The sequence below is a fragment of the Pleurodeles waltl genome, chromosome 3_1 (genome assembly GCF_031143425.1).
Source record: "Pleurodeles waltl isolate 20211129_DDA chromosome 3_1, aPleWal1.hap1.20221129, whole genome shotgun sequence".
NCBI lineage: Eukaryota > Metazoa > Chordata > Amphibia > Caudata > Salamandridae > Pleurodeles > Pleurodeles waltl.
Window position 1 is genome coordinate 317,182,826 of NC_090440.1, and position 144,179 is coordinate 317,327,004.

The following is a 144,179-nucleotide window of genomic DNA, read 5'->3' on the forward strand; positions in this document are numbered from 1 at the left end:
GAGGGGCACTTTCAATTTAGGATAATGCCCTTTAGATTAAAGAAATTCCCTGCCACCTTCCAGGGGTTGGTGAGCTAGGCCTTAGCTGGAACAGAGGCCTTCAGTTTTGCTTATTTAAAACATAGCTGTCTAGAGCAGAAACTGGGAGTACCAGTTGTTTCACCTCCTGAAAAGCGCTTCAGGCCATTAAAAGAGGCAGAGCTGACTATCAAGGCCAGTATGCGCCAGATAGGGCAGTGTTCAGTGTTGTACTTGGGAGATCTCATGGGTCGGGGTAAGGAATAGCACCTCCAGGCCAAAATAGAGACTATCCAGGAGCCTCCCAAATCCCAGACAGAAGTCAGGGCCTCCCTTGGCCTCACTGGCTACTACTGGTGGCGTTTAAGGGGTATGGTACAACTGTTGCCCACTTAACTGATCTGCCTTCAAAAAAGCAGCCCAAGAAGGTGAACTGATCAGTAAGCCTTTGACACCATCACACAGGCCAGGTAAGAAGCCCCTGAACTTACGATCCATGACCAAAGAAGCTGAGGCCATACCAGTATGGGACTCACCTCCGGGTTCAGACAGATCACAGACCCCTCAGATGGCTTCTGCAAATGAGGGGAGAAAATCCCAAACTGATGATGTGGTCCGTCTCGATACAGGGAATGAACTTTACAGTGGAACACTGCCCAGGGTCACACCACTTCAATGCTTATGGTCTGGCAAACTTCTTCTGGCTTAAAGATTAAACTTCTTGGAGGATGGGTAGGTGTCCCTACTGGCAGCTGGGGGAGAACACGTGTTAGATCTGTTTGCCTTAGGGAGGTTTTCCCCTAAACATTTTGCCTCCACCCTCCTAAACCTTTTGCCTGCACCCTCCTATTTTAGGGAAGTCATTTAACTGGCCTTAGGCCTCAATGTACTCCGTCACTGCTAACCAGTCTTGAAGTGCTTGTGCTCTCTCCTTTAAAAATTGTAAAATTGGGTTACAACCAATTGGAAATTTCATTTACTTTTAAGTCCCTATTAAAGTTGTACTACAGATACCCATGGCATGTAAATTAAAATGCTACTAATGGGCCTGCAGCCTTATTGTGTCGCCCACTTAAGTAACCATGTAAAACATGTCTCAGCCTGTCATTGCATGCTGTGTGTGCAGTTTTAAACTGTCATTTGGACCTGTCAAAATAAACCTTTTGCCATGCCTAATCCAACTTTTTGAATAGATAGAAGTCACTCCTAGGGTAGGCCCTAAGCAGCCAATAGTGCTGGGTGCAGTGCATTAAAAAAGTTGGACATTTACTTTTATGTTTTACATTTCATGCTAGTAAAAAAACTCCTAAATTCGTTTTTCACTACTGTGAGACCTACCTTGCCCAAACGATAATATTGGGTTACCTTATTACTGTTAATAATTGATGACTTTTATTTGGGAGCAGGTAGAAATGTCTATCGGAATTGCACAGATTCTGAATTCGAGCGTGCATTCCCTTTAAACTTTGCAGCATGCAGCCTTTAAGACGGTGGGCTGCACTACAGGAAGTTGCTTGTCGTAGCTCTTCCTGTTTGTGGCTTACCTGTTTTCTCGATTTCGGCGTCCTCGGATCCTGGATTCCTGCCGTCTCACTAATCCGATTGCGGTCGGGTTGCATCGGGTTGTTTTTCATCCGTTGAGCTCTCCGTGAAGCTTCTTCTGTACTAATCCTGCAAGACAAAGACAATGACAAGCTAAATGACCACTATTGAGCATTGTTAGGTAACGCACTAGTGCGCTCTATAATTGCTACTTTAACTTATCTGATTTTCCAGCCTACTCTTCCTCAAAGCTTAGTGGTAGAGAAATCTAAAAGGAAAATACATATTGATTAGTGACGTACATTTGTGGCAATGCTCCATTGCGCTAAAAGAATTCCTTATGTCGCTTACCTGCTTTTCTTGATTCCCATCCAGAAGGCTTGTTATTAGAAATCTGCACAACAGAAAAGACAGTGAATGAGTAACATGTATATTTGAGATGAGGCACTATTGTACTGTTTGCATTACTCCCCTGATTTCTTTGCTGTTCTGAAGACTTGTTTCTGTGAACCTAAAAAGGAGGAAAGAACATTCCATGAGTAACATACGTGGTCCTGATTGAAAACACTATGCAAATATTTATGTTGCAATTCTGAACTATTTGATTAACATTTTGCAAATTCTGTTTGAATAGTTGGGAAACGAGGTATATTTTAAATAGCTTATTAAGTAGCAAATACAAATTGTGATACATATAAGTATTGAAGCCATTAAGATATCTACAGGTTTCCTTCTAGAGTGTTTGTCTCCCAAATTGGCATCATAAGTATTATAGGTAGCTTGTTATGCAGTATCTAAAATAGTGCATCAAGTTCTTTGAACACAAGAATCACAATTTTCTCTCCTTTCCTGGAGCCTTGGTGTGGCATCAGTGTACTTACTCCTGAAAGAAAAGGAGAAAGTATGAAAGTTTTAGGCTCTTCGCAACCACAAACTCACCCTTTCTTGCCAAGATCTTGCTGCCTGCACTGACCCACCAACATGAAGCTCCAACTGCCGGCGACAACCAACAATGTAGATCTGCACTTCACTCTGCAGCATCGGAGGCCTGCAGTGATGCCAGACAGGATCTTCATGCTACAGCGACGAATGCCTGTGACGCCCAGCATGCTCTTCATGCTACAGAGCCTATCATCCATGACATTCTTCATGCAGCCTCCTCCACTTTGAACAAAGCTCTTGATGCTGGACTTTAGAAAGCAACCTTTTCAGCTGGACTAACCAGGTCCTTATATCTGGCCCATGCTACATTGTAGTCGGCCTGAACTTGTGACTTTCACCCCGTCTCGTCTGACAAGAGAACCATAAGTGGCACTTGGTGCTGGTAGGCACCATACTTACCCTTCAATGTTTGAAACTGCATATTTCCGGTTTGGTTCTACTGATTAGATTTTATCGTTTTAGTGTCATATAATTTATTACTCTAGCTTTTCTAAATTGGCATGGGATTTTTCCTTTGTTATGTTTTCACTTTATTACTGTTTCAGGAATGCATAAATACTTTAAACAATGTCTCTACGTTAAGCTCGTCTGCTTTTCTGCCAACCTACCAGAGGGTTAAGCACAGGTTAATTTGATGAATTTGGTGGTTTACTCTGACAAGGATTGTGGTTGATGCTTGAGAACAGCTCCCACCCTAGAACCGATAACCCAGTTTCTAACAGCTGCCTTCTCTTTATCCTGTGGACCAGTTCCAAAAATGGTCTAATGAGTATCATTTTAATTGAGCGTTGCAGTGTTGAACTAATGTTGTTGTGAGGAAAGACAGACTAACACTGCTGATGTGCTCACCCACACATTTCCATTTTTATTGTTTAATGCATAAATACATAGAACAAATTTTTTTATATCCCTGCAGTTTCTCTCTATAGGATTTTCATCTCTATCTTGAGCTTTATGGCTTTCAAGATTTAAACATCCCACGTGGGTGGTATCCTACAACTTGGGATGGTTCTCCTGGTAGAGGTTTGCAATCATTAACTATCCCATTTTGAATGCTGGTATTTAACTGGGGGTAGTACAGCTTCCTTCCTACATTCAGTTTTACAGGTTTTATAATCTCCTTTTTAGTCTGAAGGGTGGTGGGTCTATATTACGTCACTAAAATAATACTACCTTAGATGGGCACCAAAATTCAGGATAGATGAAGTCCTAGACTAGAGGATCCTAATTTCTTGAATCCATTTAACGTACACTTTAACCTAGCAGACAATTTGAAGGAGAGGTCAGCATTCTTCAGAAAGTAGTGGATGAACACTTGGAATTGATTATGCCCTATGAAATATCTGCCTATTTTAGAGGTCTTCTTTCAGGTCACAACAGAATTGGAGACCTTCAATTTCGCATTTTTATAGGACACTGCTGTTTTCAGTTGAACCTGCGAGGACTACCAGATTCCCTTCCAGAACATGCTTTATGTGAAGCATAAAAAAACAGTGAAGGTGATGTAGCAGAAACTTTACTATGGTCTCTCATGTCGCAGAGATCATCTATAAGTGGCAATCTATGAATTATGTTATTCAAATTACTGATAGTTTGACTGTAGAGTGATGCACTGAGAAGCCATTTTTAGTGTGCATTTGTTTAGATTAATGACTTAGCCACAGGTGGTATTGAAGATTTACTAAATGTTTGAATGATTAAACTGACATTATTTTATAGTTTAGGCTCAAAAATAAGTCTGCATTGAAACAATATTGAATTTCATATAATTAATGCTTTAAATACATGTGCAAAAATTGAGAAATGCAGTTCTATGTTAGAATGACTAAAATGTATTGAGTTATTTTGTTTAAAGTTACTGTAACATGAATACTAATGAAGATTGATTTATTAATGCCAAATTTATAGTTTGCATGTTAAAATGTTGTATTTAAATATACTAATCTCCTGTTCTAATTTACTTGCATTAGCCTAAGTGAGCCATGCTACGCCCTGTATTTTGTGACTGTGCAGAAAATGTCATCTTGCTAACATGCACCTTTCCTTCAGACTTTGTGAGAAGACTAGTTTGGTAATAGATGTCTATTGTTAAACACATAGAGAGTTTTAAGCATTTGACCTTAGATGTAGAACAATCTGGACTATGGACTAGCAATTTACATATTTGTGTCAATCTTGTGTGGAACTACACAGATGGATGTTGTTCTCATGACAGACTTGGGAAAACCTGAAGATGTCTCAAGTTGGAGTTGTATGATCGGTTGCTTTTGGATGATGCTAGTTGTTGTATTAACTTCAATATGTAAATGCCCAGCAGGACTTTGGTCAGAATCCATACAGATGCCTTGCAGAACCCATGCAGAATTCTTGGAGCTCAAAGAATCCTATGTCCGCATGCGGAGCCCATTGCCCCTTTGAAATGCATTGCTGAGACTTAAGATTTTCTTCCTAACCCTTGACCGAGCTTCTGACATGCTGATGCGTTTCCTTCTTTCCTACCTTTTGCCCACCTTAGTTAGCAACTTGTTGCCTGAGATTATTACCTTTTCAAAATTCTTTTTGCCTTTTTTGTTCTTTTGTCTTTGGCCCTCATGTGTTCCGTCCCACACTTGTTTTCCCCTTGACTGGCCAACTATATGGTTTCCCTGTACCCAGCAACATTGACCTTTAACAATTTGAACTTCCTTAATGCTTATTAAAACTGAGCAATGTTTATTCTCTGTGAATCAAATTATCTTATTGATGTTTTGTACTGTCTTTGTCAAGTGACTAGTTCTCCTAACATTAATTCACCTGAACTTATTTCATCACCTTGGTCAACTCTTGGTGATTCTATATCTTTATAACGTTGTCTTGCGAATTGCTTACATGACTTTGAACTTTAGTTTGTAATAAATCCCCCTGACTTTTTATCTTTACTGGTGTTTTCTTTGTATGGCCACAAGGGCTATACTATGTAATCCAATTGATTTGTACTAAAATGTTGTTGTATGGTATTACCACATCCTTTGCAGAGTCCAAAGATCTGTTGACCTCGTTGAGCATTGATTCCTGCGAAGGGTGAAAAACACTCCAACAAACGTAATCGAGTTTCAGATAGGGTAGGGTTCTGTGGTTTGATTGTGCTATGAGGTAGACAGTGGTCAAATACAGACTCTCCTAAAGGGGTCTATATGGGACTGGGAATCTTCCATTACCTCACCCAGGTAGGGGCCTTCATAGCCACTACAAATGTTTGTGAAATTATATAGAAGCATTGCGATATAGTAAATCAAAATGAATTCACTTATACAAAACAACCAAAAGCGTTAATTTGCACCATAGAATGTTAAAAAGCTCTGGTAACACTGTGGATCTAATCAACACAGGCTTCTAAGTTTGCTGATGCAGATGAGCGGTGTTCCATATTTATTTTACAGTCATGTAATGGAGCATAATCAAAATATTTTGAGCACGCTTTACAATCAATCAAATAGTTGAGTTAAAGCACCTAGTATGGTGTAAGAGATCGAAGGACTCAACCAGAAATTCATAATACATTCTTCATCAAGAATGTGAGAGGTACACATTTGGAGAAGCAAAGAACACAGGGACAGGAGTGTATACAACAAGTTGAGAAAAGATAAGAGCCAGGCAGGAGAAAGAAATGGAATCTGGAGAATCCCAAAGGTCTAAGAATCAGAAAGAAGTGTCAGAGAGGAATGACAGAAGCAGGAAAGAGGAATGAGAGAAGCAGGAAAGAGGAATGAGTGAAGCAGAGAAAAAGAAGGAACAGCAAATAAGATGCTGTGAGAACAGAGACATTAGGTGAACAGTGGGAGAATACATGGCAGAAAGATGGATGACATGAGGGAGAGGAGGTGAATCTAAGAAACAGAAGGTGACATTTAGGCCCTCATTATGACATTGGCAGTAAATCTCACTTACCGGCATGCTGACTGTCGCCAACTTACCGCAGCGGTTGCGGGTATCTGTTCACCATATTATGACGCACACACATCAATCCGTCAGTATTCAGCCACATACACAAATCCACCAGTCCAAAGGTCAGTGATAAACTGGCAGGTTCAAAACCTACACTTTTATGCCAACAGAACTATGCCCATCACATTATGACCCACAAATAATGGTGGTACATACCGCCACACTCAAAATGGACACACACAAACAAAACACCACCATATTGGACAATTCAAACAACACACACCTGACACCCATACACACACCACACCCACACATCCACACCACTATAAAACACACACCCACAATACCCACAACCCTTTTCCATTTCAAACCATTGCCAGAAGAGAGACATCAGGACCACTGACACAACTAGAGGCACACACTATTCACACCAAAACACCACTCACGTACCCCACATCACACACCCCAACACATTACCCAACACACCCTGACCTACACACCTCACACCACACCCCTGGCACCACAAAGACATCCCAGTTTCACAGAGGAGGAGCTAAGGGTCATGGTGGAGGAAATTATCAGGGTAGAGCCACAGTTATTTGGAGCGCAGGTGCAACAGATATCGATAGCTAGGAAGATGGAGCTATGGCAGAGAATCGTGGACAGGGTCAATGCCGTGGGACAGCACCCAAGAACTAGGGATGACATCAGGAAGAGGTGGAACGACCTACGGGGAAAGTATGTTCCATTGCAGCAAGACACCAGCTCGCTGTACAGAGGACTTGCGGTGGACCCTTACCTCATCCCCCACAACTAACAGCATGGGTGGTGCAAGTCTTTTCAATTCTGCATCCTGAGGGCCTGGCCGGAGTAGGAGGAGGACTGGACTCTGGTAAGTCAACTGACTACTAATACTACCTGCATGCCATCACAAACCCCCACTGTTAGAAATGGGGTTTCTGGTTGGCTAGGGTATGTACCTAAGCCACGCAGAACCCACCCACTCTAGTCAGGGCAAGGGAGTTACACGTCCAAGATAACCCCTGCTCACCCCCTTGGTAGCTTGCCATGAGCAGTCAGGCCTAACCTGGAGGAAATGTGTAAAGCGTTTGCATATAACACACAACACATGTGACCCAATATGTACACCACAAAGTAAACACAACACGGAGCTATGTAAAAATAAACTGTATTGCACAAAACATAATTAGACCAAACATTACAGGTCAGTAATGCCCTGCTACCTTAGCAGTTGTCAGAACATTACACAAGTTACTAATACTCTGCAAGAATAAGCAGTTGTCACATTAGAGCACGTGAGTACTCAGGATTCTGCAACATAAGCAGTAGTCAGGAATCACTGTAAATACATAAATGCACTTGTCATAGAGAATATCATAGAGGCATATATCAGCAGCATTATAAAATGATATGACAAGTCATGGAAAAAGAAAACATACATCAGAATGTCATACCCATAACAGGAACATATAGCAAATATATATCCTTAGGAAAATGAGCCTAGAGCATACCACCCTCCCAGTAAAGTATCTGGTGCTGTAGAAAAAGGCACTCCTAGTGCCTAGAAGAGGAAGTTAGGGCCCCTGGTGCTCCTAGGGGGGCACTTTTAGCTCTTGGGGGAGAGGGGCAGATGGCACCCTCTCTGTTACAACTGATGAACCCCTCCTGGGGCCCATGATCTCTGCCCCTTCCCCCAGGCCTCCACTGGCCTTACCACCAAGAGAGGGGGCACCAAACAATGCCAGGTGAGTTACTGGGGCGATCGTGCCCCTAATGCAGTGGCCAGGGGGAAAAGAACTCCCTTTCCTCCCCCGTGCCCTGTGTCGTGCAGGTAGATGAACTAGAAGGTAGAAGGACCTCCCGAGGCTGGAATTTCCTCCCCTCAAGAGGCAAAAGGAGAGGGTGCTGCCTCGAGCTCTTCAGAGCCCGGTGTTTCATTGGCTTCTGGTCCCGCCCGCACCAGAGTCTGGTGCACGAACTCCTGGTGGTGACTTTGGCTTAAGTGTAGACACTCAGTGGTGCTCCGGGGGCGCTCCTTAGAGCGAACCTTACCCTGGGGGCACCGACAGGAGCACGCTTGCTCCGGTTTCCTTTTTACTCGTGCCCTGGGGGTAATGGTTGAAGCACGAGGCAATGCGCTCGATGCGAGTGATGCCGAGGCTGAAGTCAAGGAAGCGTTACACTCAGCGCTAAAGCGGCAAGGCCAAAGTTGGCACACCCCTGGTGATGGGGATAGTTAACAGGGGCCAGGGGCCACAGCACAGCTGGGGACAAGCAAAAAGGGAAGGAGCACAGGGCTGGCAGGCCCAACAACAGGCCAGCACAAGGGGTGCAGGTGGTGGCAGTTCCTCCTAGTGACCAGGCAGGTCACAGGTCAGCACAGCAGCAGCAGTCCAAGGTGGTCCTGGTGAGTCCTTTCAACAGCGTCCTGTGTCCAGTTCCAAGTACGTTTTCTGGAGTCCCAGGAATGTCCAAACTGTGGGGAAATTTTCCCTGTACTGTACTTATACTCAGTTTGCAGTGTCTCTTACAATGAGGAGGAGAGGGGTTCCAACCAGTTACAACTGGTTCTGGGAGTGCCCCTTCTCTCCTCCAGCACAGGCTTCAAACATCAGTGGGGGGTAAACTACCCTATTGTGCGAGGCCAGGCCACAGCCTTTACAAATACAAGTGTGCCCCGCCTCTCCCTTCTATCAGCCCAGGAAGACCATACAATATGTAGATGCACATCTGTGACACCTCCACCCTCCCTGTGTACAGGCTGCCTGAAAAGTATGCACAAAGCGCCAACTGTCAGTCTGCCCAGACGTGGATTGGAGTCAAGCTGCAAAACACCAGAGTCATAAGCACAGAGTAATGCTCACTTTCTAGAAGTGGCATTTCTGTCGTAGTAATAAAAAAATACACCTACCAGTAAGCAGCATTTCTAACTACCATTACAACCATACCAAACATACCTACGCTATCCCTCATAGATCGAACAATACCCCTTACACATAAGGCAGGGCATTTCTAATGCAATCCTATGAGAAGGCAGCCCTCACAGCAGTAAGACACCAAGTTAGGCTGTTTGTCACTACAAGGACAGGCCACGCAACCTGGCACATGTCCTGCCTTCTACATACATGGCACCCTGCCCATAGGGCTAGCTAGGGTGTACCTTAGGGGTGACTTACATGTAGTATAAGGGGAGTTCTGGGCCTGGCAAGTAAATTTAGATGCCAGATCCGTGTGGCCGAAAACTGTGCACCCTGGCCCTGTGCTAGCAGGCCTGAGATAGGTTTGAAAGGCTACTTTAGTGGGTGGCGCAAGTAGCGCTGCAGGACCACTAGTAGCATTTCATTTACAGGCCCTGTATATAGGGATACCACTTTACAAGGGACGTACAGGTAAATTAAATATGCCAATTAGGTATAAGTCAATCATACCAATTTTACAAGGAAAAGCACATGCACTTTAGCACTGATTAGCAGTGAAAAAGTGCTCATAACGTCAGCCAACAAAGGTCAGAAAAATAAGGAGGCAAAAGGCAAAAAGTCTGGGGAATGACCCTGTAAAAGGGCCAGGTCCAACTCTGGCCTTCAGGATCTGGATGACCTACCTGGCCCATCAGGGACCGCTGGACAGCCGGTTACCCAGGCCCAGACACACACCACCACAGAGCATCCCCCATTAGGAAACACCACCACAGCACCCACCGAGTACCCACACCTCTGTCTCCACAACATGTCAATCAGCAGTGTGTCCACCTCTACAGGGACCCCAGGCCACACCTCATACCCAAGAAAACAAGGGATCTGGGGTCAGTGACAGTGGGCACACGGTTCAGGGGACAGAGGCACAGGCCAACAGGGAAACTGGGAGGACTGCTGTGCACCAGGTGGAGGACAGGCCCAGGGAACAGACTCTTCAGGAGGCACTTGCAGAGATCCTGGGAGCCTATCACCATTCCCAGGACATGATGGGCCAGATCCTGGACAATGTGCAGGAGAACAGGCGGCTGCAAGAGAGACAGTACCAGGTGATCAGTGTGGACTTGCAGGCCATAAATAACACCCTGATTTCCATAGCAGGGGTGCTGGCAGACGTGGCTAATATTATGAGGGAGGCAGTCTCATAACAGAGGGCCCCTGCCACTAGTCAGACATCTGAACAGCCTTCCACCTCCGCTAACACTAGTGGACAGGAAGGCCCGCCACAGGCCTTGTGGTGTGCTTTAATGGTATTTATCTGTACCAAAATAAAGCTAACGAACGAACGGACTCACAGGCCACCAGCACCCCTCCCCCTGCAGAAGGTGAACCACCCCGCAAACGTGCCCTGTGATCCAGACAGAAACAAGACTCCTGCCAGGAAATGAGACTCTCTTGATTGTCCCCCTTGTGTCCCACTCAGTCACCCTGTCCACCTTGAACTGCCATTGCTCCCCTTCCTATGTCCACTTGGACAATGCACCTGTGCTACAAACAGACTGGAACAACACCCTGGACTTTCCTCCATTATCACCCCCATCCCCTTGCACTTGCCCCTCTATATTTTAACATTTCAATAAAAACCCTTGTTCTGGCATTCTTCACAGAGGTCAGCAGCCATGGTAGGTTGGGGTAACCAGAGTCACCTGAAATATTGAGGGACAATATTTAGCCACACACTATCCCATATGACCCACACCATACCCATACACCAACATCTACTGGGTGGGAACCAGGGCTCACCTATTAACCACACGCTGTGCCTCTGTAGTTAGCCCATCACATTTAGGATGCTGCTATTCCTCAGGATAAAGGCATCATGCACCGACCCAGGATACTTAGCAATGACATGGGAGATGTACTGGTCAGCTAGGCACACCATCTGTACATTCATAGAGTGGAAACTTTTCCGATTTCTGAACATCTATTCGTTCTGGCGGGGGGGGACAAATACAATATGTGTTTCATCAATCGCCCCAATTATGTTGGGGATATGCACAGAACTGTAAATCTTCAACCTGGGGGAAAACAATGTAGCTGCACATGTGTTTAATCAGGGCTGACAACACTCTTGTCAGCACGTTTGATAACATTGGCTGTGGCATTCCTGCTGCCAAGCCCACTATCACTTGGAAATAACCAGTTGCCTGGAAATGGAGCACTGATAGCACTTGCACAAGAGGGGGAATCCCAGTAGGGTGACGGATAGCAGACATCAGGTCAGGCTCCAATGGGGCACACAGCTCTGTGATTGAGGCACTGTCAAGTCTATAGGTGAGGATAATGTGCCTGTCCTCCAGTGTTGCCAAGTTCACCAGGGGTCTGTACACAGGGGTATGTCTCCATCTCCTATTCATCAGCAGCAGTAGGAATCTAAGGGACAAAAGAGTGAGGAGCTGGTCACAAACTGAACAATAGAGCTACGACAGAACTTTGCATCCTTTTAACTTGTAATGGGTCAGTGTGATTTGTCCAGTATGTCCTAATATCACAAGTGACGCTGAAATTTTCCAGGGCCTGCACCTCCCCCCTCTGACATGGCGTCCACCTGTCGTGTGTGGAGGGACAGGTGAAAGTGAGATAATTCCGCTGATGTTGTGCGCTGTTGCGGGAGGCGGTTGGGAACCGCCGTGCAACGCCTCATTTTTTATAATTGGGCCCTATGGGTTACAGTGGCCAATGGTGATCTACGCTGGCAGTGACGGTATGCACCGCGGCGGACGTGACCGCCATTTTCTATCTGATTCTTCACTTGCTAACTGACCTTCCACAGGAGAGGACCTGCACTGCATGTGCTGCTGTGACCTGTGTATGGAACCTACCATGGCCCGTGTGATTGGGAAAAGGGCCCTAGCCTTCACATTGGAGGAGTTGAAGAGACTGGTGGATGGGGTCCTACCCCAGTACGGCCTGCACTATGTGCCTTCAGACCAACAGGTGAGTACACTGTGGGCACAATGCATGTGGCATGAATGCATGGCATGGTGTGTGTGAAGGCCTTGTGTAAGGGGGTGGGTGGATGTCCTCTGGGTGGCGTACAGGTTGTGTGCTGGGCCATGTGTGTGTAAATGGTGATGGAAACGGGTATGGTGGGCCATATGTTTAGCAGGCAGGACTGTTTGTCTAAATCTAATTTCCTGTGTGTATTGCCTCTGCAGGTCAGCGCCCATCAAAAGAAGGGTATATGGCGTGTCATCACCAAGGAGGTGCGGACCCTAGGGGTCTATGGCAGGTGGAGCACCCACTGTCGCAAACGGTGGGACGACCTGAGACGCTGGACACGGCTGATGGCAGAGGCCCAGCTGGGGATGGCCTCCCAACGGGGAAGGGGTGCCCGTCGAACCCCTACCCCCCTGATGGCCCGCATACTGGTGGTGGCCAATCCAGAGCTGGATGGGTGCTTGAGGGCATCACAGCAGCCACAAGGGGGTGAGTACAGTGCCCATCATTACAACGCATGGGAGGGTGGTATCCAGGTGGGGGATGTGTGTCAGTAGGTTCCCTGGTGGCTAGGGATCAGAAGGAAAAATCTTGCTACCTAGCTCGTAGGCATCCACTACTGGTCAGGGCTGCGTGGTGCCCAGGTGTGCTGCATTTGGTGGTGTGTATCCCTAACATTGCCTTGGCCGCTATTTCTCTGGTAGTTCAATGGCATATTGCGTAGGCTTGTTCCCTGTGTGTAAGGGTGCTGTGTATGCCAACGGTGGTGTTGGTGCAGCCATTGACAAAGTGTATCTATCCTTTGTCTCTCCCCGTCTCTTTTTTGTTTTGTCATCCTGTCCTTAGGTGCATTAGCATCATCTGGCGGAGGAGCAGAGGCATCGGCGACGGAGGGAGCTGCATCCCACAGGACCCAGGAGGCAGAGGCCACCGATGCTGAGGGCACCAATGGGACGGAGGGCGAGGGGAGCACCATGACGAAGACTGGAGGGGACAGTTCGGACACAGATACCTCCTCCGATGTGAGCTCCCTGGTGGTGGCAGACACTTCTGTGACCACCCCAGCTACAGATACATCCGCCACCCCCTGTACCAGCACCGCCCTCCCAGCAGCCTCACAGCGAGTTGCTCGAGCCCGCTCAACCAAGAGGGTGGGCATCTCCTTCGCCCCAGGCACCTCAGGCCCTGCTGCCCTGAGTGAGGAGGCTATTGACCTCCTGAGATCCATCTCTCTTGGGCAGTCAATCATTGTGAATGCCATCCAGGGGCTGGCAGCCCAGATGCAACAATCTAATGCATTCTTGGATGGCATTCACACTGGATTGGCGGCCCAACAGAGATGGATTCAGGCTCTGACCTCCTCTCTGATGGCAGTCATTGTCCCTGTTTCTACCCTCCCCCCTCCAACTTCCACTGCCCAGTCCCATTCTCCTCAACCCCAACCCATCCCAAGCACACAGACAGACGAGCATGCACACAAGACAACCCCAAGAGTGTCACAGGCAAACACAAGCACCACACTTCATCCCACAGGCACTCACACAAACACCATCCAGTTGCAGACACAGCAACATCCACCATTTCCACTGTCTCCCCCTCCTCTACCACCTCCCACAGTTCCATCCGCACTCACACCTGCATGCACTACATCATCATCATCCACTACCAGCATCACCACACCAAGCAGAACACACACCTCACTAGCAGACACCTCCACAACAGCCATGCACAAGTCCCCTGTGTCCTCTCCCACTTTGTTTGTTCCCCCCTCCTAAGGTACACTAAAGCAAGTACTCAGACACCCAACAGCTATCCACCTCACAACAGGATACAGCCCATGCACCTGCACCCAAAAGCAGCAGACAGACACCTCCAACAACGACTCCCTCATCTTCCACTCCTATTCCTTCTCCCTCCATCCACCCCAATGTTCCTAAAAAACTGTTCCTATCCACCACTGAACTCGGGCCCAGTCGTTACCACACCCACTCATGGTAGAAATGGGTCCAGGCCACATGTCCTGAAGGTGAAGGAGCCTGCACCAGGCAGCCTCAAGGGAAAGGAGCCTGCACCAGCAGCCAAGAAGAGAAAGGAGCTTGCCTCAGCAGCCAGAAAGACCAAGGAGCCTGCTCCAGCAGGCAAGAAGGGAAAAGAGCCTGCCCCAGCAGCCAGGACGACCAAGGAGCCTGCACCAGTAGGCAAGAAGGGAAAGGAGCCTGCCACAGCAGCCAGGAAGACCAAGGAGCCTGCACCAACAGGCCGGAAGACCAAGGGGCCTGGGCCAGAAACTGTGACTGAGAACCCACCACCAACCATGGTTGTGCAGCCGTCCGAGGTTGCAGGGGATGGGCAGGAGCCTCCCCCCCACCAGCAGCACCACCACCACTGTGCAGCCACCTGAGGTTGCAGGGGATGGGCAGGAGCATCCCCCACACCAGCTCCACCACTGTGCAGCCGTCCGAGGTTGTAGGGGATGGGCAGGAGCCTCCCTCCACCAGCAGCAGCACCACTGTGCAGCCATCACCGCCAGCTGATGGTAAATAATCCTGCCTTTATGGGCTGGTGTGTGACTTGCCCCCTCCAAAGCCAGTGGGTATGACACCCACCTGAGAGATTGTGGCCCATAACTCCCCAGGATCAAGCACAGGGCATGTTGCCCCCTCCAGAACCAGTGGGGAAGACACCCACCTGAGAGACTGTGGCCCATCACTCCCCAAGATCAAGCACAGGGCATGCTGCCCCCTCCAGAACCAGTGGATATAACACCTACCTGAGAGACTGTGGCTTTGCACTCTCCAGAATCAGTGGTCTTGTAACATCTCCCTGCTGAGGTGCCCCCCCCCCCCCCCCCCCACCCCCCTGAGGTGTCTGCCTCTTTACCAACTGATGCCCCTGCAGTGTTCTCTCTGTGTTGAAGCAGGTGACGAGTGGCCTTGGACTTTGGCCTGTGGCCATGTGGCCCACGAACATTGTGGACTGGGCTGTGGCCCTTTTTCTGTACATATGTATATATCTATTATCTTGCCTAACTTATTTTTCATACTGTGTTGATCTCATTACATTCACTTTTGCAAAATCGTTTTGTCCTTGCATTATTCAGCTGAGTAACATGGTAAAATTGTTTTTATAATGCATCTGGTTGTGTGTGTGGAGTGTGTGTTGTGTGTGTGTGTATCACTCACTTTTACCTCCCCCCCTCCCTTGTGTGCTAGGCGGCTGTACTCACCGTCATTGTCTTTGCCGGCGCTGGTGTTTGTGGTGGAGTAGAACGTAGAAGATCATCGGGAAGACATGCAGGTCAGGTTCCATGGTGGCCTGGTTCTTCCCTGTGTCTCCAATGGTGAGTCCTTTTCCTTCTGAGCTCTGTTTCCGCCAGGCTTTTGATGTTGTTGGTACCGCCCCGGACAAAGTGGCGGTTTGGTATGTCATAATACGGTGGGCGAAACATTGACTTCCACCTGGCTGTAGGCAGCTACCGCCCTGGCGGTTGGTGTGGTACATGGGCTGTCTTTCGGAGATCTTTCCACCATGGTCATATTTTGGCTGTAGTTACCGCCAGCCTGTTGGCGGTATTACCGCCACTTTATCGCCGACTGCCAGGGTCGTAATGAGGGCCTTAGTTCCTTAAGAGGTATTTTTACTGGTTAGATGAAACAGAAAAGTGAAAAAATGCAAAATCAATAGAGATGGATATAAATGATATGTTCAACAAGGAAACTGATAGATATTCAGGAATGTGTTGCGGACGGAGACTGAAGTATTCAGATGGAGCTGCAACAGATGTGTTTTCAGGTTTTCTGGAATTAAATCAAGTCCTTAGTACACCTGATGTCTTCTGGCAGTGAATGCCAAAGAGTATGAGCAGTGCCAGAGAAAGACTGGCTAGCAGCCCAATGAAGCAAGAATGATCTTCTATTGTAGTTAGAAAGTGTATTTTCTTCTCTGATGTCTCTGACCACAAGAACTCTTGTGTGAGTTGGGCAGGAATGGTGCTTGTTTTTCATGGAGTGCTTTGAAAACAAAAGTCAGTTTTGAACTCCACCTATGTTTCCAAGGGGAGCCAATGTAGGTCTCTTAGTACAGGAGTGATGTGGTCAGGTGTTTTTGTACCAGAAACCAGACTGGCTCCTGAGGAATTGTTTTCAGTGCCCAACGTTGCATTTTGGCACACCAATCAGGGATGAGTTTCAGTAATTAAAATCGGAAACCACAAGTGCATGAACAATTACTCTGAAGTTCAAAAGTTGGAGAAAAAGCTTTAACTTTTTCTTCTCTTTATAGAGTTGAGTGCTAATCTAGCCACTGAAACTGTGCGTCACATCAGAAGACATGGTAAGGTGGTAATCCAATTTTTGTAAGGGTCAGAGTTTTGGGTCTAGAATTTGCCAATGCAAACTCAGAGTGAACTATATCCTCTAGATCCGTTAGGAGAACCTACACAATCTTACCCTTGTCATCAAGTAAGAGATTAAATACATAATTACAAACCTGGGCAACAGAAGAGTACGTTTGACTAGGATCTGTCTGTGATATGTGATAGCAGCATTCCTACACAGTTGGGGGGAGGCGAGGAGTGTGAATTTATTGTTTTCTTAACTCTTGACTACCCAAGTCATAGAGGGTTTTATGACAGCTGCTTTTCCAATAGGTGTGGAAGCTATGTGAAGTCCCGGGGTGGGTTTATGATAACGGAATCAGCATTATTCTAAAAGTGAAACCTTTTATATCTGGGTTTTGACAGGATATAGCCTGTGAGAGTCCCTTGACCATAAAAACAAGTATTTGATTAATTCAGTGGGTGACAGGCAATGACAGCCAGCCAGAAAGTGGGTCAGAGATAGTATCTTAGCTTGTTCTCTAACACTATCAAAGCCAGACTGGGAACCCAAAGCAGCCCTGCCAATGTTATTGGAACAGCCCCTGGATTATTGGGGTTTGGGTTGGGTTCTGCAAGAGTGGGCTTGGTGCTGCTTGTGTTACTAGGGGCCGATATTGCTGCACCTCTGCAAAACTGTCCCCACTTACAAAACCGGCCCCCACCCTTCCAGCCTCCTGGGAAAATGCCCCTCGGCTATGGCCAGTCCAGCCCTGAACAATATGCTAGAACCATAAGCCCTTAGTACAAGCCTCTGAGAGAATGGTAAGAGGATGATTACTACATCATCTGCTGAGAAATGCAAGAAGTTATGATCGTACATTTGCTTGGTCTTTCCCACACTGCATTTGATTCCAAAGCTAAGGAAGACACTCTTAAGCCCCGTGGAGTCTCTGGATTGAATCATGCTGTGGAGTGATCAGGGAGGTGGTTTACCACTACCAATATGAAATAACTGTTGGAATTTACTTTTAATCTCAACTGGAAAAAGGTTTGCATGTGCATAAAGTACACGGATGGTATAAGGAGATCCTGAAACACTGATGAAATGTGCAATCTCCTAGGGAAGAAGAAACTTGTGCCACAAAGCGAAAGTGAATCTTTACATAGCCTGCTCATCAAACCCCAAAACCATATCATATCTATCAAATATAGCCTGTTATTAGAACCACAAAAGCTTACAGTGTACAAAAGTGTACAAAAATTACTAATTGAAAGAAGGTTCAACCTTAGAGGGGGACCTTGCATGCACTCAGCCACCAAAAGGCTTGTTATCCCAGTCTGAGCAATAGATGCTTCTCCCCACAGATTCCTCACCTTACCAATATCCTCCAGATGTCACACTGGACCCAAAATACTTTTTCCTCCAGCAATAGCTCCAAGTGGCACCAAATGACTCCAGTCTTGGGTTCTCCTGCCCCAGATGAGACAACATCCAGCTAGTTCCTGTTCTTGATGCCTAATCAATGCTGGTCCAATCGTTTCACAGCTTTTACTGACAAAATTCCTCCGGAAATTCAATACTTACTAGATCAACTGTCAACCTTCTATGGTCTTTGGATTCAACCACATCATCAATGTGGTTTAAACCCCAACACCCAAATGTTATCTTTGGCAAAGACACACAAGAATGCTCCAAAGTGGTCCCACAATAGGTCCTTGTTAGAAATAGGGTTTTTGGTTGACAGTCAGGTTACCCCCTGTTCAAGAAAGGACCCTCACTCTAGTCAGGGTAAAAGAGAATCACCCTCAGCTAACCCCCTGGGTAGCTTGGCAGAGCAGTAGGCTTAACTTCAGAGTGCTAGGTGTAAAGTATTTGTACCAACACACACAGTAACTCAATGAAAACACTATAAAATGACAACACCAGTTTAGAAAAATAGGAAATATTTATCTAAACAAAACAAGACCAAAACAACAAAAATCCGACATACACAAGTCAAGTTGTGAATTTTTAAAGATTAAACTCAAAAATAGCGCTTAGAAACACAAAATACTTTGATGAGGTGTTAACACAGCGTCGTGACAGAGTTGCTCCCAACAAGCCGACACCAGCGGCGCCGGACACGGAGTCGTGTAGACCTCCAAGTACAGTACCTTTGGTGAAGAGTGAAAACGAGTCGATGCGCGAAGTCAGGGATCGCGGCGTTGGTGCGAAACGTTGAATCCGCGCACTTCGAGCGGCATCAGTCACGACATGGTGCGCCGACTTCCATGGAGTCACGGATTTCAGTGGGGCTGCAGAGGCATTGGGCTTGCGAAGATCGTCACGTTCCAGCGAAGATCACAGAGTCGGTTGCAGGCAGCGTCACCAGATTCGGCAGCGGCGTCGGTCCGAAGTCATCCGAAGACGATTTTCTTAGATTTACACCACCTTTCCTTCCAGGGGCCCAGGAACTGGATAGGGCACCACTTGTCAGAGCAGGATTCTCTCCAGAGACTCCAGGTGCTGGCAGAGAGAACTCTTTTTTTGTCCCTAAGACATCAAACAACAGGAGGCAAGTTCTAAATCAAGCCCTTGGAGATTTCTTCACAAGATGGAAGGCACACAAAGTCCAGTCTTTGCCCTCTTACTCTGGCAGAAGCAGCAACTGCAGGATAGCTCCACAAAGCACAGTCACAGGCAGGGCAGCACTTCTTCTCAGCTCTTTTCCAGGCAGAGGTTCCTCTTGTTTCCAGAAGTGTTCTAAAGTCTGTGGTTTTGGGTGCCCTTCTTATACCCAATTTCTCCTTTGAAGTAGGCCTACTTCCAAGTAAAGTCTCTTTTGAATGTGAAATCCTGCCTTGCCCAGGCCAGGCCCCAGACACTCACCAGGGTGTCGGAGACGGCACTGTGTGAGTACAGGCACAGCCCTTTCAGGTGTACGTGACCACTTCTCCCCTCCCTCCTAGCACAGATGGCTCATCGGGAAATGCAGACTACACCCTAGATCCCTTTGTGTCACTGTCTAGTGTGAGGTGCAACCAGCCCAACTGTCAAACTGACCCAGACAGGGAATCCACAAACAGGCAGAGTCACAGAAATTGTATAAGAAAGAAAATGCTCACTTTCTAAGAGTGGCACTTTCAAACACACAATCTTAAAATCAACTTTACTAAATGATGTATTTTTAAATTGTGAGCTCACAGACCCCAAACTCCACATGTCCATCCGCTCCCAAAGGGAATCTACACTTTAATCAGATTTAAAGGTAGCCCCCATGTTAACCTATGAGAGGGACAGGCCTTGCAGCAGTGAAAAACGAATTTAGCAATATTTCACTGTCAGGGTATATAAAACACATTACTATATGTCCTACCTTAACCATACACTGCACCCTGCCCTTGGGGCTACCTAGGGCCTACCTTAGGGGTGCCTTACATGTAAGAAAAGGGAAGGTTTAGGCCTGGCAAGTGGGTACACTTGCCAAGTCAAATTTACAGTTGAAACAGCAGGTCTGAGACATGGTTACAGAGCTACTTATGTGGGTGGCACAACCAGTGCTGCCGGCCCACTAGTAGCATTTGATTTACAGGCCCTCGCACCTCTAGTGCACTTTACAAGGAACTTACTAGTAATTGAAATATGCCAATCATGGATAAACCAATTACATACACATTTTGTAAGGGAGCACTTGCACTTTAGCACTGGTTAGCAGTGGTAATGTGCCCAGAGTAACAAAAACAGCAAAATCAGAGTCCAGCACACAACAGCAACCTGGGGAACAGAGGCAAAAAGTTAAGGGAGACCACACCAAGGATGTAAAGTCTAACAGTCCTCCTGTAATATACACACAACACAACAGTCTTCTTCAAGAAAATGGCACCCATCCAAATATTATTTGGAAATTCAACACAATCCTTTCTAGAGATCAGTCACTTTATCATCTGCAACAATAGAATCAGAGGATGAAGCGGGTATTCCTGATTCACACCCTTCTCAGGTTGAGTCTTTTTCACAGGCCAAGTTGGAGATATTCAGAACAGGCACACAGCCCTTTGTGCTGCTCCATAATGGTGTGCTGATCCAGCAGGATTTGTGATTCTGGCAACTCATCCTGATGGCACCTGACTCTGCACATACATGGCCTCTGACCCTACTGCCTCTTCTGGCAAAGGTCTTGCCTATTGAAGTGCCACTTAAAATGCCATCGATGGTGCCACCCGTGGAGATCATTTTGGTACCACTTTTATGCTCCTCAGTATCTACTATGAAGACAACTCCCTGGCACAGCACCCAGAGTTTCACCCGTATGGAGGAATTCTTCAGATTAGATTCAGAAATGCAGTTCGGAGTCAGGGTTGGGAAAGAAATGTCCCCTGCATGATGTACATTTGTGTTTCCATCTAAGTGTATTTGGTATCCAGATTCTTGAATTTATCCCTAGTGCGAGTACAGAGGCCTATGTCCTTTTGTTGACAGCCGTGTGCATAAACTGGAATTCTCTTTGAGCCACTAACGTGAGTAGTAAAGACTGGGGATTACCCTACTTATCAAAGCATCACTCTACCAAATGCTGTGTTTCGAGAGCAGCTTGTAAATGACAGCCACCTCACATCAGTTCTGAAAGTGGATCTACATTTTCTGTCTGCTTTGCCGCCCGTATAAAAGTGGGCCCCACTGACTCACTTGTTCCAGTTCTCTAGGACCTAGGAAGGGAGTGCTCTACAGAGTACTCAGAGGACTGCTGGACAGAGCTGGTGCCCTCAGGACAGCCAGCTAGCTTCCCAGAGGACAAAACCACAGGGGGAAGAGAGGTCAGCCCAATGGGGAGCAAATTGTGTGGAATACAAAGGAGGAGCTGAGGGCAATAGTGGAAAATGGCACAAACAACATAAAGTGCCCTGAATAGTAGGTACTTTTCTTTCGAAATGTAAGCTCCAGGATTGGCAATAATGTATTGTTTATGTGTGTTTGAGTGCTCAAGCACCCCTACACTACACCTCTTTGAGAAGCCAGTGACTGATAACCATCACTACCACCAAGAATCAAGTGCTTAGCTGACGTTTGCAGAGCCAAAGTAAGGTAGAACCTGGGACATCAGAGGCAAATAACCATAAAGTCCACAGTTGATGTCAGTCCCAGATTACCTCGACTGGATGTATTCTAGACTTTTTAGGAGCTATCCAGGCAGCAGTTATGGGCTTTCAATGACGAGCAGTTTATCGGCGAGACGAATGATGCCTCCCCGATTCACATCAAGCTAGTTGTGGTACACTTTTTTCCTATGCTGATGACAGATAGATTGTCATTTCTTAATCAGCAGATGAGGACAATAGATTTGCCCGGTCTTAGACCATGATGTGTTGCAGTGACTCAATGAATGGGGAAAAACTTCTGAAAACATGTAACGACAGCAAGACAGAGGTCCCTCTTGCGGGAAACCAACCACATTTCTGGGGCCCGCATTTGTTGCTGGAAGATCTAGGACTACTTCCTACTCCAAAACAGGCTAAGATCTTGGAATATGGCTGGACAGAAAGCCTTTGATTGATTATCAAATAAATAGGGTATCTGCTGGCTGATTCTATGGTCCTTCTCTATTACTACCCAAAGGACGATTGTTTAGGCATTCATCTCCAGCTTAGACAATGTGCTCTACCAGAGGGGCTTCAAGTCATTGCTGAAGAGGTTAAAGGCTTCAAAATCAGCTGCACTCCTCCTTCGGTATGTTCCTAAGCAGGTCTCTACTCTGCTCCACAACCTTCACTGTCTCAGGGATGGCAAGTGTATTAAGTTGAAAGTGCTATTCTGTTTGCATAAAGCCATGACTCAGACAGGACACCAGTATTTGAGAAATGTAGTCACCCTTACATCCCTAATCAATTCTTACATTCTGGTAACCAGAATCTAGTGATGATCCCATGACTCAATTTGGAGAGACAAGAAGTTGTTCTTTCAAATATCTAAACCCTGCAACTCTCTGCCCTCCTTTGTTAGGTTATGTACTTAAACTGACAGTTTTTACAAGCAGTTTAAAGACCTGGCTATCTTAATTCTGCTGGGGATGCCTCGGTCTGTTATGTTAGTGCTGGGAAGCTCTTTGGGACCATCAGGCATTCTATAAAATCTTACATAACAATACTGGGCCTGATGGTCTCTGCAAAGCAGACCATCAGCATTACTCTTACTTCTGGGAATAAATTTCAGTGACCGCAGCCTTTCCTGCTGGTTCAGAGGTCTCAGCAGCTTTACTCCTTTCAGAGCAGGGTTGGACCCAATTGATGCCAGTCTCTTCCATCTTCTGCTAGATCTGCCACCTCCAAAACTACTTTAAGTTCTCCCTCCTCCATTATCAGACTCAGGTGGGTGAGCAGGAGGTTCTTCCACGCCAACACCTATTGGGAGTCTATTGCAGTGGATTGCTGGGTTCTAAAATGAAAGGAAGTGTGTAACACCTTTTGAATTATTAATAAGGCCCATCATTCTGATAATACGTTCTCCAGCCATGGACAAAATGTATCCCGCTTCCTACTGACTGAGGATAAAATTCACCTTCTCCCAAAACTAGGGCAGTCAAAAGGCGTGCCCCTAAAAATCCAGTTTCCCACATTCAAGTGTGCGCCTTTTAACAACTACAGTGTTGCCAGGAACTGTGCCCGCATAATTTGAGGTGTCTAACCCAGCACGCAGGACACTTAAGCACACCTGTTTAAGCAAGTGAGGCCCTGAGGTCTTTCAGGACATCCAGAACAATTTTGCTGGCCATATTGTATAAATCTTTGGTGTACCTGCCCAGAAGTCACACCATGTTTAAGGATCTTCAGGTCAAACCTGCTGAAGAGAACAAGCTCTTTTGGACAGCATTAAAACATTTCGACATATTATACGACTGGTCAGGCGTTGGCTTCAGTATTTGTCAATGCCTTTACCATCAGGCAAATTCAGATTTATTTATTTAATTTTTTTAATCACAATTCTGATAATGCCACTTTTAGAAAGTTGGCATTTTCCTGTCCTTATCCCTTTTTGCCTTTAGCCTGTCTTGGGTCACATGGCTGAGTGTAGCTGACAGTAAGACTTTGTGAACTCCTCCCAGACAGTCACATAGGAGAGGGATTAGTTTTGCTGGAGTGGGCCATCTGCTGGCGGGATTGGGAGTGTAAAGTTGAGCCCAGCTCCACATACACCTGAATAGCTTGTGCTTTGCCTTCACACAAAGGGCCTAATGACCCTGCATTGTTACTTCAACCATCCTGGAGCCAGGGCAGGAGCTGCAGGAAATTACATGCACTTCAAAGCCACTGTTTAGAAGCTTCTCCCACCTTCCAGAACCAAGGCACAAGGGTATGAAAGGATCTCAGACACCAATTCTTCAGTACTCTTTTGGACATGTGGATACACTGCCAGGAAGGACTGCTGTGCTTCTACAAGGACTGCCACTCTGCTGGACTGCTGCTATAAAGGAACTGCTGCACTGACCTGCTGACTTCTTGCCTGGGGAAGAACTGGATTTGCAACTTTATCTTGACCCCAGGACCCCTGAGGGACTCGAAGGACTAGTCTTTCGGCCTCCTGGATCTGAGCCAGAAGGATATAATAATCTCCCCAACAAGCTCCTCAACTCAGCTGCAGCAGACTCCCAGTGGTGCCTCTGAGGTGCTGGACCCTTGGTGTGGCTCACCGGCTCTTGGAATGAAACTTTTGGGCTCTTCGTGACCTCAAACTGGCACAGTCCCACCAGAACTTCAAAGCTTGCACCAAAGTTCAGTGTGAACCGCTGCCAGCTCATCTCTTAGCACAGCAAGCATCGATCACCCATGGAGGACCAACACTGCAAAGCTCCAGCTCGTACCAGCCACGCCAAGCCAACTGCTGCCTGAAACACTCTCCTTGCTCCCTGCAACCCTCTCCAACGTGAACGTGATTCAGGACATAACTTGAGAAGGTAAAAATCAGTGGGACTAATCTGGTGATCGGGCTGAACTTTTGACTTTGACCCAGTCCAGCACGATCAGATAGACATGGTTGGCGCTTTCTGCTTTTAGGGCACTATTCTATCATTAATTCTTTAAAAAGTCATACCTCCAGTTCTACTTATTCAATTTTCCCCATTTTGGTCTTGATTATTCATTATATTAAGCTCTATTCTTCTAACCTAGTATGGGATCTTTTTGTGCAGTGTTTTCACTATTTTACTGTTTAAAGCATTGCACAAATATTGTACACAATACCTCATAGTTAAACCTGACTGCTCTGTGCCTAGCTACCACAGGGTGAGCATAGGTTAATTTGCGGTTTGCTTGTGCCTTAGGATTGTGGTTCCTGCTTGACCGGGCTCACACCCTGATCAACCAATTACACCATTTCTAACACTGGTGATCAGCGGTGAGGATACAGACTTGTGTTTGTGCAGTGCCATACAGTGATTTGGTATACACTACCATCCCATATCTAAGATCAATTTGAGTTTTAAATTCTCCTTGGACCACCTGTGAAATTGGAGTTTGAGCTGGTCAACCTGGAGAGCTACAATGTGGCTGAACTCAAGGAATTTTGCAAAGATAGGGGCAGCCCACCAAAAGAAGCACCAGGAAGGCAGAGCTCCAGAAAGCCTTGAGGGAATGGGTAGAGGCCTACCAGTCGCCAACAGATGGGGGAGAGGATAAGCAAGGATCAGAGTATGACCTGCAGGAGAGTCTTGGAGTGCAGCTTGTTGAGGGAGGGGGGCAATCTACTTTCAGGATTGGAAATTCTTCCCTCCCCATGCATAGAACAGTGAGTCTTCCTGGTGCCAGACCCCAGAGAAGTTGAGGGACATAAGGGAGGAAAGGAAGCTCAAGCAATAGCTGGTCAAATTAAAGCTGGAGAAGAAGGCTGAAGCTGAGAGGGCCTGGGCAAAGGAGAAGGCCATGAGGGCCAAGGCTGAGAAAAAGATGCTGTTAAGAGTATGAGAACAACATGAAGGAGCTAGCGTTAAAGGCAAGGCAACCCACAGGACTCAACAGTAATGGTGGCAGAGTACCAACAGTATCTGCTGGAGAGGATCTGTTTACGCCAGGAGCTGGTGCCTAACTATGTAGTGTGAGATGACATAGAAAATGGTTTGCTGCTTATGTCGTCAGGGTACATAAGGTCCCAAAAGAGTACTAGGGGTGGCCTGTGGAAACGTATGCCCACAATGGTGAGTGGGGGGGGGAGGACGACGACACACACACACACCTGACAGTAGAGGCAGAGAATCAGAGCAGGCATATCCCCATGAAGGCAATCCTTAAGTTTGGGCTGTCCCATGAGAAGTATCACAGCAGGTTACTAGACAGCCACAGGCCCCCTAATCAGTCCTGGTGGATTTCTTAGATTATGCCAGCAAGGCATTGAAGGCCTGGGTGAAGACCCAGCAAAGTAGAAGATTATACTGGGATGTAGAACCTAATTATGAGGGAGCACATGTTCAATATTTGTTTTTCAGAGCTGTGCCGAGGAAGATGACCACTGGGTCGGCACTAGACTGTCTTAGGTGTGTGGGTGGGACACCCAAAAGGGTGGTCAGGGTGCCTGACAGAAGTGGGGTGGGGGGTAAAAACGAAATGAAAATGTCACTTACCCAGTGTACATCTGTTCGTGGCATTAGTCGCTGCAGATTCACATGTTTCGCACAGTCCGCTGCCTGGTGTTGGGCTCGGAGTATTACAAGTTGTTTTTCTTCGAAGAAGTCTTTTTTGGTCACGGGACCGAAGGACTCCTCCCTCTTCGGCTCCATTGCGCATGGGCGTCGACTCCATCTTAGATTGTTTTCCCCGCAGAGGGTGAGGATGGAGTGGTTTGCTATAAATAGTGCCCATGCAATGGAGTGAATACGTATGTACATAAAAAGTTTATAATAATTATTTACAAATGTACAAATGTTTAAGATTTAAGATCTACTTCTAAACGGCTACAGGCTTCCCGGGGAGGCGGGAGGGCACATGTGAATCTGCAGCGACTAATGCCACGAACAGATGTACACTGGGTAAGTGACATTTTCAGTTCAATGGCATATGTTGCTGCAGATACACATGTTTCGCATAGACTATAAAGCAGTTACCTCCCCTAAAAGCGGTGGTTTAGCCTGTAGGAGTTGAAGTAGTTTGGAATAATGTTCTTAGTACAGCTTGGCCCACTGTAGCTTGTTGTGCATTTAGTACGTCTACACAGTAGTGTTTAGTAAATGTATGAGGCGTAGACCAGGTTGCAGCCTTACATATTTCGCTCATAGGAATGTTTCCTAGAAAGGCCATTGTAGCACCTTTCTTTCTGGTTGAGTGTGCCTTTGGTGTAATAGGCAATTCTCTTTTGGCTTTAAGATAGCATGTTTGAATACATCTGACTATCCATCTAGCAATGCCTTGTTTAGAGATTGGATTTCCTATGTGTGGTTTTTGAAAAGCTATGAACAGTTGTTTTGTTTTCCTGATTAGCTTTGTTCTGTCAATGTAGTACATTAGTGCTCTTTTGATGTCTAATGTATGTAGTGCCCTTTCAGCCACGGAATCTGGTTGTGGGAAGAACACTGGCAATTCTACTGTTTGATTTAAATGGAATGGTGAGATTACTTTTGGTAGAAATTTTGGATTTGTTCTTAGAACTATTTTATTTTTGTGTATTTGAATAAATGGTTCTTGTATGGTAAATGCCTGTATTTCACTTACTCTTCTGAGGGATGTGATTGCAATGAGAAATGCGACTTTCCAGGTTAGATATTGCATTTCACAGGAATGCATGGGTTCGAAAGGTGGACCCATGAGTCTTGTTAAGACGATGTTAAGGTTCCATGAAGGAACTGGTGGTGTTCTTGGTGGTATAATTCTTTTTAGACCTTCCATGAATGCTTTAATAACTGGTATTCTAAATAGAGACGATGAATGAGTAGTTTGTAGGTAAGCAGATATTGCTGCGAGGTGTATTTTTATAGATGAAAAAGCGAGATTCGCTTTTTGCAAATGTAGTAAGTATCCCACTATGTCCTTTGTAGAGGCATGCAATGGTTGGATTTGATTGGTATGGCAGTAGCAAACAAATCTTTTCCACTTAGATGCATAGCAGTGTCTAGTGGAAGCTTTTCTAGCTTGTTTTATGACCTCCATGCATTCTTGTGTGAGGTCTAAGTGTCCGAATTCTAGGATTTCAGGAGCCAAATTGCCAGATTCAATGATGCTGGGTTTGGATGCCTGATCTGTTGTTTGTGTTGTGTTAACAGATCTGGTCTGTTGGGTAGTTTGACATGCGGTACTAGTGAAAGGTCTAGTAGAGTTGTATACCAAGGTTGTCTTGCCCATGTGGGTGCTATCAGTATGAGTTTGAGTTGGTTTTGACTCAACTTGTTTACTAGATATGGAAGGAGAGGGAGAGGGGGAAAAGCGTATGCAAATATCCCTGACCAACTCATCCATAGAGCATTGCCTTGTGATTCGCGGTGTGGGTACCTGGATGCGAAGTTTTGGCATTTTGCGTTTTCTTTTGTTGCGAACAAATCTATCTGGGGTGTTCCCCAAATTTGAAAGTACTTGTTCAGAACTTGGGGGTGAATTTCCCATTCGTGGACTTGTTGGTGGTCTCGCGAAAGGTTGTCTGCTAGTTGGTTTTGGATCCCTGGAATAAATTGTGCTATTAGGCGAATGTTGTTGTGAATCGCCCACTGCCATATTTTTTGTGTTAGGAGGCACAATTGTGTTGAGTGTGTTCCTCCTTGTTTGTTTAAGTAATACATTGTTGTCATGTTGTCTGTTTTGACAAGAATGTATTTGTGTGTTATTATGGGTTGAAAGGCTTTTAACGCTAGAAATACTGCTAACAGTTCTAGGTAATTGATATGAAATTTTGTTTGGTATACATCCCATTGTCCTTGAATGCTGTGGTGATTGAGGTGTGCTCCCCACCCTGTCATGGAAGCATCTGTTGTTATAACGTATTGAGGCACTGGGTCCTGAAATGTCCGCCCTTTGTTTAAATTGTTGCTGTTCCACCATAGAAGCGAGAGGTATGTTTGGCGGTCTACCAACACCAGATCTTGAAGTTGACCCTGTGCCTGTGACCATTGTGATGCTAGGCACTGTTGTAAGGGTCGCATGTGTAGTTTTGCGTTTGGGACAATGGCTATGCATGATGACATCATGCCTAGAAGTTTTAGCACAAATTTTGCTTGTATTTTTTGGTTTGGAAACATAGCACTTATTACCTTGTGGAATGCTTGCACTCTTTGTGGACTTGGAGTGGCAATTCCCTTTGATGTGTTGATGGTTGCTCCTAGATATTGTTGTGTCTGACACGGTTCGAGGTGTGATTTTGTATAGTTGATGGAGAAACCCAGTTTGTGAAGGGTTTGTATGACATATGTGGTGTCGTTTGTGCACTTTTTTACTGTGTTGGTCTTGATTAGCCAATCGTCCAGGTAAGGAAACACATGTATCTGTTGTCTCCTGATATGTGCTGCTACTACTGCTAGACATTTTGTGAACACTCTTGGTGCAGTTGTTATTCCGAATGGCAACACTTTGAATTGGTAATGTATTCCTTTGAATACGAACCTTAGGTACTTTCTGTGAGAAGGGTGTATCGGTATATGAAAGTACGCATCTTTTAGGTCTAATGTGGTCATGTAATCTTGCTGTTTGAGCAGTTGAATGATGTCTTGTAGTGTGACCATGTGAAAGTGGTCCGATATGATGTAGGTATTTAGTGTCCTGAGATCTAATATTGGTCTTAATGTTTTGTCTTTTTTTGGAATTAGAAAGTACAGGGAGTAAACTCCTGTGTTTTTTTGTTGTACTGGTACTAACTCTATTGCATCCTTTTGCAGTAGTGCTTGAACTTCTAGTCCTAAAAGTTCTAAATGTTGTGGTGACATTTTGCGTGTTTTTGGAGGGATGTTTGGTGGGAATTTGTGGAATTCTATGCAATAGCCATGTTGGATTATTGCTAATACCCAATTGTCTGTTGTAATCTGCTGCCAAGATTGGTAGAATTGGCTTAGTCTTCCCCCCACTGGTGTTGAGTGAAGGGGTTGTGTGACTTGAAAGTCACTGTTTAGGTGGAGGTGTTTTTGGAGTCTGGAATCTTCCCCTACTCCTTGGGAATTGACCCCCTCTGTATCCCCTGAAACCTCCCCTTTGGAATGAACCCTGATATGGTGTGGTTCTTGTTTGTTGGCTGGTGGTGTCTGTGGGTTGGCCACGAAACCCCCCTCTAAATGGAGTTTTTCTAAAAGAGCCTCTGCTCTGCGGGGAGTAGAGTGCGCCCATGGCTTTGGCCGTGTCTGTGTCCTTTTTAAGTTTTTCAATGGCTGTGTCCACTTCAGGGCCAAAAAGTTGTTTCTCGTTGAAGGGCATATTAAGGACAGCCTGCTGGATTTCAGGTTTGAAGCCTGAAGTGCGGAGCCAAGCGTGTCTCCTTATGGTGACAGCAGTGTTGACTGTTCTCGCTGCAGTATCGGCTGCGTCCAGTGAAGAGCGGATTTGATTGTTTGAGATCGTTTGTCCCTCTTCAACTATTTGCTGCGCCCTTTTTTGGTATTCCTGGGGAAGATGGTCTACGAGAAGTTGCATCTCATCCCAGTGTGCGCGGTCATATCTGGCCAGCAGCGCTTGAGAATTTGCGATGCGCCACTGGTTGGCTGCCTGTGATGCTACTCTTTTTCCTGCCGCATCAAATTTTCTGCTTTCTTTGTCCGGAGGTGGGGCGTCGCCAGATGTATGGGAATTTGCTCTCTTGCGAGCTGCCCCTACTACTACGGAGTCAGGTGGTAACTGCGAAGTAATAAACACTGGGTCTGTGGGTGGTGGTTTGTATTTCTTATCCACCCTTGGGGTGATGGCTCTTGATTTTACGGGCTCTTCAAAAATTTGTTTTGCGTGCCGTAACATCCCTGGTAGCATTGGGAGACATTGATATTGGCTATGTGTAGCCGAGAGGGTGTTAAATAAAAAATCATCCTCTATAGGATCGGAATGCAGTTGGACATTGTGGAATTCTGCAGCCCTAGCCACCAGTTGCGAGTATGAGGTACTGTCCTCTGGCGGTGACGGCTTTGTGGGATCATGGTCCGGCACTGGGGTGTCATATAGGTCCCAAGCGTTTTGATCCTGATTATCTTGACTTATGGTAGTTTGCGCTGGTGAGTGCATTTGTGGCGGTGTTTGTGCCGGCGATGCCTGTTGTGGTGGAGAGGGCGGAGGCGTGACTTTTTTAACCACTTTGGCTTGTGGTTGTGCGTCATCCTTGAGAAGTCCGATCCTTCTTTTCCTCATTATTGGGGGAAGGGTTGATATCTTCCCTGTGTCTTGCTGGATGTACAGTCTCTTTTGTGTGTAGTCTGATTCTACACTTTGGAGCTCTTGTCCAAATCTGTGCATCTGGCCACTTATTCCTTGTTCCTCTGTGTAGGATGAAGGTGTGGAACTTTTCGGCGCCGAGAGAGAATCTTTTTTCGGCTTCGGCACAGACAGAATTTTTGTGGCTTTCGGCAGTGTGTCTCGGTGCCGATGTTTTTCGGTGCCGGCATTTTGTTTTTGCCTCTCGGAGCCGCTATCTCGGCTCCGAGGTTGCTCCATGGCGGTCCCTCGACCGGAGTCGGGTGTCTTCGCTATGGGCGTGCCCTTTTTCGGCGCCTTCGACGGGTCGCCGGTTTTATGGGTCGAGCCATGGCCTGTTGGCAGTGGCGTCCCCTGGGCTTTTGTCTTCTCGATGGTTTTAATTTTCGACGTCTTACTCACTGTTTGTTGCTGTTGTTCGACGTCGGAGTCTCCGGATTCTGATTCCGGAACCGAGAATGTTTCCTCTTCGACGTCGAAACGTTGTTTTGTTGGCGTGGACGCCATTTGTAGACGCCTGGCTCTTCGGTCCTGGAGTGTTTTTCTGGACCGGAAGGCTCGACAGGCCTCACAGGTATCCTCCTTGTGCTCGGGGGACAAGCACAAGTTACAGACCAAGTGCTGATCTGTATAAGGATACTTACTGTGACATTTTGGGCAGAAACGAAACGGGGTCCGTTCCATCGGCTTCGATGTCGCACGCGGTCGGGCCGACCAGGCCTCGATGGGGGAATCGAAGCTACCCCAAAGTCTTCCGATGATCGGTGTCGATGTACCTAACTATCCCGATACCGAACGGAACAATACCGACGCTTTCTTCCGAGATTCTGACTAACTTTCCGAACCGAAACACGGAGCGAAAAGGAATACGTCCGAACCCGACAGCGGAAAAAAACAATCTAAGATGGAGTCGACGCCCATGCGCAATGGAGCCGAAGAGGGAGGAGTCCTTCGGTCCCGTGACCAAAAAAGACTTCTTCGAAGAAAAACAACTTGTAATACTCCAAGCCCAACACCAGGCAGCGGACTGTGCGAAACATGTGCATCTGCAGCAACATATGCCATCGAACACAACAATTTCTCTCAAGGCCCTCAAAATAGTTCACAGGAGGGAAAGGTCTCACTCCCAATCTGGCCACAAACAGAAAGGCTCTGCAGATTATAAAGCTGGAAAGTTTGCCCGTAAGTGCTGAGAGTGCTAGAAGAATAGGCATATGAAGGAAGTTGCCAAGTGCTCAAAGAGGACACCACCACCCTCCTTTACCTCCCTACACCCCAGTGGTGCACAGTCAGAGAATCGCCAGTGTAGCGCCTGGGGAGGAGATGGCCCCAGTTAGTGTGTGGGAAGACTAGTGAGGTCCCCTAGCGTCCCTGCATAATACAGAGAAGGTGCCCAAAGCCCGCATACCTTCCAATACTTCAAAGTATAGGCACTGGATCACCATCAATGGGCAGAAGGTGGAGGCTCTAAGGGACACAGGAGCTAATATGACTACTGTCAGGTGTCATCTGGTGTCCTCCGAGGAAATGATACCGAATACATTCCACAAGGTTGTAGTAGCAGACAAACGGGAGAGCCTGTGGCTCTTTTTCCCTTGAATTTGGGGGGGGTCTCAGGTCTTTAAGTTGCTGTGAGCCCTGCTATTCTTGTGAACGGTCTCTTAGGAAATGACCGAGCACACTGCCTGGAAGAAAGTGGAGCTCAGGTGACACCTGGCAATGTTAGGGTTGCTGGAGTGGATCTAAGCGGCCACTACATCCATAGCTGCCTAGGTGGGGAGCCAAGGTCTGGAGCCTGAAAGAATGGCCCAAACAGCTGCCAGGGAAGGGCATGGGAGTGGAGAGCCAGCCCCTTAATGTTCCCCCGCACAGGAGAACATGGCACATGAGGCCACCCTGAAGCCTACTGGGGAAGATATTCCCTCCCTTGGTACCCTGCCTGACCTTGCTGGATGGCAAGTGGAAGGGGGCTCACTACGGAGGAATCCGCAAAACACAGAAGGAATGCCCAACCTGTGAGGGCCTGAGGCGGCAAGCTGAGGCCCAGGCAGCTGGTGACACCTTTGGAGATTACCTCATACAATGGGACAATGACCTCTTGTATAACGAGCCTAAGGTTTCTGAGCTCGGGCAACCTGTATATTGGTAGTTCCCCAAAGTTACAGGGATTTCTTACTGGGGCTCGCTCATGAGATACCCCTGGCGGGACATCTGGGGCAGGACAAGACCTCAGATAGGCTTATCGCCCACTTTTATTGGCTCCGGATGAGGGCACCTTCTGCTTTATTTTGTGGACTTGTCTCACCTGGCAAGCTAGTTGCAAAGACTGGGAAAAAGCTTAAAGTTACCCTGACTCCCTTGCCTGTTGTTGGCACACCCTTTGAGAGAGTGGGAATTGAAATTGTAGGACCCTTAAACCCCCAAGAGTCGTAGGCAATAGGTTTATCTTAGTCTTGGTGTACCATGCCAGTAAGTATTGAGATCATTCCTCTGATGTCTATTACTGCATCTGCAGTGGCTAGGGTCCTAATGGGGATTTTCACCAGAGTGGGGGCACCAACTTCTAATGTCCATGTACATGAAGTTTATATAGAAGGAGTGTGGGGTTACTTATAAATTCTCCACACCCTAACATCCACAAATGAATTTGTTGAAAGATTTAAAAAGTCCCTTAAAGGTATGATTATGGGCCTGCTTGAGCCCACGAGGTGGAAGTGGGAGGTCCTTTTACCATCCCTGCTCTTTTGCTTACGGGGAAGTGCCACAGAAGGGAGTGGGCTTTTGAACTTCTGTATGGTCACCCTGTCAGGTGACCGCTCAGTCTGGTTAAAGAGGAGTAGGACCAAGCTCGCTCCAAAGAAAGTACCCCAGGTTGTGGTTAGCTACACGTTAGCCCTCCAGAACTAGATGGTCAAGTTCCGGAAGAAAGCTTCTAGGAACTTGGAGGCTAGCCAGAAGGTTGAAGCAGTGGTACGACCAGGCAGCTACCCCTGTGGAGTATCAACCTGGGCAGAAAGTATGGGTGATTGAGCCAGTGGAGCCCAGGGCTCTCCAGGATCAGTGGGCTGGGCCATATGAGCTGGTAGAAAGGAAAATCCACCTACCTGGTGGACCTCAAGACCCACACGAACCTGTGAAAGGTACTTCATCTCAACGGCCTCAAACCCCACTGAGAGGTCGGAGGTCACCATGCTGCTGGTGACAGATGATGGATTGGAGGAGACTGAACCCCTCCGGGATCTTGTGCCATCTAAACAGGCGTATGGGTCAGTGGAAGGTGGTTACCCCTTCCCTGACCCCAGAGTAGCATAGAGACTGTCGCCACGGCTTACACACTGGTGTTCCCATGATATAGATACTGGGGATGGTTTGCCTGTCAAAAACAAAATGTACAGGCTGTCTCAAAGCAGAAGTCACTAAGATGCTTGAACTGGAGGTGACTGAGCCCTCCATCAGTCTCTGGTCCACCCCTGTGGTACCAGTACTAAAAGCAGCACCATCGGGAACCACCCTAGAACTCATGTTCTATGTTAACTACCGAGAACTCAACTTAGTCGCCATGACTGATGCATACAACCCCCCACTTCCCCTGAGCCGATGATCTAATTGATAGGTTTTGGGGCTGCCAAATTCCTGAACTCTTTTTCAATCTCACAAAATAAACCTTTTTGCTAAGCCCAAACCTTGTGTTTTGGTACATATAAGTCACCCCTAGGGAAGGCCCACGACATCAAAGAGTGCAATGTATTTAAAAAGTAGGACATGTACTGCTGGCCTAGTAGTAAAAAAAATGCCCAGTCGTTTTTTACTACTACAAGGCCTACCTCATCCATAGGACATCATTGTGATTGCATCATTACATTTTATGAGTGTTAATTCCCAATTGTGAAGAGATAGACTTTGGTGTGGGCTCTCTGTAACCACGTTTTAAAATTCAAACTTATGGGTAAGTCAGATTTTGTAATTGCAATTATGAAAAAAATTTTTTTAGAAAGTTGCCCTTTTCCTACTTTTCCCATGGGTTGCCTGCTGCCAGTTTCTAATCCTGTCTGGGGTTGGTGATAACTGGGCTTTGTGTATTACCCCTAGACAGCCACAAACAATGGGAGCTTAGGTGTGACTTGATGGGCTATTCTGGCAGGAGGAGCTGGACCCAGGCTCACTTACATCTAAATCAGCTGTGTCCTGTACCCATGCAAAGGGCTGCATACCCCCCAGTAGAGTTTGGAGCCAGGGCAGGAAGGGCAAGGCCTCTGTGCACTTCAAAGGGGCCAACCATGGGTACAAGAACAGGACCTGAGACACCACCACTTCAGTACAGTTCTGAACCGTAGATACTGAAGGACTGCTGTGCTGCCGAAGGACTTTGCTGTGCTGACCTGCTGCCCTCTGCCTTGGTGAGAAGGACTGGACCGGCATCATTGGAACCCAGAGTGATTCCAAAGGTAAGCTGGCTGGCCTCTGATCTGAAGTCTCAGGGACACAAGACTACCAAATACCCTGCTTCTGCGCCTGGACTCTGACATCTGTGAGCCTACCTTGCTAAGTGGTGTCACCCCAGTCCTGGACCCTTGGAAGTAAGCTTAAGGTGTTTTCGGTAAAAGTGCAGCATCCTGTGCCGAGCGAGCAGAACTGATGCATCTCCTCGTCTGAGCAGCACATCCTTGAGCACACCCAATGCTCTGGTGGTGTTGTGTGGACTTGACTTGCCACAATAGACTCACCATCACCGCTGCATCCCGCATCACTGCTCATTGGAACAAATGCATCGTCTCGACTGCACAACGCATCCTCAACACCGCCTTTCATAACACAAGCCGGGACTAAGGGATCCTCCATGTCAGTGCAGCAGGACCTCGCACCGCAGCCTTGCTACATCTAGGAACGTCTAGGAACAGACGCAATGCCTTGGCCACGCGACATCTAGGATGCGAATCCATGCAATACTTGGCAAACAGGATTTAAGGTGCTTTGGTTCAGCAGACCTAAATAGGTACCTATAGCTGGCCTGCAGGCCATCGTAGTCAGCCTAAGCTTTTGACTTTGTCCCAGTCTAGCACAACCAGCTATCCCCGCTAAAGCTTTGTGCTTCTTGGTGCTATTTTTACTGAAAAACTTTGATATTCAGTATCTCCACTTCTACTTATTGGATTTTTGTGGTTTTGTTCATAAAAATGTTTCTACCCTGGTGGGGAATCTTTTTAAGTGGTGTTTGAAGTGCTGCACAAATACATTAGACATGGCCTTTAAGTTAAGCCTGACTGGTCTGAGCCAAGCTACTCGAAGGGGAGCACAAGTGAATTTAGGGTTTGCATGTGTATTACCCTAACTAGGGTTGAGGTTGCTTCTGGACCAGGGCTTACACCCCAGTCAACAAACAACCCAATTTGTAACAGGTACATACAAATTTCTCTGGTCCTGCATTTTGAAAATATTTCAGACATCAGTAATAAGCAATGAGCAGTCTCCCCACCAAGCAATGGTCAGTTTCACCAGTTAGAATATTTTGCAAGGGCATCTACTGTTTAGATTATTCAGCACTGTGGCACTCAGTAAGAAATCAAGTCAGAATTGCTGGCCTTTTTTATTTCTTCCTTTTAAATAGGGGGACCAATGATACAGAAAGAATTTTCAAAATTTAAAGGCAGAACAAATTTGCAAAAGATCGAGATGCTACATGCTATATCTAACCTAATTGTATCCATGCTGGCTCAGAAAATATATCATTCAGTTAAAACATACAATAAAAATGAAAAATACTTTAACATATACACCTTGTGGCCTACAGTAATGCTGTACCTTAATTACCTCCATGCACACAACTTTAACAGTACATTTTCTTTTTTGTATAAAAATGAACACAATTAAGACTTCTATGACCAATTGATATTAACACAGTTCCTAATTTTTATTTGCTGATACAGACCAAGCACCTCCAAGATACAAATTCCTATACACAGTGAGAGCTTTCCATGAAATGAAAGCTATAAAAAAATAATCAGTGATGAGTTAAGAGTAAAGCCCACAAATGGGCTGATGTTAAAGCATTTGCAATGAAGGCAGTAAAACCATAGTGCTAAATGAAACTTTTTTGTAAATGTACTTCAAAATGAAGTTGATTTTTAAATACATACCTTTGCTAGAATAAATAAAAAATACTGCATATTCACACTTCACTACAAATAATGCATGCCAGAACATTTACAAACATTGAGTGATTTTTTTCAATGTGGACAGCTACTACAGTAATGCTGGTTTAACAGAAGTGCATGATGAAAAGCACTACAGGTGGCTAATGGTTTGCCACATACTGCTGTTATCTTGAGGTAGATAACACATGCATACCAATATGTATTTCTTCAGTTGCTGCTGGTATCATGTGTTTTAAGAAATGCGTTAAATATGAAAAAAACACTACACTGCTCACTGATGAAAGATGAATTTACGACTAACAAATTGGCATTTTCATGCAGTTATGCAGTCTCACTGTGTACAATTCAAGGCAAGATCATTTATTTCCCATCAAAACATCGGCAACTGTTTTATGATAGAATGTTTAACTTGGTTTAGTGCATTTTTCTTCCTGCATTGCGTTAGTTTGCTCAGTTCTTCAATTTACATAGTGTGCAAACAACATGCCATTTAAAACAAAAACTAAACCTATGATGACAAAGTAAGTCAGAATTGTAAAAACAATGGTAAACTGAACACTAAAATGAAAGACGGACTAAAATTACTCAATTTGATTCAAGTAAAAAAATACTTAATAAAAAAAGTTTCATGAAGAACACAAAACAACTGCCTGCTGAGTGTTTTAATTTAAATGTTTCAAAATGCTGCTGTAGGTTTTGTGGGGAACTTTGGGGGATGATTTCATAACTGAAGGTGTTAACGTAGCTTGTATTGATTTAAGGGGTGAACCAACAGGACTATGAAACTGAGGGATGCCAATACATTCTAACTGTTTGTTGAAGATGATATCCCCACTAAAACTAATAAATCCTTCATCTCTATCTTTTTCCCCCAGTTTCCCTTCTTCTATGTGTTCTGTTTCTGTGGATTCTACATCTTCCTTCTTGCTAAAAAATGTGTCTAAGTAACTAGGGTACGTGTTTTCCTTTTCAATGTGTTCATCTTTCCTCACTTCGCAGCAAAACTGGCCTATAAGGAAACTCTCATCACCACTGCTTACAAATTGACTATCCCAAGAATTTTGATTGAGGGCTTCAAATTGGGCCAGATTGGCCATTCCTTTTTTTTGCTTTCCCTGATTTAGTGACTTTATCACAATACTTTTTAATTCAAGCTGGGACACAGAGCTATTTAAGTCATTTAATTTGTCAATTTCAGCAGATTCACTTTGCAAGCTCAATTGTATAGTATCTGCTATGAAAGAATCAAAATCAAATCCTTGTTTTTTCTCCTTTTCAACAATATGCTGCGATGCCTCCTCAAGGGCTATCTGAGCTTTCACTAATCCATTTCTTTCACATTTTGATTTGCCCTTCTTATCAGCTTTCTCTTTACTTTGCTCCTTCCAGTTAGAAAGATCTATAATAAGTTTAGGCTCATAGTAATGGTTAACTTCACTATCTCGCCATACTAAATTATCGAGATAGGAAGATCTCATTTTGTAGTTACAGGTGTGGCTACATTCCAGATCACAGTACTTATTTTCATGGTGATCTGGGTACTGCCAAACTGGCTCAGTAGAAAAGTGGGTATCAAACGCCGGGTCCTCTAGATACTTTTCTCTGTCTCCATCAAGATATTTGCGTGGATCTAGTTGTACTTCTTCATCATCCGTGACATCAGAAAGAGCCCTTGGGTCACGCTGAACCTCATCAGCATCAAAATTATTATGTATAGGCCAGTCGTGGTCCGAAAACTCACTTTCTTGGTATCTGTAAGAATTAGTGGCAGTAAATTAGTATGAAAAACATCTCAAGTGTCTGATTTGTTTCATAATACTCTCTCCAATGACAAAATGGATTACAACTTATGAATCTTTAAAATAATTGTGAGAAATAATTCAAAAATACAGTTATGTTTCTCAGTTTCACTTGCTCCCATTTGCAATTAAAAAACAAATGTCCTCTCTCTCTGAAGAGGACTCTTATGAACCAGTCTCAAAGACTTCCGAAGGAATTAAAGAGACCTAATCGGTTGAAGTGAGTCACCCTGAACCACAAATTGCTTTGGTCTAACAAGAATACTGGGATCGTCGTACTCTCTGGCAATTTTTAACATATTATTATTTAGGGTATATTTATGTATAACAAAGTAAATATATTAACTTTGAGCTTTGACTTCTTTCAGATCATAAAGTAAAAGGATAATAAGATCTCACCTCCAACACTCGAGAGTCCATTCCCATAGCAGCTCCCGCCCTTAATGCCTTAATATTCACTTTTAGTCTATTAAGACAAAGTGTGTTAACTATTTTTGAAATGGAAGGGCACAGCCAGGAAGGAATAAAACAGAACCAATATATTTTCAAGGTGTACTATTTTGAAAAGACAGCTATCTGCTTGTAATTTAACAGGGTAAAGAAGGGAAAGACAAAGAAGGTATTTCCTTCAGCAGTGCACTTTCTGGTGGATACTCTATATAACCACAGATTTCTCACATTGTGAATATCCATAGGTACCAGACTGGATCTTGAAGATTTTTTCAGCCTATTCCCTATGGGTCAGTAGGAGGCATCGTGCAGCTCTGTTACCTCTGCTCTACCCCAGAAGTGATGAACAAAGCCATACACAGGTGCAACTTATGCATGCTGATGTTAGTTTTGTTCTGATCACAGTCTGCACCTTTGGATGTGAAGTGAATTAGTAATCAATTACGCCACTGTGTAGATCTTTAGAACTGTTAACTTTTTATATTGGAAAAAGAGCATTCCTCAGAACAGGTGAGTGAAAGGGCGGCGAGGAATCAGCTGTTGATCACAAAGAGGGTTAGTGAATGTGAATGTCAGTAACTTGTTCGTTTGATGGACACTTTGGACTGCAGAGTCCTCACCTTGTGAATAGATACGAAAGTACTACCTTCTAAAGTGGTAGGTCAGTGGAATGGCTCATACCAAAACATCTTACAGGATTGAATGGCCAAAATGTCCTTCCCTGCCAGACCTCGCTATTCAAACAGTGGTGCTTTGTGAACATGTGCACTGATGCCCACGTCACAGCCTAACAGATATCCAGGAGAAGTACAGCTATTTTGGAATGGTCCCTCAACCCCTCCTGAGGCTACTTGTCTGAATCGCATAGAGGACCCTCAGACAGAAATATCCATCTTGATATAGTCTGCTTCTGCACAGCTATTCCTGACTGTCCAACATGTGGTATGATATGTACAGAGCGGAGGGCTCTTTTGGGGTCCAAATGATGAAGTCTCCCTCTGCAAAGAGCATGGGAAGAGCAATCACTTGTGTGACGTGGAAAAGTATTAAAACCTTAGGAAGAAAGGCTGCCTAGGTTCTTAGCATCAGCTTGAACGGAATGGCCTAAGGGGGCTAAAGAAACCGAGCCTGAAGCTGGATGACATTATTGCAAAGAGAAAGATTGTCTTTAGTATCAGCAAGCAAAGAGAACAACTGTGAAATGGCTGAAAAGTAGAGCACATCAGAAAGTAAGTCCCAAGTTATGGTACCATTGTGGCATAACAAAAGGTTTAGGGGGAAACAGCCGAACTAAACCTTTAAGTTAACACATCACTACAGGTGATCTGAAGAGGGAAGGTTTGTTTGGCAACCACAAGGAGGTAGGGCTGACAAATAACCTTTAAAGATGCCCATTGCAAATCCTTCCTGGGCTAAAGGCAAAATAGAAAATAGTACATCCAACAATGTGCCCTATAATGGGTCCATATCACAGAACACTAAACCAGGTCACAAACATGTCTCTGCGACCTGCATAAAAGAATTTAGTTGAAGGACGCCTAGCCTCCAGGATAACATATAATCTTGGGAGGCCAACTGCCACAACTCAATCTCCATGCATGAAGATGCAGGTTGCGCAGGCCAGGCATCAATGCCCTGCACTACTTCTGCAACAGACTAACTTCCAGAAACGGTAGGGGGGGGGGGGGCAGGGAGAGGGGTCTATCGTTGGGCTAACTCAGGCCAAAGAATCACCACTGCAGGTTATTTTGCACTCTCCGCTGACACTTGGTTTGAATCTGACAAGTTCCCTTGGTGCTGGATCCACTGAGACTTCAGGTTCACTGCAAAGCTTGCATGTGCCACCTGGCATGGTCGAGGAGCAAGAGGCTATTAGATCCAAAAGTCTCAGTCATCCTCCATGCAATCCAAAACAGAGGTTAAACTATCAGAATCAGAATGCCCTGGACGCTGTCAGAAGGAAAGGGTTGAAAAGTCACTATTTCCAGGATGGCTCAGATGAGTGGTAGTGGGTTGGAGGGGGGGGGGGGGTAGGTAAGTAAGAGGAGTATGGGTGACACCTGGCAGGTTAAATGACACCATCTTGTCTTCTGGATCCAGGAAAGAGGGAACCTGTGCCAATGTGAGCAACTTCAATATGTTCTTCAGAATAACATTAAAAGGCTGGAGATATAAAATGGGACAAAGTCCTCTGTCCTTTGACACTAGGAAATAACAGGAGTAGAATCCAGTCCCTATTTCCATGCCACAGCCCTCTCTATGGCTTCTCTGGCAAAGGGTCTGGACTTCCTGCAGCAAAATGAGCAAACAGTTCTCTGAGAGCTGCTCGGATGTAGCTTGAATAGGCGGCAGTACAGAAAGAAAGGGCAGGGCATAGCCTTTCTGAACTGTCTACAAGTTGCGTTTCTTAAATTGAGGAGAAAAGGAGTAATCCTGCCTCCCACGGGGTGCTTGTCTGCCTTTAAGAGCAAACTAAAACTGCTTTGAGGCAGTTGCCGGGAGGGGGCTGGGGACTATGACGTTTGTTGCCTTTGCTTATCTGGATATTGCCTGCTGGATCACCTACTTTGGCCTTGAAAGGACTGGGGTGTCTGCTGTTGCTGTGGAGGACCTTGGCAATGCTTAAACCTGAAACCCCTGTAATGCCTTGAAAGGTGGGAAACTCAGGGGGGGGAGGGGTGGGGGAAAGGGGGGATTGGCCATGAAGGCTTAGAAAGGCTGAAGGAGTGCCAAGAATGCTCTACTCTCTTTAAAGCGCTCCAGGCAAAGGATGTCAGTGGGCACTCATTAAAAAGAAGAGTCTCTGATGAAGACTGCCCTGGCTGTAAGACCACGGTAGCACATTAGCTTTAACTTTCACTGAAGGAAGCTGGATGTCTAACACCTCAGCCGCCCTTCTAATACCCATGGCAAAGGATGCAGATTCTTCAGGGGAATGACCAGGAGGGAGACACCAGCTCAGTGTCTAACCCGTAGACATGTTTAACCGACTGACTTCTAGACGGTCCAAGTACAGGTTGTCATAATCATACAGTAGGGAAAAATTCTCCCCACCATCATCATACCCAAATGCAGGCTGGCTTGGTCAAGGGCAAGTTCTAAGCAGAGGCACTGGACTGACCACTTTGCCATTCCTAGCTCTACTGTATGCTTAACAATCGTAACAAACCACAGTCAACACAAAAGAGAAGATCAAACTTTCAAATCCTTCAAAAACTTTTCCATACACAAACAAATTCTGATCTCTCACTTTATCAACTCCACATTGAAAGCCAACATCCTTCTAAACAACTAACAACACTTTTTTGGAAAGCTTGTGCACATCCACCCCAATACAACACACAAGTGCAAGCCAGTCTTCAGCATCCTAATATTCTGAATCCCTTGCCGACAATAAACTATCCAGACACAGACAGAAAAGAAAAACGGAAGAAACAGGAATTCGGAGGACCTCTTTATACAGAAGGCCCTCCACTGAACAAGCAGACAGCACATCACAAGTGTCATAACACAGTACTATACCATCAATGAAGCCACCAACAGAAGCATAACGCTGTACCAGACATCAAGCTGGATGATGGACTGGGATGCGGCGTGAGTAATTACTACTGGCTTAGATTATTTCAAGCATTCCACTCAACACTTTTTTTGTATACTTCAGTGCGACACCTAAAGTGGGTTAGGTATGCCAAGGCCTGTGCCCTGTGCTCACTGTACTACTTGAACCAAGCAATAGCTGACTGATGAGCCCTAAAAAGGGTGAAATCGGTCTTGGGGTGTTTGCGTTCCGGTTGAGGGGGGACCCGGCCTGGCAGTTTGGGCTTGACTGTTCCTACTGGAGCAGGGTCAAGACTGATGTGTATATGGCTGGGTCCAAACTGAGGTGGCATGGAGTGCAAAATAAAAGTGGACTGGGATGGGACCAGAGTTATTACCAGTGGCTAAGCTTAGTGGCTAAGCTTAATTCAAGTATTCCACCCATCCATCACTTCTTTGTATACTTCAGTGCTCTGTGTGGGAAGGGTATGCCCATACATGGGTCCCGTGCCACTGGAACCAGGCTATTCCTTAATTATGAGACGTAATAAGGGTAAAATCTGCAGGCATGTGGAATATCTATCGCCCGGTGCCCTGGACATATTGTTTGGGGTCAAGGGCAACACGTTTTCATGTTTATTTTGTCCTTTGGACAAGTAGGCCCAACCCCCAGCAACACAAATCTTTTGGATGCCAGTTTACAAAGAAGGGAACTGTCTGCAGTTGAGGTAATGTGTGTCCATATGTTAATGCTGTTCCATCATTATTAGAGCCAGCACTGTACATATACATTTTAAGATCACACTGCACTACTGGACAGTGATTCCAGTTTTTTTTTTTTAAAGTGTACACACTTTTGAAAAGTTTAACAATGTGAGGCTAATTATAATGCTCCCAGAATGCTTTCCGGTTAGATATAGATGTTTGCAGAAGCTTGTAAGCAACAGTGATCATTCTTTGCTTTTAAAATAAAATGTTCAGAAAAAAATGTGAGTAGGAAAAAAAAAAACACATTTTGCTACTATGATTTTAGGTGCTATTTCTTTGAAGCATCATTTAGTAAAATGTGTTGATGCATGCTACTATTCCCAAAAATATTCCTAATGGAAAAATCTGTGTAACCATTTCCAACAAGATTATGGGAAACATGAAAATTAACAAGCATTGGCAAAGCCAACTGCTCCAACATTTTTTGTGAGTCTTTCGGTTTAGCCAATCCCTGCCTTGTTATGGCATGGCTTTTGTATCGCTTTATTTTTGTGGGAGCTGGCAGGCTTTCACCAATGTAACAAACACTAGCAAAAAGGGAAAAAAGGTTTTGGTCTCAAAAAGCACACTGCCACCAGTGGTGTAACAAAGGCCCCGCAGCCACCCCCGAAGGGCCCCTCAACACAGCACCTGCCCTGAGTGAGTCTGGAAGGGTGGGGGCCTCCTTGTTCTTTGTAGGAGGGGGCATCCAGTTTCATTACCCCACTGATTGCAACAGTGGTTCCTGGCACTGAACCAAACAACGTTGTGTGTCAATATGCTGCTTGTGGAAGAGCAGAATGCAATCACTCACAGTAAAACCACCAGATAGAGAGAAATAGGTTTAATAAAAACAAAATGTCTTTAACCCCAGACCTAATTAGGGACCCGATTCTTAAAGTAAGTCGCAAAAGTGCACCCGTGGTATATGTCTTTGAATTAGAGGCTTTCATGAGTTCACAAGAACTTACAGAAGTAGACCAGGAAATCATACTCCTAGAAAATATTTGTGAACTCTATTTTAGCACAAGCAAATATACATGTGTAGATCTGCTCATGGCAAAATCTATGGAGCGTTTACAAGATCACTTTACCTCCAACCACTTTTTCCCCCCACCCTGGTAGAACGTCTACTTCTGCCCTTGTCAGGAGTAAATTTCCAACTTTCTCATTATGGGAAAAGATTAGAGAATAGCTGGTGAAAATCCCTTAAACATGCAAGTTAGTAGGTTTGCAGACTGAAAGGCACTCCAACCCTGGAACTATTGCTTACTGCTTCTTCCAGCCCTAGTAAGTAGATCTCCGGAAAGGTGGCAAAATAAGGAAATTGCTATAGAAGGGATTGAGATTGCAAGTATTCAAGCACTACTATAGTAGTAGCCCTGACATAATCGGAGAGGCTATTATTAGAGCTCTTACATAATGAGATTGCCGACGTAATTTGTTGCCACGCTACATGACATCACAGGGACAAGTAGATTTAAGCAGCAACCTGTCCCATGGACAAGTAAATATTTTATTAAATTCCACTCCCCTGAATCGGTCTGGTTTTCTTTGTGCTCTGGTTTAGGGAGCACCTTGCCTGGAAGTTCAGGATGTGCTGTTTCTATTTGAGCAAGGTCAAGACTGTTTTTCACATGGCTGGGTTTAAACTGAAGTTGCACGGTGTGCAAAATAACAGTGGACCAGGGTGTGACCTTGAGTCATTATTAGTGGCTGAAAATAATTCCAGTATTTCATCCATCACTTTTTTATTATATACTTTAATGCAGTTTCAAGACAATCAAGCATTGTATCAACCCCTACTGGACCCACATATTCCTCACTCCACGGAAAAGCACAATGCCATCAACCTTTTCTTCCATGCAAAATACAGAAGTTCTAACAGCACACTGAGAACACAAAGTCTGCTCCGTTCTTACACCCACCCTTTTCTGTAGAATTCAACTAGGGTGCAACATCAATGCCTCATCTCAAAGACCTACTCAACTCTGTCAAAGCCATTTCTTAAAGGGCGGAGGTCTTAGTAGCTTCCCTCCTTCAAAAAGGTCCTCTGGAGATGCTTTCTTGCTCCAACTGACCATCATCAACACCTCCTTCACTTATGGCATCTTCCCAAAACTTCAAGACCGGCCAAATCCTCCTAACTTCTAAAGAAACCTGCACTCCGAAGACCTCATCAACTACCAGCTCACCACTCACCAACCATTCATCGGCAAGATCACTGAAATAAAGCAGTCTATGTAAAACTCCAAGACCACATCAATGCTAACCATCACATGAACAATGACCAGTCTGGATTCAAATCACACTACAGCACGGAAACAGCTAACTTATACATCAGAGACAATGCTCTCTTGATCACAGATGAACAGGGCACCTGCCAAGAACAATATGTAAGATACAGTACTAATCTGTTTCGACTACATGAACTTTCAAAACTCAATTTTAACTGAATGTCAAGTCACTGGACGTCAAACTCTCCCTCAAAAAACACATTGCCAAAACACACAAAGACAGAAGGTACCAGTTCTCTCTTCTGAAGAAAGTCGAACTGCTTCTTCCAGAAAAAAAAATTCAGAACTGCTGTTCAAGCCCTTGAATTCTTACATCTGGATGGTGGTAATGCCCTACTCCGTGGCCTCACAGACCCACACTAGCACCTCTTCGAGGCATCAAAAATGCTGCACCACATATGATGAAGTAAGATCGCTTCACCCCCATCTTAAACTTCATTGGCTCTCCTTGTCGTCCAGCATTTTAAAACCAGCTGCATCATTTACAAAGCTATCATGACTATCACCCACGCTTATCTTGCATATCTGCTCACCATCTCTTGAAGCATAAAAGAAAAAACACAAGGCAGCAGGACTTTTCTACCTATGCAAAGAGGACCTTGAACATTAACCCTGTATCAGTCAGGTCAGGCCCAATCCTGCTCCACTTTAGGAAAGAGTTAAAGACATACTTCTTATTCATAATGCATCAAACATCTACAATCCAGCTTCCTCTCCTCTTACTTGATGGCTTTATGCTGTTTGCTGACTGTGTACAACGCTCCACTGCCTATTAGCTGTGTCTCTGCTATTGAAATGGTATAGACATACATATTCTCATCAGCCAGAACAAATTGAAGCTGTGCTCGTAGTCACTGGATTTGTGCACGGCTTCGTACAAGGTCAGAACAGATTTGGTTTAGAGTCCAACAGCACTATAGGTTCATCGTTCTCCTCTGGTGCCCGCAGCGTTGGAGCTACTGTTGATGCGGCAGAGACTGGCATTGGGTTTGAAATCTGGTCTGCATTCAAGCTGAACCCAAATTTGGATCAGAAGGTGTAGCAGACACCGAGGGCAGACCTGCAATTGGTAGCCCAGTTAGAGGTTTTTGCAGATCCATGGGGCTAACAGGGAACTGGTAAGATGCAGAAGAAGCGAAACATGCCCTCTTTAAACACTGCAATCTGGTTTGGAATCACCGTTGGACCTGGGAATTCTGGGTGCATCGGAATCAGTTTCAGAATCGGTTCGTCAGTAGGGGGCCAGGAACAAGCATGCAGAGCACCTTTACTTCCTTGCAACTTGTCAACCAATGCATTTGTGAAGCGCACTACTCACCCGTGAGGGGTGCTGCTACTTCTCGAACAGCCATGTATTGAGGTGTTTACTGCAGTTTAGTAGGTCCTGTGCCTGTTGCAGGTGGATAGGAAGAGTGTTCCAAGTCTTAGCGGCGAGGTGGGAGAACAATCTACCACTGGCAGTCTTTCTGTGGAGGGAGAGGGGGTGCGTGGGGGACGGGGGGAGGTTGGGCTGGTGGCGAGTGCAAGGTCAGGGGAGCGAAGCTGTCGGGTGGGGGTGTAGAAGGAGAGACTTCTGTTGAGGTATTCTGGTTCGGTGTTGTGTAGAGCTTTGTGAGCGTGGGTGAGGAGTTTTAATGTAATTCTCTTGTTGATGGGGAGCCAGTGCAGGTCTCTCAGGTGGGCTGTAACGTGGCTGTGGTAGGGGATGTCCAAGATGAGGTGTGCTGTATGCGTTGCACTCTTTTCTGGAGCTTGGCCGTGCTTCCTGCGTAGAGGGTGTTGCGTAGTCCAGTCTGCTGCTTACGAAGGCTTGGGCGACCGTCCTTCTGGTTCTGGTGGGGATCCATATGTAGATCTTCTGAAGCATGCTGAGGGTGTTGAAGCAGGAGGAAGAGACGGTGTTGACTTGCTGGGTCACTGATAGCAATGAGTCCAAGATGAATACCAGGTTGTGTGTGGTTGGTGGGTGTCTGTGCTGTTCCCAGTGTGGCAGGCCACCAGGAGTCGCCCCAAGGGGTGGAGCAAAGGGTGAGGACCTCAGTTTTGTCAGAATTCAGTTTCAGGCAGTGTTCTTCATCCATTCGGTGATGGCCTTCATTCCTTCGTGGAGGTTGGTTTTGGCGGTGGCGGGGTCCTTGGAGAGGGAGAGGATCAGCTGGGTTTCTTCGGCGTATGAGACTATGTTGATGTTGTGAGATCGGACGATGTTTGCGAGCAGAGCCATGTAAACGTTAAAAAGAGTGTTGTGCTGAGGGAGGACCCCTGGGGTACGCTGCAGATGATCTTGATGGCTTCAGAGTGGAATGGAGGGAGGCAGACTCTACGGGTTCTGCCGGTTAGGAAGGAGGTCATCTAGTCCAGGGCTCTGTAGCGGATCCCTGCGTCGTTGAGGCGTGTGCGTAGGGTGTGGTGGCAGATGGTGTCGAAGGTGGCCGAGAGGTCCAGGAGGACGAGGGTCTCGGTTTTGCCTTTGTAAAGTAGGGTCCAGATGTCGTGGGTGGCGGTGACGAGGGCAGGTTCAGTGCTGTGGTTGAATCCGGATTGGGACGAGTCCAGAGTGTTGTTCTCCACCAGAAAGTTGGTCAGTTTGTTGACAATTTTCGATGACTTTAGCTAGGAAGGGGAGCAGGGAGATGGGACAGAAGTTCTTGAGGTCCTTGGATCTGCCTTGGGTTTCCTGAAGGCCTTAATCTCGGCGTGTTTCCAGCTCTCCGGAAGGTGGCGGTCTCAAAGGAACTGTTGATGATATTCCGGAGCTGGGGTACGATGACGGAGCTCGCTTTGTTGAAGATGTGGTGAGGGCAGGGGTCGGATGGTGAGCTGGAGTGAATGGTGTTCATGATTTTGATGGTGTCATAGTCGTTGACGTGGGTCCAGGAGAGCAGGAGGCTGGTGTGGCTGGTCAGCGGTGTGGCTGGTGGGCGGTGAGTCTGTGGTGTCGGAGGTTGGCGTGGAGGGGGGAGAAGTGTGGGGGAGGGAAAGAGGTGATGATGGTCTGGGTAATGAAGAAGTCATGGATGTTGCGGTAGAAGAAGGAGGCTAGGGAGTCGCAAAGGTCTTGTGACGTCGGGATGTCGTTGATGGTGGAGCCGGGGTTGGAGAGACCCTTCACAATGTTGAAGAGCGCCTTATAGCTGTGTGCGTTGTTGTCGATGCGTTCTTTGAAGGTGGTTCTTTTGGGGGTGCGGATGAGTTGGTGGTCTCTGCGGATGGCATTCCTGAAGGCTGTGTGGATGACCGGTGTCTGTTCTTGGCGCCACTTTTTCTCGAGTGTTTGGCATGTTCGCTTGGATTCTTGGAGGTCGGCGGTGAACCAGAAGACCTTTCTGTCGGTGCGTCTGTTTGAAGGTTTCTTGATCGGGTTGAGAGTGTTGGCACAGTCGTTGATCCATTGCATGAGATGCAGGCTGCTGTGTCTGTGTCGTGTTTCGGAAAAGGGTGGTGACAAGCTGGTCTTCGGTGGCCAGACAGTGGCGAGGCTGGAAATAAGCCTGCTTGGACTTCTTGTGCTTTTGCTTTGACTTAAACTTATCCAAATACATGGGAGTGCAACAAAGATCGGTTGCAGGACTGACCCCAAGAGTGGGACTGGTGGAGTCCTAGACTTTGAGAAAGCAGCCTTTTCACGACAATATTTGGTGACGTACAGCTTGGCTTTGTGGTACCGTATCGTCTTTGGATTCATCAGGCCACACTACCCGCACAACCTGGAGTCGTGGCCCCATTGTAGGTAGAGGTGTACCCCGCAGGGCCCTTTAACAGTCATTTGCTTGTGACAGTACTTGCAAGGCTTAAAAGCATGTATTCTTATGGAGTTACATTTCCCTTACACCCTGGAAATTAACAAAAAAAAAGCTTGTCAACTAACAAGAAAAAAAAGGGGGAGCGCAGGGCTATGCTGAAAAATCACTCAAAGTCAGCCTGGGGTTTGTGGCTATAATAAACAGAGAGGAATCTGCGATTAGTAATATCCATTCAAATCATAGTTGTCCAGGCTGGTTGAGGTATAACCAACACAAGGGTTTGTCCCTGGGGCTTTATTTTGTGACTCCCTGAGGTCTTCCTCATGCTGTTTATATTATTGAGGCTAGCCTGCCCCTTCTTTCAAAGGAATGACTAACAGAACAAAGCATTATGCTTTTTGAGATTCCCCTACGCACAGCATATAGAGGATCAGTGCCACGTTCAGGGGTGTGGAATTTAATAAAATGTCTACTTGTCCATGGGACTGGTTGCTTCTTAAATCTACTCGCCCGGTAAACAAAAATATGCTTACCCCTTTGGTGTCATGTAGCACGCAGACAAATTACGACAGCAATCTCATTGTGTATGAGCTCTAATAATAACCTCCCAAATTATGTCAGGGCTACTACTACAGTAGGGCTTGAATACTTGCAATTACTTCCTTATTTTGCCATCTTTCTGCAGATCTAAATACTAGGGCTGGAAGAAGCAGTAACCAACAGTTCCAGGGCTGGAGTGCCTATGAATCTGCAAACCTACTAACTTGCACGTTCTAGGGATTTTCACCAGCTCTTCTCTAATATTTTGCCATAATGAAAAAGTTGGAAATTTACTCCCGACAAGGGCAGAAGTATAAGTTCTTCCAGGTTTGGGAAAAAAAGTGGTTGGAGGGAAAGTGATCAATAGATTTTCCCATGAGCAAATCTACATATGTGTATCTGCTTGTGCTAAAATACAGTTCACAAATATTTTCTAGGAGTACGATTTCCTTGTCTACTTCTGTAAGTTCTTGTGAATTCACGAAAGCCTCTAATCAAAGACATATACCATGGGTGCACTTTTGTGACTTTCTTCAAGAATCGGGTCCCTAATTAGGTCTGCAGTTAAAGACATTTTATTTTTAATAAACGTATTTCTCTCTATTGGTTGGTTTTACTGGGAGTGATTTCATTCTGCTTTTCCACAAGGAGCATATTGACACACAAAGTTGTTTGGTTCAGTGCCAGGAGCCAATGCGGCAATCAGTGGCATAATGAAACTGAATGACCTCCCCCTTCTACAAAGAACAAAGAGGCCCCCACCCCTCCAGACTCACTCAGGGCAGGTGCTGTGCTGAGGGGCCCCTCTTGGGGGTGGATGTGGGGCCTTAGTTACACCACTGGGGGCTGTGTGCTTTTTGAAACCAAAGCCTTTTTTTTCCCTTTTCCACCCCAGTGTTTGTTACAATGGAGAGGGCCTGGCAGCTCCCACAAAAATAAAGTGTTACAAAAGCCATGTCAATACAAGACCGGGATTGGCGAAACCAAAAGACTCACAAAAAATGTTGGAGCAGTTGGCTTTGACAATGCTTGTTTATTTTCATGTTTCCCATAATCTTGTTGAAATGGTTACACTGATTTTCTATTAGGAATATTTTTGGGAAATACTTGAATGCATCAACACATTTTACTAAATGACGCTTCAAAGAAATAGCACCTAAAATCATAGTAGGAAAGAACGATCACTCTTGCTTACAAGCTTCTGCAAACATTTACATCTAATCAAAGAGCATTCTGGGAGCATTATACTTAGGCTCACATTGTTAAACTTTTCAAAAGTGTGTACACTTTTTTTTTTTTAAACAAAAGTGCAAGCCTCCTTACAGATCATCATGGCCAGCATGGCCACTGCTAGGCAAGCCTATCTGCAGATTGCACTAGTTATCATCAGGTCTGCACACTCCATAAGTGTACCTAGCGCCTTAACAGGCTTCTCATACCTTCTGTCAGACGCTGGGGATAAAATGTTTGCCAGTGCATCACGGTTTGCATCACTTACTGTTAACATTAGCGGCAGGAAGCCTGCAAAGAAGCACAAGAACCTACAGAAAAGACCCTCTATGCTACCACACTATGGATCCTTTAAGGGAAATTTTGAGAGGGGAATACTTCACTCCTTTCCTCTGGTAACAAGTGAGGAGGTTGAGCTGGCTAGCGATATGGATACAAAATGAAAACACTAATGACTTATCAATTCTGCAGACCGAGCCATGCACTACAATTGCTTCTTAGATCTAAATGGTGATGTAATTTTTCACCCACAGTACTCTGCCATTAAAAGTCCTGGGATTGGTTTCATTTTGAGCATGTGGCTCAGTCTGCTAGACCTAGGATAATTTATCCAGGTTTAGTCTAAAAGCTGAGCATCATAGGTCCACTTTAAGGAAAGAACCTGCATCACTCCAGATGCCAATCCTAATCTAGTCTTTCTTCCTCTTTTGCTCAGGCCATAATACTAAGAACACCACTTTGAGTCTGATGTACAAAACCATTTTGAAGTGTTCACTTTGCAAAATCTCAGGTGTTGCAATCGTAAGATGGCTTTTTTATGTACTAAGCCCATTTTACGATTCAGTAACACTTTGCTAAATCACAAAATAGGTTTAGAATCACATAACAAATCGCTATTTGGAAGGGGTGAGTTTAAGGCATTCTTACAAAGAACGATTCCTTAAGGTGTGTTTTGCAATTGAAATTGGTTGCAAATTTAAAAAATGTGATCCGAGATACTGCATGTTGAGACAACCTATTTTTAAGAATATTCCATGATGATGGGGGGGTGGGGTGCTCTTAGTTTCGATGACGTGTCGGTTGCATGGTTTCTAGCACTTATTTGCCGGTACTCAATCCCTACAGAGGATGGAATACGTTACTAGTACTTTAAGTTTAATAGGAACAAGAGGTGTGCAAGTCAGGATTTTCTTGGCCTGTATACAGTCTTCACATTTTTTATCCAATTCAAAAATATTTCTCAAACACAAAACTCAAAATACCTGAATGTTTTTAAGAATTCATGTTATTAAGCTTTCAAAGCAACCACAGACTTCCAAATAACTAACTCAACATACACATGTATGACATCCCCATATACTTTCAAAAATATTTTGAATGCTAATTTACCAAGATACAAATTTTTAAGGTGTGTATGCTTACCTTTCCCAGTTGTAGACATGGCTGTGACTTTCATCCATGAGCAAAATATCATCCACCTCATCTTCAATGTGAAAGGGATGGTTGGCAATGGGCTCATCCAAAGGAAAGGAATAAATACTCATATATGGATGTGACAAGGCTTCCTCTGCTGTTAATCTGTCCATCGGACTAAATGTCAAAATCTGTTCCAGGAAATCGAGAGCTGAAAGTAGAAATCAAAGTTAATGACTGGTACTTAGAAAAAACACACGTCAATACTGGTATTCAAATATAGTACTAAGAGAACTCTAAAGTCCTCAACCTGTTCCGTAAAAAGTATATGCCTGTGATAGTAAACAAGTTTGCACATATACACTTAAAGTACTTTATTAGGCAAGGTGCACAACAATTATGATCTAGATCATGAGTTCTCGCAAAGATTTTCCCGGGGGCCAACATTTTGGTCTGCAATGTGACCGATAGCCGCATTGAAGCGAGAAGGGCAGCAGTTCTGGTTGGGGGTTGTTAGGGGTGTGTTGGAAGTAAGGTGGGTTTATGGGAGTAAAGCATGAACATCTAGTGGCTGAAGTGCACAAAGTGAAACCATAAAACTAGTCATTAATCTCAGCTTTCCCACTTTACCAAACTGTTTGATCCAAGGCAATTTTTCATTCCACTTTCCCTCCATCCTCACATATAAAAGGACTAGAAGTACAGGACTTCAGGATGAGTGGTGTACAAAACTCTCCTGCATGTTTTTTTCTTTTTTTTTTTACCAAATACGAAGTTACCTACCATTCTGTTCATTTATACATCTGGAGCTTCATCCTTTAGTCTCTTTTTTTCTTTGGGAACCAACATCTTCTCCGGTTATGGAAGCAATATGGATTCTTTTCTTTCTGTCCCTGGCTTTCATCATTTCTATTCTCTTTCTTTACTACTCTCTTTCATAGCCTTCAACAAACTGTCTTTTTATGTTCAAAGAGAGTATCTCAATGTTTTTTGCTAGTTCTGTTCTCTGATGCATCACTATAAGAAAAATCTGATTTCTATTCTTGCAGCCTTGAAAAAGTCCCTTGGACGAAACACGTGTTGGCTGTATTCTGGATAATTCAGATTCAGGATCAATGTTGGAATATTTTATTGACACAAGGAATTAAAGTCTAAACATTTGTGAAAACAACTTTTTTTGAACTCCGGACTTTTCTTTTCACTTTGGATTAAACTACTCGGACTGCTTTCAGGAGTGCCACAGTATTTTGTTCTGAAACTTTCTCCTGTGTCTGATTACATAAACAATATTGTTGTTCATTTATAACACAAAACCAGGCCACTTAAAGGGCCACATAACCACTGACTTGCCTCTTAGTTCACTATTGGCATTGTTTCCAGGGTGGGGGAAGAATTAATATTTCTAGATTAATGTTTAAACAAATCACTTAAAAAAAATATAAAATTAAAAAAAAACTTCTCAATTTTCCATGTACTGATATAATCTGATTTACTAAGGTGAAACTGTGCTGCAAGTTAATAAAATATACTTTTTCAATTCTGAAGAGACTTATCATATTTTTACCCTTCTGTTGCAAGATGTCTTAAAAAAAATTAAAGTGTTCCTTAAGTTAAGGGGTGCAGGACACCCTAGTTATATTATTTAACTCGGGACGTACTTTGAGTATCAGGGATCTAGATATAGCCCACGTTTCAAGTCCAGATTCAAAGACTGAGAAATCCTTGTCTTACAGTTTTATAGATGGCTTGTAACAACACTTTAAAATACAAATTATGAAGGAATTTCCATAATCAAAACAGTCAATTTATTCAACAAGATTATTTCCAGCAATAAAAATAACTTCACTTTTTTGTTCCATAAATTTTCTTCATTGCCAGTTCCTTTTCAATGTTTCAGCTCCCTCCCAAAAAGCTGGCCTCTTGGGACCTAGCCAAAAAATCATGTGAACAAATATTAAATTACTTAGGTGTAACTAAAGTTCTGTACCATGTGATATCTGTCTGTCTGTATATTGTGTGTCCAAGACTGCGGTTCTGCCAAAACCCATTGTGGTGGTATTTCAATAAAGATTGCTTACGAGAAGACCTTAGATAGTTGGCAGCTGTTTTTAGGGTCGAGTCTGCAAGTGCATGTGCTAGCATATGCATCTCACTTGAGAGACTCCGCTGTGTACAGTAAAGGACTTGGAGCCCACCTGTCCCTTACCATTTGTTGACTTGCTAGGTAATCGTTCTTTACATCCTTGTAATTTGTCAATGCAGTCCAAGCATCATTTCCATTTCTCTGTGTAGAGCAGGGACCAAGCATTGATTGATTCAATGTATTCAGTACCCATCTGCTGCTCCTGACATAATGGAGGTACATCGTTTTAAACTTCTAGTGCCCTGCAAACAGAAGGCTTGTGACTAGCAAAAAGTGCCCAGCAGGACTAACTAAATTGCAAAGTTTTATTTTTTTTATAGCTAGCTTTCTTTTATTTTGCCAAGTCGTCTTTTCTCACTTTGCACTCATGTTTTCTTTAGTTTTTAATTGTCGGCGCTGTTTTCAAAGGGGGACTATTGTATTGCAAAGTGGCACTGTTTATTATGTGTAATTTATGAAATGATGCTGTATCACATACCCATGCAGTACATTCCAATCCACTCCACCCGTCCCATTGCAATCCACCCCACTCCAAACTACTCACTTAATCCAATCGTACCAAACCCTCCTAATTTCTTCCAACCCACCATATCTCATCCGTCCCACTCCAGTTCTCCCTGCTCCAATCTAAAACAATTTGCCCCACTCCAGTTCTCCCCACTCCAATCCAAAACCATTCCCCCGCTCCAACATGCTGCTGAGCTCCAATCCAAAACAATCAGCTGCACTCCAACCTGCTACTGAGCTCCACTCCATCCCAATCTGCCCCACTCCATCCCAATCTGCCCCACTCCATCCCAATCTGCCCCACTCCATCCCAATCTGCCCCACTCCATCCCAATCTGCCCCACTCCATCCCAATCTGCCCCACTCCATCCCAATCTGCCCCACTCCATCCCAATCTGCCCCACTCCACCCCACTCCGCCCCACTCCATCCCAATCCATCCATCCTAATCCACCCCACTCAAAATCAACCCTAATACAATCTGTCCCACACCAATCCAAAACAATCTGCCCTTACTCCGAACCAACATAATCTTACCCATTTTCATACAAAACAACCTGCCCCACTCCAATCCAAAAACAATCTTCCCCACCACTCAAATCCACCTCACCCGGATCCAATCTACCTCACTCCATGCCAAATCACCCCACACATATCCAATCCACTCCAATCCATCAAACCCAATCCAATCCACCTCACTCCAACTCATCCCACCCAACCCAACCCAACCCAATCCATTCCAAAACAATCTACTTGAATCCACACCACCCCGTCCAATCCTGTCCACATTAATCCACCCCAACTTAATCTACCCCAGACCACTCCAAGCCACCCCTCTCCAATTAACCTACTCACCACCAATTAAATCCACCCCACTTCAAACCAATTCTATCCAACCCATCCCACTCAAATCCAACCTACCCCACTTCAATCCCCCAGTCCAATTCCCCACAGCCCACTCCAATACACCTCACCCCCAGTCCAACCCACCTCGCCTCAAAGGTATCCACTTCATTTCAATCCACTCCAATCCATCCCACTTCAGTCCCACCCCTCGCCAAACCACCCTACTTCAATCCTATCCAAACTATCCCACGCCAATCCAATCCACCTACTCCAATCCATTCCACCCACATCCAACACACCACCTCAAATCCAACTCAGCCACTGCAGTACAATCCACCCAACCCATCCTAAACAGTCCACCCAACCCATCCTAAACAGTCCACCCAACCCATCCTAATCCAGTCCACCCCATCAATCCATCTATCCTAATCCAGTCCAACCCACGCCAGTCCAATCCATTCCAATCCACCCCAATCCATCCCACCCCATCCCAATTAAAAACTACCCAAACCCAATAAAATCCAGTCCAGTCCACCCACCTCAATCCATTTCCAATCCAATCCTCCAATTCCAGTCCACCCCAATCAATCTATCCATCTACCTATCTCAATCCTGTCCACCCCATCCCACCCTTTCCCAATCCAGTCCACCCCACGCCACGCCACGCCAATCCATCCCACCCCATCCCAATCCACCCCACCCCACTCCACCCCAATCCCATCCCGTCAGTCCACCTCATCCCAATCCAGTCCACCCCAATCTGGTCTACCCCACCCTATCCAGTCTACCCTGCCCCAATCCAGCCCAATCCAGTCTACCCTGCCCCAATCCAGCCCAGCCCAATCCGGTCTACCCTGCCCCAATCCAGCCCAGCCCAGTCTACCCTGCCCCCAATCCAGCCCAGCCCAGTCTACCCTGCCCCCAATCCAGCCCAGCCCAGCCCAATCCAGTCTACCCTGCCCCAATCCAGTCTACCCTGCCCCAATCCAGTCCAGTCTAGTCTACCCTGCCCCAATCCAGTCCAGTCTACCCTGCCCCAATCCAGTCCAGTCTACCCTGCCCCAATCCAGTCCAGTCTACCCTGCCCCAATCCAGTCCAGTCTACCCTGCCCCAATCCAGTCCAGTCTACCCTGCCCCAATCCAGTCTACCCTGCCCCAATCCAGTCTACCCTGCCCCAATCCAGTCCAGTCTACCCTGCCCCAATCCAGCCCAGCCCAATCCAGTCCAGTCTACCCTGCCCCAATCCAGCCCAGCCCAGTCCAGTCCACCCTGCCCCAATCCAGCCCAGCCCAATCCAGTCCAGTCTACCCTGCCCCAATCCAGTCCAGTCTACTCTGCCCCAATCCAGCCCAGCCCAATCCAATCCAGTCCAGTCCACCCTGCCCCAATCCAGCCCAGCCCAGTCCAGTCTACCCTGCCCCAATCCAGCCCAGCCCAATCCAGTCCAGTCCACCCTGCCCCAATCCAGCCCAGCCCAATCCAGTCCAGTCTTCCCTGCCCCAATCCAGCCCAGCCCAATCCAGTCCAGTCTACCCTGCCCCAATCCAGCCCAGCCCAATCCAGTCCAGTCTACCCTGCCCCAATCCAGCCCAGCCCAATCCAGTCCAGTCTACCCTGCCCCAATCCAGCCCAATCCAGTCCAGTCTACCCTGCCCCAATCCAGCCCAGCCCAATCCAGTCCACCCTGCCCCAATCCAGCCCAGCCCAATCCAGTCCAGTCTACCCTGCCCCAATCCAGCCCAGCCCAATCCAGTCCAGTCTACCCTGCCCCAATCCAGCCCAGCCCAATCCAGTCTACCCTGCCCCAAACCAGCCCAATCCAGTCCAGTCTACCCTGCCCCAATCCAGCCCAGCCCAATCCAGTCCAGTCTACCCTGCCCCAATCCAGCCCAGCCCAATCCAGTCCAGTCTACCCTGCCCCAATACAGCCCAGCCCAATCCAGCCCAGTCTACCCTGCCCCAATACAGCCCAGCCCAGTCTACCCTGCCCCAATCCAGCCCAGTCTACCCTGCCCCAATCCAGCCCAGCCCAGTCCAGTCTACCCTGCCCTAATACAGCCCAGCCCAATCCAGTCCAGTCCAGTCCACCCTGCCCCAATCCAGCCCAGCCCAATCCAGTCCAGTCCAGTCTACCCTGCCCCAATCCAGCCCAGCCCAATCCAGTCCAGTCTACCCTGCCCCAATCCAGCCCAGACAAATCCAGTCCAGTCTACCCTGCCCCAATCCAGCCCAGCCCAATCCAGTCCAGTCTACCCTGCCCCAATCCAGCCCAGCCCAATCCAGTCCAGTCCAGTCTACCCTGCCCCAATCCAGTCCAGTCTACCCTGCCCCAATCCAGCCCAGCCCAGTCTACCCTGCCCCAATCCAGCCCAGCCCAGTCTACCCTGCCCCAATCCATCCCAGCCCAGTCTACCCTGCCCCAATACAGCCCAGCCCAGTCTACCCTGCCCCAATCCAGCCCAATCCAGTCCAGTCTACCCTGCCCCAATCCAGCCCAGCCCAATCCAGTCTAGTCTAGTCTAGTCTACCCTGCCCCCAATCCAGCCCAGCCCAATCCAGTCTAGTCTAGTCTAGTCTAGTCTAGTCTACCCTGCCCCCAATCCAGCCCAGCCCAATCCAGTCTAGTCTAGTCTAGTCTAGTCTACCCTGCCCCCAATCCAGCCCAGCCCAATCCAGTCTAGTCTAGTCTAGTCTAGTCTAGTCTAGTCTACCCTGCCCCCAATCCAGCCCAGCCCAATCCAGTCTAGTCTAGTCTAGTCTACCCTGCCCCCAATCCAGCCCAGCCCAGTCTACCCTGCCCCCAATCCAGCCCAGCCCAGTCTACCCTGCCCCCAATCCAGCCCAGCCCAGTCTACCCTGCCCCCAATCCAGCCCAGCCCAGTCTACCCTGCCCCCAATCCAGCCCAGCCCAGTCTACCCTGCCCCCAATCCAGCCCAGCCCAGTCTACCCTGCCCCCAATCCAGCCCAGCCCAGTCTACCCTGCCCCCAATCCAGCCCAGCCCAGCCCAGTCTACCCTGCCCCCAATCCAGCCCAGCCCAGCCCAGTCTACCCTGCCCCCAATCCAGCCCAGCCCAGCCCAGTCTACCCTGCCCCCAATCCAGCCCAGCCCAGTCTACCCTGCCCCCAATCCAGCCCAGCCCAGTCTACCCTGCCCCCAATCCAGCCCAGCCCAGTCTACCCTGCCCCCAATCCAGCCCAGCCCAGTCTACCCTGCCCCCAATCCAGCCCAGCCCAGTCTACCCTGCCCCCAATCCAGCCCAGTCTACCCTGCCCCCAATCCAGCCCAGCCCAGCCTACCATGCCCCCAATCCAGTCCAGTCTACCCTGCCCCAATACAGCCCAGCCCAATCCAGTCCAGTCTACCCTGCCCCAATACAGCCCAGCCCAATCCAGTCCAGCCCACCCTGCCCCAATACAGCCCAGCCCAATCCAGTCCAGTCTACCCTGCCCCAATACAGCCCAGCCTACCCTGCCCCAATACAGCCCAGCCCAGTCTACCCTGCCCCAATACAGCCCAGCCCACCCAGCCCACCCTGCCCCAATACAGCCCAGCCCACCCAGCCCACCCTGCCCCAATACAGCCCAGCCCACCCTGCCCCAATACAGCCCAGCCCAATCCAGTCCAGTCTACCCCAGCCCCAATCCAGTCTACCCCAGCCCCAATCCAGTCTACCCCAGCCCCAATCCAGTCTACCCCAGCCCCAATCCAGTCTACCCCAGCCCCAATCCAGTCTACCCCAGCCCCAATCCAGTCTACCCCAGCCCCAATCCAGTCTACCCCAGCCCCAATCCAGTCTACCCCAGCTCCAATCCAGTCTAGTCTAGTCTACCCCAGCTCCAATCCAGTCTAGTCTAGTCTAGTCTAGTCTAGTCTACCCCAGCTCCAATCCAGTCTAGTCTAGTCTAGTCTAGTCTACCCTGCCCCCAATCCAGCTCAGCCCAGCCCAGCCCAGCCTAGTCTAGTCTAGTCTAGTCTAGTCTACCCTGCCCCCAATCCAGCCCAGCCCAATCCAGTCTAGTCTAGTCTAGTCTAGTCTACCCTGCCCCCAATCCAGCCCAGCCCAATCCAGTCTAGTCTAGTCTAGTCTAGTCTACCCTGCCCCCAATCCAGCCCAGCCCAATCCAGTCTAGTCTAGTCTAGTCTAGTCTACCCTGCCCCCAATCCAGCCCAGCCCAATCCAGTCTAGTCTAGTCTAGTCTAGTCTACCCTGCCCCCAATCCAGCCCAGCCCAATCCAGTCTAGTCTAGTCTAGTCTAGTCTACCCTGCCCCCAATCCAGCCCAGCCCAATCCAGTCTAGTCTAGTCTAGTCTACCCTGCCCCCAATCCAGCCCAGCCCAATCCAGCCCAGCCCAGTCTACCCTGCCCCCAATCCAGCCCAGCCCAGTCTACCCTGCCCCCAATCCAGCCCAGCCCAGTCTACCCTGCCCCCAATCCAGCCCAATCCAGTCTACCCTGCCCCCAATCCAGCCCAATCCAGTCTACCCTGCCCCCAATCCAGCCCAATCCAGTCTACCCTGCCCCAATCCAGCCCAGCCTACCCTGCCCCAATCCAGCCCAGCCTACCCTGCCCCAATCCAGCCCAGTCTACCCTGCCCCAATCCAGCCCAGTCTACCCTGCCCCAATCCAGCCCAATCCAGTCTACCCCAGGCCAATCCAGTCTACCCCAGCCCAATCCAGTCTACCCCAGCCCAATCCAGTCTACCCCAGCCCAATCCAGTCTACCCCAGCCCAATCCAGTCCACCTCACCCACCCCAATCCAGTCCACCTCACCCACCCCAATGCAGTCCACCTCACCCACCCCAATCCAGTCCACCTCACCCACCCCAATCCACCCCATTTCAATCCATCCCCAATCCAGTTCACCTCACCCCAATCCAGCCCACCCCACCTCAGTCCAATCCAATCCCATCGCATCCAATACACCCCCTCCCCATTTCAATCCACCCTACACCACTCCAACCCACTCTACCCCAATATAATCCATCACACTCTACCTCAATCCACTTCAAAACACACACTGCCACTGAACTCTACTGCCCTCAACTCAAAACTCTACTCCCCCTACTCTATAGCACTTGATGCCACTAACCTTTAGCCATGCTGAACAGAAGCCACACTGATGTACACGATGGCAAAACCCACTGACAAAGTCAATAGCTCTTGTATAGGCCAGACCTATTGGCTTTGCCACAGCTACTTTTGATGTTGAGACCATATTTTCATGCGATTATATAATATTGTCATACTGAATTTAATTTTATGAAATAGTCTTCCAATTCTACTTTGGCATAGATTTTTAGAAAGCAAGGTGGTAAGAGCAGAGAAGCATCAGGGCTGACATATATTAAAAACACTATTCCCTGAGAGGCTCCAGTCTGACCCCCTGTTACTATAGAGGACAACTTGGATTTCAGATTTCAGCCTTTCAGTGACAACATTGCAAGCACTGGACTTTGTTAATTTGTCACTTTAAAACTGACCGTTCTAGCAATGTTTAAGCTAATCATCCAGTCACTGAACATCGAGAAATCTAGCCTTTTTATTTTCTACCATTACAAATTCTCAGTCGTCTCTTCTGATTGTCGCCACAGCCAACTAGCCATCACCTTTTGTGAGGAGTCTTTCTGGTAGAAAAATAAAAAAAGATCACCAGTTGTACCCAACTATCAATGCGGACCTTTCCAAAAGGAACCAAATTCAGAACTTGGGTTATACTTGAGGTATACAGGCTTCTATACACACAGTAAACAGAGATATGTAAAGACATTCTCTGTCAAGTGATAAGGCACTCACTGCTTCAATGCTATGCTGGTCCAAACATTTTCAAATGCATCAAATAGGGAAGGGACAGCAAAGGAACTAGAAGTACTTCCCCCTCTCCCCCTGGATACTGCATTAGAAAAAGCAGGCATCTACTGGGTCATTGTGAGTGCTCTTTTTTAAAGTTACGATGATTGCTGATGACTTCCCCTAAAGACAAAAAAGCATGATTTCCACACAAAAAAACCTTTAAAATAAGGAATTGAATATAGTTGGCAGATTTACATTTTGATTTCCATGGGATTCTTATACAAGATTTATATGAATATTACTGAAGAAATGAAAAATCGCTTTACTTCAGGTGGCAGTCCTTTATTTGCAAATGTTGCATGCATCAAAAAACTGACATCCAAGTGGCAGCCATACAAATGTGCAGAATAGAAACATTGCAAGACAGCAGAAGTTGACAATTTCCCTCTGTTAAAATGAGTTTTGGCTTGTTAGGCACAGGTCATTTCTGACAGCATGGTATTACAAATGCCACCATTTACTTAAACAAATCTCTTTTAAGTGCAAGCCCAGGGATGTGGAATTCCTATCGCCCGACGCCCGGGACATCTTGTTTGGGGTCAAGGGCAACAAGTTTTTATGTTTACTTTGTCCTTGGGACAAGTAGGCCCAACCCTCTGCAGCACAAACCCTTTGGTGGCCTGTTTACAGAGAGTGGAACTCTCTGCAGTTGAGGTAATGGGTTTCCAAAAGATAATGCTGTTCGAACTTGTATTTATGGTTCATTATTTGAAAGCCTTCATTATTAGGGTGAGTGCTGTAAATAAATGTTTTACTGTCACACTTCACTACGGACGTTGGTTCCAGTACAAAAAAAAAAAAAAAACATGTATACACATGTTTGAAAAGTTTAGGCTATGAGGCTAAGTATAATGCTCCCAGAATGCTCTCTGATTAGATGCAAATGAAGTGTCATTTAGTAAAATGTTTTGATGCATGCTAGTATTTCCCAAAAATATTTCTAATGGAAAATCAGTGTAACCATTTTCAACACGATTATGGGAAGCATGAAAATAAACAAACACTGACAAAGCCAACTGATCTGACATATTTTTCTAAGTCTTTTAGTTTCATCAATGCGTGTCTTGTTTTGACATGGCTTTTGTAACACTTTATTGTTGTGGGAGCTACCAGGCCCTCAACATTGTAACAAACACTGGCAAAAAAAAACCAAAACGTTTTTGAACTCTAAAAGCACACGTTGCCACCAGTGGCATAACAAAGGCCCCGCAGGTGCCCTCCAGGGAGCCCCTTCAGCACAGCACCTGCCCTGAGTGAGTCAGGATAGGGGGCTCCTCCATGTTCTTTGCAAAGGGCACCCTCCAGTTTCGTTACGTCACTGATTGCCACTGTAGTTCCTGACACAGAAAAAAACTACTTTGTGTGCCAATATTCTCCTTGTGGAAGAGCAGAATGCAATCACTCACAGCAAAGCCAGCCGAAAGAGAGAGAAATAGAAGTTTAATAAAAACAAAATGTCTTTATTAACACCAGACCTAATTAGGGACCACGACCCACATGTAGGTAGCTTTTTGCATGTCGCAAACAGCAACTTTCGCTGTGTGCGATGTGCAAAAAGCACATTGCGATTCGGTAACCTGGTTACTGAATCGCAAAACGGGTTTGCGACTCGCAATTAGGAAGGGGTGTTCCCTTCCTAATTACGACTCGCAGTGCAATGTAGGATTGTTCTGCGAACGCGGGCGCAAACCAATCGCAGTTTGCACCCATTTCAAATGGGTGCTAACACTTTCGCAAAAGGGAAGGGGTCCCCAAGGGACCCCTTCCCCATTGTGAATGTCACTGTAAACATTTTTTCAGAGCAGGCAGTGCTCCTACGGACCACTGCCTGCTCTGAAAAAATGAAACGAAAACGTTTCATTTTTCGTTTTTGTAATGCATCTCGTTTTCCTTTAAGGAAAAGGGACTGCATTACAAAAAAAAAAAAAAAAACTGCTTTATTGAAAAGCAGTCACAGACATGGTGGTCTGCTGTCTCCAGCAGGCCACCATCCCTGTGAGGACCGGCATTCGCAAGGGGGTCGCAAATTGCGACCCACCTCATGATTATTCATGAGGTGGGCATTTGCGAAGCCCTTGCGAATCACAGATGGTGTCAGGGACACCATCCTACATTCGGATTTACCTACATGTGGTCCCAGATTCTTAAAGAAAGTCACAAAAGTGCACCCATGGTATATGTCGTACCCCTATAAAATATTTGTGAAATGTATTTTAGCATGGGTAAATACGCATGTGTAGATTTGCTCATGTGAAAATCTATTGAGCATTTGCAAGTTAATTTTCCCTCCAGCCACTTTCTTTCCAACCCTGGAAGAAGTTCTAGTTCTGCCATTGTCAGGAGTAAATGTCCAACCTTTCTTATTATGGGAAAATATTAGAGAGAAGCTGGTGAAAATCTTTAAAACATGCAGGTTAGTAGGTTTGCAGACTCAAAGGCATTCCAGCCCTGGAACTATTGCTTACTGCTTCCTCCAGCCCCAGTATGCAGATCTGCAGAAAGGTGGCAAAATATGGAAATTGCTACAGTAGGGATTGAAACTGCAAGTATTCAAGCCCTACTATGGTAGTAGCCCTGGCATAATCAGAGAGGTTATTATCAGAGCTCTTACATAATGAGATTGCTGCCATAATTTGGCACCACACCAAAGGGACAAGTAGATCATTTTACAGGACAAGTAGATTTGAGAAGCAACCTGTCCCCTGGACAAGTAGATATTTTAATAAATTCCACACCCATTTGAACAGTTCACACTTCGCAAACAGTTGTTTGGAAAGCTGCAGATTTTAAAATTTATTAGTGCCTACTTTTGACGCTGTACCTGTGAAGGGCAACTCTGACAGGAAAGAAGACACCTGGAAAGGAAACTGGAATGGAAATAAATTTAGGGAGGAAAGTATGGCACTTTAAGAACTTGCCTAGTCTGCTGTACCTTGCTGTGTTTGGAAATCTATTCCCAGAGCTGACAGACTATCTCTGCTGAATTTATTATTTCATTTAAAGTAGAGGTCAGTCCCTCATAATTTAACCCTGAACTCACTACTGGACGCCTGTGGTCAGACAGATTAGTTTTAAAAAGTTGCTTATTCTCGACAATTTTATCAGACAGATCAATAATAAAATCAGCTAATGCTACCCAGGAATTTCCCAGTTCTTCAATCAATCAATCAAATCATTTCATTTGTAAGGCACACTACTCACCTGTGGGGGTCTCAAGGTGCTACTGTTCGAACAGCCAGGTCTTGAGGTGTCTCCTGAAGGTTAGCAGGTCCTGTGTCTGTCGCAAGTGGATAGGAAGGATGTTCCACATCTTGGCGGCAAGGTGGGAGAACGATCTGCGACCGGCGGTTGTTCTATGGATGCATGGAACCGTGGCAAGGGCAAGGTCAGTGGAGCGAAACTGGCGGGATGGTGTCTAGAAGGTGAGTCGTTTGTTGAGATATTCTGGTCCGGCATTGTGCAGTACTTTGTGAGCGTGGGTGATGAGATTGAATGTGATTCTCTTGTTGACAGGGAGCCAGTGCAGGTCTCTCAGGTGGGTTGAGATGTGGCTGTGGATGTCCAGGATGAGGCGTGCAGAGGCGCTCTGTATGCGTTGCAGTCTTTTCTGGAACTTGGCCGCAGTGCCTACGTAGAGGGCATTGCTGTAGTCCAGTCTGCTGCTTACGAGGGCATGGGTGACTGTCCTTCTGGTTCCGGTGGGGATCCATCTGTAGATCTTCCGAAGCATGTGAAGGGTGTTGAAGCAGGAGGAGGAGATGGCGTTGACTTTCTGGGTCATAGATAGTGAAGAATCAAGGATGAACCCCAGGTTGCGTGGTCAGGGGGTGTTGGTGCGGTTCCCAATGCAGCAGCCCACCAGGAGTCGTCCCAGGCGGAGAGGGTGGAACCGAGGAAGAGGACCTCAGTCTGGTCAGAGTTCAGTTTCAGGCTGCTGTTCTTCATCCATTCGGCGATGGCCTTTATTCCTTCGTGGAGGTTGGTTTTGGCAGTAACAAGTGTCCATGGTGAGGGAGGGGATCAGCTGAGTGTCACTGGTGTATAAGACAATGTTGAGGTCTTGGAATCGGATGAGGTTTGCGAGCGGTGTCATAGACGTTAAAGAGGGTAATCCGGAGGGATGACGCTGAGGGTATGCCTCAGATGATCTTGGTGGCTTCACAGCAGAATGGAGGGAAGCTGACACTCTGGGTTCTGCCGTTGAGGAAGGAGGTGATCTAGTCCAGGGCTCTGTCGCAGATCCCTGCGTCGTTGAGGCGTGTGCGTAGGGTGTGGTGGCAGACGGTGTCGAAGGCAGCCGAGAGGTCCAGGAGGATGAGGGCTGCGTTTTCACCGCTGTCAAATAGGGTCCTGAGGTCGTCAGTGGTGGCAATGAGGGCAATTTTAGTGCTGTGGTTGTAGCGGAATCCGGATTGGGACGAGTCCAGAGTGGTGTTCTCCTCAAGGAAGCGGGTCAGTTGTCTGTTGACAATCTTCTTGATGATTTTTGCTGGGAAGGGGAGCAGGGAGGTGTGCCGGACGTTCTTGAGGTCTTTGGGTCCACCTTGGGTTTCTTGAAGAGGGCGTTGTTCTCGATGTGTTTTCAGCTCTGGTGGCAGTCTCGAATGAGCTGTGATGATCTTCCAGAGTCAGGGTGCGATGACGGAGCTTGCTTTGTTGAAGATGTGGTGAGGGCAGGGGTCGGATGGTGAGCCGGAGTGGATGGTGTTCATGATTTGATGGTGTCGTCTTCGTCGTTGTTGACGTGGGTCCGGGAGAGCAGGAGGTTGGTGTGGCTTGGGGGCAGCGAGTCTGTGGTGTCGGTGGTTGACAGGGGGTCTGGGTATTGAGATGTCATGGATGTCTCCAATCTTGCGGTAGAAGAAGGTGGCTAGGGAGTCGCAGAGGTCTTGCGATGGCGGGATGTCGTTGGAATTGGAACCGGGGTTGGAGAGTTCCTTCATAATGTTGAAGATGTGTTCTTTGAAGGAGGTTTTTTTGGCAGTTAGGATGAGTTGGTAGTGTCTGCAAATGGCGTTCTTGAGGGCTGTGTGATTGTCCGGCGTCTGCTCTGGGTGTCACTTCTTCTCGAGTCTTCGGCATGTTTGCTTGGATTCTTCAAGGTCGGCGGTGCATCTGTTTGAAGGTTTCTTGTTCGGGGCGAGAGTGTTGGTGCAGTCGTCAATCCACTGCCTGAGGTTGCGGGCTGTGTCAGTGGTGTCGATTCGTGGGTTCCGGGAGAGGGTTGTGATCAGCTGATCTTCAGTGACCTTGTTCCAGCTGCAGCGGGGAATCCGCTGCGGGTGTTGGTGCATTGTGGGTTTCTCAAAGATGAAGTGGATGCAGGAGTGTTCGGTCCTAGATCAGAAGATCTTGGTTTGAGCAGCAGAAATTTGTTTCACATTGACAGACACAGTTTATTTGATCACAATAACATTTTCTTTTAAGGGTTTTGCTGGTTTGACCACCAAATGAAGCTTCACTAACAACTTAAAATAATCAATGTGTTATCTGGTTGTGGGGGTCAAATGGACTGAAGAGTATTCTCTCAGTCTGTTGAGAGAAAAAAACAAAAAAAACAACAAAAAAACATTTGGTCTATGACTTTCCATCTCGGCAATCCATGCAGTAGAATAGATCATCTCGTGAAGCAGACAGAAATGCATATAAATGTCAATTAAAAACTTAGAAAAGTAGTTGAGTGAAGCTAAAGTACTTTACAAATGAGACCATTAGCAAAGGAGAGCCTGTAAGCACATATTAATGGCTTCTGAATCCCACAGAGTTTACTGAGCTCATAGACCTCTTATGAGGAACTAGCAACCTTTTATCAAAGGTCAGAAATATTTATGACACCATTAAACATGGCATGGAGAGGGCAGAGTACCCAATATATTAAGTGGATACCAGGCCTAACTGCGAATATTTTACCGGTAACGTGGAGGCATGTTGTGGAAAGATAAAACCAGTGCCTATCATGACTGCTGCCTGTGACTGTATGAAATAAGTTGAATCTCTTTGGTCAGCACCATAATTAAGCTATTCAATTTATGCCTGGAGTAGTCCCTGATGATTAAGAAAGGGTGGTTGCACCACTGGTCTGGGCCCATGCAAATTTATGGGCACATTTTTTACTTTCAAACACTGGGTATGCTCTTGTTTGAGTCAAGGCAGTTCACTACCTAGATGGAAGATTCAAATGTACTAGACTTGTGGCAGACAAGATTTGGTGTTGGGCAACTGACTGAAACTACCTTAGTTACATCTCTTGAACAGATGCAATCTTCGATGAGTATAACAAGTAATTGTTAAATCGCTCTGCTGCATACACAAGATACCAATCCTCAAGTCGTCTGCCTTTCAGATCGGTCAAATCAGAGGCAGTGTGTGGGGTTCTTCATGCTCGCCAATCTTTTTCAAAATGTATGTCCAGCCTCGCATTTATGATCAGATCTTTTGGCTGTATTACTTTAATGTATGTGGATGACACAAATAATATCAGGCTGAATAAACAAGCAAATGTTGGCAACTTTAGTTCATGTTGTCAGCAGTAAATCAACGAATGTAGCATAATTGCTCAAAACTCAATGCCAATAAAATTAGTTTTCACTGGGGGAACCCCAGGATCACTGTGGCCCTAGCCTGTAGCCTGAGTGTGTCGGTCGCCACCAGACCTAGTTGCCTATGTAAAATATCTTGGGGAACTCATCTACAGAGATTTATCCGTAGCGAAATGTCAGGTAGCATCCTGTTATGGCTAACTGCAGGTTTTGAGTAAGAGTTTACCCTTCTGAGTGAGATGCACAATACTGTGGTGCTTTAGGATCAAATAAAGGAGGGTTCCACAAGAGGGTGCTAGAAATCCAGAGTTGTACCCATCTGAATTCATCTTTCCCAAGTCCATTAACCGTTAGTAGTTGTAAAGCGCAAAAGGTAAAAAGGAATATTAGCATCCTGTAGATTTTAGGCATCTTCTGATAATAAAGTGGTTTATATGTCATATATAAGCCTTTGACTGAACTCATTGATTACTCTGAAGCCTGTGGAAAGCTCTATGCCCCTCTGGTATAAGGCACTGGTAAAATAATACATTTTAAATCTTTAACAGTCTTGGCTGATTTAATAGTGATTATATAATAACACTAATAGTAAAAGTGTGTTGTTTAGAGTTTGATTCAAATATTTTCTAGTGTATCGACTGCCTTCCAAAGTTCAACAAACCACCTACATACTGACGCTCATAAGCTGATCTCTTCGATTAAGTTGAGGTTAAAATTGGGGCAAAGGATCTCGCTAACTGGTAAGGTGGTGGGCTCCCTGATTAATAAAGATCAAAATGTATTCACGCTAAAACAAGGGTCTAGGCACTACATTTGTCGATTACAAATGGTCTCAGCACTTCAGCACATTCAGACGAGTTGGAGGAGCCTACAGCCTTGGCTTTGATAGATTCTGAAAAGGCTTCTGACTCAGTACAATGGTATTTTCCTTCATCAAGTGCTGGAGAAAATGCATTTTGGCCATTACTTTTCTGACTGTATTAAAGTCTGTACTCTTCCCAAAGGGCAAGGATCCAGGGGAACGATAGGATGCCCAGGCTCTTTCCAATAATGTGGGGTACTAGATAAGGTTGTCCCTTGTCCCCTCTACTTTTTGCTTAGACTATGGAATCCTTAGCAGATTAAGTTAAGATTTGACTTACAGTTATGTGGCATTAGATGGGACTGACACACTAAGGATTGCATTTCTCTATAAGTGGATGAAAGCTTTGTGCTCATTATTCATTATGACAGTTCTGTCTCAGTTGTTGTATAATTTGCAAAATTACCCATACAGACCCTTACAGCTGGTACTCTAGCATGCAATCTACCGTGAACAGTTATCTATGAGTGGGGAGTCTTCCACAGAAGCTCATACGCAATGTATTCAATCATCATTCTACGGCAGTCTAGAAATAGTGAGCAAGCATAAGATGCTTCCTATTAATGACTGCAGTTTGGGGGACAAAGACAACAATAATGGAAATTGCTGCTTTAGATAAAGCAGCAACCAAATTCACAGGCCAGCCTCTTCAGAACCTGTCACAGTCATACCACTAGAGTGCTCCGTATAGCATTAAAAAGGATGGGCTGGGATAAAAAGCTGACAGACACCACTTTGGCAAAGTTCATACGTGGGTATGGAACAAGATTGGGGTATAAAAATTAGCGGGTGTCTGGTTATTAAATCATATGGTATCCTTTGAGCAAATGGTTGAGGAAGTAGAGTTCCACAAATCAGAATTCTTCCTATATCTGCAGATGAGACATACTTTGCATATGTATATAATATAGTTGGAGTGCAAAAATAATGGATAAGCTGGTTTCCTGGCTCTGCAAATCCCTAGTAATAAATGTGCCAGACCCCTTTGTGACCCTGAGATTTGGAAGACATGAATGAGGAAGACTGGGTGGACGCCAGAATGTCAGCCAGACAGCTGACGATTCCGGCTAGACTGATCCTCGTCCAGTACGCTTACAGGGCATACAGTACACCTGGACTAATGAGGAAAATAGGGAGGGACACTGATCCAAACTGCATGTGGAATAATACAGAAAGGGCTTTCTGATTACATGGTCTCGGAATGGTCTGCTATACAAGGATATGACACACTGGAGGGGGTGATCAAAGCCTAATAGATTGAGACTCCAAAATGGTGGTACTGGGAGTATTTACAAAGTGGGGTGGTGTAGGAAGTTGGCTCTGTATGCACTATTTCAAAGTAAGGAATAGTATGCACAGAGTCCAAGGGTTCCCCTTAGAGGTAAGATAGTGGCAAAAAGAGATAATACTAATGCTCTATTTTGTGGTAGTGTGGTCGAGCAGTAGGCTTATCAAAGGAGTAGTGTTAAGCATTTGTTGTACATACACACAGGCAATAAATGAGGAACACACACTCAAATCCAGCCAATAGGTTTTGTTATAGAAAAATATATTTTCTTAGTTTATTTTAAGGACCACAGGTTCAAATTCTACATGTAATATCTCATTTGAAAGGTATTGCAGGTAAGTACTTTAGGAACTTGGAATAATTACAGTAGCATATATACTTTTCACATAAAACACAAATAGCTGTTTTAAAAGTGGACAGTGCAATTTTCACAGTTCCTGGGGGAGGTAAAGTATTGTTAGTTTTAGCAGGTAAGTAAACAACCTACGGGGTTGAGATTGGGGTCCAAGGTAGCCCACCGTTGGGGGTTCAGAACAACCCCAAAGTCACCACACCAGCAGCTCAGGGCCGGTCAGGTGCAGAGTTCAAAGAGGTGCCCAAAACACATAGGCTTCAATGGAGAGAAGGGGGTGCCCCGGTTCCAGTCTGCCAGCAGGTAAGTACCCGTGTCTTTGGAGGGCAGACCAGGGGGGTTTTGTAGGGCACCGGGGGGGACACAAGTCCACACAGAAAGTACACCCTCAGCAGCGCGGGGGCGGCCGGGTGCAGTGTGTAAACACGCGTCGGGTTTTCAATAGTTTCCTATGAGAGACCAAGAGGTCTCTTCAGCGATGCAGGCAGGCAAGGGGGGGGGGCTCCTCGGGGTAGCCACCACCTGGACAAGGGAGAGGGCCTCCTGGGGGTCACTCCTGCCCTGGAGTTCCGATCCTTCAGGTGCTGGGGGCTGCGGGTGCAGGGTCTTTTCCAGCCGTCGGGAAATTAGAGTTCAGGCAGTCGCGGTCAGGGGGAGCCTCGGGATTCCCTCTGCAGGCGTCGCTGTGGGGGCTCAGGGGGGACAACTTTGGTTACTCACGGTCTTGGAGTCGCCGGAGGGTCCTCCCTGAGGTGTTGGTTCTCCACCAGTCGAGTCGGGGTCGCCGGGTGCAGTGTTGCAAGTCTCACGCTTCTTGCGGGGATTTGCAGGGGTCTTTAAATCTGCTCCTCTGTAACAAAGTTGCAGTTCTTTTGGAGCAGTGCCGCTGTCCTCGGGAGTTTCTAGTCTTTCTTGAAGCAGGGCAGTCCTCTGAGGATTCAGAGGTCGCTGGTCCTTGGGAAAGCGTCGCTGGAGCAGGTTTCTTTGGAAGGCAGGAGACAGGCCGGTAGGTCTGGGGCCAAAGCAGTTGGTGTCTTCTTTTCTTCCTCTGCAGGGGTCTTTCAGCTCAGCAGTCCTCTTCTTCTTGTAAGTTGCAGGAATCTAAATTCTTAGGTTCAGGGGAGCCCTTAAATACTAAATTTAAGGGCGTGTTTAGGTCTGAGGGGTTAGTAGCCAATGGCTACTAGCCCTGAGGGTGGGTACACCCTTTTTGTGCCTCCTCCCAAGGGGAGGGGGGCACATCCCTAATCCTATTGGGGGAATCCTCCATCTGCAAGATGGAGGATTTCTAAAAGTCAGAGTCACCTCAGCTCAGGACACCTTAGGGGCTGTCCTGACTGGCCAGTGACTCCTCCTTGTTTTTCTCATTATCTCTCCTGGACTTGCCGCCAAAAGTGGGGGCTGGGTCCAGGGGGCGGGCATCTCCACTAGCTGGAGTGCCCTGGGGCATTGTAACACGAAGCTTGAGCCTTTGAAGCTCACTGCTAGGGGTTACAGTTCCTGCAGGGGGGAGGTGTGAAGCACCTCCACCCAGAGCAGGCTTTGTTTCTGTCCTCAGAGAGCACAAAGGCTCTCACTGCATGAGGTCAGAAACTCGTCTCTCAGCAGCAGGCTGGCACAGACCAGTCAGTCCTGCACTGAACAATTGGGTAAAATACAGGGGGCATCTCTAAGATGCCCTCTGTGTGCATTTTTTGATAAATCCAACACTGGCATAAGTGTGGGTTTATTATTCTGAGAAGTTTGATACCAAACTTCCCAGTATTCAGTGTAGCCATTATGGAGCTGTGGAGTTCGTTTTTGACAGCCTCCCAGCCCATATACTCTTATGGCTACCCTGCACTTACAATGTCTAAGGTTTTGCTTAGACACTGTAGGGGCATAGTGCTCATGCACCTATGCCCTCACCTGTGGTATAGTGCGCCCTGCCTTAGGGCTTTAAGGCCTGCTAGAGGGGTGACTTACCTATGCCATAGGCAGTGTGAAGTTGGCATGGCACCCTGAGGGGAGTGCCATGTCGACTTAGTCTTTCTCCCCACCAGCACACACAAGCTGGCAAGCAGTGTGTCTGTGCTGGGTGAGGGGTCCATAGGGTGGCATAAGACATGCTGCAGCCCTTAGAGACCTTCACTGGCATCAGGGCCCTTGGTACCAGGGGTACCAGTTACAAGGGACTTACCTGGGTGCCAGGGTTGTGCCAATTGTGGAGACAATGGTACATTTTAGGTGAAAGAACACTGGTGCTGGGGCCTGGTTAGCAGGGTCCCAGCACACTTCTCAGTCAAGTCAGCATCAGTATCAGGCAAAAAGTGGGGGGTAACTGCAACAGGGAGCCATTTCTTTACAGGTGGCCATAGGAGATATGTTGCTGGTCTGTATTTGTTGTACTGTAGCCAAAAGAGATACTGTCCTCCGATGGCAGGCTGGAAATGCTCTACCTTTCTCTGAGTGGATGAGGGGAATGGATTACTGAGCCCTCGGAGACAAATCTGTCTAAAGGCAAGGGACTGTCCACAAAAACATGCTAATATTCGAGGGGGCAAGGTGGGAGCACTTTGATACTATTAGACCCAGCTGAATGTGGGCATGGAATTCTGAAAGTGAGTCACTGGGACTTTAAAACCAGGTGGCAGGTGAGTCATGGCAAGTCTATGAATCGAGACTATGGAAGGACGCACAGCTGCAACCTGTTCATGTGAAACCTGTAGTTGTGCCCAGTTGTTCGTTTTTTTTCACATTCTTACTTGAGTGTAATTGTAGGATATAAGTCTTAATAAACAGATTTAGAACTTGTAGTAGTTCTTGCCCTCTCTCCCAAATTGCACATCCATAGTTTACACACAAGCAAGGGCAAGTCACAGCTGCTATCTTGAGAACAGATTTATGTTACTCAGAAGAAGGAGCATGCCGCCCACCGGAGATCCTCACCTCCAAATGTCAAATTAAGAACAGCCAACCAGTTCCGCATAATTTAGCCTTCCAACTCTGAGGGAGAGTACATCTCTCGAGCTGCTATTGGGAGCGCCAGAAGTGGAAACGGCACTGTAATTTTGCACAAAAAAAACATCCTGCCAGATAGGTTCGGTCAACCCTCCCAGTCTTAAAGCTTTTCATATATTTAAATTCATACCCAACACTTCATTGGCAAACTTTGTTAACTGAATACATTTTTACAAAACACCAGCTAAAAGCATGGATAGAATTATAGAAAACAGCAATCAAAATAGACTAAGGAGAGTAAACTAACCCATCTCAACAAGATGTTACAATTCATTAATTGTTAACACCTTCTTAGGATGCCAACCCCAAAAGCTTCGAAAACATTCCCAATGATTAGAATGTTTCCATTAAATATTAGGTTACCTTCAGGACTGATTCCAGGAAGCAGCTGCATTAAAGGCTTGAGTGGCTCAGACATGTCATTTTTTATGTAAACTGGAATTACACTGAGAAGCTCCTGGCGATCTTCTTCATGAACAACAGGAATTGATTCAAGAATAAGCTGCATCTGTTCAAGCTCATGTGCCCCTTTATAAGTTGGAGGGAGGGGGAGGAGGAAGGGGAACACAAGATTGTTTAAAAAAATTGCAAGGTACAAGTTAATTATTGAGGCGATCAGGTTAAAAAAGTACAAGTTAATTATTCAGGCGATCAGGTTCAAAATTAGTTTTGGGAGTTAATACATTTAATTGGATCTATGATCCCTAGAATCTCATTATCAAACGGCCTCATTTCTTTAGTTAAATGTTAGACATTTGTAAACCAGAAATTTTTTTTTTTTTAGATGTGCCTTTCAACAGCCATGATTCTCGCTTTTTACTATTCAAAGCCTATTGTCGTAAGCAATTTAAGTAAATGAAAAACCTAGTATTTCAGATATGAGAGGAATAAATGAAAAACCTAGTATTTCACATTAGAGGAGAACACATGGGCCTGTTCACAAACCGCATTTTATAGTACTACAAATATTTCACAAAACGCTATTCACAAACCTAAATGCGGAGTTTCTGCCTCTCCTATTTTCTTGTGTACGACTGCAGAGTTTCTGCACATGTAAGTACACGTTTTAGTCGTAAATGTGGGATGAATATGGGGGAAAGGCTGGAAGATGGGGTATATTTTTCTAATAAAGAGGATGGGTTAAGGAGGTTTGTGTACCCACACACAGCCCATTGCCTCGTGCTATTCACAAACTGCACTTCTAACGCTACTACAGTCAATTAGGGACACAAAATGGTTGGAAATTACTCCATCTCAGAGCTGAACAAGTAAAGCAACACAAATGGGGAAATACTAGCACTGCAACACCATCCCATATAAATCAATGGAGGTAGGGACCTAAAATAAAACCCCACAGAAACTACATTAATGTACATTATTTAAAATAGTTAAAAATATAAATAGCCTAATATAGAAATATAAATTCTTAACCTTTTAGCATTAGAAATGTATGTAACATTACATTTTATACAATATGATGAATATACTTTGAATTCTATACACCATTTTTATTAATGTATTTCTTTTTTACTTTCTGCACCTTTTTTAATTTTAACTTGAAATATATTAAACAAAAAATATTTTTCTCAAGTAAGCTAACTTTTAATGCAAAATGATGTTAGTGCTTTAGGTTTTTTTCTTTTGATCTACATTTAAAATAAAATATATAACATTATTTTTCATTGGTGTTTATCATAAGAATATTTTTTCTATTTTTTTCCAAGCCTGATAAACCTTTTTTAAGTCTCACTGAACACATGTACTAAGTGTGAAGGAGGGGTAGAGGCTTACAAACATTCAAATAACTATGTTTATTGGAGAAATCTTCGGACAGAAATGTGAAACAGCAACAAGAGTTTATTTCTTCAACCCGAGATTTGCAAATCTCCCAATAGGGTTGTGAGAGAAGGAAGTAGAGAAGGAAGTAGCTTGGTGACAGCTCAAACTACAAAGAATATGCAAAGCACAGTTTCATCAGAGCAAAATCAAGATGAAGCTGCAGATTAATGGACATCCCAGAAACAGACAATATGGCAACAAATGAAGGCGGTGGCACATTCGGAAGAAACTGTCAAATATAATTATCACACATAAATTTAGGTGAAGCACCATCGTATACATTTATTTGAATGGTGGCTATCATAGTAGCAAGCATGAGAAAAGTAAGGACATTAACAACAGGGGGAGGCAAATGGACCCACCTCACATGTAAGGAGCGGGATATATCTGTATGAGAATAGTGACTGATTTTATTTAGGAAAAGCCCACATATGCTAGAAGAATGCAGCCAGTCTTGTAAATTGGATATAGGCTATATTGACCAGATCAATCATTGCATTTCGTGATATTCAGTATTTTGCAGTGTCTGAGGGTGCATAAATTAGCTGCTGCAGGAAATGCAACGATCTGCCGGTCAGGTGTGTCTCACTATCAAAATCTGAAATGTTATTAAAAAAATGGCTAGTTTTACCTTAGGCTGGAGGGACAAACACTAGATTCAACAGTAGCTTGCTATACTGCTGTCGAATAAGCAGTGACATTGGGGATGAACTAGAGCACCTGCAGCAGGTCACAGTTATTCACCTTGCCTCTCAAGCACCACTTCAGTTTAATCTATTGAGAGGGACTAGGTTTGCCTGCTTAGTTGAGAAAATAACTCATTCTGAATGGAAAAGTTTTTAAATTAAAATGCCATACATTAGTGAGGTAGCAGTGATGGTCTGTCCTTATGTGTTGATGGAGGACAGTATGAGATGTTCAAATTCAAATGTGTGATTAATAAAAATTACAAAATGCATAAATTATGCAAATATACATTTCTCCACTTTGTGTAATTAAAACAGGTCATAGTAAGAAATACATAAGATTATTTTTACATTATTTTGCATACGAGTTTGACATAAAACAATTAAAACAGTTCAATATCAGATAAAAATACAATAAGAACAGTTGGATATATGCCTTAACACAATCAATGGAGCTTCAAAAATCAGCTGATGTAAAAGCAGTCTGCGATCTAGGAATTGTCTTCCGTGCAATAATGGGCCTGTATTCTTGATATAGCATTTTCAAGTTCGCTGATAACTAGTTCAAAGTACTTAACCACTCTGCCAATTCATTGTAAATCGTAGCCCATTAAGCAGGTTGCAGTTGCATCTTTTATGGTACGGAGATCGAATCTTAAAAAACATGGTCTTAGTAGCTTAATGCATTGACCTAATAAGTAGAGCCAAACATGTTATGAGGGGAAAGGATCCTAGCTTATAACACCATATACAGCATTTGCAGATCTGCAGGATCCAGCTTGCTTGTAAGTCTACTAGGGCTAAAAGTATTAGATTTAGGGAGAGGAAATCAGTCCCTCAAGCACCAGTTAGATGTTTTTCTTTCAAGAGAGGCAGCCAAAATGGTATGAGAGAAGGAAACTGAGCCCTCATTTATTCTACATCTTTTTGTTGGAGGCAGTCAATGTCATACATCTAGTATGAGTAGTATTGTGTATTTATTAATCATGTTAAAAATTGAAGTCTGTCACTCATTCAAGAAATAGCAACGTCAATCGGCAATAAACGGTTGCAATTTACTTGCCCTTCCACCCCATCTCTACCAAACAGTGATCAAATATGGCCCTTACTTAAAAATATATCTACACACATTCATGAAATCGGGCCTTTTCACAGTAATACACTATTTATTAAATAGGCTTGCCTACTACCCACCTCTCCTGTGACTGAGGAACCGGATAAGGCCCAAACAAATACAATGATGCCTATCTCCCACCTAGCCTCCTCATCCCTACCAGCCCCCTCCACACTAGCAATGAACCAATCCACAGGCATGAGGTGACGGTTGCATGATTATGCAATAGGTCATATTTGATAGTGTCTTTACCATGCAGTGTGTTTTCCCGTGTAGTATCTAATAAATCCTCCCCAGCGGGATACAAATTTGCTTCAACAGGTCCCACCAACAAATAGGCTTAAACAACTAGGAACTTCTCAATAAGATGAGTATTTCTTTTTCTTTTTACGCAGGTGAGTTTTGACCGAGTACACCTTCCTATGTAACAAAAGAGTATACATTTCACCTTGCAGAACTGAATTATAGTGGGTTCCTTCAATACCCTTTCAATGGGCCTTATAAAGGGAAAACCTCACGTTGCAAGTAATTGGGAAATGGCTTTAAGGTTTTTAATGCAAAGTGTGGTACTTTGAGAATTATGCTGTTGTGTGCAAATGTTCACTATCGGGCACCAGTGTGCTGTGTTTAAACTTTATTTTGAGGCAAAAAAATGTATTTTACCTGCTATGTTCAATGGCTATTCAGGCATCTTCCTAGAGACTACCTCTCAGATACAAAACCTATGATGAACTGAAAGTATTTCTATTGTATCTGTTCTGCGTAGGGCACTTGTGTCGCTCACTTAGCAAAATAAACAGTTATTTGTTAACTAGGGCGAATGTTAGCATAGAACTGAATGCAGGCCCTGGATAAAGCTGTACACCTTCCATGAGGCTTCAAGACATATGGACGAAACATGCTAATCCAGGGAACTGGGGAGCGACTATCCTCTATAGGTTCCAAGTCATTTCTTTTTTAATAGTACCATAGGTGAATAGAATATTATTAGTTGTAGTTAACCTGCAGGTCATTTTAGCTTTACGTGTTGTGGGATACCATGGTCTTTCTATGCAAAACTATCTAAAACAATCGCTCCAATAAAAGTGCTTAGTTGATGAAGCCCAACTGTTTTACCAGCAATGGAATCCAGGGGTGGGGCAAACCCATGATAAAGCATGCCACTTAGGAAGGTGGGTGAGGTTTTGCATCCTGTTAACAGTGGTTCTCAGGCAAGGAAGAGTTTCTCTCACATTTTCATTATTCTGTCACCTCTGATGATCAGTATCTTAAGGTCTAAAGAGACTTTCTAAATTATGTGGCTATTAACTGAAAGGATACACCTCAACCTTTCTGTATCCATCATTTTCTTTAAATTTTAATAGTACTGGTCCGTGGCCATAGACGCTTCTCTCAAGGATGGAAGAGTGAGACAAGGATGGAAGTCCATTTTGGAACCATCTAATATTTTTAAGCAATTTAGGGTTGGTGCAAAGGTTGACTGATTAACTATGAACAATTCAGAGCTCTAAAAACAATACATGTTCTTTAACCAATATAGCAATTTCAGCAAAGGACAATCATGGGACGATTAAGGAGAACATGTTATCATCTCAGGGGCATTATTGCTGAACCGAACACAGTGCAGCAAAAACCAAGAAATAAGGTCGACTGACTGATTTATATTTTTCTAAACCATGCAAATACCCTAAATCAGGGTGTTCTGGCACTAGAGAAGAAACCAACCTGTGGACAAGAACAAGTAGGTTTTTAGCAGTCTGTGAAATTTAAGAAAGACACACTTTTCAGTTTGAATAGGCAAAGGAAGATATTTTAAGGCTTCGGAAGTGAACCTTGTAAATGAACAGCCACCAACACAGATTTTCTTCAATATCAGTGTTTTCACATAACGCAGAATGCTGGAACACATGGATTTTGTGAACGCAAAAGGGGAAAAAAAAGGGAGCCAAATAATTGCGGAAAGTAAACTACGTAAAAGACCTTATGACAAAAGCAGGTGGCCCTGAAAAGACATTACATACTTGTAAGGTAGCCACTCAAGGGCAGAAAGGTGAACAGAAATGCAGATTCTCCTGCTTAACCTCTTTACCATTCTGAATAGGTTGCAATTTGCGAAGAAGATAGTCAAGAAGACAGATGAAATGAGAATTACAATAGTCCAGTCTTGAGATGAGGCTTGGACCAAGGTTTTCCTGGAGGCGCAACGTACAAATGAAGAGATAGCTCAATTATTTTAGAGCACAGTTCAGCCTTGAGGCAATGATGACTGAAATGGCCCATCTTTCGCCAAAGAAAGTAAAGGAAAATGCTTTCTCAGTAAGTATGTAAGTGTTGGCACCAGGATCAACATCAGTTTAGATGAGGACTAGTTCATTTACAATATTGAAATTGTGACTGGATCTTATAGGCAGGCAAATACAATGATGCCTATCGCCATACAGCTGTATTCAGCTGTCAAGGCTAGTACAATTCCAGCTACAGATCCATGCAACCATTCACCACCAACACTGAGTTTTTCCATAGGCTGTTAAATAACTTTCATATTGCCTCATTCACTGTTGGAATTTTGCACCTGAAGTGAGATTACCTACCAAGTGTTGCTTTTCATCGGCATAAAGAAGGTGACTGGCGCATTTGGAGTGAGGAGATTGGCCAAAAGCCACCCCCACAACGAAGTAGTGTGTTGTGACAGAGTCAAACCTACATGCACTTCACAATCCAGTGACAGCGAAGAAAAGGGAGGTGGGGTGTGTGTGCGCAAAATGAGCTCTGACAATTAAAAAAAAGGAACAGATCTGTTCTACAGCTGAGCCTGTAATCCCGGATGCGCTGCAGTGATCCAATAGGACGGTATAGTCAACAGCGACAAGTCTTGACAATCAGTTTAATATTAACACTGCACTGATCAGCCAGCTATGTGGCTCGCAAACATGTAAGAGGGGAGTGATAATTCAGCGGCATTATTGTAATTGTATTTATATTGCGCTTATACCCCTGATGAGGCATGAAAGCGCTTTTCGGCGAGTAGCACACTACTCTGGAACCCAAGAGGAATTAGTGGTGGATTAGTATAGAGAAATAGGAGTACAGTATTAGTATTAGTATGAATTAATTTGGAGCGGAGGATATGTGAGCTTGTTATTTGGATTACCTAGAGTATCATGAGATTATAAAACTGAAAAGAAATGGCGGCAGAAACATTGGGTTATTGGCACTGCTTTCCTTTAATATGTAAAGTTAAGTAAATGGCCGTATTGCTGAAAAGCACATACTATAACAGTAGAAAGTTAGAAAAATGACTAGCCAAAACCGATGTTACTGTTAACACAACTTCTGTGAATAATTTAAATGTAAGGTGCAGATGTTATCAAATTACAAGGGTGCAAGTCTCATCAGATTACCACTTAGCAATCGTTTCAGCACAGATATATAGAAGAGATCACCCCCGGAAAACTAATTTTGATATCTTCTAATTAGCACTTTAAAGCCAGAACTACTGACTTTGCCAATGCTTATTTTTTACTAAAGCTGTTGGAACCTCGCTGCATTTCGTGCACTGAAAAAGTCGAAATACTTCAGTTGAAAACTTTCTAAAGAGGAATATTTTTCTACAAAGACAGTTGCAATTACATTTTAAACTGACTAGCACTATAGTATTTTCCATTTCACTGGAGAAAATCTGAAACACTTCTTGCAGATAACCTGAACTAACTGAACTGCCCTGCTAGAATATATCATTTTACAAAGAAGGCAGGGCGATCAACAGCCAAACCCATTAGTTTGCTGCACCTAGGAAGAGATGTGAGGAACAGCAATGCTATCTTTCAGCCTACGATCACTTCTGTCGTTGAAGAATATTATTTACTACCATGAAATGTGACAAAGGTTCAGAGAAAGGCCCCGCACTGAGGTGGAAAGGCATATAAATAGATGTAAGTGACATTTCTCCAGCCAAAGCAGTAGTACCAATTATCACGCAGGAATTTTCAGTCATAATGCTTGTGCCCATCATTTCCCTGCTTCAAATTTAGTGGCTGAATATCACCACAAAAACCATAAACATTACTTAATAATGAGCATTTTTACACAGTACATTTACGTTTTCCATATGTGCGTTACATTTACTAACCTGCAAAGAGGGTTTTCCCAGTCAGCATTTCTGCATATATACATCCTGCAGCCCACATGTCAATGGCTTTTGTATAGTTGTTAGGAGAAAGCAGGAGGCGGGGTGATCTGTACCATTTGGTTACCAATCCTTCAGAAAGATGACCCTAAGCATTAAAATAAAATGTGTTTAAAAAAAAAAAAAAAAACTGTTCAAACTTTTCCTGGTTGATAATGTTCCATCAAGACTTAATTGCGTTACTATATAAAATTAATTAAAACCTTTACAACGAAAAAAAGACAGGCATTTTGTTGCAACAAAGTTCAATTGAGGCATGTAAGTTAACAGCTCTAAAGTGCGTATGTAACATACTAACAGTGTGAAATATGTCAGTCGCTTTCTCCAAGTTTACTTTGCTGAAGTGATGGAGACAATCATTGTTGCAACAACAGTCAACTGTCATTTAACTGACAACACTCAAATAAATGCATGAGTGGAGGTGGGCCAAGCAGCATCGAGTTACAATTAAAAACAGTTGTTAGACCAAAAACATGCTTTATGTTAGAAAATATACAGATTTTTTTTTTTTAAACCCTACCAGTTAAAAGGCACTCCGTCAGCAGACAGAACACAGTAACAATACAGACATGATGAGGGTAAAAGAGTTTAGATGCAGGAGCTCGATCTGTCTAAACTAAAAACGTATGACTTGTGGATTATGTATATGCCTACTGGTATGCTTATGAGGGCTGTCCTCCCGCGTATGTGCCTGATTCTGAGGCTCTCTGGCTAAAATGTATTGGTGACTGGTTTATCTAAGATTGGGAAACTTGATTTACTAGTAAGTCCCTAGTAAAGTGCACAGTGTGCGTTCAGGGCCTGTAAGTTAAATGCTAGTAGTGGGCGTGCAGCACTGGTTGAGCCACCCACATGAGTAGCCCTGTAAACATGTCCCAGGTCTGCCACTGATTTGCCTGTTTGTGCAGTTTTACACTGCAAGTGCACCCACTGGCGAGGCCCAAAACTTTCCTTTTGCTACATATAAGTGATCCTTAAGGCAGGCCCAAGGCAGCCCCATGGGCAAGGTAAGACAGATGGGCTGTTTGTGAATGCACTCTAGACAGCCACACAAAGTTAACTGAGGTGTGCCTTGTATATCCTGATGCCTCTTCTTGAGCTAGAGTGGTGAGAGGAGCTGACAGCTGCACCCGACCAGGGCTGTTCCTGTCCTTACACAAAGCAGTCTCCAACCCACAGGAGTGTGTTTGGGGCCAGGGCAGGAAAGGCAGGGCCTTCTACACTACAAAGACTTCTCTTTGAAGTTTGCCTACCTCAAAGACAGAAATGGGTATAGGTATAAGTTCTGGAACCCTGATCCCACAAAGTTAGAACACTTCTGGACTGAGGACATACTGCCAGAAGAAGAGCTAGATGCTGTAGGGGGGACAGTCACACTATGTGTGTTGCTTTGTTGGGCTGGTGCTTGCTGTTTCTGTCATGGGAGTGAAAGGACTGGCATTTGCTTTCTACATCCTGCTTTCCAAGGTTCTCCAAGGGCTTGAAATGCGCTTGCCTCCTAAGAAAATGTCTTAGGGATATCAAAGACTTCATCTGCCAGTGCCTTGGCATTTCTTCTGAGAGTCCCGACTTGCCAAGCGGTACCACCTTCAGTCCCTGGGCCCTTGGAAGTTTAAGCTGGAGACCTGAAGGATAAAATCCACACATCAACACACCGCGGCAGGGAGGGGGGAGGGGAGGCCAGTGAGAGGGAAGGGGGAAATAGGTGCAGTGCCTGTCCCACAGCTGGAGAATCAACACAGCATCTGTCTCGTGGTTGCAGTATCGACACAGCGCCTGTTTTAGCACCTGTGTGTTTTCCACTATTCATCCCCGTGGTGTCAATTTTTCATTAAACCCGCACCGCACTAAGGAACCGAGGCTGCGTGTCCGAAAATCAACGCATAACCTTTCCTACGAGGAAAGAATTGACGTATCACCTCCCCTGCTCAGTAAGGAACTGACGCATTGCTGTGCTTTTTTGACGCATTACCTCCCCTACGTCCCACAGAACCTTTATTTCTGACGCATACAGGTACTTTGTGTTGAAAAGAAACAACCATTGGTTCCTATGGATGAAGACTCATTTAAACCTTTGAAAAGTGATATCTTTTCTTGTGAATGCTGGAGTTTTGTCATTTTGGTCCTGTTTTGACCAGATAAATAGTACTTTTGTGGTGCTTTCACTATATGTGTGTGTGTGAGTGTGTGTGTATACACTTTACCCATTGCCTCCGGGATAAGCCTTACTGCTAGTGCCAAGCTACCAAGAGGGGTGAGCAGGGGTTATGTTAGCTGTGTGACTCCCTTACCCTGACTAGATTGAGGGTCCCTACATGGCCAGGGTGCATATCACTGCCAACTAAAGACCCTATTTCTAACAGCACACAAAAAAGTTTAGTTGCGGTTGCTGATGGTAATAAGGTAGTCATATCATCTATGCTACCTGTAACTAAGAGGGAAATCAATGATTGTGTGCTCATTCCAGTCAGGCTTGCCAGTGGGGAGCCGAGGCGACGCAGTCTGTTGTATGCTTGAGAAACAAACTTGGTCAGTTTAATGTTTAAACGGGTGTTGTCTGGTGTAGGAAGATGTCCCTTTATGTGGTGTGTGAATACAGTGTAAAGAGTCCAGGGGTCTCCATGCGAGTCGACGGGGCTTGCTATGCAATCCTAAAGTGCTGTATTTAGGAGTAGTGTGGTTGAGCAGCCCTAGGCTGAACACGGAGGACTGCAAGATATCTACAAATACAACAGTCAATAATTGAGACACGACTCGAAGAAGATCCACAACAATTTATAAAAATACCAGACATCTTTATATATGTTTAGCCATCAGAGAAAAGTCATTCAGGTAACTATGTTTTAAACAGAAATTCCATTCACTTTAAAAAGTGGGAGCTTAGTGCAATTTCCAAGATCAGAAATATTAAACTATGGGACGAAAAATACGTTGAGCAAACAGGACTTACAAGACCAATCTCCTGGGGTTAAGGAGAGTAGTAGTCAAGGTCCAAGGCAGCACCCACAGTCCTTTCATGCGAGGGGAGCCAGATTCACATTTCAAAGGCAGCAGCCCTTTCACGCTTGCCGCCTTAGAAGGCTAATCTGCAGGTCATCCTGTGGGAGGGGGTGTTACACCCTCTTCCTGGACAGGCTTTGGTTCTGGGCCTCCCGAGAGCAGAGGGCTCTCACCATAGGAGTCCAGAACGGTGTCTCGGGTGGCAGGCTAGTAGAACCTGGTCAGCGAGCACACTAGAGACTGGTTGGGTTTCAGGGGGCACCTACAAGGCGCCCTATGGTTGCATTTATTTTTAAATCAAACACTGGCATCAGCGTGGGTTCACCAATATGAGATGTTTGATACCAAACATCTCCATCTTCAGTGAAGCCATCATCTAGCTGGGGAACTTGTATTGACCAGTGTCCAGCACATGCATTTAAAATGGCTTCCCTATTCACTTACTACACTGCAGACTTGACAAAGACATAGCATAGGCATATTTGCTCATGCAGATATGCCCATATGTGTGATATAATGCACCCTCCCTATGAAGCTGTGACGCCAGCTAGAGGGGTGACCTACATATCAAATGCATTGTAGGGGACATGGCACACAAGCTTTGTGCCACCAGGATGTGGAATTTAATAAAATATCTACGTGTCCATGTGACAGGTTGCTTTATAAATCTACTTGTCCTGTACAAAAAAAAAAAAGTCTACTTGTCCCTTTGGTCGCATGCAGTGCGGCGACAAATTATGGTAGCAATCTCATTATATAAGAGCTCTGATAACAGCCTCCCTGGTTATGCCAGGCCTAATACTATTCTAGGACTTGAATATTAGCTATTCCTTATTTTCCCTATCTTTCCGCATATCTACGTGCCGAGGCTGAAGGAAGCAGTAAGCAATAGTCACAGGGTTGGAACTATCTCTTCAAACCTATTAACTTGCACGTTTTAAGGATTGTCACCAGCTCTTCTCTAATCTTTCACCATGCTGAGAAAGGTTGGAAATTTACTCTTGACAAGGACAGAAGCAGAAGTTCTTCCTTGGTTACGAAAAAAGTGATTGGAAGGATAGTGAACTTGTAAACGCTCAATACATTTTAGTTTGAGCAAATCTACACATGCATAATTGCTTGTGCTAAAATACAGTTCACAAATATTTTCTAGGAGTACAATTTTGTGGTCTATTTCTGTAAATTCTTGTGAATTCATGAAAGCCATAATTCTGCACTAATGCAAAGACATACCATAGCTGCACTTTTTCGTCTTTAAGAAATGGGCCTCTAAATGGGTCTGGCGTTAAACAAGACCTTTTGTTTTCTCTCTTCATCGATTGGCTGGCTTTACTGTGAGGTATAGCGTTCTGCTTTTTCACGGGGAGCATATTAGCAAACAAAGTGTTCATTGCCAGGAACTACTGTGTCAGTGTGTGCTTTTTTGAGACCAAAAAAGATTTTCCTTTTTGTCAATGTTTGTTACAATGGTGAGAGCCTGGCAGCTCCCATAACAACAACGTTTTACAAAAGCAAAGTCAATACAAGACACGCATTGACAAAACCAAAAGACTGACCACCAATTTCTGATCTATTGGCTTTGCCAATGCTTGTTTATTTTTCACGTTTCCCATAATGTTGCTGGAACTGGAACATTTAAACTGATTTTCTATTATGAATATTGTTTGCCAATACTAGCATGCATCAACACATTTTACTGAATGATACTTCAAATAAACTGCACCTAAAATTTCACAGCAATTTAGCAAACCTTTTTTTCCTAGTTCCATTGTTTTTCTTAACATTTTATTTTGAAAGAAATGATGCATCCTTCTTGCAAGCTTCTGCAAACATTTGCATCTTATCAGAGACCATTCCGGGAGCATGATACATAGCCTCATATTGTTCTTTTAAAAAAAATTACTGGAATCACTTCCAGTAGGGCAGTCTGAGCTAACACCTTTTATTTACAAACGCTCACCGTAATAATAAAGGCTTTTGCATTAATAAACCATAAATACAAGTTTGAACAGCATTAACATAGAAACGCTAACATTACCTAAACTGCAAATGGTTTGCCATCCATGTAAACTAGCAGCCAAAGGATTTGTGCTGCAGGGGGATCTGCTTGTCCCAAGGACAAAATAAATATGAAAAAGTGTTGTCCTTGACCCCAAACAACATGTCCTGGGCACCAGGCTATAGGAATTCCACAATGCTGGTGCCATGTCGTGTTTTCGCTTTTGTCTGCACCATGACATGCAGCCTGCATTGACAGCATGCCATGTGCTTGGTGAGGGGTCTCTTAGGGTGGCACAATTTGTGCTGCAGCCCTTATAGATACTCTTTTGTACCCCAGGCAGCAGGGGTACCATTTACTAGGTAGTTACAGAGGGTGCTAAGGGTTTGGACAGTTTCGGAAACAACTGTGCAGTTTTGGGAAAGAGGTCTAGTACGGAGGACCTGGCCAAGTGCACTTTCAGTCAAAATCACATCAGATACCAGCCACAAAGTGGAGGGTAACCATGCCAAAAAGTGGCTCTTTCCTACATTTGGGTTAAGCGAGGCTATAACAGCTTCCCTGTGGGTACGAACTCCCATTCATACTTAAACAAAGTTTTCAGTTCGGCAAATAGTGCAGGGTATAAGCACACAACATGTTCGAGGGATTCCTCTCACTGTCTGCATCCCCTGCAAATGATACTTTCCTGTGGTCGACATCAACTGGGAAGATGCTGCAGGAACAACCACTCTCAGAGCCATGTATTTTACCTTCAGTTGATTAGAATATGTGTATGCTAGGTAAGAAGCAGGAGATACAGGTTGACCGCTATTGATTACCGCCCAAGAGTATGCGTGTTTGGCCAGTGTAGCCCTGTCCAAATGGAATGACTAGATACTGACATAGTGTTTGATGCCCAACTTAACGGCTTGTTGACTCAAGGTACTGTCCCAGAGGTCTTGTGTAAAGAAATGTCTCCCTGTTGCAGTTACCCCCCACTTTTTGCCTGATACTGATGCTGACTTGACTGAGAAGTGTGCTGGGACCCTGCTAACCAGGCCCCAGCACCAGTGTTCTTTCACCTAAAATGTACCATTGTCTCCACAATTGGCACACCCCTGGCATCCAGGTAAGTCCCTTGTAACTGGTACCCCGGGTACCAAGGGCCCTGATGCCAGGGAAGGTCTCTAAGGGCTGCAGCATGTCTTATGCCACCCTAGGGACCCCTCACTCAGCACAGACACACTGCTTGTCAGCTTGTGTGTGCTGGTGGGGAGAAAATGACTAAGTCGACATGGCACTCCCCTCAGGGTGCCATGCCAACCTCACACTGCCTGTGGCATAGGTAAGTCACCCCTCTAGCAGGCCTTACAGCCCTAAGGCAGGGTGCACTATACCACAGGTGAGGGCATATGTGCATGAGCACTTTGCCCCTACAGTGTCTAAGCAAAACCTTAGACATTGTAAGTGCAGGGTAGCCATAAGAGTATATGGTCTGGGAGTCTGTCAAAAACGAACTCCACAGCTCCATAATGGCTACACTGAATACTGGGAAGTTTGGTATCAAACTTCTCAGAATAATAAACCCACACTGATGCCAGTGTTGGATTTATTAACAAATGCACACAGAGGGCATCTTAGAGATACCCCCTGTATTTTACCCAATTGTTCAGTGCAGGACGAGGTTAAGATTGGGGTCCAAGGTAGCACACTGTTGGGGGTTCAGAGCAACCCCAAAGTCACCACACCAGCAGCCCAGGGCCAGTCAGGTGCAGAGTTCAAAGTGGTGCCCAAAACGCATAGGCTTCAATGGAGAGAAGGGGGTGCCCCGGTTCCGGTCTGCCAGCAGGTAAGTACCCGCGTCTTCGGAGGGCAGACCAGGGAGGTTTTGTAGGGCACCGGGGGGGACACAAGTCCACACAGAAAGTACACCCTCAGCAGCGCGGGGGCGGCCGGGTGCAGTGTAGAAACAAGCGTCGGGTTTGTAATGGAAGTCAATGGGAGATCTAGGGATCTCTTCAGCGCTGCAGGCAGGCAAGGGGGGGGTTCCTCGGGGAAACCTCCACTTGATCAAGGGAGAGGGACTCCTGGGGGTCACTCCTCCAGTGAAAGTCCGGTCCTTCAGGTCCTGGGGGCTGCGGGTGCAGGGTCTCTCCCAGGTGTCGGGACTTTGGATTCAAAGAGTCGCGGTCAGGGGAAGCCTCGGGATTCCCTCTGCAGGCGGCGCTGTGGGGGCTCAGGGGGGACAGGTTTTTGTACTCACAGTCTTAGAGTAGTCCTGGGGTCCCTCCTGAGGTGTTGGATCGCCACCAGCCGAGTCGGGGTCGCCGGGTGCAGTGTTGCAAGTCTCACGCCTTTTGCGGGGAGCTTGCAGGGTTCTTTAAAGCTGCTGGAAACAAAGTTGCAGCTTTTCTTGGAGCAGGTCCGCTGTCCTCGGGAGTTTCTTGTCTTTTCGAAGCAGGGGCAGTCCTCAGAGGATGTCGAGGTCGCTGGTCCCTTTGGAAGGCGTCGCTGGAGCAGGATCTTTGGAAGGCAGGAGACAGGCCGGTGAGTTTCTGGAGCCAAGGCAGTTGTCGTCTTCTGGTCTTCCTCTGCAGGGGTTTTCAGCTAGGCAGTCCTTCTTCTTGTAGTTGCAGGAATCTAATTTTCTAGGGTTCAGGGTAGCCCTTAAATACTAAATTTAAGGGCGTGTTTAGGTCTGGGGGGTTAGTAGCCAATGGCTACTAGCCCTGAGGGTGGGTACACCCTCTTTGTGCCTCCTCCCAAGGGGAAGGGGTCACAATCCTAACCATATTGGGGGAATCCTCCATCTGCAAGATGGAGGATTTCTAAAAGTCAGAGTCACCTCAGCTCAGGACACCTTAGGGGCTGTCCTGACTGGCCAGTGACTCCTCCTTGTTGCTTTCTTTGTTCCCTCCAGCCTTGCTGCCAAAAGTGGGGGCCGTGGCCGGAGGGGGCGGGCAACTCCACTAAGCTGGAGTGCCCTGCTGGGCTGTGACAAAGGGGTGAGCCTTTGAGGCTCACCGCCAGGTGTCACAGCTCCTGCCTGGGGGAGGTGTTAGCATCTCCACCCAGTGCAGGCTTTGTTACTGGCCTCAGAGTGACAAAGGCACTCTCCCCATGGGGCCAGCAACATGTCTCTGGTGTGGCAGGCTGCTGGAACTAGTCAGCCTACACAGACAGTCGGTTAAGTTTCAGGGGGCACCTCTAAGGTGCCCTCTGTGGTGTATTTTACAATAAAATGTACACTGGCATCAGTGTGCATTTATTGTGCTGAGAAGTTTGATACCAAACTTCCCAGTTTTCAGTGTAGCCATTATGGTGCTGTGGAGTTCGTGTTTGACAGACTCCCAGACCATATACTCTTATGGCTACCCTGCACTTACAATGTCTAAGGTTTTGTTTAGACACGGTAGGGGTACCATGCTCATGCACTGGTACCCTCACCTATGGTATAGTGCACCCTGCCTTAGGGCTGTAAGGCCTGCTAGAGGGGTGTCTTACCTATACTGCATAGGCAGTGAGAGGCTGGCATGGCACCCTGAGGGGAGTGCCATGTCGACTTACTCGTTTTGTCCTCACTAGCACACACAAGCTGGCAAGCAGAGTGTCTGTGCTGAGTGAGAGGTCTCCAGGGTGGCATAAGACATGCTGCAGCCCTTAGAGACCTTCCTTGGCATCAGGGCCCTTGGTACTAGAAGTACCAGTTACAAGGGACTTATCTGGATGCCAGGGTCTGCCAATTGTGGATACCAAAGTACAGGTTAGGGAAAGAACACTGGTGCTGGGGCCTGGTTAGCAGGCCTCAGCACACTTTCAATTGTAAACATAGCATCAGCAAAGGCAAAAAGTCAGGGGGCAACCATGCCAAGGAGGCATTTCCTTACACAACCCCCCCCCCCCAAACGAAAGAGGATGAGACTAACCTTTCCCAAGAGAGTCTTCATTTTCTTAGTGGAAGAACCTGGAAAGGCCATCTGCATTGGCATGGGCAGTCCCAGGTCTGTGTTCCACTATAAAGTCCATTCCCTGTAGGGAGATGGACCACCTCAACAGTTTAGGATTTTCACCTTTCATTTGCATCAGCCATTTGAGAGGTCTGTGGTCAGTTTGAACTAGGAAGTGAGTCCCAAAGAGGTATGGTCTCAGCTTCTTCAGGGACCAAACCACAGCAAAGGCCTCCCTCTCAATGGCACTCCAACGCTGCTCCCTGGGGAGTAACCTCCTGCTAATGAAAGCAACAGGCTGGTCAAGGCCATCATCATTTGTTTGGGACAAAACTGCCCCCATCCCATGTTCAGAGGCATCAGTCTGCACAATGAACTGCTTAGAATAATCTGGAGCTTTTAGAACTGGTGCTGAGCACATTGCTTGTTTCAGGGTGTCAAAGGCCTGTTGGCATTCCACAGTCCAGTTCACTTTCTTGGGCATTTTCTTGGAGGTGAGTTCAGTGAGGGCTGTCACAATGGATCCATATCCCTTCACAAACCTCCTGTAATACCCAGTCAAGCCAAGGAATGCCCTGACTTGAGTCTGGGTTTTTGGAGCTACCCAGTCCAGAATAGTCTGGATCTTGGGTTGGAGTGGCTGAACTTGGCCTCCACCTACAAGGTGGCCCAAGTAAACCACAGTTCCCTGCCCTATCTGGCATTTGGATGCCTTGATAGAGAGGCCTGCAGATTGCAGAGCCTTCAAAACCTTCTTCAGGTGGACCAGGTGATCCTGCCAGGTGGAGCTAAAGACCGCAATATCATCAAGATAAGCTGTGCTAAAGGACTCCAAGCCAGCAAGGACTTGATTCACCAACCTTTGGAAGGTGGCAGGGGCATTCTTTAAACCAAAGGGCATAACAGTAAACTGATAATGCCCATCAGGTGTGGAGAATGCTGTTTTCTCTTTTGCTCCAGGTGCCATTTTTATTTGCCAGTACCCTGCTGTCAAGTCAAAGGTACTTAAGAATTTGGCAGCACCTAATTTATCTATGAGCTCATCAGCTCTTGGAATTGGATGAGCATCTGTCTTGGTGACAGAATTGAGCCCTCTGTAGTCCACACAAAACCTCATCTCTTTCTTTCCATCTTTGGTGTGAGGTTTGGGGACTAAGACCACTGGGCTAGCCCAGGGGCTGTCAGAGCGCTCAATTACTCCCAATTCCAGCATCTTGTGGACTTCCACCTTGATGCTTTCCTTAACGTGGTCAGATTGTCTAAAGATTTTGTTCTTGACAGGCATGCTGTCTCCTGTGTCCACATCATGGGTACACAGGTGTGTCTGACCAGGGGTTAAGGAGAAGAGTTCAGGAAACTGTTGTAGGACTCTCCTACAATCAGCTTGCTGTTGGCCAGAGAGGGTGTCTGAGTAGATCACTCCATCTACTGTACCATCTTTTGGGTCTGATGACAGAAGATCAGGGAGAGGTTCACTCTCTGCCTCCTGATCCTCATCTGTTACCATCAACAGATTGACATCAGCCCTGTCGTGGAAGAGCTTAAGGCGGTTTACATGGATCACCCTCTTGGGGCTCCTGCTTGTGCCCAGGTCCACCAAGTAGGTGACCTGACTCTTCCTCTCTAGTACTGGGTAAGGGCCACTCCATTTGTCCTGGAGAGCCCTGGGAGCCACAGGCTCCAGAACCCAGACTTTCTGCCCTGGTTGGAACTCAACCAGTGCAGCCTTTTGGTCATACCAAAACTTCTGGAGCTGTTGGCTGGCCTCAAGGTTTTTGGTTGCCTTTTCCATGTACTCTGCCATTCTAGAGCGAAGGCCAAGTACATAGTCCACTATGTCCTGTTTAGGCTCATGGAGAGGTCTCTCCCAGCCTTCTTTAACAAGGGCAAGTGGTCCCCTTACAGGATGACCAAACAGAAGTTCAAAGGGTGAGAATCCTACTCCCTTCTGTGGCACCTCTCTGTAAGCGAAAAGCAGGCATGGCAAGAGGACATCCCATCTACTTTTGAGTTTTTCTGGGAGCCCCATGATCATGCCCTTTAATGTCTTGTTGAATCTCTCAACTAAGCCATTAGTTTGTGGATGGTATGGTGTAGTGAATTTATAAGTCACCCCACACTCATTCCACATGTGCTTTAGGTATGCTGACATGAAGTTGGTACCTCTGTCAGACACCACCTCCTTAGGGAAACCCACTCTGGTAAAGATACCAATGAGGGCCTTGGCTACTGCAGGGGCAGTAGTCGACCTAAGGGGAATAGCTTCAGGATACCTGGTAGCATGATCCACTACTACCAGGATCTACATATTTCCTGAGGCTGTGGGAGGTTCTAGTGGACCAACTATGTCCACACCCACTCTTTCAAAGGGAACCCCCACCACTGGAAGTGGAATGAGGGGGGCCTTTGGATGTCCACCTGTCTTACCACTGGCTTGACAGGTGGGGCAGGAGAGGCAAAACTCCTTAACCATGTTGGACATATTGGGCCAATAGAAGTGGTTGACTAACCTCTCCCACGTCTTGGTTTGTCCCAAATGTCCAGCAAGGGGAATGTCATGGGCCAATGTTAGGATGAACTTCCTGAACAGCTGAGGCACTACCACTCTCCTAGTGGCACCAGGTTTGGGGTCTCTGGCCTCAGTGTACAGGAGTCCATCTTCCCAATAGACCCTATGCGTTCCATTTTTCTTGCCTTTGGACTCTTCAGCAGCTTGCTGCCTAAGGCCTTCAAGAGAGGGACAGGTTTCTTGTCCCTTACACAGCTCCTCCCTTGAGGGTCCCCCTGGGCCTAAGAGCTCAACCTGATAAGGTTCAAGCTCCAAAGGCTCAGTTCCCTCAGAGGGCAGAACTTCTTCCTGAGAAGAGAGGTTCCCTTTCTTTTGCTGTGTTGCAGTTGGTTTCCCAACTGACTTTCCTGTTCTCTTGGTAGGCTGGGCCATTCTTCCAGACTCCAGCTCTACTTGTTCACCCTGTGCCTTGCATTGTGCTCTTGTTTTCACACACACCAGTTCAGGGATACCCAGCATTGCTGCATGGGTTTTTAGTTCTACCTCAGCCCATGCTGAGGACTCCAGGTCATTTCCAAGCAGACAGTCCACTGGGATATTTGAGGAGACCACCACCTGTTTCAGGCCATTGACCCCTCCCCATTCTAAAGTAACCATTGCCATGGGATGTACTTTTCTCTGATTGTCAGCGTTGGTGACTGTGTAAGTTTTTCCAGTCAGGTATTGGCCAGGGGAAACCAGTTTCTCTGTCACCATGGTGACACTGGCACCTGTATCCCTCAGGCCCTCTATTCTAGTCCCATTAATTAAGAGTTGCTGTCTGTATTTTTGCATGTTAGGCGGCCAGACAGCTAGTGTGGCTAAATCCACCCCACCCTCAGAAACTAGAATAGCTTCAGTGTGGACCCTGATTTGCTCTGGGCACACTGTTGATCCCACTTGGAGACTAGCCATACCAGTGTTACCTGGATGGGAGTTTGGAGTGGAACCTTTCTTGGGACAGGCCTTGTCTCCAGTTTGGTGTCCATGCTGTTTACAGCTATGACACCAGGCCTTTTTGGGATCAAAGTTTTTACCCTTGTACCCATTGTTTTGTGAAGAGGCTCTGGGCCCACCCTCCTGTGCAGGTTTTTGGGGGCCTGTAGAAGACTCTTTACTATTTTTAGTTTAGGTTGTCTCATCACCCTTCCCCTGGGGAGTCTTTGTGACCCCTTTCTTTTGGTCACCCCCTGTTGAAGTCTTGGACACCCTTGTCTTGACCCAATGGTCCGCCTTCTTTCCCAATTCTTGGGGAGAAATTGGTCCTAGGTCTACCAGATGCTGATGCAGTTTATCATTGAAACAATTACTTAACAGGTGTTCTTTCACAAATAAATTGTACAGCCCATCATAATTACTTACACCACTGCCTTGAATCCAACCATCTAGTGTTTTCACTGAGTAGTCAACAAAGTCAACCCAGGTCTGGCTCGAGGATTTTTGAGCCCCCCTGAACCTAATCCTGTACTCCTCAGTGGAGAATCCAAAGCCCTCAATCAGGGTACCCTTCATGAGGTCATAAGATTCTGCATCTTTTCCAGAGAGTGTGAGGAGTCTATCCCTACACTTTCCAGTGAACATTTCCCAAAGGAGAGCACCCCAGTGAGATCTGTTCACTTTTCTGGTTACACAAGCCCTCTCAAAAGCTGTAAACCATTTGGTGATGTCATCACCATCTTCAAATTTTGTCACAATCCCTTTGGGGATTTTTAACATGTCAGGAGAATCTCTGACCCTATTTATATTGCTGCCACCATTGATGGGTCCTAGGCCCATCTCTTGTCTTTCCCTTTCTATGGCTAGGAGCTGTCTCTCTAAAGCCAATCTTTTGGCCATCCTGGCTAACAGGAGGTCATCTTCACTGAGAGCATCCTCAGTGATTTCAGAAATGTGGGACCCTCCTGTGAGGGACTCACTATTTCTGACTAACACAGTTGGAGACAGGACTTGAGGGTTCCTGTTCTCCCTATTTAGGACTGGAGGAGGGACATTGGCCTCCAAGTCACTAATTTCTTCCTCTGTGAGGTCATCATCAGAGGGGTTGGATTTTTCAAACTCTGCCAACAGCTCCTGGAGCTGAATTTTGGTAGGTCTGGAGCCAATGGTTATTTTTTTGATATTACAGAGAGACCTTAGCTCCCTCATCTTAAGATGGAGGTAAGGTGTGGTGTCGAGTTCCACCACCTGCATCTCTGTATCAGACATTATTCTGCTAAGAGTTGGAATACTTTTTAAAGAATCTAAAACTGTTTCTAGAATCTAATTTCAAACTTTTAACAAACTTTTAAACTCTAAAAGACAATGCTAAACAGGGACTTAACACACAAGGCCCTAGCAGGACTTTTAAGAATTTAGAAAAATTTCAAATTGCAAAAATGAATTTCTAATGACAATTTTGGAATTTGTCGTGTGATCAGGTATTGGCTGAGTAGTCCAGCAAATGCAAAGTCTTGTACCCCACCGCTGATCCACCAATGTAGGAAGTTGGCTCTGTATGTGCTATTTCAAAGTAAGGAATAGCATGCACAGAGTCCAAGGGTTCCCCTTAGAGGTAAGATAGTGGCAAAAAGAGATAATACTAATGCTCTATTTTGTGGTAGTGTGGTCGAGCAGTAGGCTTATCCAAGGAGTAGTGTTAAGCATTTGTTGTACATACACATAGACAATAAATGAGGTACACACACTCAGAGACAAATCCAGCCAATAGGTTTTTATATAGAAAAATATCTTTTCTTAGTTTATTTTAAGAACCACAAGTTCAAATTCTACATGTAATATCTCATTCGAAAGGTATTGCAGGTAAGTACTTTAGGAACTTCAAATCATCAAAATTGCATGTATACTTTTCAAGTTATTCACAAATAGCTGTTTTAAAAGTGGACACTTAGTGCAATTTTCACAGTTCCTAGGGGAGGTAAGTATTTGTTAGGTTAACCAGGTAAGTAAGACACTTACGGGGCTTAGTTCTTGGTCCAAGGTAGCCCACCGTTGGGGGTTCAGAGCAACCCCAAAGTCACCACACCAGCAGCTCAGGGCCGGTCAGGTGCAGAGTTCAAAGTGGTGCACAAAACACATAGGCTAGAATGGAGAGAAGGGGGTGCCCCGGTTCCGGTCTGCTTGCAGGTAAGTACCCGCGTCTTCGGAGGGCAGACCAGGGGGGTTTTGTAGGGCACCGGGGGGGACACAAGCCCACACAGAAATTTCACCCTCAGCAGCGCGGGGGCGGCCGGGTGCAGTGTAGAAACAAGCGTCGGGTTTGTAATGGAAGTCAATGGGAGATCTAGGGATCTCTTCAGCGCTGCAGGCAGGCAAGGGGGGGGGTTCCTCGGGGAAACCTCCACTTGATCAAGGGAGAGGGACTCCTGGGGGTCACTCCTCCAGTGAAAGTCCGGTCCTTCAGGTCCTGGGGGCTGCGGGTGCAGGGTCTCTCCCAGGTGTCGGGACTTTGGATTCAAAGAGTCGCGGTCAGGGGAAGCCTCGGGATTCCCTCTGCAGGCGGCGCTGTGGGGGCTCAGGGGGGACAGGTTTTTGTACTCACAGTCTTAGAGTAGTCCTGGGGTCCCTCCTGAGGTGTTGGATCGCCACCAGCCGAGTCGGGGTCGCCGGGTGCAGTGTTGCAAGTCTCACGCCTTTTGCGGGGAGCTTGCAGGGTTCTTTAAAGCTGCTGGAAACAAAGTTGCAGCTTTTCTTGGAGCAGGTCCGCTGTCCTCGGGAGTTTCTTGTCTTTTCGAAGCAGGGGCAGTCCTCAGAGGATGTCGAGGTCGCTGGTCCCTTTGGAAGGCGTCGCTGGAGCAGGATCTTTGGAAGGCAGGAGACAGGCCGGTGAGTTTCTGGAGCCAAGGCAGTTGTCGTCTTCTGGTCTTCCTCTGCAGGGGTTTTCAGCTAGGCAGTCCTTCTTCTTGTAGTTGCAGGAATCTAATTTTCTAGGGTTCAGGGTAGCCCTTAAATACTAAATTTAAGGGCGTGTTTAGGTCTGGGGGGTTAGTAGCCAATGGCTACTAGGCCTGAGGGTGGGTACACCCTCTTTGTGCCTCCTCCCAAGGGGAGGGGGTCACAATCCTAACCCTATTGGGGGAATCCTCCATCTGCAAGATGGAGGATTTCTAAAAGTCAGAGTCACCTCAGCTCAGGACACCTTAGGGGCTGTCCTGACTGGCCAGTGACTCCTCCTTGTTGCTTTCTTTGTTCCCTCCAGCCTTGCCGCCAAAAGTGGGGGCCGTGGCCGGAGGGGGCGGGCAACTCCACTAAGCTGGAGTGCCCTGCTGGGCTGTGACAAAGGGGTGAGCCTTTGAGGCTCACCGCCAGGTGTCACAGCTCCTGCCTGGGGGAGGTGTTAGCATCTCCACCCAGTGCAGGCTTTGTTACTGGCCTCAGAGTGACAAAGGCACTCTCCCCATGGGGCCAGCAACATGTCTCTGGTGTGGCAGGCTGCTGGAACTAGTCAGCCTACACAGACAGTCGGTTAAGTTTCAGGGGGCACCTCTAAGGTGCCCTCTGTGGTGTATTTTACAATAAAATGTACACTGGCATCAGTGTGCATTTATTGTGCTGAGAAGTTTGATACCAAACTTCCCAGTTTTCAGTGTAGCCATTATGGTGCTGTGGAGTTCGTGTTTGACAGACTCCCAGACCATATACTCTTATGGCTACCCTGCACTTACAATGTCTAAGGTTTTGTTTAGACACGGTAGGGGTACCATGCTCATGCACTGGTACCCTCACCTATGGTATAGTGCACCCTGCCTTAGGGCTGTAAGGCCTGCTAGAGGGGTGTCTTACCTATACTGCATAGGCAGTGAGAGGCTGGCATGGCACCCTGAGGGGAGTGCCATGTCGACTTACTCGTTTTGTCCTCACTAGCACACACAAGCTGGCAAGCAGAGTGTCTGTGCTGAGTGAGAGGTCTCCAGGGTGGCATAAGACATGCTGCAGCCCTTAGAGACCTTCCTTGGCATCAGGGCCCTTGGTACTAGAAGTACCAGTTACAAGGGACTTATCTGGATGCCAGGGTCTGCCAATTGTGGATACCAAAGTACAGGTTAGGGAAAGAACACTGGTGCTGGGGCCTGGTTAGCAGGCCTCAGCACACTTTCAATTGTAAACATAGCATCAGCAAAGGCAAAAAGTCAGGGGGCAACCATGCCAAGGAGGCATTTCCTTACAGTAACCATGCCAAGAAGGCATTTCCTTACAGGCAATATCTGTAGCAGCAATGCCCTACAGCAAGCTCTCTCCCTTGGACATTGAACACAGTTAAAGAGTCAGTGCAGCAGTGCTTCATCTGTGGTTGCATTACATAGGCAGCAGCTCATGCTTCGAGTGAAATTAGGTGATGCTTGCACAGTTGAGTGGGTGCTTGGTAGGAGGAATAAAATAATGATTCAATGGTTGAATGGATGGATGAATGAATTAGTGAATATCTGGAGGAGTGAGTGCAAGGGTAAATTACATGCCTGGTGCATTAATGAAAGAAGAATGCAACAGCAGTGTATGGGGGCAAATGTACTATGTGAGACAGGCCAATTAATTGAGTCATGGAAGGAGCAAGTGACAGAGTGTATAGATGTTCCAAGACCACACACTAGAACATTTTTGACAGCCTTCGAAAGCTCAACCTTGAAAAACAGTCAAATGTGGTTAGTCCACAATTTTTGAAAGCTGAAAATCTAAACCACTTAAATTCCAGCATGGCGGAGTTTATGAAACTTTGTCGCACAAAAGCCTGTAGATGTAGGCACAGGACCACACAGCCCCAAACGTTCTCACAATGTTATGTTATCTGCATTTGTACAGTGCACGTCTCACTTGTGAGATTATCCTAGTGCTGAAGCAAGAGCTGTATGGGCCAAGCCATGGCTAGGATAGGTGAAGCTCCAGAACTTCAGTTTCATGTAGAATTTAAGAACTGAAGGGAAGGATGGTTGGATGTGCTGGTGCACATTGTTCCAAGCTTTGGGAGCAAGGTATGAGCAGGCACGAACCCTACATGTTGTTCTGCGTATGTTAGGGTGCGTGTGAGTAGGTATCTGGCAGGTTTGTAGAAGTTTAAGAGGTTGTTTAGGTATGTGGGGCCAACGTTGTGTAAGGCTTTGCATTTATACGTGAGGAGTTTGAAGAGTGCTCATTTGTGGATTGAGAGCCAGTGGATTCTTCTGGTCAGTCAAGCACTGATTCCAGCACAGAGCACATTGCCATATTCCAGCATGCTGGTGATGAGGGCTTAGGTGAGAGCTCTGCAAGTGTTGGTGGGGAGCCATTTGAAGATCTTCTTGAGCACCCCAACTGCCTGGAAGCAGGAGATGGAGACTACAATCACTTGGCCGTTCAAGGTAAATTGGTTGTCAATTACTATTCTGAGGTTCTTTTCATGGGTTGCCAGTAGGTGTTTTGCTCATAGTTCAGCAGGCCACCATGTGCCGTTCTAGAGCAAAGGGTCTTTGCTGAAGATTAATAATGTAATAATAGAACACCTGCACTCTCCACAAATTTACAGGGTGCTTTCTTCACATTCTGATCAGATTCAGGATATGTGGCCATTCCAATTCAGTGGCCTGCTGTTTGGCATTAACGTACTTCACTAGTGCTTACGAAATGCTTAGTGATAATAGCATACTTCTGCAAAGACACCACATCTACACAATTCTTTGTCTACTTTACTGGTTCATTACACTGGACACTAGGGAGACTGAGCAGTCAATGGTTTCCAATAATCAACTGGTACACACACCACTGTATCTACTGATCGACTTGGTGAAATAAAAAACAATTGAAAGACTTAACACTCAGGAAGTTTGACTCACATTACGTAAAAGTGTTTCAATCAGAGGACAAATTAGTCAGTTCATCCCAGTTTATATCGTTTTGGCAGTCATGGTAAAACTCTCCAGCACCCAATGGTATCACAAATGCTCTTAATCTAACATGTTAATTAACACATAAAAAGACTGCAGGAGTATCGTGACAATCTGTTGCTGTAACCTTTTAAACCATAGAAAGATAAAGATAACATTTGCATTACATGTGTTAGCAGAAGGAAAATCTTAATTTGTTTAACCTTTGAGTATCCTCAGCTGTAGTTAGTAGTGATCACAAACTCCACCTGTCGGGTTTGAGGAATCTACCTGATCTCCCCGTCAGGTATGGCCTGTGAACATACCAAGATTTATCAGTATTCTTAACATAGCAGTAAAGCCACCATCCTGTTAACAGCTTACCTTACATGGACTGCTATAGTTACCCAATATGAAACTCATTAATCCTGACCCAATCAACTAAAAAAGGCACATTTATACAAACCTATTCAGACTCATTCTGAGATCGGAAACTTTGAACTGCGTGGGTGCAAAAGACTGAGGCAAAACTAATGGAGAATTTACAAGTAACAATAATAGTTGCAGGTACAACTGAATGAAAACAGTGTTAGTATAGACAACCAACACAATAACATAACTGGGGGAGCAAATGGGTGATTAGGAGTCAAACTCAAAACTTATGACAGTTGGCTCTCAGGGAACCATTTAGAATGAGAAGGTGAGCTCCAGCAGATTCTCTAATGGACTTATAACTCAAACCAGTCAGATAGCTTTCCTTAGCCCTCCAACTAAATTCAGTGGCACCTACCTGCTTCTTTCAACTCTGGTGGCCAGCTCATTATGTCCTCACAGATGGGTTCTGGTTAATGCCCTTTATTTGGCTTAGTATATTGCTCATCTGGCTTCCTACTGGTCTGATCCTCCTTTCATGTTTGGGGAGGGGGGCTATTAAGCCTCAACTACTTAGTTACCCTGTAACACTGCTTAATTATTATTTTGCTCCTGCACTGTAAGAGAAATCCAGGGTGCACAAAGCTTCTCATTTAAAGCTCCTCTCCTTCCTTACCGAAGTTTATGCATGCTCCATTAAACTGCTAAAATGTTACATCTACCATAAAGGTTATCTTATCGAGTGTGACGGCTGACTGACTACCTGTTGGCTGACATGCATTTTGCTGCATTTGTATGATACAATTTGCTTGAGCACAACAGGGAGTTGCATTCTAAATTGGTAGACGTTATTAACCCTTTTCTCTTTAAATGGAAAACATTCCTCACATCAGTGTATAACAGCAGCTCAGATGGAACGGCAAATTGTAGTAGATCAGCACAGAACGAAGAGGAAATAAAGGTGGTTCCCCATAGGGCAAGTGATGGTACTCCTAAGCAGATAACTATTTGATGTCAATGCTCTCTAGCGTTCACTGCATAGTATGAAACTAGACAATGGTTCATTCACCAATTACAAAAGCGGTCATAAAACGAAAAATAATTAGTTAGAAACAAAATACATTTTAGGGTCGAGCGCACAAGGGCTCTGTCCCTATTGTAATCTCTCTTTGGGCCGTTAACCACGCCCATTTCATGTATGTCACTGTCATTGGTTCTTGGGCTTGCCTTTTAAAATCCGTTTGATTTCATTAGTAAAAGGCATGCATACGTCATGCCCTTTCCAGTGTTTAGCTCCTCAAGCGCACCGGCCAACTACTGAAAACATATGAGGCTCCATGCTTTCAGCCAGGTTTCTGCACTACTTTATTCATTTTCAATGCAGCGCAATCGCGCTCAGTGTTTTGGTTTTTAATTTCAGCATTATTGCGCTGGGTTTTACATAGCGAGATTGCACTCATTTTTTTTCTTCCAATTTATGTGGCAAGAAAAGTCCGGTTAGGAGTTTACAACACAAACAGCTCTAACAGCAAATGCGAGACCTGTTGCAGTTTCATGATGCTGCTGCCCAGTGTGTTGAAGCCTGGAATACTTAAGGAAGCAAACAGCAAACCTAATAAATCCCAGGCTCGCAAAATGAGGTCCAAGCACCCACAGCCACACCATTTAGAGAGGTAACAAGAAAATTGGGCTGGGTGTGCGCTGATGGAATTAAACAAGCATTTGCAATGAACGGGTGTCACATTTGCTGGAGTTCGAGCCATTAGCGTTATAAACTTATAACCAGACTTTTCTTGCCACATATCTTGAAAATAAAAGTTAGACAGTTTCACATAAGCGAGCCGACACAGCGCCACGGCCGCCATGAGTGTCAGCGATAAGGAGAGACACAAAAAGAAAAAAAAGTTCTCTTGCAGTCAAATTTACCGGCTAAAGTGCAATTAGCCATGTAACAGGGGCGATAGCCAAGGTGGCAACAAACCTCCCCAAGGAGGGACAAACGTAAACCATTTACCAATGTCAAAGGATTTTTGAAGGGCAAACCCACCAACAAGTGACAGCGATGGTCATGAGGTGGGAGTTGTTAAAAGCCCAGACACATACCAACATGTCGGAAAAGCAGCGCATGTGCGCTTCTATGCTTGACCTAAAAAGACACTGAAGTATCTGCTGCGGACTATAATTTTTGTTCAGAAGCATTTTCCTATTCCACACTAAACAGTTATCACAGAATGTCAGTAAGAAGGGGAGGCCAAACATGCATTTCAAATGCGTTCTTACAACTAGAAATAAAAGACATAAAATATAAGCCAGAACTCACCCAAAGTCAACAGTATTCACAAACAAACCAAGCAAGACTGTTTTTCTTTTTGGTTTTGGGCTAGGCTCAGTCAAAGTTAGGGGGAACTTCGTGCTGCGGCTTAACCATGATAATAAGCTGCTGCTACTGGGGAGAATTTGCCAAACAATATTGATCATGATCAGAGTGTCTGATTACAATGGATGCCATGCATTTTCTCCAATGCAGTAATCAATATCAAATACACACCCATTCCATACAAAACAACGCTCCTCCTGCCACTCTTTAATAGGCCCTACTTTTCCGCACCTACTTTATTAGATATGCCTATTGAGGTGAAGGAGTTTAACCAAAGTGGTTCACGGAAAGAATGGTTTCACGCTCACAAGCCACATGCAGTTCCTCCAACCCTGCTTGATAATATTTAGATGATTAAATTGTCGCAAGTGAGATGAGTCCAAGGAAAGGCTAGGGTGCCCTCTAGCTCTGTGCCAACTATCCAGTTTTAATCAAAGTGATGCCTGCCAGGGTGGGAGTTCTTTCACTTACCCAATGTGCATGGTCCATTGAGTGGGTGAGTTTGCCACATACTTTACAGCAGGTTTTAAAACAAAAACAAACAAAAAAAAACTACTGTAGCAGAGTGGCTCGAATTTTTTTCCCTAAATGGACATCAGTGTTTATCTATTGCTTTGAACAAAATAATCCCTAGCACAGGAAGTGATTGAAAACAGCAGCTATGCCTCATGGAAATGAGGCAAGAAAAGGTGTGTCAGTGGATGTCACCCAGGACACCCACTCAAAGGGTGGTCCTCTGGACCTATTCCCCTCACCCTGCAAAACAAACCTGCAAGCAGATTGGGATATCTGCTTCCCTTTCAAATGCAGGCCAGGTTGCTGCCTGCACTGTAAAAGACAGACTGGCATCTTCAAACAGCCTGTTCACTTGTCACTACTGTGCTGCCGAAAGGACATGCATAAGTTAATGGCTCCCTGTAAGGAAATGCCTCCTTGGCATGGTTACCCCCTGACTTTTTGCCTTTGCTGATGCTATGTTTTGAATTGAAAGTGTGCTGAGGCCTGCTAACCAGGCCCCAGCACCAGTGTTCTTTCCCTAACCTGTACTTTTGATTCCACAATTGGCACACCCTGGCATCCAGATAAGTCCCTTGTAACTGGTACCTCTGGTACCAAGGGCCCTGATGCCAGGGAAGGTCTCTAAGGGCTGCAGCATGTATTATGCCACCCTAAGAGACCCCTCACTCAGCACAGACACACTGCTTACCAGCTTGTGTGTGCTAGTGAGAACAAAATGAGTAAGTCGACATGGCACTCCCCTCAGGGTGCCATGCCAGCCTCTCACTGCCTATGCAGTATAGGTAAGACACCCCTCTAGCAGGCCTTACAGCCCTAAGGCAGGGTGCACTATACCATAGGTGAGGGTACCAGTGCATGAGCACTGTGCCCCTACAGTGTCTAAGCAAAACCTTAGACATTGTAAGTGCAGGGTAGCCATAAGAGTATATGGTCTGGGAGTCTGTTTTACACGAACTCCACAGCACCATAATGGCTACACTGAAAACTGGGAAGTTTGGTATCAAACTTCTCAGCACAATAAATGCACACTGATGCCAGTGTACATTTTATTGTAAAATACACCACAGAGGGCACCTTAGAGGTGCCCCCTGAAACTTAACCGACTATCTGTGTAGGCTGACTGGTTCCAGCAGCCTGCCACACTAGAGACATGTTGCTGGCCCCATGGGGAGAGTGCCTTTGTCACTCTGAGGCCAGTAACAAAGCCTGCACTGGGTGGAGATGCTAACACCTCCCCCAGGCAGGAGCTGTAACACCTGGCGGTGAGCCTCAAAGGCTCACCCCTTTGTCACAGCCCCGCAGGACACTCCAGCTAGTGGAGTTGCCCGCCCCCTCCGGCCCCGGCCCCCACTTTTGGCGGCAAGGCCGGAGAAAATAATGAGAATAACAAGGAGGAGTCACTGGCCAGTCAGGACAGCCCCTAAGGTGTCCTGAGCTGAGGTGACTCTAACTTTTAGAAATCCTCCATCTTGCAGATGGAGGATTCCCCCAATAGGATTAGGGATGTGACCCCCTCCCCTTGGGAGGAGGCACAAAGAGGGTGTACCCACCCTCAGGGCTAGTAGCCATTGGCTACTAACCCCCCAGACCTAAACACGCCCTTAAATTTAGTATTTAAGGGCTTCCCTGAACCTAAAGATTTAGATTCCTGCAACTACAAGAAGGACTGCCGAGCTGAAAGACCCCTGCAGAGGAAGACCAGAAGACACCAACTGCCTTGGCCCCAGACTTACCGGCATGTCTCCTGCCTTCCAAAGAACCTGCTCCAGCGACGCTTTCCAAGGGACCAGCGACCTCTGAATCCTCTGAGGACTGCCCTGCTTCGAAAAAGACAAGAAACTCCCGAGGACAGCGGCACTGCTCCAAAAGAACTGCAACTTTGTTACAAGGAGCAGATTTAAAGACCCCTGCAATTCCCTGCAAGAAGCGTGAGACTTGCAACACTGCACCCGGCGACCCCGACTCGACTGGTGGAGAACAACCAACTCAGGGAGGACCCTCCGGCGACTCTACGACTGTGAGTAACCAAAGTTGTCCCCCCTGAGCCCCCACAGCGACGCCTGCAGAGGGAATCCCCAGGCTCCCCCTGACCGCGACTGTCTGAACTCCATTTCCCGACGGCTGGAAAAGGCCCTGCACCCGCAGCCCCCAGCCCCTAAAGAAACGGAACTTCTGTGCAGGAGTGACCCCCAGGAGGCCCTCTCCCTTGCCCAGGTGGTGGCTACCCCGAGGAGCCCCCCCCCTTGCCTGCATCACCCCTTGGTCTCCCATTGAAACCTGAAGGAAATCCGACGCGTGTTTGCACACTGCACCCGGCCGCCCCCGCGCTGCTGAGGGTGTACTTTCTGTGCTACTTTGTGTGCCCCCCGGTGCCCTACAAAACCCCCCTGGTCTGCCCTCCGAAGACGCGGGTACTTACCTGCTGGCAGACTGGAACCGGGGCACCCCCTTCTCTCCATTATAGCCTATGTGTTTTGGGCACCTCTTTGACCTTTGCACCTGACCGGCCCTGAGCTGCTGGTGTGATAACTTTGGGGTTGCTCTGAACCCCCAACGGTGGGCTACCTTGGACCAAAAACTGAGAACTGTAAGTGACTTACTTACCTGTGAAAACTAACAATAACTTACCTCCCCCAGGAACTTTGAAAATTGCACTGTGTCCACTTTTAAAACAGCTTATTGTGTTTTATGACAAAAGTATTCATGCTAATGTAATGATTCAAAGTTCCTAGAGTACTTACCTGCAATACCTTCCAAACAAGCTATTACATGTGAAATTTGAACCTGTGGTTCTTAAAATAAACTAAGAAAAGATATTTTTCTATAACAAAACCCATTGGCTGGATTTGTCTCTGAGTGTGTGTACCTCATTTATTGTCTATGTGTATGTACAACAAATGCTTAACACTACTCCTTGGATAAGCCTACTGCTCGACCACACTACCACAAAATAGAGCATTAGTATTATCTCTTTTTACCACTATTTTACCTCTAAGGGGAACCCTTGGACTCTGTGCATGCTATTCCTTACTTTGAAATAGCACATACAGAGCCAACTTCCTACACTCCCCTTGGGACAGCAGAAGCATTGTAATAAGCCATTGACCTAGTCTCTACTTCGCGCACCCTGTCCTACAGGTGCCGGCATAGACCAGGGCATTGCAACCCATCCATCTGCACATGGCCCTAGCTGCTCTCCAGGGTACATAAATATCTGATGTTCTCCGCTTTGAGAAAATGCCCTACTATCCATATGTAAACTGGGTGGGATCCAAATAGGGCAATGTCATCAAGTATGAAAGGCAGGACCTTTAAGCATGAGTTGCCTGAAGTTCAGATTCACTATTGTGAAAATTCAAAATTCAACATTAGTGGCAAAGGCTGGGGGTAACACCAAGTAGCTTTAGATATCATAAAAAAAATGAACAAGTCATTAATTAACTATGCTGATCTGTTCTCCGAGGAAGCATTTCTCTATTCTTCATAGATACCCCCTGTTCCTGCTGGTCTTGGATAAGAAAACCTCTATCTTTCAAGACAAGCAGACGTCCGAGTTCCTCATTCCTGGGATTATTCAAGTGGTTTATTTCGAAAATGTGTTTCAACATAGAAGTGTTACTTTTACGTACACTTTAATAACAGCCAAAGGAGCATTACATTGTGATGTTTCGCCCTCTTTGCAAAGCTGAATAGTTATAAGTGGCAAAATGATGCACGTTGCCTTCCACAAGCAACCGTGCTTTATTACCACTGTGTGAGACTGCAGCATTTTCAGTGATTCAGTACCAAAAAGGCAGAGAGCTTTTTACAAAAAAAAAGTAACATTGTAGTATCAAAAAAATTAAATACTATCTGCCCAGCTACCTTCAGAAAGCAGCCATTCAAATAGATGTATACAACAAATTACCTTTCGTAAAAAGTCGACCAATGTCCAAGTAACAAATTAGTGAAAGACAAAAACATGGATCCCTTGTGAGCGGTTGTATTACTTCACGTTCATAACAGGAAGACCATTTCTATGCTAATTAACCCCAAGTGATCACAACCGATCACTGGAGCTGCAAGCTTCAGTCCATCTCAAAAGTTAATATGTTTTTAGTGGGTTTCCTTTCTATTAGTGCTTGCGGAACAAAGAGGCTTGCAATGATATATATATATATATATATATATATATATATATATATAGAGAGAGAGAGAGAGAGATATTTCTTTTTTAGAAGTTAGACCACGTCCAATAAACAATCTTGTAAAACAGCAAAGCATGTCTTTCGGGTAGGCAAGCCTGAAAGCAAACTGGAGCCACACCGGAATGAAAGCCAATAGCGTGATGGTGTGGCCACTGACGCCGGATGTGTTATTCTGTAGGTTAGTGGTTATGATGTATGCACATAATGAAGCACGTCTATGATAGAAATGTGGGAGTGCGTTTATGTTTACTGATCTACCAAAGATGCCACTTAGCAATTATTTTGTTTCCAATTTATCAATGTAAGTGCACAAATATGCAGTGTGTGGATTGGAATGCCCAGCGGCAAATGGCACAATACATGTAAATACCAGGTGGGGGAGTTGGGGAGGCCAGGCTTGGATGCAGTGGGAAACACACTAGAAAGAGCAATAAGGAGAAGGGTGGGGCTAAATACCAGGCACCATTAGTAGGGTCAACGGGGGTGTAAACATCAGACACTAATTGTGTTTAATTCTTCCATAGTAGATAAAATGCCTGGATCAAACTATCAGCACTCTTCTGGACATTAACATATTTGCAAGAGAAAAAGAACATTTCTATACGAGCAGTAAGTGAAAAGTATACCACACAATTTGTCAAGGGGAAGGGAGGTCCAGATCACAATCATTACAAGTAAACAAAATCCATTTATTTAATGGTCTTAAGACATTTAGATGAAGGTTTCAGACGAAAACCCTACAGGGCTCTGTTGTATCTGTAGGTAGAGACCAGGCTGTAGCCTCCCCAAAGGCTATAGTGAATTAGGAAATGCACACCCACATAGAAGGATGTACGAGGCTAAATGCAATGTAATACAGGATTATTTTCTGCAATCCTACTTTGCCAAGAACTGCCGATCCCATCGTTACGCAATACAGTTCTGTCACAACAGGACAGTATTTTCTGTAATGAAGGCTCACCGTTCAAACAGTTCTTTATAGGTTTCTTTTGTACCACGGCTCTTTTAAAAAAAAAAAAGTACTTTTTGCAAATGGAATCTGGGTTGTCTTTCATACAATTGTACAATGTCAATTCGAAATCATTTCAATTAATCATTACCAACGAGAACACGCGAGAAAATGGGCATGTATTTCGCAGACTACACTTACCTTGTGAGAATAGTGAGGATCCATAATTCTTGCAAGACCAAAGTCGCCAATTTTCACCACCAGGTCTTCGGTATTTATGAAAAGGTTAGCTGGTTTTAGATCACGGTGCAGAACATTTGCTGAATGAATATACTTGAGCCCACGCAACAACTGGTACATGAAAAGCCTGGCGTGTTCTTCTCTTAAGGGACCTTGCTCTAGCAATTTAGCCATATCTGTCTCCATATACTCCTGTACAATGTAAACCGAGTTCAGCTCTGTAAGGGAGTTCACGTCATCAGTCAACTGACTTCCGCTGGGGCCAAGAATTTCAAATACCTTCACAATATTATCATGGTCAAGTCTTCTGATGATTTTGATCTCCCGTAGAGCATGCTTAACACTCTGCGGATCTGTAAGAACTATTTTTTTGACTGCCACCCGTTTGTCACAGTCATTGTCAACAGCTGAAAAAACGAGGCCATTTCCACCATAGCCAAGAGGTTTTAAGTCCATATACCTAGAGCCCAAATCGAAACCATGAATGTTCATAAGACTTTCAAATTTTTCAGCCATTTTGAATATTTTCGTTTCAAATTGTTAAAACTTCGGTAAAGGCTTGGGGACACTCTTAACCAGTTATCTTTAGAACTTCATGAAAGAGGGGAAACTAATTTATGTGCAAGATGGTTTGCAAATATTTTCATTGCTCTTTTATCTAGACAGACTTCACTTTTCCCATTAACGCGCACTCCAAAGCTCAAAATGTACCTCATAGCAATTACAGTACTCGTCGTTAATAAAAAGGTGCAGCATATTTAAAGTCATCAAGGAGAAAAATCATAGGAAATGAAGCGGAATGAAATGACATACTGTACTCTGCACCAGAGGACAAAACGAGTTAACATCTAACAGAAATGCGAATAAATATGCACAGGAAAGACTTTTCTCAACATCCTCCTCACAGTGCAGATATATTCAGTGTTGGACTGGTCCTGAGCAGCGGCATTCTATGGAGCTGGTAAACACTATGATTATATTTTTCTCCTTGTCCTATTTTTTCTTTTTTTTTCTTTTTCAATAGGAAGCTATGGTGGCACTTGATTTACTGAAGATACCTTCGGTCAATGATCAGGTGGCTCCAGCTCACCACAATCGCAATCGAAGCTACTATCCATTTTATTTCTTGGCTACCTAAAACGAGAGAAAAGGGTGTGATTACAATCGTGTTTACTCAGTAAACTTGTGCAATACAAAATTAAGTGAATGTATAACAACAATGCACACAGAAATGCAGGCACCAAAATGTGCTGGCACCCTAGACCCATTATAAATGGCACCTGAATGAATTCCTGACCAAGTGTCAGATTTACTAAACAGAGAGGGTACTACAATTGGATGGGATAGGGAGGAAGGGAGAAGTATGCTGATCTCCATGTTTCGACGGGCAGGGTGAAAGATTGGGAACAAGAATTGAAGTTTCCTTCAGAAACTGAGAACGTTCTTGAGGGAAGAGCATTAGGGACTAGTGGTGCGACGTAAAGGATGGGGGTAGGTTGGGGGTCGTATAATGACGTTAGGCAACAGGATTAAGGACTTACATAAGACAATAAACACAGACAAAACCTGATTATATATTTTACATCATGAGTTAGAAATCCAAACAGTTGTGTGAATCTGTGAACGATTTAAAATGTAGAGAGTTATAGTCAACGACAACTAAGTCTCCTTTAAACTCCATCAGAACTTTTTGCTTACTTGTCATTCCTCCACCTAACACGAACGAGGTAAATCACCCTGTGTGATGACGGCAAATGCTAGAATGGCAGTAAAGAGGCCCCCTACGCTTTACAAGACAAAGGCTTAGCAAGCCTGAGGTTTGTTACACCAGAGTTTCCATCTGTTGTCTTCTTTAGATCAAGTCGAGTCTACTAGTCAGCAAAACTCCTGCCACGCATTCAGTTAGCAAACTGAGCTCAGTTCAGTTATCACAGGTTTCGTGCAGATTCATCAAAAACCATCAAAGTGATTATCAAATGATTTTTAATGACCTCCTTAATAACTGCCTGACAAAGGTTTCAGCAAGTTAAAGCTACTCACCACCCTTAAATAAAAAAAAAGCCTTTGCCATACCTTAACACACCGAAACGGATCTTTGCATACCAAAAGAAAGCTAAGCACCTGCCAAACGTCAAGTAAAAAAATAAAAATAAAAAAATAAAACTTCTTAAGTCTAAATACCTTTTAAATGGAGTTTTGAAAGCCATTTTTCCTTAAAACAAATAGCTCTTCCACTATACTCCTTACAAATCCTGCCACACCTCCAAATTACTTTATAAATGTATTTTCCCCTCATGTTAATTTCGTGAATTATTGCTAAATTGAGAGCTCAAGACACTTGGAAAAAATAATAAATTTGAGCTTTTCACCAGTCACATCTCTCGGACACGCAAACCCGACAAACAGAATTTGTGATTTTTTTACATTTGCTAATACAGCCCTCAAGATAGATCTAGAATGAAATGTATGAAATTACAACCCACGTCTTCACAAAACATGTCAATCATATCCTTTAAACCAATGAAACCACTGAAATTCACCAATATATTTATCTCAAGTAACCAGATCGTGCACCCTTGCCATACACTGTTATCAATGTCATTTTAGATGTTACAGTGATGTTAAAAATGTCATAGATCTTGTCATGAGTGATGTAATATGTGAGGGAATTATCAGTGCATAACAAGGGTGTGACTTATAGCTATTTTAAGGCATGGGTTATAGCTACTTGAGAAAACTATAATTGGTGAAATCCAGGAGTTTTGTTAGCTTAAAACTATATGTTTTAACTGATGTTTTTATCTACCTAGAACATCGCTTCAACCTTAGTTTTCTTTTCAGTGAATTTATATAAAAATATAAAATGTGTTTTTTTTCTTTTAAAGAATTGTCTGCTCCAACCGGGTGGGAGCAAGGCACTGTTCCCTCACTGAGAGTGCGGGCATTGATTAACTTTAGATTTCCTGTCCACACTCTCCCAGGCAGAGAACAAGTCAGCGTCAGCCCTGGGGAATAGGCTCCCCAGGGCACTGCTCTCTTTGCAGCCCAGGGGGGATTGGGTCACCGGGGACCTCTTACTGCTGACGGCCGGGGCGGCCGTATGCCCTATCACTCAAAACAATTACGTCAGCCCCAAGAGGTGGGGTCACCAGTGCAAGCAAAAGCATCAGGGAAGGGGTCTCATACCATCTTCCAAAATTATCCAATGTGTTGACCCCGGGGTTTTCATATTCTAAAAGATGTGAGTCTTTTTTTTTTTTTTTATAAAGACAGTGATACTGCTAAGAAAAAATTATGTGTTTTTGGCACTAGGGATGGGTGTCTGCCTGGGACCCCCTCCCACCAGGCCAAGGTGGTCAAGGTATATCTACCCTGTGTCCTGTGTTTTAAATGCTATTTCCCACTAGAGCGTAACTCTTTAAAGGCTATGTAACACCTCTTTGTAATACAAAACATCTCTAAAAACGAGTGAACAAAACACTTTTTCATGCAGAAAAAACCCTTCACCTAGGACCCTAGTAAATCTGGGGGTGATCCACCCCCCTCTAAGAGAAGAAGCTTTCCGACCATCTCCATTGCAGGATGGTGAGGTAATACAATAGGTGAATGCTTAGAAACATACTCTGGTGAGTATTCACAAACATAAACCGCAAACCAGATCTTGTAAAGCACAGTACCACTTGCATGGGATTTACTGCAGTGGGTTTCTCCACACTTAAACCACAAAAATTAGATGCAAAAAAATCTATTGAGCTGCCAAGAATTATTTAGTGAATTCCTGGGGCACAAATAAATTAAATATTTTCAGCCGACGAGAGTAGGGCCCAAAGTCTTTGACTGACTTTACACACGGACCGTTCTTTAAATGCCTTCCTCACTGCTGAATCACATTAAACCATTTTCCCATTCTCAAACAGAGGTGGGATAACCTAAGGAAAGTGGTTAAATTAAATGGTTAGGCACCCATGGATACAATATGGGTGGGACGGTAAGCAAAGGACTATGTAAACTGTTTGGAAGGAACAAAAAGTTAAACATTTTACGGTTTAAAAACCTATAACCAAACGTCAGGCGTTATACTTCAAAGGGCAGTACAAAAATATAATTTTGTTAAAACTGGGTTGGAAGATGTGTTCCAATCAGGCAAAAGAGCATAGAAAATACCAGAACATATGTGTGACTGCTTCTTAAGCACGTTAGAACTCATTGAGTTTTTGTGGGGGCAATGCCGCGCACCCCAACCTCTCGCTGGGAAGCAATTCTTTGTAGCAACATGCCAATTGGGTTGAAAATTGACGTCGAACAAATTAGTCCATGCGAATTTTTTGCCACAGCAAATATTAGATGTAATCCGTGTGCAACGAAAACTTGACTTTGGGAGAAAACTACAAACCATCAAACTAATAGAATAAACTACTAGTGTCACAGACACGTAAATTGGCATAACGGTCAATGGCTCGGGGAGAGAAATAAGATTGCTTACTTAAATACATCGAGAACTTAGTTAAACTTAAATGTATGACGCTGTCGCCATACTCAGAAAACGCGACGGTTTCCCCGAAGAGAAGCAGCCTATCTAAGTAACACCAAAGGGAAGGCGAGGCTTACCAGAAAAAAACGGAGCAGGGGACATCTGAGAGGATGAAAGAAACGTTTGGATATAGGCACCTCAAGTAAAAGTTCCAGAAGAAGGTTCGACACACGACTAGAACAGAATGTGTGCGCTGTGTGTACTGCCGACCTCATTCGTAACTCCATCCAATGCGTCAGAGTGACGTTACCGCTAGAGGGAGGTACTTAAAGGCAATTTAAATGTTACCACACACTGGCAAACAAAGACCACAGCGTGCCGGAGGCCAGAATTTACGACAGACCGCTTGGGTAAAAGTCTTGCTGAATGATGTTAAATCATTACCGTACGGGGTCTGGCACTTCCAAGAAGGTAAATCATCCCAATAGCAGCCAAGATCCACGGAAAGCCTAGTCAGATATTCCGGTTTTGCCCCGTAGGGCTACAGTGATACGTGAGTAGATCCACTCTAGACGATGCAGGGTATAGCGACAGCAGCCACGTCGCACTCCGCAAGTGTACAGACAGCAGCCACCTCGCGCTTGAGTGAGTAGAAGATGAGTCACAAGAGTAGTCACGAAACCTGCTCTATTTCCACCGCCCTCCTACTCACACTTTTAGGGGAAACCTGTTGCATATGACTAACAAATGTATTATGCATCTCTGCCACACAAATACACCGAGTCCGGAACTGCGAATGCAGATGGTACAGCATTTCAAAAGCCCGTAGTATTGGCTCAACAGACTGGAAGGGTGGGAAGTTCCGATTAGAAATGGGAGTTGTCTACTACGATGCCTAACCTATCCCGAAGATAGAAACAACAGCCCGGCAACAGATTCCTTTTAGCCTCAGACACTAGAACCCAACACAATTGAAAGGCTAGTCTAAAAGGCCAGGCACAGGGTTGGCTGTGGCGAGTCTAATAAAAAACGGACTCATCCACTGATCACAGGCAAACGTCTCCCTCTCCCCTTTAGTGATCGGCTCGACCAAGTGAAAAACATTAAAAAAGGTATGTATTTACCCACGCCAAAACAAAGCAGAAAGAAGCAGTCCCGAGTGCTATTCTCAAACGGGACTCACTGTACTGTCCTGAATGTGCCCGGATGACGTGTGATGTCGCCGGGACATATTCATGAGCTGATGAGGCACTATCGGTTCGCTTTTCGGTGCAGCCTGCCGAGAAGGGAAATCAGTATTCGCCAGTCGGAGTTCAATGTATCATTAAACCTTACTTCAAAGTTCAGCAACTAACAGCGGATACACACAGTAACTTCACAAGTTTAAAAATACATTGAGTTTTAAGATTTAGTCATAATCTGTGCTCTGTAGAAATGCAGGTCTGTGTATGTAACCACATTAACAATCTTTTACAGAGTGATTGCTTTCGAGGCGTAACAAGTATGCATTTCTATGTATCAAATGTCATCAAGCTTAAATAACAAACCACTGATTTAACCCTGCAAGGATTCAAAATCATGCTGCCCATGTTTGTACTGGCTGCGTAATTCACAGGCATCTTTGGGACACACTTCAGTGACACCAATCAATAGTGTATAAGGTCATTTATTTAGGACAGGATTTAGACCAGATTACATCATTTAACTTTTCAACAAGTACACCCCAACTTTAACAGAGCCCCAACCCTTTAAGATTTCCCCTCTCATTTTTTTTTCCAGTTCCAAACCCGCATTTCGCTTCTACTCCCCTTTTCCTTTCATGCCCTACTTGCTTCGTGCATCCCCCACACCCTGATCCTTCACCTGCTTGTTTTTCCCTTGAAAGGGTGGCCGAGCCTGCCTCTGGCTCTCCACCCTCCCCCACCTACTATATCACCCTTCCGTCACCACCTGCCCTAACTGACGCTCAACAGCCCATCCTAGCCCCCACTTTGACTGAGCAAACTTGCGCAGTTATCCTTCCCCCCCCCCCTCTACCTTACCACTTGGTGGGTGGGTGGCCAAATTCAGCTCCATTTAACTATCAGCGCGGAAAGAGACCAATCCCTCCCCCACACTCCTTTAAAACCGCCACCCCTAGACCCCCCCACTTACCCGCAGCCTATCCTGTCCATCTGCGCCACTTCCTGTCCGCCCGAATGCGCCCGCGGAGAGACTCGAGCGAGGCCCCTCCATTACCTGAGTGTAACTCATACCCTGAGGGTTCAGTGACACTTGCGGCAACAAAAGCATTACCCCACCCTGTTGTATTGTTATCAAACACAACAGAAATGTGTGATCTACACATTACGCCAAGGCCTGGAACAACCTCCCTCTGCACCTCAGGACCGCACCGCTACTCCAGAAACTCAGAAGAGGATTAAAGACCTAGCTGTTCGAATTATCATTCCTCCAGGGAGCAGCATACTACTCCTGCGCCTCGAGATCCTCTCAAGGGAGATTTGCCGTGCTACAAAACGTTTGATTATGTGCAACTCTTTGCAACAGTCACTTCAACCTTAAGAGCTACCTAATCATTTTGCCCTGGTATCAGGCATTACACACACAGCGCTCTCTTGCCAAAGAACCATCCAACAAAATCATCGTAGTGGAATTAAACACTTCAACATGCATCTCAGAAACGGATGCATTATCCCTTTACGTCATCTTAAAATACCTTCTATTTGAGATCAAGTAAGTACGTTATAATTACAATGCCACTTTTTCCATGTTCTACATTTATTTGTGGTAATGTTGTTGACGTTTGTAAAAAGAACAAACATGGAAATGCGTGATTCTCACTGCCCAGCTACTCAAGACTCCATACGAGTGCACCCACGGATTTACGTGGAAAAGGCATCTACCTAAACCTGTAACTTCCCAAAGTTAAACCCACTCACGAGTTGATTACACAGCTACAACAAAAGAATCGCAACAGTTCACTAACATGACTTAAGTACAGAACTCCAACATAAACAATATTTAGTTAACCCATCAAATGCAACATCCAGGCCACATACCAGGAGTACACAGCTTTATGCGATTTCCGTAAGCATTTATTCACGTCTTGTTACCAGGCAAGCAAGTTTTGAATGTAATTCAACTTCATCAATTTACTTCTGCGCCAGAGACGGATATACTTTTAACCTGTTTTGATACTCTATGAAAATTACTTCTACAACACCAACATTTATTTGTCAGTGAAAAATTGGGTCGTCTCCAGTTTAAATCCAGATGCCAAAATCAAATAGCAGTTAAACGGCCTGCTACAAATAAGCGTATTTGCATGACACTGAAAACGCTCCACGATTTTGAATGAATAAAACCCAGTGAGCGCAGGCCAGCAGAGATTGCGATATCAGTCGTGTAGTGTCAAGACCCTTTACTGTGAACAATGCATTAGTACCAGGGCCGTTCATACTGCGGAAGCAGACAGGACAAAGGTTTGAAACAAACATAATTTCGGGCCTGGGGTCTGTCCGAGACACTCCGCGGGTAGCGGAGGCGGCCTCGCACTATGTGACCCACTCTGACATGGATGATCTGCTCCAGTGTGAGGGAGAGAACGAGGCCGCGGCTTCCCGTTGTGTTACCTGGCGCTCTGTTCCCGCTTCCTAACAAAGGTACCTTTTGAACAAAACGTACCTGCAGGGCGCCCCGCATTCGGTCAGTTCGTCTCAGCGGCTTCCCAGCCTAAGACGGCTGGAAAAGCTCAAAATAACGGCCAGGCGACAGGGACCGCAGCTGGGGAGTACACTGTGCCCCCTTCAGCCCACTTCCCCCGCACCACGGCACCGACAGACTTCCGCCAACGAGAGCCACCCGGCACTTTGCGTCACGACGCGTCACTTCCTGTATCCGCCTCCCGGTGGTTCAGAGCAGAGGAGCAGATTTCTGTGAATAGATTTCCCCTGAAAGCCCTCCGTCCTGATACCACGTCACAAGCGTGTCGTTTCCTGTAGACTTCATCTTTCTTCTCCGTAAATCGCAGCTCTGATGAGGGGAGTTCCGTTGACTAGAGCCACCCGGCCTCATTCTCTGTCACGGATGTACCGATGGCCTCTCGGCCACCCTTTCCCGTGCCAACCTTCTCCCCCTCCCAGTACGGCTATTTGTGTGAGTCCTACCACAACTCCAAATAGAGAGTCTGATGCGCTGCCTCCACCCCCTAAATTTCAAGTTAAATGAAACAGTGCTCCTCTGCCACACCACTAGTCTGTAGGGCTGACTTGACACTATTCAAAGTATAGTGCGATTCGGGAGTGAAGTTAATGAGTTGTGTCACGAGTTACCGGAGCTAGGTGAACATTTGTTTCACTAAAACAGCCACCACGTCTTAGCACAGAATCCGATTACTGCTTCGGTTCCCGCTTTGCGGCCGAGGGGCTGGAATGCCTGTTCGTTGATATGAACTGATTCTGACTGATAAGTCGACGTGGAGTTTGGACACCGCTTCGGGGCCCGCATTTTACCCTCAAAACTTTGTAGTATTGAAATGTGGCCTAAAGAGAAGTAACTGACGAGATAGTTTATACATAGAGTCACTAAATAAATGTTAAAATTATGTTTTCGTTAGATGGAAATGTAAGTTAAAACATAACATTTAAAACTGAAATTCAACAGTTGTAGTTCATTGAGCTAACTAGAACTTTTGCCTCCACCATGCTGTATTTTCATCATTGATGTTATTTGGGATGTTGTGAGTGTTGCCACTGAACATGTCAAGAATGATGCAGCCTATGAGGTCATGAGCAGGGCCACTGGAATTGCAGGATTCACCAGCCTTTTGGACATGATTATGGATTTCCTGCATTTGCCACGTCATCCATCATCTGCTTCATAATCTGCAGACTTTAACGGAAAAAGTTTATTTTTTGCTCAGACAGTTCAAAACATACTAAAACATGGTAACAGTGAAAGGCTCTTTGTAAAGGTTAACTGGGCATCTTTCAGTTTACTTGGTTGTTAAAGGCGTACTAATGAGGTGACATCTTTGCCCAGGCAGTATTACCATGTGAAAAAAAAGACAAAATACAAAACACTATCCAGAAATGTGCTGTTATGCCGCATAGTTTTCCTTTTTTGGCTCCATAATTCAGAAAACGTGGGTGCATAATTTGGTGCCCCCATTGCCACATAATTCCAGTTGTCCTGGCCATAAACAGAGCATAATGGGGGCCCAAGTTCTAGCAGCTCAGTAAACTATAACTTGTGAATTTCAGCCAATCCTCCATGGACACGCCCCCCCCACCTTAATTAATGTTTTGCAATTCATTTTGCCAGTCGATCTTGAGTTTTGCAGGATGGGTTTGGGTTTAGGACCAATCTCCACGGGTAGCAACCCTCCACGGACACCAAACCCACATCTTTTACGATTTGTAATTTTCCTAATTCCTCTGAAGTTGCAAGGGATCTCAGTAATAAATAACATTTGTTTATAAATTCTGGGCCCAGAGGTACTTCTGCCACCAACTGCCCTCTCACTCCCACCCAAGCCCCAGGACGCCAGGGTACCCCATACCCTGCCTCCTTATATGGTATTTTTATTTAAAACACCTTGGGGGAGGGAGGGTATTTGGGGACAAGTCACATTGCGGTCGGTGCAGAATGTTTATTTTATGGGAGGAGTGCGTGGCCTCTCCCTGAACCTTGATGAGGCCCTGTGGGCCCCATCCCCTGGGGCCAAGGCCCAAAATGGAGGGAGAGGGACATGTGGCCTCCTGCTCCTTGAGTTTATTAGGCCCTTGGAGCCCAATTCCCTCCCCCATCTAATATATATGTTTTGGTCCTGGGGGATGGGGTCCACAGAGCCACTGTTGGCTTTGGGAGGGGTGCTGTGCGCCCCTACCCCCTTATTTGTATTGTCTAATATTAATTCAATAAAGCTGTTTCCAGAGATGAGTGGGAAGCAGGCCATGATAGATGATAATGTTCTGAGAAAGGCGATTGATCTATTGAGGTGGAGGTGTTGGAGATAGTTGTGTTCCTGAGTTTTCTATGCCATATTTTAAGGTTTTAGATCGATTTGTGATTGGGCGTGGGGAAACATTTATGCCTCCCTTTAAGTTAAGAGATAAACTGAAAAGTATAGCCCGTGAAGGTCACCTGGGACAAACTTTTAGTAGAAAATGTATCAAGGTTAGGTTTTGGAGGCCAGGTTTGGACAAGGAAGTGTTGAAATAAGTGATCACAGTTTTGTTGTTTACACAGAAGAGGAGAAAAGACAAAGTGGGATGAGAATCCTCACCTGAACAGCATATTGGGCACTTAGTGGCATAGTGTGAGAAGGTTTGTTTGGATTTTATTGGGCTATTTGCCAGGCCTCCAGAGCATTTAGCTTCTGCTGCCGATGTGGTTGATGTTTATACAGAGTGATTTCAATGACCATATCTACTTTCACCATTGTTTGCTTTTTAAAGGGCATTTTTTTCTTGCACAGAATACATTGTGACAGACGATGGCATCCAGCTCGTTTCTCAAAAAAACATTTAGTACAATTTTGGGATTACGCATGTCAGAACTAGCTTGTATAATCCCCGGGCTAATGGACAAGCAGAAAGGGTCAATAAATGATTAAAGAGATGATGGGGATTGTTATTAAAAGTAGTTTGGAGATGGAGGCAGCAGTCAGAGACATGGTATGGGTGTACGTTACTGCAGTTTGTGAGGTAACTGGAGAAACACATTTGGTTTGATGAGGAGCAGGAACTCAGGTTTGAAGACTGTCTTGATTTGGCTTAGAGATTTGTTGAGTCAGGGTGTGTTTTCAAATAGGGAGGTGATTGCCTGCTATCTGAAGTAGTGATTGCTTGAAAGTTAAAGTAAGCAGGGGGAAAATGGATTTAAGGGATCATACAAGGTCAGGGCTGCATATGAAAGTTGGGTAGAGTTGGAAAATGGGCAGAGGTGTAACAGGAAAGTGGCTTTGTATTAATGTGCAAGAGGGTCCTCAATGAAGTGTGTAGTGGGATGATGTTGATACCTGATGTAGAAATGAGGAATGCCAGAGGAAGCAGTTGTTTGACGTGTAGTGAGATGGTGCAGAAAAGATGGGCTAGTAACTGTTTAGTGATTCCCCTTCTGGGCCCACTTTTGGTTTTCCCTTAATTTTGGATGTTACACGTTTTAGGCTGACTGCTTTGCATAGCCAGACATTTATTATTGTGACATTGTTTTGGAAACGCGCTGTACATGTTTGTTATTCTGGGACTCTTCAGTCTGAACATCTACAAGGTTGCTCGAAATGAATAGCAACATGGTGTACTTTTTTCTCTGTTTGTTTATCAACACTTCCTACTGTTTTCAACATAACACAGTAGCACAGTAACAGCTTTCCAACACAGTAGCTGTATCATATAAAGTGTGTCTGGTCCCCTTGGAGGCAAAGAGGAGTATTCCAGCAGAGAAGTCTGTCCTGGAAGGAATGCACGCAGAGCCTAACATGCAGCTTTGCATAAACTGAGTTTACCCTCATGATGTGGATCACCTAACGGCATAAACGAGGTAGGGGGTCTGTTGCCAACCCCCGAGATCATGTATATTATCCCTGTGCTCACATTGTGAGGGTAGGCCTAGACAGATAAATTTGTTATGGTGGGAATGTTTATTTTATATATCCTGATAGTAACACTAATTATTTTGATTAGGCTCATCTGCCTAGTGATCGCAGCACATTTACTTAATAATAGACTACAATAGTTTCAATAAAATGTATTGTAAACTTTCTTTGTGTCTTTCTTATGTTTAGTTTTGCTGTGCATGAGAGTGAGTAACGAAAGGGGGAATCTGTTTCCATGGTTCCCCTGGGGACTAGAGGGTCATGTTCTAAGTTGCCAAAACCACCTGCTATTCTGGGAATGTTAGGGAGTTCAGGTGAGGCACTGTGAACTAGCCAGGATGTGGGCCAACAGGTACAAATGTTATAGAGTGACTAAGTCCCTACGTTCTGACAGCCTGTCATCCGAAGGCACAGTTCTGCTTTACCAGCAGAATCTCTGTGACAGTGGTTTAATCGCTGCTGCTCAGGAAGGACTTGTGATTCAGAGACAACAGCAGGTCCCTCTTGCAGCATTATGAGTGAGGCAAGCACTTCCGATCACCACTGGAGAAGGCAGTTTCACAGGGTGGGTCGATGATTTCATTTGAAGGTTGACCTTTTGGGTATTAATAGTTCTCCATGTTATTCAGACCTCGAAAGATCAGTATAATCTCACCAAAACGTCAGGTCTAGTGACTTGAACAATCCCAACCTAATTGTAATACACTTGACCCCTAAACTCATCCCACATTGTGTCATCCCTAGGCAAATATTTTGTTTCACGAGTCACCTGTTTCTTCATTATTACATACAAGAGCACTTTCAAATGTGTGAGTTCAGCATGTCTGCTGTCCTAAAACTCTTTAATGTAGATTTTCCTAGTTTATGACGGAAAGTCTTAATTTTATTAAAGACACGGAGGCGAGTATTATGCGTTTCTCTTCTCGCTTTATTAACACAGCAGTCAAGAAGAAACTACAAATCCCATGGTACGAACACAGGGAACCAATGGGATTAAAAACGTAGTACATAACATATAGACCAATAGAAACACCCCCGTGCCATTATGATGTCACTTGACTGCAAGCAGCCCTCTTTTCTTGCGAATGAAGTCAATTGTGGAATAGTAACGGAAATATAGAACAAAGAATAAACAGAGCCATCAGGAAAGCAAAAACGTCAGAAGAAAAATCCAAAATCCTACAAAGGAAGGAGTGGTCCATTAAATCAGGAGAATACGATCCTGTGCATGTCCTGAACGAAGCCTTCTCAAAGTGTGGAGAAAACGTATTAGGACCCTGGTTGAGCGGCTGGAACTGTAGCTGGAAGAAAGGGAGGGAGAAAACCATGTTTAAACTAGAGGTGGGATAATACTCGCCTCCGTGTCTTTAATAAAATTAAGACTTTCCTTCATAAACTAGGAAAATCTACATTTTATGCCAAGACCGGAGGCTCCTATTATGTGAGTTCAAAGCATATTAATTACATTTAACGAAACATCATCAACAGGTTTGCAATAAAAGACTCTAAAGGTATTGTCATTAGACCAGTCTGCAGATTTCAGAATATCCTCTAAACGGGACCCTGCCCAGAAGGCTTTGGAGGCCATAGCCCCTCTGGTAGAATGAGCTCCAAATCTGGAGATATCGATACCCGCTAGGGACATAATCCACCTGACCCATCGAGCTAAAGTAGCAGACGAAACCGGGAGATAGGGTTTCCTAAAGGAAATAAGAAGTTGGGAGGAGGATGTTCTCAAATCTGCAGTTTTTTGTTCATAAACTTTAAGACATTGGCCCACACATAATTTGGGATGCTGTGGGAAATAAGGATAAAAAACTGACGATAAACTGGTTTTGGTGTGTCGTACAACCGAAAATAGCACCCCGAAGGGGTGAACTGTCGATTGGAGACGTCCAGAGCCTTTACATCTGATAAACGTTTGATGGAAACTAGACACAATAACATTGTTAATTTAGCAGATAACATTTTTAGAGACAAAAAAGGATTATCCGGTAATGAACTCGGAAATTTTAGAACAATATTAACGTCCCATAATTGGTTATATTTGGGTAAAGGAGGTTTAGAAAACTTTACTCCCTTTATCAATCTGCATACCAGTGGATGTTCGCCTATCGGTTTGACATTAACGTGTATATGGTTAGAAGAAATAGCTGACCTATAAAGGTTGATGGTACGGAAAGCTTTACCTTTACTAGCTTCTGCGGCCAAAAAATTAACTACAAAAATTACATCCGCTGAAAAGGGATCAAGGTGCCTTCCCAAACACCAGCCATCCCATAAAGACCAGGCTGATTTATAGGCTTTCTTTGTACCTGGGGCCCAGGAATTTGAGATGTATTGGGAAGCCTCTGACGAAATGACAGGGAGAGATTGGGAATTCCTGAGATCTTCCAGGCCGAAAGAGTGAGGATGTTGTCCACAATGAGGGGATGAGGACGCTGGAGAGGGTCCAACAGCAAGTCTGGGAAGGACGGAATTAACAATGGAAAATCTATTTGAGAGTTCCAGGAGGGTAGGAAACCATACTTGGGCCTGCCAGAACGGTACAATGAGGATAAGAGAGGCCTGTTGGCGTCTGGCGTGGGCAAGGACCCTGTTGATCATGATAAAGGGGGGAAAGGCGTAATTGAGGGAAAGAGACCAATCCTGTGAGAAGGCATCTGATGCCAAAGCTAAGGGATCTGGGCGCCAGCTGTACAATTGGGGAAGCTGAGTGTTCAGTCGAGATGCGAACAGATCTATGGAGAAAGGACCCCATAAGGACCGAATCTTGTGAAAAATTGAAGGGAGTATTCTCCAATCGCTGGAGTCTCGGAGATGGCGAGAATGCCAATCCGCGACTGAATTGAGAGCTCCTGGAAGGTATTCTGCATGAACCGAAAGATGGTTTGAAAGGCAGAATTCCCAAAAACTCTTGGCCAAATCCGCAAGACGTTTGGATTTTGTGCCTCCAAGATGGTTTATGTATCTTACCGCTGAAATATTGTCCATCCTGAGGAGTATTGCGCAATGCACTTTGTGTTTTGCTAGGCTTCTGATTGCAAAGGAGCCGGCAAGCATCTCTAAACAATTGATATGCAATTTGGACTCCTCGGAAGACCATGTACCTCCAGTCGAGATGGGGCCACACCGGGCCCCCCAGCCTAGGCGACTTGCATCGGACTCTAATACAAGATCTGGGGCTGACGGAAAAATACTTTTCCCGTTCCAAGCATCTAAATGGTCTATGCACCATTGAAGTTCTGTGCGGGACTCCACGTCTAAGGGAATGAGGTCGGAATACGATAGACCCTTCCTCAAGTGTTGGATCTTTAGTCTTTGAAGGGAGCGGTAATGGAGGGGACCTGGAAAGATTGCCTGTATGGAAGAGGACAGCAGGCCTACTATTCGAGCCAATGTCTTGAGAGAGATAAGAGAACTGCGAAGGACTTGTAGAATCTCTGACTTTATGGATCTTATTTGTGTGGAAGGTAGAAGCAGGGTTGCCGAGATAGAATTGATTTGAAATCCCAAAAATTCTATGACCTGGGAAGGCACTAGGAGAGATTTTTCTCTGTTTATGATGAAACCTTGATCCTCTAGAAGGGAGCAGGCTGTTTGTAGGTGGAGAAGGAGAGTTTGGGGAGACTGACTCAAAATAAGGATATCGTCTAAGTAAATTAGGAGCCTTATGCCCTGGGACCTTAGAAAAGCCACCACGGGTTTCAAGAGCTTGGTGAAGCACCAAGGGGCAGATGATAGCCCGAAGGGTAGAGAGGTAAAGTGATAAGTTTGGTCGAGCCAATGGAACTGAAGGAATTTCCTTGAGTCTGGATGTACAGGAACTACTAAATATGCGTCCTGTAGATCCAGACTGACCATCCAATCGTTCTGAAGAAGTATATCTCTGAGGTGGAGAATTGTTTCCATTTTGAAATGTCTGTATACTACAAACCGGTTGAAATGTTTTAGATTGATGACTGGACGCATCTTTTTGTTCTTCTTTTGAACTAGGAAAATTGGGCTGGTAAATCCGAAAGGATGGGGTTGAGTGATTGAAATTGCTTGTTTTTGCAAGAGAGAATTTACTTCGAGAGATATTAGATGAGTCATTTCTGTGGAAAATTGGGGTAGAGGAATGGAGGACGTTTGTACTGGGGTAGAATAAAGATCTATGATGTAACCTTGTACAGTATTTAGCACCCACACATCCGCAGTAATGGTTAACCAATTTGAAAGAAAATGGAAGATGCGACCCCCTGTTGGAAAGAAACCAACCTGGGAGCTTACCTGTGGGATTGGTGGTTTTGTTGTGTCTGAAGGATCTGGCACGATAACCTCTGCCGCGTTGGGGGTAGAATTGTGGTCTAAAGTCTTGTTGGTAAGAACCGTAGTACCCTCTGGAGCCTTGGGTGGCGGTACCTCGGCCGGTAAAGCGGCCCCTGCCTCTACCGGCCCTGGCAAAAACACGTTGACTGAACATTTTTCTCATGGACTGTTGTGCTTTGTCCAAGGAGGTGAATGTAGCAACATATTTACCGAGGTCTTTGATAAAAGAGTCTCCGAAAAGCTGTCCTTCGGTGTGAGTTTGAGGTTGAACCGTTGCCAAATTTATCAATTTAGGGTCTAATTTTATAAGGAGGCCCTTGCGTCTCTCGTGTATAAGAGAGGCGTTAGCATTGCCCAGAAGGCAAAAACAACGTTGTACCCACAAAGATAGTTCTTCAGGGTCTAAAAAGCTACCATCTAGTCTAGCCGTTTCAACCATGTAGAAAATTCTGGTAAGTGGACCAATGACGTCCAACAACTTGTCCTGGCAGGACGACCATGCCTTATCTACCCCTTTGCGAGGGTCTTTACCTTGCTTATTGAAAAAGGTTAGCATCTGCTGGTCGATGTAAGGGGTAGAAGTAGCCTTGTGTGGGAGCACCGGACGAGGGCATTCTGATTTGAGTTTGGCTCTAGCTTGTTTATCCAGTGGGGAAAATAATTTTTGAGCCACGTAGCGACCAACATGGTCCGCAGGGAACCATTCCGTGGAATTGGGACGAAGAATGTGGGAAGGGTCGAACATGGGGAAACCCTCTGCATCAAAAAGAGGGGGGGGGGGAACAGAGGAAACTTTAGGTTTCTTGGGAGGAGGAGGGGAAAAGGAATCAGTATCGTCTTTATCAGAGGCCAAGTAGTCAGAATCCGCATCAGGGATATCTTCATCGGAATCTGGAGTGGAAACAGTGGGAGGGGGAAGGGAAATATTACGTTGTTTAGCTGTCCGTTTCAATGAGGGTTTAGGGACCATATTATTATACTCCTTGGCAGGAGCCTTGTGAGAAACCGCGTCCTCTGTCATGTGTGAGGTAAACTCACTGTCCGTTTGCGTCAAACCCATAGGGTTGACAGGCTGGCGTTGACTGCATTCCCCCGCAGACTGGGCCGAAAATGTAGATAAAAAATGTGAAAAATTAGACTCTAGGTTTTTTGAAATTTTTTGCCTGTTGAACAGAGTTTTTAATAAAATTCCGAAGTTCATTTCTGATATCTTCTATATCACTGGGTACCCCTTGTTCCCCAGAAGATGTATTAGGTTCCATGTCAGGGTTTCCTTTTGTCAAAATTTCTGGTAAGTAGGAAAAACCCCTGAAAAATTAAAGAGCTTGAAATAATAGAAATTGCCTTCTGGCAAAATTCAGACAACCGGGGGTTAATGTGAGGAGAAACTGTGGCTGAACTAGTGAGAGCTAAGGAAGAAAACCCCTCCCTCTCGAGGGCGGGCCAAAGAAGGTGTTGCCGGCAATAAAGAAGGTAAACAGGGAATCCCTCCGGACGTTGGTAGAGGTGAGGAAACGCGCAAGTTGAAATCGGGTTCCTCGCGTCAGGAAAAAACGAATGACGGTTATTTCCTAGACGCGATGGAAACCCCGAGCGCGTCGCGCGCGCAGTGCGCACAAAGCCGTTTGTTTTTCCCGACCTGGGAGCAACGAAGTTGCTACCCCAGGGCAGAAAAACGAACGTGAGCGCGAGGAAAGCGCTTAAAGAAGGCAATGCGGCAACTTGCCGACAACATGGCATTTACATTAGAAGAAATAAACGTGAATATAACACATAATTATATTGTAAAACCTCAATAGCATTGGAGGAAAGAAAAGTGAACTTATCTTGACTGCAGCAGCAAGAAAAGAGGGCTGCTTGCAGTCAAGTGACATCATAATGGCACGGGGGTGTTTCTATTGGTCTATATGTTATGTACTACGTTTTTAATCCCATTGGTTCCCTGTGTTCGTACCATGGGATTTGTAGTTTCTTCTTGACTGCTGTGTTAATAAAGCGAGAAGAGAAACGCCTAATAGGAGCCTCCGGTCTTGGCATAAAATGTAATAACAGTCTAGACCACATATAGGGTACACATGACCATTGACGTGCCTCTTAACTCTTAGTTTACTAATATTGTCATCATGGTGGGGCAAGAATGGTTCTAAGTTCATATTTAAAAACTCTCACTTTTAATACATATATTACGAAAGCATGATGTGGTAGCGCACTGTCATTTACAAACATACATTTTTCAATTAATTGGTCACAACTTTCCCATTCTCGTGCAGTGTACAAATGTGTGGAAATCAGGTTTCAGAAAATATTTATCATTTCCATATCACCATGAAAGTATTCTCATGTTTTGAGTCTATTAAAATCTTTGTTTCAATCTCACTTCAGAATTACAAAAACGATTTCCTAACTACTGAAACATTTTGAAAAATCTGTACCGTTCATTTGTTCATGTTGTGTGCTCAGCACCATTTTTAGACAGTTCACTTTTCAAAATCCTCTAACTTTGCAGTCAAAGAAAAGTAAACAGCAATTTCCATGATAAAATAAGTAGCAGTTTGTTAGAAGACATAAACTGGCACTTGACCTCTGATTTTGAAGGCACAGCAAACGTGATAAGATGAAAACACAATTTAAAGGCATCTTTATTGATTGTTCACTTTCTGCATGAACAGATCACCTGTTCTATGCACCTCGAGCTTGAGCCAGACCGGGCTAATAGGTCATAAAATTAGCTTGCCCTGATAAAATCTTATTTGCAATGGCAAGTGGGTAAGTAGCTTTCTCAAGGCTTGCTGTTACTATTTCACTTCTTTTCCTTTGACCAGTTGTTCTTGAAATTTGATGTTAGCCCTCCTATACCTCACAACCTTAATGTCACTGCCTTGCTAACCCATTGAATTGATGCAATTTTCCTGAAGTTCAGCAGCAGGCCACAATGTCTCAAGCATGCTCCTAGACAATATGGTATACAAGGAGCCTGAGTCTACTGTGAGGAATGCTTCTTGACCTTTTTTCTCAAAAGGACCTATTGTTCGCCTCCCATTTTTCTTGTCCAGTGCTCAAAACATTATTTTTCACCATCCTGTGAACATGCAGGCATAGTGACTTGCCACTTCTCCTGTAATCATTTCTGATTGTGAAGCAATTTTTAGACCCCAGATTATTATAAACACCCCCACGCCTGTGGAAAGGTCTGCATTTCCCTTTCAGTGGTGTACAATCCAATTTGTTAGATTTGCTATCATGCTAATACTTGGCCATGTGTCACCATTTTCCTTTCAACCCAATTTATGTCACATGAATCCCTTTTTTTGCCACAATGAATCAATCATAGCATTTGTAAACTGCACTACTCACCTGTGAGGGTCTCAAGGCGCTGGGGGGCATGGGGGTAGGGAGGCTGCTACTGCTCGAACAGCCCGGTCTTGAGGTGTTTCCTGAAGGTTAGCAGGTCCTATGTATGTCTCAGGTGGATAGGAAGGGTGTTCCACGTCTTGGCGGCAAGGTGGGAGAACGATCTGCCACTGGCGGTCATTATATGGATGCATGGAACGGTGGCGAGGGCAAGGTCAACGGAGCAAAGCTGGCGGGTTGGGGTGTAAAAGGTGAGTCATCTGATGAGTTATGTAGTGCTTTGTGAGCGTGGGTGAGGAGCTTGAACATGATTCTCTTGTTGACGGGAGCCAGTGTAGGTCTCTCAGGTGGGCTGTGATGCGGCTGTGGTGGGGGATGACTAGGATGAGGCGTGCGGAGGCATTCTGTATGCATTGCTGAGTTCTGGAGCTTGGCCGTGGTTCCTGCGTAGAGGGCGTTGCTGTAGTCCAGTCTGCTGCTTATGAGGGCTTGGGTGACCGACCTTCTGGTTCCGGTGAGGATCCATCTGTAGATCTACTGAAGCATGCAGAGGGTGTTGAAGCAAGAGGAACAGACGGCGTTGACTTGCTGGGTCATTGATAGCGATGAGTCCAGGATGAGCCCCAGGTTGCGTGCGTAGTCAGTGGGTGTCGGTGCAGTTCCTACTGCAGCAGGCAACCAGGAGTCGTCCCAGGCAGAGAGGATGAGGACCTCAGTCTTGTCAGAGTTCAGTTTCACGCTGCTGTTCATCCATTCAGTGATGGCCTTCATTCCTTCCTGGATGTTGGTTTTGGCAGTGGCAGGGTCCTTGGTGAGGGAGAGGATCAGCTGAGTGTCATCGGCGTATGAGACAATGTTGAGGTCTTGTGATCGGACGATGTTTGTATGCGGTGTCATGTAGACGATAGGTTCGCACTGGGAGATGACCCTTGGGGTACGCTGCAGATGATCTTGGTGTCTTCAGAGTGGAATGGAGGGAGGCAGACTCTGGGTTCTGCCAGGGAGGAAGGAGGTGATCCAGTCCAAGGATCTGTCGCAGACCCCTGCGTCATTGAGGCATGTGTGTAGGGTGTGGTGGCAGACGGTGTCAAAGGCGTCCGAGAGGTCCAGGAGGATGAGAGCCGCTGTTTTGCCATTGTCAAGTAGGGTCCTGATGTCGGTGGCGGTGATGAGGGCAGTTTCGGTGCTGTGGTTGCTGCAGAATCCGGATTGGGACGAGTCCAGAGTATTGTTCTCTTCGAGGAAGCGGGTCAGTTGTTGATACTCTTCTTGATGACTTTTGCTGGGTAGGGGAGCAGGGAGATGGGCTGGAAGTTCTTGAGGTCCTTTGGGTCCACCTTGGATTTCTTGAGGAGGGTGTTGATCTCGGCGTGTTTCCAGCTCTCCAGGAAGGTGGCGGTCTCGAAGGAGCTGTTGATGATCTTCCGGGGTTGGGGTGCGATGACGGTGCTTGCTTTGTTGAAGATTTGGTGAGGGCAGGGGTCGGATGGTGAGCCGGAGTGGATGGTGTTCATGATTTTGATGTTCTCGTAATCATTGACCTGGGTCCAGGAGAGCAGGAGGTTGGGTGTGGCTGGGAGGCAGTGAGTCTGTGGTGGCTAGGCAGTCGCAGAGGTTTTGCAATGGCGGGATGTCGTTGTCGTTGGAACCGGGGTTGGAGAGTTCCTTCACGATGTTGAAAAGCTCCTTAAAGCTGTGTGCGTTGTTGTCGATGCTTTCTTTGACGGAGGTTTGTAGGAAGTTGGCTCTGTATATACTATTTCAAAGTCAGAAATAGTGTGCACAGAGTCCAAGGGTTCCCCTTAGAGGTAAGATAGTTGCAAAAAGAGATAATTCTAATGCTCTGTTTGGTGGTAGTGTGGTCGAGCAGTAGGCTTATCAGAGGGTAGCATTTGTTGTACACACGCAGGCAATAAATGTGGAACACACACTCAAAGACTTACTCCAGGCCAATAGGTTTTTATATTGAAAAATATCTTTTCTCAGTTTATTTTAAGAACCACAGGTTCAAGATTTACATTAAACACTTTAAATGTAAGGTATTTCACTTAGAAACTTTAGGAACTTTGAATGAAAACAATATCATGTACAGTCTTTGTAAAAATCACAATAAGCTATTTTCAAAGTGGACACAGTGCAAAAATCAACAGTTCCTGGGGGAAGTAAGTAAAGGTTAGATTAGGAGGTAAGTGTAGGAAAGTACCATCTTGCCTGGCATGTTACCCCCATATTTCACTGTATATATGTTGTTTTATTTGTATGAGTCACTGGGACCGTGCCAGCCAGGGCCCCAGTGCTCATAAGTGTGCCCTGTATGTGTTACCTGTTTTATGACTAACTGACTCACTGAGGCTCTGCTATCCAGAACCTCAGTGGTTATGCTCTCTCATTTTCTTTCCAAATTGTCACTAACAGGCTAGTGACCAATTTCACCAATTTACATTGGCATACTGGAACACCTTTATAATCCCCTAGTATATGGTACTGAGGTACCCAGGGTATTGGGGTTCCAGGAGATCCCTATGGGCTGCAGCATTTCTTGTGCCACCCATAGGGAGATCTGACAATTCTTACACAGGCCTGCCAGTGCAGCCTGAGTGAAATAACGTTCACGTTATTTCACAGCCATTTACCACTGCACGTAAGTAACTTATAAGTCACCTATATGTCTAACCTTTACCTGGTAACGGTTGGGTGCTGAGTTACTTAGTGTGTGGGCACTCTGGCACTAGCCAAGGTGCTCCCACATTGTTCAGGGCAAATTCCCCGGACTTTGTGAGTGCGGGGACACCATTACACGCGTGCACTATACATATGTCACAACATATGTATAGCGTCACAATGGTAACTCCGAACATGGCCATGTAACATGTCTAAGATCATGGAATTGTCTCCCCAATGACAATTCCATGATCCCCCGAGTCTCTAGCCCAGACCCGGGTACTGCCAAACTACCTTTCCCGGGGTTTCACTGCAGCTGCTGCTGCTGCCAACCCCTCAGACAGGTTTCTGCCCTCCTGGGGTCCAGCCAGGCCTGGCCCAGGAAGGCAGAACAAAGGACTTCCTCAGAGAGAGGGTGTTACACCCTCTCCCTTTGGAAAAAGGTGTCAGGGCTGGGGAGGAGTAGCCTCCCCCAGCCTCTGGAAATGCTTTGATGGGCACAGATGGTGCCCATCTCTGCATAAGCCAGTCTGCACCGGTTCAGGGATCCCTCAGCCCTGCTCTGGCGCGAAACTGGACAAAGGAAAGGGGAGTGACCACTCCCCTGACCTGCACCTTCCCTGGGAGGTGCTGCTGGCACACTGGACTGCTCTGAGTGGCCAGTGCCAGCAGGTGACGTCAGAGACTCCTTCTGATAGGCTCCTTCAGGTGTTGCTAGCCTATCCTCTCTCCTAAGTAGCCAAACCTCCTTTTCTGGCTATTTAGGATCTCTGCTTTGGGGGATTCCTTAGATAACGAATGCAAGAGCTCATCAGAGTTCCTCTGCATCTCTCTCTTCACCTTCTGCCAAGGAATCGACTGCTGACCGCGCTAGAAGCCTGCAAAACTGCAACAAAGTAGCAAAGACGACTACTGCGACCTTGTAACGCTGATCCTGCCGCCTTCTTGACTGTTTTCCTGGTGTTGCATGCTGTGGGGGTAGTCTGCCTCCTCTCTGCACTAGAAGCTCCGAAGAAATCTCCTGTGGGTCGACAGAATCTTCCCCCTGCATCACCGGTCCTCTGGGTCTCCTCTTAGCACGACGAGCGAGGTCCCTTGAACTCAGCAACTCTGTCCAAGTGACTCCCACAGTCCAGTTACTCTTCAGTCCAAGTTTGGTGGAGGTAAGTCCTTGCCTCCCCACGCTAGACTGCATTGCTGGGAACCGCGTGTTTTGCAGCTACTCCGGCTCCTGTGCACTCTTCCAGGATTTCCTTTGTGCACAGCCAAGCCTGGGTCCCCGGCACTCTAACCTGCAGTGCACGACCTCCTGAGTTGTCCTCCGGCGTCGTGGTACCTTACTTTGTGACTTCGGGTGAGCTCCGGTTCGCTCCACTTCGTAATGCCTGTTTTGTCACTTCTCCGGGTGCTGCTTGCATCTGAGTGGGCTCTTTGTCTTGCTGGACACCCCCTCTGTCTCCTCACGCAATTGGCGACATCCTGGTCCCTCCTGGGCCACAGCAGCATCCAAAAACCCTAACCGTGACCCTTGCAGCTAGCAAGGCTTGTTTGCGGTCTTTCTGCACGGAAACACCTCTGCACGACTCTTCACAACGTGGGACATCCATCCTCCAAAGGGGAAGTTTCTAGCCCTTGTCGTTCTTGCAGAATCCACAGCTTCTACCATCCGGTGGCAGCTTCTTTGCACCCACAGCTGGCATTTCCTGGGCATCTGCCCACTCCCGACTTGATCGTGACTTTTGGACTTGGTCCCCTTGTTCCACAGGTACTCTCGTCAGGAAATCCATTGTTGTTGCATTGCTGGTGTTGGTCTTCCTTGCAGAATTCCCCTATCACGACTTCTGTGCTCTTTGGGGAACTTAGGTGCACTTTGCACCCACTTTTCAGGGTCTTGGGGTGGGCTATTTTTCTAACCCTCACTGTTTCCTTACAGTCCCAGCGACCCTCTACAAGGTCACATAGGTTTGGGGTCCATTCGTGGTTCGCATTCCACTTCTAGAGTATATGGTTTGTGTTGCCCCTATCCCTATGTGCCCCCATTGCATTCTATTGTGACTATACATTGTTTGCACTGTTTTCTATTGCTATTACTGCATATTTTGGTATTGTGTACATATATCTTGTATATATTTGCTATCCTCATACTGAGGGTACTCACTGAGATACTTTGGCATATTGTCATAAAAATAAAGTACCTTTGTTTTTAGTATATCTGTGTATTGTGTTTTCTTATGATATTGTGCATATGACACTAGTGGTACTGTAGGAGCTTCACTCGTCTCCTACTTCAGCCTAAGCTGCTCTGCTAAGCTACCTTTTCTATCAGCCTAAGCTGCTAGACACCCCTCTACACTTATAAGGGATACCTGGGCCTGGTGCAAGGTGTAAGTACCTCTTGGTACCCACTACAAGCCAGTCCAGCCTCCTACAGTAAGTAAAACACTTACAAGTCTCAGTTCTGGGGCATAGGCAGCCCACAGTTGGGGGTTCAAGGCAACCCCAAAGTTACCACACCAGCAGCTCAGGGCCGGTCAGGGGCAGAGGTCAAAGAGGTGCCCGAAACACATAGGCGTCTATGGAGAACAGGGGGTGCTCCGGTTCCAGTCTGCCAGCAGATAAGTACCTGCTTCCTCAGGGAGCAGACCAGGGGGGTTTTGTAGAGCACTGGGGGGGACACAGGTAGGCACACAAAACACACACTCAGCGGCACAGGGGCGGCCGGGTGCAGTGTGCAAAGCAGGCGTCGGGTTTCAGGTAGGAAACAATGGAAGGACCCGGGGGTCACTCTAGCGGTGCAGGCAGGCACGGGGGGGGCTTCTCGGGACAGCCACCACCTGGGTTAGGAAGAGGGTCGCCTGGGGGTCACTCCTGCATTGAAGTTCGGTTCCTTCAGGTCCTGGGGGCTGCGGGTGCAGTGTTGGTTCCAGACGTCGGGTCCCTTGTTACAGGCGGTCGCGGTCGCTCTGGATTCTCTCTGCAGGCGTCGCTGAGGGGGCTCAGGGGGGTTGTCTCTGGTTACTCAGGGGCTCGCAGTCGCCGGGGAGTCCTACCTGAGGTGTTGGTTCTCTGGATCTCGAGCCGGGAGCGTCGGGTGCAGAGTAGGAAGTCTCACGCTTCCGGCGGGAAACGTGAAGTCTTTGGAAATTGCTTCTTTGTTGCAAAGAAGTAGCTGGTTTTGAACAAGGCCGCTGTTCACAGGAGTTTCTTGGTCCTTTAGTTCAGGGCAGTCCTCTGAGGCTTCAGAGGTCGCTGGTCCCTGTCGGATTCGTCGCTGGAGCAGGGTTTTGAAGTTGGAGACAGGCCGGTAGGGCTGGGGCCAAAGCAGTTGTCGTCTTCCTCCTACTCTGCAGGCTTGTAGGTCAGCAGTCCTTGTTTCTTCAGGTTGCAAGAGTCTAGTTTGCTAGGTTCTGGGGTGCCCCTAAATACTGAATTTAGGGGTGTGTTTAGGTCTGGGAGGGCAGTAGCCAATGGCTACTGTCATTGAGAGTGGATGCACCCTCTTTGTGCCTCCGCCCTGAGGGGGCACATACCTATTCCTATTGGGGGAATACTTCAAGACGGAGGATTTCTAAAGGCAGGGGTCACCTCAGCTCAGGACACCTTAGGGGCTGTCCTGACTGGTGGGTGACTCCTCGTTTTTCTCATTATCTCCCCTGGACTTGCCGCCAAAAGTGGGGTCTGTGTCCAGGGGGCGGGTATCTCCACTAGCTGGAGTGCCCTGGGGCATTGTAACACGAAGCCTGAGCCTTTGAGGCTCACTGCTGGGTGTTACAGTTCCTGCAGGGGGAGGTGTTAAGCACCTTCACCCAGAGTAGGCTTTGTTCCTGGCCTCAGAGAGCACAAAGGCCCTCACCCCAGGGGGTCAAAAACTCGTCTCTCAGCAGCAGGCTGGCACAGACCAGTCAGTCCTGCACTGAAGGATTGGGTAAAATACAGGGGATATCTCTAAGATGCCCCCTGTGTGCATTTTTTAATGTGGGTTTATTATTCTGAGAAGTTTGATACCAAACTTCCCAGTATTCAGTGTAGCCATTATGGAGCAGTGGAGTTCGTTTTTGACAAACTCCCAGACCATATACTTAATATGGCCACACTGTACTTACAATGTCTAAGAATGGACTTAGACACTGTAGGGGCATATTGCTCATGCAGCTATGCCCTCACCTTTGGTATAGTGCACCCCGCCTTAGGGCTGTAAGGCCTGCTAGAGGGGTGACTTACCTATGCCACAGGCAGTAGGTTGTGTGCACAGCACCCTGAGTGGGATGCCATGTCAACTTTGCCTTTTTCTCCCCACCAACACACACAATCTGCAATGGTAGTGTGCATGTGTTAGCTGAGGGGTCCTTAAGGGTGGCACAACACATGCTGCAGCCCTTAGAGACCTTCCCTCTTCACAGGGCCCTCAGTACCACTGGTACCTTTTACAAGGGACTTAGCTGTGTGCCAGGGGTGTGCCAATTGTGGAAAAAATGGTACATTTTTAGTGAAAGAACACTAGTGCTGGGGCCTGGTTAGCAGGGTCCCAGCACACATCTCAGTCAAGTCAGCATCAGCATCAGGCAAAAAAAAGTGGGGGGGGGTAACTGCAACAGGGAGCCATTTTCCTACAAGGTTCTTTTGGCAGTTCGGGCGAGTTGGTGGTGTCTGCGGATGGCGTTATTGAGGGATGTGTTGTTGTCCAGTGTCTGTTTTTGGCACCACTTCTTCTCGAGTCTTCGGCCTGTTTTCTTAGATTCTTGGAGGTCGGCGGTGAACCAGATGGCCTTTCTGTCGGTGCATCTGTTAGAAGGTTTCTTGATCGGGGCAAGAGTGTTGGCACAGTCGTCGATCTATTGCCTGAGGTTGCGGACGGCTTTGTCGGTGGTGTTGATTGGTGGGTTCCGGGAGAGGATGGTGATCAGCTGGTCTTTGGTGACCTTGTTCCAGCTGCGGTGGAGAATCCACTGTGGGTGGTGGTGCGTTGTGGGTTTCTCAAAGGTGAAGTTGATGCAGCAGTGGTTGGTCCAGTGGAGTTGGGTGGTGTGGCTAATGGAGACGTGTTTGCTGGCGGAAAAGATGGAGTCGAGCGTGTGTCCTGTGGAATGGGTGGGTGTTGTGACAAGCTGTTTGAGTCCGAGGTTGTCGAGCAGCTATCTCTGATCCCTTTTTGCCTCCATCCTCTAAATTTCCATCTACTTATTTCAGATTCTTTAACCACTTTTGCTATGGCTATGGCCATCAGCATCAGGTTTCTTACTGGCCACAAGCGTTCTTGCACATATTGCACATTTTTCAATGAACTGATGCTCCACTGATTCATCTGTGATTCCTCCAAACTGACATTTTACTACAAATTCTCTAAACCTAGCCACAAATAAACTTTCACCAAGTCTCTAGGGTGGGGCATAGAATTTGTGCCTTGTCAGTGCCACATGTCACAGTAGTGAGGATAGGACTTCTATTTGTGTGGTGCCTTAGAGTAATTTGATGTACACTACTATCCACCTCTAAGACCAATTTGAATCACTTGTCTTTGATTCACATTGGCATCTGTTTTTCCCTACTCTCTCTAATTGGCATGTTTTATTTTTCTAATTCCCCCGATTTGGCATTTTTGCTCTTTACTTAAATCATGTCTCTAACTGGAGGTCCTATATCTGCAACAATGGAGTGTGAGCTGACCCAGCTGGAGAATTACACCGTGGATCCAACTCAAAACCTTCTGCAAGGGGTTTGGGATTTCCATGCGGGGCTCCACCAAGAAGGTGGAGCTACAGAAGGTGCAGCTGAGGGCCTGGTTGGAAGTCTGGGATGCAGCTGTGACCCCAGATTAGGATGTGATACTAGATGAAGGTGTGGGACTGGATTCACTGGCGTATCTAGGACTGCCTGTGTGTTGTCCAGGGAACTAATGGAGTGGAGCTACCAGCCTCCACCCCTTCCCACCCCTCCAGGCAGAGGGCAGTATCTCATCTGTCCATGGAGGAGAGGAAATTACAATTTGAGTTGGCTAAGTGTTAGAGAAATAGATGCTTTAGAGGTGTAAAGGCTGGCCATAGAGGAGGATGGAGGAGAAGAAAAAGAGATTGGCTATGGAAGAGAGGAATTTTGGCTCATTAACTGAGTCTAAAGGTGCTGGACATTAAGGCCATGCAGGCTGAATCCAGCAGTGATGGTGGCAGCATACCTACAGTGTCTGCTTCTGATGAAAGGGTCATCGTCCCAAAGGATTTGGTGTCCATTTAGGTGGTGGGGTATGACATAGACAAGTAATTCACAGCCAATGAGGTGGCCCTCAGAATGCACAAGGTTCCTGAAGAGTATTCTGTGGGGAGTAGCTTGTGGAAGTATATGCCCACAGTGGGTAGGGACATACTCCTAGAAGCAGAGGACAATACACTCTACACTCCCATTAAGGCTATACTCAGCAAGTTTGGGTTAACTACAGAGAAGTACTGCCAGAGATTTAGGAAGAGCCACAAACTCCCCACACAAAAGTGTGTGGAATTGCTTGATTATTCTAGCAAGGCACTGAAGTGCTGGGTGAGGGGCAGCAAGGTAGATGACTTCAGTGGGCTGTGCAACCTGATTATAAGAGAACATATGCTTGAAGTTAGAGCTGCACCAGCACTTAGTGGATAGCAAACTAACTGACCCCAGGAAGCTTGCTGAAGAGGCGGGCCTCTGGGTCAGCGCCAGAGTGCCCATAAAGGCATCTAGGTGGGACTCTCAAAAGGGTGGTCAGGGTTCCCATGTGAAGAAAGATCGGGAAGTTGAAAAGAAGGATAGCTTTCAAGGCTTCCAAAACAGGTCTCGTGGGAAAGGGTTCCATACCCAATCTGGCCACCATAAAAGGGCTTCCCTGACAAGAGAGAGTACAAACCCCCCAAGTGCTATGAGTGTTTTGAGTATGGTCATGTCAAGGGGATCCCAAGTGCCCAAAAAGTGCAACATCTCCCACTGCAGGAGAGACCCGGGAGGAGTTTGTCCCAGTTAGAGAGGCGGGGATAGACCTAGTGTTCCTGGGTGACACAGAAATGGCCCGAAGACCCATGTGCCCTCCCATACTACCAAGTATAGGGAATGGTTACCATCAAAGGGCAAGGTGTGGAGGCTCTAAGGAACACAGGTGCCAGTATGACTATGGTTAAGAGTCCTCCGGTGCCCCAGAGCAGTTGTTACTCAATGTATTCCACCAGGTTTTGTAGCAGACAACCGCAAGGGTCACTACTGAGTGGCCCTTGTTTCCTTTGAGTGGGGGGGGGGGGGTGTCAGTTCTTCAAGTAGCTGGAAGCCCTGCCATGCCTCTGGACTGTTTTCTAGGGGATGGCCTACTCTTGCAGGTTTACCTAAAGCAAGGCAGGTGCTGCTGGCTAGGCTCATCCCGGGATCCAGAAGATTTGATCACATCACAGCTGAACTAAACCTTCTAAATTGGCTCCCGTTTGAAACAAGGATCCAGCTGAAGATAGTCTGCATGACTCACAAGGCTCTCCACGATAACACTCCAGTCGACTGGGTCAATAAACTGGAAGTAGTAGTTCCTTAAGAAGCGTTAACTTACTACTATTTAAACCGTAGAAACTCAACAAAAAGAAAACTTACAACAGTTCCTTCTACGGCCTAGTCCCAAGAATATGGAATGCTCTGTTGCCTATAACTAAGTCAAACCTCTCAACTACCTTCTTCAAAAAAGAAGTGAAATGCTTCTAATGATCAAATTACTTCAATGATAACCCTGAAGAGCTCAGCTGACGTATGTTCATGGAGGCTCTGCCGGAATGTGACTCTACCTAACTATTTTTGTCACAGTACATTTGTTTTTTTGCTTGCTTATTCCGGATTGCTTCCTTACTTTATATATATGACTTGTCTGCTATTTGTACATCGCTCTGATACCATTACGGGTCATGTTCGTGCTCTATAAAACTCCTCAAATAAATAAATAAAATAAAAGTCAGGGGCCCTCATTACCGGGGCTGTGCATGTGCTTGTTTCAGGGAGTCGAATGCTTTCTGGCATGTTTCTGTCCAGATCACATTTCTGAGTTGCTTTCTTGATGTTAGTTCAGTTAAGGGGGTGTAGGAGGATGGCCTGGCTTGTAGTGGGTACCAGAGGTACTTACACCTTGTGCCAGGTCCAGTTATCCCTTATTAGTGTAGAAGAGGTGTTTCTAGCAGCTTAGGCTGATAGAAGGTAGCTATGGCAAAGCAGCTTAGGCTGAACTAGGAGACATGTAAAGCTCCTACTATACCACTGGTGTCATATGCACAATATCATAAGAAAACACAATACACAGATATACTAAAAATAAAGGTACTTTATTTTTATGACAATATGCCAAAAGTATCTCAGTGAGTACCCTCAGTATGAGGATGAGAAATATACACAAGATATATGTACACAAACCAAAATTATGCAGTAAATAGCAAAAGGAAGTAATGCAAGCAATGTAAAGTTACAGTAGATTGCAATAGGAGCACATAGGTATAGGAGCAACACAAACCGTATACTCCAAAAGTGGAATGCGAACCACAAATGGACCCCAAACCTATGTGAGCTTGTAGAGGATTGCTGGGACTGTAAGAAAACAGTGAGGGTTAGAAAAATAGCCCACCCCAGGACCCTGTAAGGTAGGTGTAAAGTGCACCTACAACCCCCAGAGAGCACAGAAGTCGTGATAGGGGGATTCTGCTAGGAAAACCAACACCAGAAATGCAACCAAAGTGGATTTCCGGACGAGAGTACCTGTGGAACAAGGGGACCAAGTCCAAAAGTCGCGACAACGTCGAGAGTGGGCAGATGCCCAGGAAATGCCAGCTGAGGGTGCAAAGAAGCTGCCACGGATGGTAGAAGCTGTGGATTCTGCAAGAACGAAGAGGGCTAGAAACTTCCCCTTTGGAGGATGGATGTCCCACGTCGTGAAGAAGCTTGCAGAGGTGTTCCCATGCAGAAAGACCGTAAACAAGCCTTGCTAGCTGCAAGGGTCGCAGTTAGGGTTTTTGGATGCTGCTGTGGCCCAGGAGGGACCAGGATGTCGCCACTTGGATGAGGAGACAGAGGGGGCGCCCAGCAAGTCAGGGAGCCCTCACAGAAGCAGGCAGCACCCGCAGAAGTACCGGAACAGGCACTTGGAAGAGGAGTGAACCGGAGCTCACCCGAAGACACAAAAGGGAGTCCCACGACGCCGGAGGACAACTCAGGAGGTTGTGCACTGCAGGTTAGAGTGTCGGGGAACCCAGGCTTGGCTGTGCACAAAGGAAATCCTGGAAGAGTGCACAGGAGCCGGAGCAGCTGCAAATCACGCGTACCCAGCAATGCAGTCTAGCGTGGGGAGGTAAGGACTTACCTCCACCAAACTTGGACTGAAGAGTCACTGGACTGTGGGAGTCACTTGGACAGAGTTCCTGAGTTCCAGTGACTGAGAGGGGACCCAGAGGACCGGTGATGCAGTTCTTTTGTTGCCTGCGGTTGCAGGGGGAGGATTCCGTCGTCCCACAGGAGATTTCTCCAGAGCTCCTGGTGCAGAAAGGAGGCAGGCTACCCCCAGAGCATGCACCACCAGGAAACAGGCAAGAAAGCGGCAGGATGAGCGATACAAGGTTGTAGTAGTCGTCTTTGCTACTCTGTTGCGGTTTTGCAGGCATCCTGAGCAGTCAGCGGTCGATCCTTTGGCAGAAGGTGAAGAGAGAGATGCAGAGGAACTCTGATGAGCTCTTGCATTCGTTATCTAAAGAATTCCCCAAAGCAGAGACCCTAAATAGCCAGAAAAGGAGGTTTGGCTACCTAGGAAGGAGGATAGGCTAGCAACACAGGTAAGAGCCTATCAGAAGGAGTCTCTGACGTCACCTGCTGGCACTGGCCACTCAGAGCAGTCCAGTGTGCCAGCAGCACCTCTGTTTCCAAGATGGCAGAGGTCTGGAGCACACTGGAGGAGCTCTGGGCACCTCCCCTGGGAGGTGCAGGTCAGGGGAGTGGTCACTCCCCTTTCCTTTGTCCAGTTTGGCACCAGAGCAGGGCTAGGGGATCCCTGAACTGGTGTAGACTGGCTTATGCAGAGATGGGCACCATCTGTGCCCATCAAAGCATTTCCAGAGGCTGGGGGAGGCTACTCCTCCCCACCCCTGACACCTTTTTCCAAAGGGAGAGGGTGTAACACCCTCTCTTTGAGGAAGTCCTTTGTTCTGCCTTCCTGGGCCAAGCCTGGCTGGACCCCAGGAGGGCAGAAACCTGTCTGAGGGGTTGGCAGCAGCAGCAGCTGCAGTGAAACCCAGGGAAAGGTAGTTTGGCAATACCCGGGTCTGTGCTAGAGACTCGGGGGGTCATGGAATTGTCTCCCAAATGCCACAATTCCATGATCTTAGACATGTTACATGGCCTTGTTCGGAGTTACCATTGTGACGCTATACATAGGTAGTGACCTATGTATAGTGCACGCGTGAAATGGTGTCCCGCACTCACAAAGTCCGGGGAATTTGTCCTGAACGATGTGGGGGCACCTTGGCTAGTGCCAGGGTGCCCACACACTAAGTAACTTAGCACCCAACCTTTACCAGGTAAAGGTTAGACATATAGGTGACTTATAAGTTACTTAAGTGCAGTGGTAAATGGCTGTGAAATAATGTGGATGTTATTTCACTCAGGCTGCAGTGGCAGGCCTGTGTAAGAATTGTCAGAGCTCCCTATGGGTGGCAAAAGGAATGCTGCAGCCCATAGGGATCTCCTGGAACCTCAATACCCTGGGTACCTCAGTACCATATACTAGGGAATTATAATGGTGTTCCAGTATGCCAATGTGAATTGGTGAAATTGGTCACTAGCCTGTTAGTGACAATTTAGAAAGCAGAGAGAGCATACCCACTGAGGTTCTGATTAGCAGAGCCTCAGTGAGACAGTCATCACACAGGGAACACATACAGGGCACACTTATGAGCACTGGGGCCCTGGCTGGCAGGGTCCCAGTGACACATACACTAAAACAACATATATGCAGTGAAATATGGGGGTAACATGCCAGGCAAGATGGTACTTTCCTACACAACCCCCCCCAAACGAAGGACAATAAGACTAGCCATGACCTGATGAGTCTTCATTGTCTAAGTGGAAATATCTGGAGAGTCCATCTGCATTGGAGTGGGTGCTCCCAGGTCTATGTTCCACTGTATAGTCCATTCCCTGTAGAGATATGGACCACCTCAACAATTTAGGGTTTTCACCTTTCATTTGTTTTAGCCAAAGTAGAGGATTGTGGTCTGTCTGAACAATGAAGTGAGTGCCAAACAGGTATGGCCTCAACTTCTTCAGTGCCCAGACCACAGCAAAGGCCTCCCTCTCTATGGCAGACCAACGCTGTTCTCTAGGAGTCAACCTCCTGCTGATAAAAGCAACAGGTTGATCCTGGCCCTCAGAATTGAGTTGTGATAAGACTGCCCCTACCCCTAATTCAGATGCATCAGTTTGAACAAGGAATTTCTTGGAGTAACATGGGCTTTTTAGGACAGGTGCAGTGCACATGGCCTGTTTCAGCTCCTCGAAAGCTTTCTGACAGCTAGCTGTCCATAATACCTTTTTAGGCATTTTCTTGGAGGTGAGTTCATTAAGTGGGGTTCCAATGGAGCCATAGTTCTTAATAAACCTCCTGTATTACCCAGTGAGGCCTAAGAAGTCTCCCACCTGGGTCTGAGTTGTAGGGGGAACCCAATCTATGATAGTTTGGATTTTCCCCTGAAGTGGTGCAATCTGTTCTCCACCTACCAGGTGTCCCAGATAAACCACTTTCCCCTGCCCTATCTGGCACTTTGAAGCCTTGATAGTGAGGCCTGCCTTTTGCAGGGCCTCCAAAACTTTCCACAGGTGGACCAGGTGATCATCCCAGGTTGAGCTAAAGACAGCTATATCGTCCAGATATGCTGCACTAGAGGACTCCAACCCCTGCAGGACTGTATTCACCAACCTCTGAAAAGTGGCAGGTGCATTTTTCAAACCAAAGGGCATTACTGTGAATTAGTAGTGCCCTCCAATAGTCGAAAATGCAGTTTTTGCTTTAGCATCCTCTGATAACTTGATCTGCCAATACCCTGCAGTCAAGTCAAAGGTGCTTAGATACTTGGCAGATGCCAGTGTATCTATGAGCTCATCTGCCCTGGGTATAGGGTGAGCATCAGTTTTAGTTACCTGGTTGAGACCTCTGTAATCTACACAAAACCTAATTTCCCTTTTTCCATCTTTGGAATGAGGCTTTGGTACAAGCACCACAGGAGAGGCCCATGGGCTTTCAGAATGTTCAACCACTCCCAGTTCAAGCATTTTCTGAACTTCTTGTTTTATGCAGTCTCTGACATGGTCAGGCTGCCTATAGATCTTACTTTTGACAGGCATGCTGTCTCCAGTATCTATAGTGTGCTCACACCAAGAAGTGGTGCCTGGCACAGTAGAAAAGAGTTCAGAAAACTGACCCAGGAGATTTATGCAGTTGTCTTTCTGCTCAGCAGTAAGATAGTCTGCCAAAACTACACCTTCCACTAGAGCATCTTGTTCGGCGGAAGAGAAGAGATCAGGGAGAGGGTCACTCTCTTCTTCCTGTCCTTCATCTGTTGCCATGAGAAGGGTGAGATCAGCCCTGTCATAGTAGGGTTTTAGGCGATTGACATGGAGCACCCTAAGGGGACTCCTGGCAGTGCCCAAGTCAACCAAGTAGGTGACTTCTCCCTTCTTTTCAACAATGACG

General features: G+C 45.8%; 1 protein-coding gene across 3 annotated transcripts; it reads right to left on the reverse strand.

The window, feature by feature from the left end:
- Positions 1-36,567: 36,567 nt before the first annotated feature.
- On the reverse strand, positions 36,568-117,426 carry MAPK6 (mitogen-activated protein kinase 6). Of its 3 annotated transcripts, none has more exons than XM_069222463.1 (6): positions 117,235-117,426; positions 109,041-110,213; positions 82,073-82,217; positions 74,668-74,832; positions 52,920-53,121; positions 36,568-38,906 (listed from the first exon to the last, which is right to left on the reverse strand). In XM_069222463.1, the coding sequence occupies exons 2-6, from the start codon at positions 109,593-109,595 to the stop codon at positions 37,817-37,819; spliced, it is 2,157 nt and encodes a 718-aa protein (XP_069078564.1). In that variant the 5' UTR covers positions 109,596-110,213; positions 117,235-117,426; the 3' UTR covers positions 36,568-37,816. The 3 variants fall into 3 exon arrangements, with proteins under 3 accessions (XP_069078564.1, XP_069078566.1, XP_069078567.1); XM_069222465.1 differs by lacking the exon at positions 117,235-117,426 and adding an exon at positions 113,688-114,260; XM_069222466.1 differs by lacking the exon at positions 74,668-74,832 and having other exon boundaries at positions 117,235-117,402.
- Positions 117,427-144,179: the final 26,753 nt, after the last annotated feature.

Coding starts and splice junctions, on each gene's coding strand:
- MAPK6 (XM_069222463.1), bottom strand. CDS start 109,595: ATGGCTGAAAAATTTGAAAGTCTTATGAACATTCATGGTTTCGATTTG. Junction 53,122..74,667: donor TCCTGGAATCAGTCCTGAAG/GTAACCTAATAT, acceptor TTCTACTTTCAG/CTCTCGATTTCCTGGAACAG. Junction 38,907..52,919: donor CATGTCTACAACTGGGAAAG/GTAAGCATACAC, acceptor TAATTCTTACAG/ATACCAAGAAAGTGAGTTTT.